Below are 144,179 nucleotides of genomic sequence, written 5' to 3'. Positions count from 1 at the left end.
CCTCTTTTTTTATGTTACTTATGATTATTGCAATGTATGTACTATTATAGTACGTGTTCTTGTCACACCTTCAGTAACGTTTCGTTGACTTCATCCCATGCTCCTTGTTCTTAATGTTCTCCCCTGTTCTTGTCACTTATGATCATTGCATTGTACGAACGATTACAGTATGTGTTTTGTTTTTCTTTGGTCACACCTTAAGTAACGCATCGGTTGATTTTCATCCTTTGCTCATTGTTCTTAAATGTTCTCCTTTACATTTTGCTTTTATAACTGATTTTTTGACAACATTAACTACATCACACTTGATGTTTATGTCTACTTATTGTCACCTTATGGTGTCCCTTCCCACCACCCCCTCTTCCTAGGGCTTGTTGTAAGTGTTGTATTTAGGATGGTTTGGGTTCACCTGCCCCTACTACTTAATGTGTCTAATTGTATCGCCTTCCAGCTACATGATTTTTTGGTATTGTGTGTTAATACTTTGCCATTGTACATTTTGTAGCCCTGAAGAAGTCTTGGGTTAATCACCCTGACGAAACACGTGTTAGCTGGGCATTTGGTGACCGAATAAACCTACCAAAGAAGAAAATACTCGTCAACATATCAATGTTCATTGACTTTGTGTTCAATTAATTTTTTGTTCATTCAATTACAGTAATCAATACTGCTAACACTGTACACGTGTGCACAGGTTTTCTGGTTTACTTCCAATACATATTTCTTTCAGTACACACACATTTCTAGACGGGCCTGCTCTCTCCTTCAGCACAGGTAAGTAAAACACAATATACAGCATAATGCCAATATTTGTAAGCAAGAAAGAGGGACGTTTAAAAATCAGAGGAATTTATTTGGCTTGCATTGATTTGGAGGCAATTTTAGGGAGGAGACTGCAAAAATAAAGCTCTATGTGGTTTAAAAAACGTGAGTCATCCTCCTGAGACAGGTATTTTGGCAAGTATGACATGGGGAGAAATGGAAGTGCATGCAAATATTCTTCAAGCGCAGAAACACTTTGGCAATGGGGACTACATGCATTGGGGTGCTATCTAGCACTGTTAGTGGGATAAAAACGTTTGAGAGGGTACTCTAAAAAAGGCATGGGCAAAGAAGTGTAACTAGGAATATTTTTTTTTTTTAAAGCCGCCGCGTTAGTAATGTGAAACACCCTGCGAAAATGATTATAATACCTGTTGGACTTGGCCCTTTTTGCAGGGTCATCCCTGAACTTTTTGCCTTCCCCCTATATTTTTTCTGACCTGTTGTTGGCTGTTTTATGACTCTGGGCACTCTACCACTGCTGATCAGTGCTAAAGTGCATATGCTCTCCCTATTGTAAATTGATGGATTAGTGATTCCATGATTGGCTGGTTTGGTTTACCTGTCAGACCCTAGTACAGTGCACCAGGAGTGCCCAGGGGTGGCAATCCAAATGCTGCTGGTGGGCTTGCAGCACTGGTTGTGCCACCCACAGAAGCAGCCTGTTAAAGTGTGTCTAAGGCTTGCCATTGCAGAGCCTGCGTGCAGTCTGGTACTGTCATGCTGACTGGGCAAGTGCACCCACTTGCCAGTCCCTAAACCTTCTTCATAACAGACACCTCTATGGTAGGCCCAAGGGCAGTGTGCATTGTAAGTATAAGGTAGGACATGCCCTGATGTGTGTGGCATGTTCTAATAGTGAATTACAGCCATTTTAGTTTTTCACTATTGCACAATTGTTCTCCATAGGCCAGAATGGGCAGTTTGATTATTACATTTTATAATCCTAACTGACTCAGGGAACATGGTAGAAATTCGAATTTAGTATGCCTGAACTCAGAATGATCAAATACATCATTTAGTGAAGTTGGTTTTAACATTCTGTGTTTGAGAATACCACTTTTAGAAAGTAGGTATTTTCTTGTCTAACCATTCAAACCTGCCTCTGCTAGGCTGTGTATTCCTTGTCTAGAGTTTGAGTGACAGGGCTGGGGATTTCCAGGAGACAGGGTGAGGTAGCCCATTGGTTAATAGGGAGATTTGCATCTAGATGGGAGGGAGGAGTTGCACCTGGGACCTGAATAGGGCTGTGCCTTCCCTCCACAATGCTGGTTCCACCTCCTGTGGTGTGTCTGATGTCTCTGCCCTGCACTCTGAAAGGAAAGAAGGAGTCAGGTAAACAAAGTGCTCCAGGACTGACCAGAACCAGTTTGAACAAGGCGAAGCCCCCTCTGCCCTCAGAGGACAAATGATTTTGGGGTATAAGTATTGGGTCCCTGATCCCAAGAATTTAGATCACTTTGAGAAAACAAGAAGAAACCTCTGCTGAGGAGAGGAACCAAGAAGAAACTGAGGAGAGACTATCCCTGAAACTGGGGGATTGGCCTGCAGGGGTTGCCTACTGCCAAAGAGAGGAGAAAGGAACTCTGTGTGTACTTTTGCTCAACTTGTGAAGGATTTCCAAGGGCTTGGAAAAGAGCTTGCCTCCTGCTGAAGTCTCAGGGACAACAGACTTCACCCGCCAGCTCCCCAGAGTTCTTTGGAAGTGCCTGCTGCTGTTTTGGGCCTTCTGAGGGACTGCGTGTCATCAGGAACTGGAAGCGCGACTCAAGAACGAGAAGCGTGCCACCGTCGAAGCCGTTGTCGCCGCATCGCGTAAAGTGGTGCAGCCGCTGCAGTTGTCGCATCGAGCGGAAGCGTCTCGCCATCGCAGCCATCATAGCTGACACATTGCACCGCATCAAGAGAAGAGTCTCGCATCGAGGAAGAAGCGTATCGCCATCGCAGCCATCGTAGCTGACGCATTGCACCGCATCAAGAAAAGCGCCTCGCATCCACAGAGAAGCGTACCGCCGTCGGAGCTGTTGTCGTCGCATCGCGTAAAGTGGTGTTGCCGCTGAAGCTATCGCATGGAGCGGAAGCGTCTCGCAACGTCGGAGAAGAGTGTCGCAGCCAAAGCCGCTGTCGTCGCATTGCATAGAGTGGCGTCGCCGCTGCAGCTGACGCGTCGAGTCCTCTCGCAACATCGGAGAAGCATGCCGCATCTGGAAGATCTTCACATCTTTATTTCTTTGCACCAAAACTTTCATCGTATCAACGTCGTTGCAACACTTTCATTGCCCTGCGTGTCGCATCTAAAGGTATATTGACTTAAAGTGCCACATTTAAGAACTAAAGAGAACTAAGATAAATTCTACCATCTTAAAGTAACCGTATTGTGGATTTTTGTCGTTCAATGGTCTTGTGGTAAATCTATATAAAGAATACTTATTTTTGGTATAAAACCTGTGTGGTGTCCATCTGTAGTGTTGTCACTTGATTACTGTATGTGCTCACAAATGCTTTACACACTGCCTCTGAGATAAGCCTGTCTGCTTGTGCCAAGCTACCAAGGGGGTGAGCAGGGGTTATTTTAGGAGTGTTCTCCCTTACCCTGACTAGAGGCGAGGGTCCCTATTTGTCACAAGTGCATACCTGTGCCAACTAGAGACCCCCAAGTCTAACAATACCTTCATCAGCTTCATCCCAATTATTTTCAGGGACAAAAATGTAAGTATTCCTGAGGCCAGGCTTACATCCCCCCACCCTAAAAGTGGGGAGCCACAGGCAATGGCCTATGGGTCAAAAAAGTTTGGGAACCACTGTTTTACGTGATCTCTCCTGTGACGACACTCCCAGTTGTGCACGTGAGCCGAAAATAACTGCACTGTCCAATAGCGAGTAAGTCGGCAGTGAGCACCCTCTCTTAACGAATGCAACACATGCAAGATTGTGGGGCATTGACAGCTGGATCTGCATATTCATTTTTGTTTTTCAGAAGAACTCCCAAACCTCAGGTTTGTTACAAAAAAAAGAAAAAGGTATGTTCATGATATGCTGAATGTTTTTTTTTTTTTAACCAGTGAGGGGTATTTTTACCAGAGGCATTTTAAGGCATGGGCAAAGTGGGCTGTGGCCCAGGGCCTCATTCTTTCAGAGGGGCCCCTGATAGAGCCAGTTCTGTTCTGAGTCCCTGATGACCTTGAATAATTCTTAAACATATTGTTTTAAATACCCTTTTTCTTTAATTTATTTTTTAACTTGGGTGATGTGTGAGAGTCTACTACAGACTCTCACACATCACTTTTTACGTTTCTTGCAACATTCATAAAAAAGTTCTATTAGATCAAGAGGGCAGATCTGAGAAATGGGTGGGTGTCACAGAGAGTATTTGCAGTAATATTAATGAGCTCCTGCTGTGTTACAATATTGAAAACAGACGTCACTACCCCTGAAAATTATATGTAAACACATTTAGAATTTGGAGGAGTATGCCTGTGCATTATCAGTGACAAGGCCAAACAGCGCATTAAAGAGCTGAAACTGGATCATACATTTAAAGCTGCTCCGAACAGGGGTCAAATAATCCGTTTGGTCCAGTGCCCCCAAATTCCCTAAGATGTCCCTGATTTTTACATTGTTCAATTGTCCACCAGCATGACTTTCACACCTGACACCATCACCTTCTAAATCACCACCTATGCACGTGTGCAGTAGGCACATGAATGCATGTGCTTTTATGCGCATTGTGCACACAGATGCATTCACTTCCTTCTCACACTAGCAGAGTACACCGACACACGCTGTGCAATTTTCCATTCTCAATTTCAACAGCAGTTAGAAAAAGCTTAATGATTCGGCCTTGCTTCCACATTAAACTACTCAAATCTGTAGCTGGAGTTGCAATAGACATGTAATTATAATACTGCATTTAAAGGAAAACAAAACTCTTTAATTAAAAACAGAAGCGCAGACTGGAAAACTACTGGAATAGGCATTTTAATTCGAAGTCAATCAATTCTTTGCTCTCATCCATCACTGACAGCATCCTGTGGTTCACTCCGACGGTTCATGCTTGGTCTGTTCGTGCTGCTGCTCTTCACTCCTTCACTCAGCATTCGCCCATTGTTGATCTCTCCTACATCTGCTCGTTCTGTTCACGTATCCGAGTCTTATGTGATAAACAAGGCCACGCCTCACTTACTCCACCATCTTTTCTTGGGTCCTGATTGTGAGCAGGTCTATGGTTTACCACCCCTTCTCAAACTGCTGCTTCTGAGAGGAGCAAATTCCAACGTGTGTGGTACAAATGACAGTGGTAATAACCCACTGCGTTTAATACCCCACCCTTCATTACATTGCATCAGGTTAAACCTGTTGGAATTTAAAAGGAAAAAAGTGAAACACAATTACCATAAAATGTAGACTTTCATACACTAATCACCAAAACCCACATGCAAATTCCCTACTCGCAATATGTGGTAATTCTTGCATATGATAAATTCTTCACACCTCACCTTTAGAATTTTATCAGATCTGATTTAAAACTCTCCTAATCAGGCTGAGAATATTATGTCTGGCCCTTGCTCATAATTCTCACGATAAATCTTTTGTCTCTTCTCTTGTTATATATGACCAGATGTATGACTTTCTGGGCAAAAAAAAGAGGTTGCAATTTTACATTTTGCAACCGGAAACCTATTTTTGCGACCAGAAACTTATTTTGCGAACTGACCTATGTATTAATATCTAGGTTCACAAAATAAGGAATTTGACTGGGTCACAATCTGAACTACCTAATTTATAATCATTAAGGGGCCGTTTCCAATAATGGAAAAAGGCCGTACGAATCGTCGTACGGAGCGTTTTCACTGTACGACTCGTACCCGGTAAATTGTCCGTACAACCTAGGAAGTACGATTCGTACCGAAAGCCTATTTCCATACGAATCGTACAAAAGACCGTACAGGTAAAAAAAACCTATGATTCTGATCCGGAAAAGCCTGTACGTGACGTCCGTTTGTATGTAAGCAGCGTTTTATGGCCCAGAAGTACGATTCGTCCCTACATCACTGCGTACGGCTCTTTTTGATGGGAGCCAATAACAGCCGTAAAAGCTGAGTCCCCAGGGGTACGAGTCATACAGGCATACACCCCGTGCATTGTGTATGTACGCACCGTCCCCCCGCGCGTATGTATGCACCGTACCCCCCGCGCGTATGTACGCACCATACCCCCAGCGTGTATGTACGCACCGTACCCCCAGCGCGTATGCGTACGCGCTGGGGGTACGGTGCGTACATACGCGCTGGGGTACGGTGCATACATACGCGCTGGGGGTAAGGTACGTACATACGCACTGGGGGTACGCTCCGCACATACGCGCTGGGGGTACGGTGTGTACATATGCGCTGGGGGTACGGTGCGTACATACGCGCTGGGGGTACGGTGCGTACATACACGCTGGGGGTACGCACCGTACATACGCGCTGGGGGCCTATACGACTCGTACCCCTGTACGACTCGCACCCCAGGAACAACTTTTCCTGGGATGCGAGTCAAAAAAACTTTGCTTCGTAGCGGGTAAAGTCATTCCCCGTGTACGGGACGTTTTCCGTACGAACAGTAATTCGGAAAACCGGTCCGGATCGTACTTGCACGCTCGGACTGTATTTTTACGATTCGTACGGAAAAGTGTCCGGGTACGTCTCGTCCAACTTTTCCCGATACGATTCGTACGGATCGGGCCAATCCGTATGTAGTTTTTCCTGTACGAATAGTACTTCACGGGTCGGACGTGACTTGTACGATTCGTACGGAAAAAAATACGGATACGAGCCGTACGGAAAAAAAAAATACAGGATCGGAATCGGCCCCTAAGTAGGCTCTATAGTGTACATTGATTGGGGACCCCTTTTATTTTGCTAACAATTTGCTATCCTAAATTGGGAGTGGGTAACTTATTATGCAATTGAGAAAGGACTTCTGGTCACAAACCATTGATACATCTAATACCGAACTGCTATTTGAAAGCGATATTCAGATGGATTGTGAACATTGGTAAAATATTTGTGTAATCTTAAATGCCAAATCGAATTATTTGCATCTGCAGGAGGGTTTCATACACCTAGTCCACAGTTCTCAAGGCCTGGTTCATTTTATTGCCACAACCATCTTTAACTTAATTGTCCTGAAAGTTTCACAAAGACATTAGAACTAAGGATTCTAGTTTTCTGTTTAATTACAAATAAATATAGCCATAAAAATGTCTTTTTCTGTCTGTATTTATTGTTATAGGCAGAAAAATACAGAAAATTGTACTTCTTGTAAGTGACCCTCCTTGTTGTCCCTCATTTTATTTGTATTTATTTTTAGAGTTTTATATAGCGCGAACCAGACCCAAAGGAGGGTAACAGAGCGCTTTACATGGTGATCAGGGTATGAGTAACACAATTAGTACAAACATAGCATAAAAAAATAAAACCAACAAATACAAAGTGACAACATAGTATAACAGAGATCGGAGGGTAAAGCAAGGTATAGAGCTGTTTTGAGCAGAGAAAGTCAGTTCGAGATTGGCTTCGAAATATCAGCGTACGGAAATTATAGTCAAGTTAGAGGTTATAAGCTGGCGTGGTGTTGTACAGACTTTAGGGGAGGAGTTTGTTCATCAAGAATGATTTTGCTTCCTTTTTGAAGAGGGGTGTCGAGGTGATTTTTCTGATGGATGGCGGAAGTGAGTTCCAAATTCTTGGCGCTGCTCCAGAAAAAGCTCTGTTGGAGGTTTTAGTCTTATTGAAACGTGAGTGTTTCAGGAGTAGATTATCTGCGCTCCTAGAGTGTCTGTTTCCTCCAGATAGTGTACGTTTTTGGGCTAGGTATTGGGTGGTGTTGTGGTGTAACGCCTTGTAAGTGATGCAAGCCATCTTTAGTTGAATACGAGCTTCATAGGGTAGCCAGTTGAGTGCCTTTAGGTGTGGCGGTATGTGGTCAAATTACCTAGATCCAGTTATGAGTCTAGCTGCGGCGTTAAAACAGGCTTTTAGCAGGGCAGTAGAGATTTTGGGAAGCCCTGAGAGGGTGGAGCACCCGTATTCCAGCCTTTGATATAACTAAGGATTGAACTGCCGTTTTGAGGTCTGGATTCTCGATGAATGGCTTCATTTTTCTGAGGTAGCTGAGGTGAAAGCGGGCATTTTTAGCCATCAAGTTGATGTGAGCTTGCATGTTAAGGTTCTTATCCAGTGTGATTCCAAGTGATATTGTGGAGTCCACCACCGTTGGTGTGCAGTTCAGAGCAGTGATCATTTTGGTCCACTCCTTTATTTTCTGGGAGTTATTGGGGGGAGAGATTAAGAGAAATTCAGTTTTTTGTGAGTTTAGCTTGAGGAAGTTGGTTGTTAACCATTGGACGTTTTTTTCGAGAGCTAGATTCATTGTCATTATCTCTTCCATGGAGGTGATCTTAATGTAAAGTTGTGTGTCGTCCGCGTACATATGGTGGGAGATGTTCGCCTGCTGAAGTAGGTCGGTAAGTGGTTCGACATATAGGTTGAATAGTGTGGGGGATATGGTAGAGCCTTGTGGTACTCCCAGTAGGTTAGGTGAGGAGAGAGAAAGAATCATGTTGGTCATGAACGATTGTGTTCTGTTTTCCAAAAAGGATTTGAACCAATGAAGGACTGTGCCAGATAGAATGAATTCATGAATTCCAGACCAACTGTTAAATAGATAGACATAGATAGGGTCCCACTTCGTCTATGGGGGCATTTGGACTATTGGAGCTGCTGCCCGACTTGGAGGTGCTGAGTCTGAGGGGAGCGAATTGGTGTTGCTGCTGTGTGGGGAAAGGCCGGTGCATGGGACTCCAGAGCCCAGGAGTCCGTGCGTGGCATCAGCTGCGCTGCGGCCCGCCCACCCGCCCACTACCTCGTTGAAAGTGCTTGCGGAACCCGCTGGCGCGGGTCCCGCTTCGTCTACGGGGGCATTTGGACTATCGGAGCTGCTGCCCGACTTGGAGGTGCTGAGTCTGAGGGGAGCAAATTGGTGTTGCTGCTGTGTGGGGAAAGGCCGGTGCACGGGACTCCAGAGCCCAGGAGTCCATGCGTGGCATCAGCTGCGCTGCGGCCCGCCCACCCGCCTATTGGTTCATGCCCCCATATTACCCCTTGTCTGCTGCTGCGCGGGACGCGAGCGGAACGCACCGGACAAAGCCCGGACAAAGGGCGGACAGTCTGTGACAGCCCGGGACAGAAGGGGGCGGAAGGGGGCCTAAGACTATATATGTTGCTGCATGACGTCTGTCTAGTAGGTTGTAATGTTAGGCATCATCTTCACCTGGTCTGTTAACTGTGTTGGGATCAACGCTTTACCTAGAGGAAAGCCTACAACAGTAGAGGGAAGTGGGTTGGCGCGGTACACCAAGGGGGGTTCCCCTGCTATCACTGTGTTATTGAATCAGACAATAGGTCTAGGCTCAGTCCATAATGCCCAAAGCTAAAACTGCCTTAGTGACTGCTACTATGGATAATTATTTGGTCAAGATGGTAGACAAAATCAATCAAGATCGAAGAAAGTCCTTGGGGCGGCCGGGGTCACAACAACTGACCCCCCACTCACCTAATCGATCTATTCCCTTGTCCATCTCCCATCAGGACGTTGGCACCCATTCTAACTATACGGATAGCCCTACCTTGGTCCTTCCTATAGATCAAGTGAGCCCGATTAGTATAACCTCTTGGGTCTCTAATGACTTGGAACCTAGTCAGACTGTCTCTTTAGATCCATCGATCCCAAGCATGACGGCTCCGAGGTCACAGAGATTATTACGTTCATGCAGGAACAACAGTAAGAATGTCCAGTCAAAGCGGGGGTGGAGCCGACCTACTAAGAGAGTTGATCCTTTATTGATCAGTGCTGCTCGTGATCCAAAAACAGCTCTGGAAGGTACCACGTTCACTTTAGATAGTGAGCAATTTGACTTCCTGATCAGTACCATAGATGCTAAGTTTGACCTACTTGTTAAACCTTTACTGACCAAAATTGATACTATTGCAGATGAAGTAGTCAGATTAGGAGGTTTATTGGAATTACATATTAACGCCAGCACAAGACCCCAAACTAAGGACAAGGACAAGGATGTTGTTAAGGGCCCCCTTAAAATTCCTAGTAAGGCTATACCAACGTCCATGACTAATACATCTAACCCTTCCTTCGGGGGTGCTTGTGAGGAGGTAATTGTTGCACCTAACCCCCCGCAGATATTGGGTCGGAATAAATCTTTTTCCAATCCAGCTCCAGGGATTCAGGCAGGACACAGTGCCAAAAGTTTTAGTAGCCCACAGTTTGATTTACCACCAGCCTGTGCTCCTTTTGTGGCAGTCCTAACCAACGTCCCCCCGGTTAGAGAGACTGGATGCAACAATAGTTATAGAGAATCCCATGCCTCATTGAAGAACAAGACTGTGGATTGGCTCCATCGAGAGTGTGGTTTTCCTGTAGCTTTAGCCGATGATATCTTAAGCACTAGAAGAACCAATTGGATAGGCAGCTCACGTAAGAATTGTGGTGGAGATTGTATAGTTGTCAATTTTCGAAATCCACAACTCACCTCCACTGTTTTGCATAAAGCTGCATCATTCCCCCCTGAGATCAAGGGATTTCTCTTCGTCCCCTAGCTTACTTTTATAGGCACCTTTTTAATCAGCCTAATGCTGAACCTAGTAGGGTGGGGGACAGAGAAACGAATTTGTGCGCTGGCTTTAATGTTGCCACGTTTAATAGATTCCAGTCACTGAGTGGACTTGATTCCAATGACTGACTGGAATCTGTTTTGGTTATAACAGGGGCTGCCGCTGTCACCCTAGGAGGAGGGGGGAGCAATGCAATTCCCGGGGTACCAGATACTGTGGGTTCCTGTGGTAACCGCAGTTCCATGGTTAATTTTAATAATGACCCCGGATGCTGCGAAGCCGGGATATTGGTCTATGATGGCCGGGGAAGGGACCTTTCTAATAAGACCACATTTGCTGCCCATAGTGGACTTACATCCTTGACCAATACTTCCAACAATGATTTATGTTCGATTGCTTGTTGGAACGTCGCAGGACTTTTATCAAAGGACGCCTGTTTGGGTTGGTTCGAGTTTATTAACACTTTTAACATAATTTGTTTTCAGGAAACCTGGTGTCTGGACCCAATTAATTACAATGGTTTTGTCTCGTACCAATTACAGGCTGTGGCCTCCCCTTCGGGCAGAGCAAAGGGTGGGCTCCTGGTTTTGATCTCAGTGGAAGTACCTATCATTGTAAAAAAACATGTATTGGTTGGGGTCCATTCCCAGATCTTATGGCTTTATCAGGAGCAAGGCAGAAACATTCTTTTAATTAATTTTTATATTAATATATTTGATAGTTCTAGGCATCAGGTAGTGTTTGCTTTGGAGTCTGCTTTGGCTGATATTACAATGAAGAAAGATATTGATTTTGATTTCATTTGGCATGGGGATTTTAACATTTTTGCGTGTTCCCTTTCTGCCCAAAGGGTCTGTGGTTTTACAGATTGCTTTGGGGATGGTGCTCCTCACTTTCCGCATAACTCCTATGGGAATTCACTGAATAAAATCCTGACAACTTACGATATGGAAATGTTGGTAAATTCGAAAAATGCCTCTGGAGAAATTATTCCCACATTCACGGGAAGGAACGCAAATACTGTGATCGATTTTATTCGCATGTCCTCTAGCCTTAGTCCATGTTGTATGGCCCCTGTGGTTGTGGATAATTTGCTTGGTGATCATAATTGTATTACTATTGAGGCTATACTTTGGAAGGTGAAGCAGGACCCTAAAATATGTACAATTGCTAACATTGAACCGTACCGTCTGAATGGAATCAGAATCAGATGGAAAGGGGATAAAGCGGATATTTTGTCAAACTCCATCGTTAAAAATTGTTTAACTGAAATTATCACTATTTTACAGTGCGAGAAAATAACAGATGAAATCTTGCATAAGTTTATTAACATCAACCTTATAATCGACAAAAAATTTACGAAATTCATTAAGGGCAAGACATGTCAACAAAGGGGGTGGTTTGACCATGCTAGCACTATCGCGCTCAAGGGGCTTAAAGCGGCATTGGCAGCCAAGCAAAGAGATAAAATTGTGGTTAGGCAGCTTAGAGCTACCTATCAGGCTGCAGTTAAACGTAGGAAGATCGAATTAAGGCAAGAGGCCTGGGATAAACTAGATCAGGCAGCCGAAACTTCGGATTCCTCTTTATTTTGGGCTACAGTTAATTGTCCGTTTTTAAAGGACCACAAGACGCCTGAATTGACGGTTAACGTTAGTGTAGAAAACTGGGTTTCCCACTTCTCTACGATTTTTGATTCGGACAAACTAAAGGGTGTATGCGGGGATGGTTGGCCTGTCGTTCCCCTGGATATTTCCATTGCCGAAGTGCTGGGAAGTATTACTGCCAGTAGGGGTGGGAAGGCCCAGGGGCCCGACGGGGTGCCCATTGATGTGTATAAAAAAGAACCAGAATTGTGGGGCCCGTTGCTGAATAACGTGTTTAATGCTGCTGTTTGTAATGGTGTTCCATCTACCTGGGAGGAATCCATCATTATTCCTATTTATAAGAAAAGAGACAGGGGGGATGTAAAGAACTACCGTCCGATCTCCCTCCTCGATTCCTCATTGAAAATCATGAGTAGGGTGCTTTTGGTTAGGCTGGAAGAATGGGCCGAATCTAATAACATATTGGCAAATTGTCAATTTGGTTTTAGGAAGGGACGTGGGACCATTGAACAATGTCTTAACCTCGAATTATTAATTGGGAAGTATACGAAGGCTAAGAAAGGTTCCCTTTTTCTTTGAGCAGTGCCTTCGATATGGTGGACCATAATATCTTATGGGCTAAATTGCTTGAAATGGGGGCACCCAAGGGCATTGTTTATTTTTTGGCCCGATTATATGCCAATTTAAGTTCTAGTGTTCGTTATGGTCCGGGTGGGGAGCGCACCCCAAAGTTTAATATTAGGCGTGGAATAAGACAAGGGTGTGTGCTCGCCCCCTTACTTTTTACCCTCTTTATTAACGTTGTAGATTCCGTTTTAAAGACTGTTGCGGCTGATGCACCTAAAATTAATGATTTTAACGTCCCTGTATTACTTTACGCGGACGACGCTGTAATTTTGTCCAGGACCCCTATCGGCCTACAACGCCTGATGGATAGGTTTTCACTGTTCATCAAGGATAGAAAGCTGTTGATCAATAAATCAAAAACTTACGTTATGGAATGTGGTTTGGGACGTAAAAAACCCCACTCCTATTTTATTGATGGGCATAAGGTGCAAACGGTGGATTCCTTCAACTACCTTGGCATTACTTTTTCTAAAACAGGTAGTTGGTCTAGTGAGATTACCCATGTTCGGGCAAAGATGGCGAAAAGTGCCCACGGGCTGTTCAAGTTTGCTACCAAAATAGGGGATAAACGGATTAAAGACATGTTAAAAATCTACCAAATGAGATGTCTTTCAACTACCCTTTATGGTGCTGGGGTGTGGGGACACGCTATGGTAGGGAGCCTACAAGTGGAGGAAAATCTCTTTCTCAAGAGAGTCCTGTGTTTGCCTACATCGGCTTCCAACGACCTAGTGCACAGAGAGTTTGGAATTCAACATCTTTCAGACCTGATTGCTCTAAGACCATTAATGTTGTGGCGTGCAATCTGGACCAAGGAACAGACCTCCCTAAATAGAGCCATCATTAGAGATTGTTTTTCTATTGATGACCATCTAAAGATTCCCTGGATTAAATTCGTAACCTGTTGTTTTTTAGAGTTTTATGGCTTCAATTTAAGAGAGGATTGTTACATTGCCTCTAGCTTGTCTAAAGCTGAGATGAAGACAGTCTTTATGAGCCATAAGTCAGAGAGGCGGGGGAGGGTCAGTGGTAATTTAACTACTTGTTTGCTCTATGGAAGTTTTTGTGAGACTGTAGGTTATCAACCGTATTTGAGCTTTGTTACCAGAGCATCCCATCAGTTTGTTCTAACGAGATTAATGTTTGGGATCGTGCACCATCTGGTGGCCTTTCCTTGCATTAAAAAACACATGATTGGTCCATGTCCATGTGACAATATCTCTGCACAAAGCACCATGCACTTTCTACTGTTGTGTAAACTATATGGTAATCTCCGCACAGCTTTTTTAAAACCTATTTTTAGGAAGTATGGAGTTAGAAATGTACATGACTCTATGAAGCTGTTTTTTAATCCCCCCTCGGATGTATGTTTCTTTACCGCCACCTTTCTTCTTCAAGCTATCAAAGCTAGGCCTAGTATGCTTTTTTAATTGTCTTTTAAACTTTGCAATTTGAACTGTATTTTTTTTTTTATGACTGTTGTCTTTGTAGTGTAAAGGTATATGCCCCTATGGACCGTTACCTTTCCTTTTCAAGCTATTAATGAAAGGTCTAGTAGCTATTCTATTGCTTTTTAGACTTTGTAATTTGTATTGTATTTTATGATTGTTGTATTTGTAGTGAAAATGTATGTGCTTTTATGGACTTTGTGCTTAAACTCCGAATAAAGCCTTATGAAATGAAATGATAGACATCAAGGGGATTAAAAACTGAATCAGATTCTCTGAAATACAGGCATATGTCAACATATATTTGTATATAATGTAAAAATGTACCTGTGGGTGTAGTGTTTCGTTATGCTTGGCTGCTTAAGTTAAAAAACGCAACAGGCATCAAAGTATTAGTGCATACTTATAAGTTAAATACATTTGGAAATGTACCATTTTACAGCTCCATTTATTCTCAAAACATAAATATGGATAAATAACAATAAAATAGCCCAAAATAAATATGCATAAATGCAGACCGAAATGTTAAAAAAATGCCATAAAACTGGGAGCTCTAATTATAATCATTGTAGCAAATCTGCATTTTCAACATGGTAACCCCCAGATTTTTCACTTTTTTCTGAATGTAATGTATGCTTGATTTAGGAATCTGCACACTTTACCATTACTAAAAAGTAGTAAAGTGTGTGTGTTTTCTATCTCAACCTTTTGCTATACACTGGATTATCTATTTGGCCTATTTACATTCCCAATACATTCATTGTAAATGATATGGTGTCTTAAGTGCACCGTTGGCATGGTAGGTTACATGTTATATGTGGGTTGCCACCCACAATAGGGCAAACATACGTCTTCCAGGAGCACCACCGTGCTCTGGCTGGACTGCAGTTTACATTTACAGGTGACAGGTAAAAAATGTGTTTGATTAATGTGTTTTTCATATGTTCATAAGTCACCCCTAGAGGGCAGGGTGTTAATAAATAAAAAGAGGACACACCACTAATTGGATTAGTATCCTCTCACAGTGATAGAAAAGACACAATCTGTTTCTCTGTGCAGGCCTGCAAACATGTCTCTAAATATGTTTAGATGGGAGTATGATCTCAATTCCATATCTTTGAGTCAGAAAGGGCTGCACAAACCTTCAGACATGCATGTAGGTGTTGTGCATACAAATTAGTAAAGCAACAATTGTGGTGGAACGAACAAATAACTTAAAGTCAACACTAAAGATGAAGCTCATCCTTTAGACTATTATAATGAAAATAGGAAAATTGGTTTTCTGAGATTCAGCCCTAGATAGAGGAATGCCAGTATCTGTGAACTTAACACAAAAGTCTTCCGCCTACTATGTTGAACAGAGGGTGTACCACGCCAAAAGGTCCTATTGGGAATCGTATTCTATTGTATTCACAGAGATCAGTAGTGCTGGGCAAAGTCATTACTTTGGGTGTTGCATGTTCCCTGGAAGAGGCGAATTCATTGAAAATTGGAAGTACAGGTTAGCACTCCAGAGGAGCACCCACAGATGTGAGACAATTGTGGTTGCTGATTGCTTTAGGGCTGTTGCCAATGGCATAATTTCTTGAAAAGAGCTGGTGTTGTTGTGATCAGTACTGTTAATCAGTGGACAAAAGTTCTCATGAGTCAAGTTCATTCCAGTGAGCAGCTCTCGATGAAATAATCCCTTTTGGAATGAACTGAGGACACTAGTTTTCCTAGTTCTGTTGAAGAGTACCTGTTCCAATAAACTTAAGGCATCTATCTTAATCTTGTTTAGGCGTTACATTTTCACTTTGCTTGTGGTTGCCTGCTGTGCCATGTTTTCAACAGGTATCTGAAAGTTAATATGGCATTGTATTGACTTCGATTTGTTTAATTTTTTATACATCCAACATTTTCTTTTTGCTGAATCCCTTTGTGTTTATTGATGCTTGCATTTGGAAATGGGAGGTGTGTTATGTCCTGCTCTGGATACCTTACCGCTGATGTAGACCGAGGTGAGAAGATTCCAAGCTCAGAGGATAGAGTCGGTTGGAGTTTTCTGTTTATTATCAGTAGTCCAATTTTACATCTACATTATTAAACATTTTCTCTCACCAGACTAGACTGCCTTTTGTGTACTATGTCGCTAAGGACTCAAGAAAAAAACACACAAGACATTCCTCACAAAAAAACGGTGTGCCTGATTCACAAAAACAATTGTGAACGAAAGTGCTGAGATTTCCATCTCGGTTGAAACGTGCTTATACCCTTTCTTGCAATTTACAAGCATTCCAGTGGTACACCAGTAAAGCTGCGCCAGTGGCAGGCTTCTAGGTTTTCTAATAGAGATGTTATGTGACATCGTCTCTAGAGCCCCATTTCTACTGTACAAATGCAATTGCTTGTGCAAATACACACATTGGGACAGATTTATGTTCCCTGGTGCATCCCTGCAAATCAGCAGGGATGCGCCAGGGAAGATGCATCACGCAAGTTTGCCCTTGAGCCACCGCAGATGCGCCGCATTTACAATGCGGTGCATCGTGGCGCAAGGACAATCAGATGCGTGACGCATCTGCCAGCGTAAGGTTGGCGCAGTGCTGAAGTTGTGTTGCAAGCGCGACGCAACTCCAGCACTGTTGCAACCTACCCTATGCCTAACATGGTGCGTCAAGCCTTACGCCTGCTTGAAGCAGGCGTAAGGATTTGACGCACCAGTGTCGGGAAAGTGACTGGGTGAAATCTTGTAGATTTCACTGTGTCACTTTTCCGAGGCTTTTTCTGACGTAACACCCACCCTGCATACATTAAACCTGGTGCAGGTTTAATGTGGCACAGGGCTTTACAACGTGACGCATCTCACTAGATGCATCACGTTGTAAATCTGGCGCAGCATGGCACTTGCTTTGCGCCGCCGCTGCATCACAAAAGTGACGCAACGGCGGCGCAAACGTGGCGCGCGGGGCTTGTAAATCTGCCCCTTTATCTTTTCTTTTTTTTATCAATAGGGAAAACATGTTTTAGCACAGGGAAACAGCTTGCCTTTATACCCTCGGCAAGGGTGTGATGTGTTCCTCCCCCCACCATGGAAGAGGATTTACTGCAGTCATTTGGCGAACAGCTTACTTTTTCCAGGATGGAAAAATGGTATGATCAGAGTTTATGAATGTCTGCAAAATTACACATTTGTGATTCTTCCCGCGTCAACGAGACATTCATGCCTAACGTTTACTACTCTGTTATCCTCTCTGTATATGGCAGAGAAATAGACAGTAGGTCTGCCAGGAATCAATATGTGAATTCATGACATGTAAAGCAAGGCATTTGAGGTATAACTCAAGAAGTAAACAACCTGACACAGGCTACACCCGCTTTAAAAATGGCAGACACTACAGAGGTTGTGAGAAATCATTGTCACCCATTTATCAACCGCACACCAGTTATTCATTTATCAAAATATCAAAAATGGTTAAAAGTTCACTTTTCAGCCAGCAAGGCAGCCCAGTGGGCTAAATAGTCTCTGTTCCCTCTTCACTGAGATGTAGGCCATGAGCTTGTATCATGGAAAGGGAGGGAAAACCTGCCATCCTTCCTTTTATTACATTTGGTAACAACAACAACTGTTATGTATGTTGCTTTGAAACCACAGTGCGGCATGAATCACTATATAACTCACTAAGGGCCACATGTACAAAAGGTTTTTGCAGTGGCAAACAGAGAGTCAGGCCGTCAGTGACCGCTATGTAGCCTTGTGGCATGTACTATTCTATTACCGACTCGCCTAATAGGGTTTGCAAGTCGATATTAGGAAAGAGTGTGTCAAGGGTGTCCCTTCATAATAGCGAGTCGCAGAGAATGTATGAATGTTTTGCGACTGGAATGCGGTTAAAAAACATTTGCAGTTTACTGCCTACATCAAGTAAGTGATAAGCCAGTCAGTCAGTCAGAAAAGTCTTTATTCGAATATTTCATCATAAAAGACATTAAAACCATCAATACAATTTGGAATAAATAAAGTTAATTTTTTTTTTACATAATAGACATGTTAGACCAATAAATACACATTAAGAATAGAATAAAAAGGTATTAAACAGTATAATTCAATAAAGACTTAGTCTTATATAAAAAAAAAAGCATACACCACATGGGAGTAATGAAACTTGGCTTCAATATACAAGGACAGAAATTAATAGCTCTTACGCCGGTTGCGTAAAATCCATGCCCAGCTAATAAATTTAGCCACACCAATAACCACAAGTGTCGAGGTGTCAGACTTTAGTATTCTGCTAGCGGCCTGTGCAGTTTTAACACCCAATGCACGGCAAACAGGTCGCAACCATAGCCTTCTAGGATGGTGGTACTCCGGACATACAAATAAAAAGTGATCAACTGACTCAGTCTGATCCACACATATGGGACATTTGTCGTTGCCAGATATGTTCCAATTTTTAGTAAAACAATGTAATGGGAGGGTGCTAATTCTAAATTGGTGGTATAATTTCCGATCCTGCTGTTTTGTTATAACACCCCAATATGCCTCAAGCGAAGATTCATCCTTGACAGCCAAATAAGATGCAGTCAAAGGGCTACCAGTCAAGGAGGCGTGACGCTTACCTGAAGCCCATAGCCAATAAGCATCACGAAAGATTTTTTTTGGGGGAAAAACAGCCGACATTGGATTGGACCAAAGATCACCCATGCCCATATCCGACAGGATAGATTTGATTTCAGACAGCCAGCCAATTCTAAGGGAGCCCCTAAGAGCTTTTACCTCTAACAATGCCTTTGCATATAGGGACAGCTCCGGGGTAGTCCACAGGCGTCGCCAAAACGCCAGCGGTCTATACCGAATCATGTCCTCAACGGGCTGACAGCCTAGCTCATATAAAAGAGGGATACGCGGTGAGGATTGGGGTAACGCAACTGCTGTCCTTAAAAATTAATTTTGTGCCACCCTTAAGGAATCCAAATGACTAAACCCCCACAATTCGGCACCATACATCACTGCTGGAAGAATTTTTGACCCGTAAATTTTAATCAGGGGAGCCATAGGTTTAGTAAGGGATTGCCTATGTTCTTTAAGTAAGGTTCCACCTAGTTGTGAGTGCTTTAGGCTGAAAAGATCAATCTGCGGCTTCCACCTTAGATTATCACTAAATAAGACCCCCAAATAAGTGAAGGTGGAGGTCTGCTCCAAGGTTACTCCGCCCATTTCCACCCTAGCTTTTCCTGGACGGGTATCACGAAAGACCATAAACTTGGACTTCCCAACATTAACCTCCAACTCATGATCACGGCAGAACAACTCAAACCTAGACAGTGCTAGCTGGAACCCCTGTCTTGTTTTCGAAATTAAAAGTGTGTCGTCCGCGAACATGAGTAGGGGAACTTTCATACCAGCAATGGAGGGTGCGTCTGTCGGGAAGTTAAGGAAGTATTTGATTACTCCATTAATAAACAGCGAGAACAGGGTGGGGGCCACTACACACCCCTGTCTCACCCCTTTGGACACCTCAAATCTAGCAGTCACCTCCCCTGGTTTACCCCATCGAACCTGTGCAAATGTGTGTTCATGCAACTTGACCAGCAGTTGCAATAGTTCAGCCGTTATGGCCATCTCCTGTAAAACTGCCCACAACTTGGACCTTGGCACCGTATCAAATGCAGACCGTAGATCCACAAAGGCTGCAAAAAGCATACCACCCCCGAGATAGACCTCTTTCCAATATAACAGCATGAACCCAAACGCTTGATCAATGGTTCCAACATGTGACCGGAACCCAGCCTGTAGAGGTGTTAATATATCTTTTTCAGAGATCCAACTCGTAATGCGACCCAATAACAGACGAGCTGTAATTTTTTGAGCCGCATCTATGAGGCTAATCGGCCGGTAGTTGGCCGGGGCAGAGCGATCGCCTTTCTTGCAGATTGGCAATATCTCTGCCCCGAACCAAGAATCCGGAACCAAAGCTCCTCTAGCCAACGCATTAGCTAGTGTAGTCAAATAAGGGACCCATATGTCCTGCTCCTGTTTAAATAAGTCTGCAGGGATGCAGTCAGGACCCGGTGCTTTGCCACTCGGAAGAGATTTCAAAATTACCTCAACCTCACTGGGGGCAAACACTAAAACCTCAGCATCAATATAAAGGCGTGGGCCACCTTCTGTCGCATCCCTGGACTTAAACTGATTTTCAAAATATCTGACCCACTGATCAGGTTCAACATGATTAGCCGGGGTCATGTCCTGCAGGTTCCTACCCCATTTGAGCAAGTGCCAAAAATGGCACATATTCCTACCATCACAAGCCTCATATAAGTCTCTCCAATGTAGTTCATCCCAGTTTGACTTTGCTAGTCTTTGAGCAGTTTTGTACGCGGCTCTACAAGACTTAATGAGTACCCGTTGCCTAGATTTGATTGTTGCTATTAGGGCAATACGGGACTCTTTGCAGGCCACGTCAAACCATGAATTATCCTTCTGACATTTGGGCTTATCAACAACAGGGAGACTTTTAATAAAAAAGATGTTCAACCCCTTAAAAAGTTCTTTGTGGATGCCCGAGATGATGGACAGGAGCCCATCCTCAGACTCACAGCTGGTCAATTTACACATAGCTATATTTACCAAGTTCCTAATAGCTTCCCTAACGGATGCATTAGAGGCAATGTTTGGCCAGCGTACCCTTCTCAGCTCATTAGACAGGATTACTTGAGCATGCACAGAGACATCAATATCAGTACTGGGGCCAGTAAAACTACTATCCAATATGGACAGTGTCAGGGGGTTGTGGTCACTTTCTGGCCTATCAATCACTGCCATATCTACGATGGCCGGCCACAGCTCACAATTGACCAAGATGTAGTCAATTCTACTTCCACTTCTACCATTATTAAAAGTTAACTTCCCAGACCTGTCCGATATCGTTCTGCCATTAGTGGCCCTCATCCCTGTTTCAAGACACAGGCCCTTCACATATAGGGCTGCCTGAGTCCATTTCCCAATAGGAGCCAATTCCAGCTGGGGAATACCCCATACAGAGTCCTCAGCCTCAGACAGTTTACCATCATCCACCCCCAGGGGTTCAAACCAGGTATTAAAATCACCAGCCACAACCCTGTGACCCCCACTTTGTAAGGTGTGGAGTAGTTGGTCTAATAGATAAAGTGACGGAGAGCATTTGCCCCCTGGGAGACCCCTCGCATAGATATTAAATATGAGCAAGTTAAGGCCCCTAGTCGAAGTGACCCTAATAGCCAAAATGTCAGGGTTGTCGATCGGGAATTCCACGACTGTAATACCCTCACATTGGCGTACCCAGATAGAAAAACCACCCACCGGCCTGCCTCTAGTTCCCTTAGAAGCAGGTTTAGAGTAATTCACATATCCTAATCGAAATACGGGATCGACCGCCCAGGTCTCCTGAAAACACCAAATATCTGTTTGATCAACAAAGTCCACCCAATCTGGAACAGCCTGTTTAGATAGCAAGCCGGCAATGTTCCAAGAAGAGATTGTTAAGTTGTGACAAGGGGAGAAAAATTTTTCCACCACCTGGGCGGACACAATAGATTGGGTGACAGGAGAAACACTAGGAGAGTTTACGGGTACAGATTGTAGAATTGGGAGATTTTCCTCAGCCTGAACCAGCTGGTTTGTTTGATCAGGCATCACCCGACAAGAGGCCAGTAAACTCCCACTTTCCCTAGACCAGGAGAGGTCATAACCATCCCTCAGTCAGTCATTTTCCTCTAGAGTGGATAGGGCGGAAAAGCGGTTTTCTTGCGCAAAGGGCTGAAAGCCCAGCACTGGAGCACCAGACAAAACACATTGCTGCATTGGGGGCAAGACCCTTCCAGGCCTATAGAAGTAGCCAAGGGGTAAAATCATAATCCCATCTTGAAATGGGGCCTGGTGGGAGGCCATTTCCAATAAATGTTCTACCAATCTAGGGGACCTGAAACTCAACACCACACAGTCCCCTACCAAGGTCTTCTGGGAGTGGCCAACCCAGGATACCCGCCTAACCATTTTGAATTCTTCAAAAAGAGATTTACGATCCCCAAATTTGTTTCCAAGAAAGTACAGAGCTTTATTTTTAAGGTTAGACCAATGCTCTCTGGGCCTATCTGGTATAGGAGGAACTCTAGCTAGAATAACAGTATACGGTGTTGCTTCTGGGGGGAGATGCAGACTTATGGGCGCATCAGAATCCTCTGAGTTTGGAGCAACCGGTCTTGACATATTCCCCGTGATCTGTTGATTAGGTAACGATCTTCTAGCAATATTAGGTGGGGACAATGGCCGGATAATATGAGCACTGGGCATTAGGGGGACCTGTGGATGACAAACCCCCTCCTTATTGTGCGACACAGGTAATGGAGCAGCCGCCAACTGTGCACTTCCCAAAGAGGCTTCAATACGATTGAGCCTTTCTACCACCGAGTCTAGTTTGTTTAAAACTGGTTGAATGAGAGACACTAGTTGATCCCTAAATAGAGAACACAGGGGCTCAAAACTCAGCTGGGCCACAGGTTGCGGAGGATTAGAACTTTCGGGGGCAACAGGTTGCACGTGAGTTTGGGGCACCACAGTTCCAGGGGCAACCCTCGGGGCACTTGACTTATTAGGACCCCGTCCTTTTCTTTTCTTGCAAGGAGGTTCACTAACTTTAGTCCCCGCTGCCCGTTGATTAGCCCGAGTGGTTACCATAACAGGGCTGGGAGGGGAGCTTACAATTAAAGAGGGAACAAAGAGCCTGGACCGGGGTGACTCACTTACTAAACCCGGCGGCGAACAATTACCTGATCGACTAGTTGAAGGGTTATCATTTAATACTGGGGGGACGACACAGGGCAATACTGAAACAGGATCCAAGATAGCCTTCGTTCCACAGCTAAAATGTTATCATTAATAACAGATTCGGCCCTTGTTAAATAATCGTCCAGGGTCCCTGCCAACCTGCCCTCAGCCTTTCTCTTCCTCATAATGCTAGATAAGAATACACCACACAACCCAAGGGTAAAGCAATATACGCACAAACAAAATGTATTCCCCTAGTAATGCAAGATGAAACAATAAAAACCTGAAAGAGCTGTGTCATAGGGCAAAGTCAGTGGGCAAAAGAGAATGGGCCCAGCCCAGCCTCAACCGGCCACAGACGGGCAAGGATGGGCCCGTCCTTGGCCCGGGCTTCGCCCGGGCGCCGCCCGTGCGCATCCCGCGCTGCGGTGGATTGGCGTGCCTTTTATGGTCCCACGGGCGCCGCCTGATGACCACTAAGGCAGGCGCCCAGAGGGGCCACTAGAATGCTGGGAGGTTGAGTCCTCTTCGGCCGTTCCCCTCACGGCGGTCATGCGATCACGGCCAGAGTCCCAGGTTCACCCCCTGCGGCCGTTCCCCTCACGGCGGATAGCTGGGTCAGTAGTGCGATTCTGAAGAATTACAAAAGCACGTCCCGCGCTGCGGTGGATTGGCGTGTCTTTTATGGCCCCACGGGCGCCGCCTGATGACCACTAAGGCAAGTGCCCAGAGGGGCCACTAGAATGCTGGGAGGTTGAGTCCTCTTCGGCCGTTCCCCTCACGGCGGTCAAGCGATCACGGCCAGAGTCCCAGGTTCACCCCCTGCGGCCGTTCCCCTCACGGCGGATAGCTGGGTAAGTAGTGCGATTCTGAAGAATTACAAAAGCCAGTCGCAAATGGGAAGGGGTCCTCAGGTCCAGGGGACCCTTCCCCTTTCTTAATGATTGCTAAAATTCTTTTTCAGAGCTCTTAAGAAATGAAACTGAAACTTTCTTTTTGAAACACATACTATTTTCCTCTGAGGTAAATGGCCTGCATTTTAAAAAGTTGCTTTATTTAAAAGCAAACACAGATATGGTTGAATGGTGTCCCCAGTAAGCCACCTTCCCTGTGTTTTTAGCGATAACCTATTGGTTTGCAAATTGCGTCTGATCTCATGATGTTAGATGAGGTAGGTCAATTAAGACCCCCATTGGAAATCATTAAGTGTGTCTGAGACACATTAGTACATCACATTTTGTGATTTCCTAATTGTGAGTGGCAAAAAGTCACAATTAGAAACTTCCAATTTAATCAGTCGCACACGTGGCCCTAAATTCACTACTCTGAATACATATATTATGATTTTATGGCCATGGCTCTTTCTCCTCCTCCACCCTGGTGCATTTTGGATACAGGGACACTGAGCCAAATTTTATCAGGGCAAAAAACACTAAGGGGCACATCTACGAGGAAATGCCGCATCATGGCACCGCAAGCCCTTTGGCTGCGCCACGCTGTGGCACTTCCGAAGCACAGGGATGCAACATATTTTCAAGAATATGTTGCATCCCTGTCCTTCCCCCTGCACTGGCGCACAAACTGTGGCCATGCGCTGGCGCAGGCACCCTTGCACCATGGTGCAAGGAGGCCTGCATCATGGGGAGATTGTTTTTGTGCAGGAAGGGGCACCTTCCTGCACAAAAACAATAACTACAGGCATTTTCCTCTTTCAATGCGTGCTGTAGAATACAACACGCATTGAAAGAGGAAAAAACAAGGAGAAATGAAAACATTTCTCCTCGTTGTGCCTCGCTACGCCACCTCTAGGGTGGCGTAACATTAAGACACATCTCCAGAGACCTGGAGATGTGTCTTGTTCCATGGGTGTTGCGTGGGAACACCCACAGCAACACCCATGGAACGCCTCTTCACGCAGGGTGGTTTTTCCTCTCCTTGTAAATATGGAGGAGCCCCATGCGCCACCAGTACGTCACGAAAAGGGACGTACTGTTGGAGCAGGGGGCTGGTAAATCAACCCCTTAGGGCCTAATTATGAATTTGGCAGTACAAGGACTGCCAGACTCACAGGGGCGTGGCAGTGGTGGTGCAGCCTCCACCACACTGGCGGTCTGATTGCCCAATTGCAACTTTGGTGGTCGGACCACCATTACACAGCCGCTACCACCAGGAAACCTCTGTTCCCTAGCAGTGGCAAGGAGGTCATGGGCTCAACAATATGCTGGTGCTGCCGCTGTGGCACCGCCATGTATATATTATGAATTTCAGGACCGCCAGCCGTGTCATGGAGTCTTAACTCAATGAAAAGGCTGGCAGTCCTGAAACAAAGGGGGCCCCACTGGGCCCCCTGTTGCCCAAGTGGATAGGGATGCATGCAGGGGAGCACAACATGATGTCCCCAGCGTGCATGCACCCCAGTTCCTGCACAGAATGGACTTTGCAGTCCATGCAGTACAGGAACTGTTTTCGTAATTTCCATCGCAATGCTCAATTTAGGTTGCGCCACCATGGTACCACCAAAAAAGCCTGTCATTCATGAGTAAAACTCATAATCTGGCAGCCAGTGCAAACACAAGTTTGGTGAAGCAGGAGCAGGCCACCTGCATGGCGGTCCACTCTTCACCGCTAAACTCACAATCAGGACCCCACTCATAAAATAAAGTGTGGATCTGGGCCGTTCTGGGTTATAAACATACCCTAATCTCACCACAAACTCCTCATAGTTTAGGGAGCATAGAACACCTTTACCAGGCTGATGCCAACTGCTTTAGCCCCAGATGCCATCTCTGGCCCCTCGCCCAACACTTGGGCCCATAACAATATAGTCTGCTGCCATTTACCATCAGCTCAAAGCAGATGACAAATGGGAGAGCAAAATTAATATTTATGCAGCGCAGAATAAATGGGGGAATGAAGAAGCCATTTAAAAGGCGCACAATTCTCTAACAGACGTCCCAGTGCCAGAATGGAATTCAGCACAGTTGTTCGAATCAGGTAAAACATAGTCTTCATGTTAGTCCTGATTTCAGGTGGAAAACCTTGTTATTGCATGGTGCAGGGTGAAATTACTATATGGAATAACTAATTCAGACCTTGGTATTTCAAGAAACCTGCAGTGGGTATCTCACAATCAGTATTTATCATGTGAGGAGGCACTATTTATAGGGTTTAATTTTGCCCTATGATGCTAGATTCATCAGAGGAAAACCAGGAGACAATGGACGGAGTGCTGAAACTTTTCAGACACAGATCTGGGTCGAATCCATCATCATTCTTTAGCTCACCTCCCCACACCAGTTCAAACCCAGCCATATGCAAATCACTCTTGACCCTGTTCCTCATGGGAACAGTCAAGCCAGGTATTCCCTGGCATCCTGGGATTTATCAAGACAAATGCTCCTGATATTTATGCACGGGCCATATTTATCAAACTTTCATGTATTGCAACGTAGGAATACACCATGCTGTGCTGTGTGAACGAGGGAGGGCAGGAATGCACTGTATCTATCAGGATATTGAGCATGGTAGCATTTTGACTCATTCCCAGGTTCACCACTACCGGTAAGTATGGGAATGCACCAAAATCGATAGTTGGAGCATGGGAACACCCATGCTCCACCGACTGAATACCTCCCTGGGGCAGAGTAATGCAAGGCAGTGATTTGCGTTGCTTTATGTTACTTCAGATTTATCAACCCTTGCAAGGCAGCAAAAGTCGGCCTTGAATGACTTGATAAATCTTACTTTGGTTTTGCATCGTCCTTGCGACTACTTACGTGGTGCAAGGGTGATGCAAAACCTTAATACATCTTTTCCTTGGTATGAAAGTTTGCTACCTGAGAAATAGTACCAATTGCAACAGAAGGTAAAGATCCAAGCCATGAACAGCAGTCCCTGTACGGTAATTTTCTACTGGTGCTACTTTAATACTTCACCAAATAATGAAGTACTTCAATAGATAGGGAAATGGCAGCAAGAGTAGCACACCGTTCATTTTATGGACTGGTGTCTTTGAAGGGTTGATTGTAAGCTAGATGTAACTTTGACCTGCCATGAAAACATTTATAAAAATGAAGTTTATTTTAGGTTTTACAACCAATACAACCATAAATCACACAGATTAGCCATCCTTTCAAAGTTTTAATAAAACTATTAATCACACAGACCACCCATCTTTCATATGACAGTAAAAAACAAATGAGTGCTTTACATATCTTGTTATTTATTGCTTCCATTATTCTATAAACAAAAAACAAAAAAACTTCTCCCTCAGTAATGAGTGTACTTTTACTCACAAACAGTCAATTCCTTAGATGGTTTTGCACTATTTTCTGTCATTTTCAAAATCGCGGACTATGTGCACTCAGCTGCATCAACACACAAAAAGTGAGTTTTCCCGGGAGGTCTACCCTGACCACATCCTCTCTGTCTTTTTGATTGTTTCTCAGTGCTCTTAATACATGAATGCTAAGTTATGGACTGTTGGTATAGCACACATTCACCATTGGATTTATATATATATACCCTTATCAATTGTATACTTTACACAGAATAGGATGCAATAAAAGTCGACAATTATATTTTTATAACCCAGAGGTCTAAACCGCTGGTATAATATATTGCCAATTGATTTGTATTTGGTTTTATCCTGTTGCCATTGTATTTGTATATTTATATATTCATTTATTTATTTATTGATATATGCATTTACATCTGTTCCCAATGTTGGCTAGACATACATTTCTACAAACCGATTGCACTTTTCAAATCAAACAGAATGAACTAAAGACTGAAAGATGTTTTCTATTTCTATGACTGTCGTAAGCTACATGCTATGCACTTATCATGCACTGTCACTTTAAAAAGCAAAGAAACTTTTGCAGCGTTGTCATGTAATCAAGACTCCGTGTGAGTTGAAACGCGTAATGGTGACTGCTGAATGAAACATCTCAGCGAAACTTGAGGTCCGTGTCCGTGTTTTTCTAGCCAGGAGTGAAATGCGACGGCGATTGCAATATATGATCCACGAGGTTTCTGCCCAGATCTACACGGACCCCCGTTCGACAAGGAGCCGACGCCAAAACACAAAAACCAACGTTCACCAGCTCCGGCTGGGAACATTTCCTTTGGAATCCGGGAGGATTATGTGTGTTGGCCCCCCTGTGGCACCAATAACTGCCGTAAAGCCTCAACCTTAGCCAGCGACGCCGAATCGGAGGATCCGGAAGACACCGGCCACAGTTCAGGTAGGCAACAACTGGTAGCATTGTGGGGTGTACGGTATTTCGCTTAAGGATTGGTGTTTCCTACCTCGTAAAACAAACACACGAGGAGTAATCATCGCCAGCCTAATTTCACAATTACAGCATGTCGCACAACACGATGCGCGACCACGAAGCAGCGGCGTGTGAACTATTTAGCGACTCACCGATAGTCCATTTGACTGCAGAGAAGGCATCAAGCAGCCAAACCAACAACACCAATAATATTAAAGACAAATTTAAACAGCTAGAGAAATGTATGCACCAAGAACAAAGTAAGTGGTGGGAATCAAAATCACTAGAAGGTTACGTTGATGTAGGGCATGTACCGAGAGGATTGAGAATATTTATTGCACCGAGTTATGACAATCCAAACCTCTCATGATGCAAGATTGGGCCAACTGCAATTTAGAGTCATCAAGAAAACTTATACTGATATTAATCAAATATGCTGATATTGATAGAACTGCTCTGCTTGAACAGATTGATAATCTAAATGAAGAAATACAAAAACTTGGCTTGAGTGATGAAAGTGCAAAGTTGTGAAAAGAAATGCTTGTTCGTTTAAAGAAGGAAGAGGACAAAATTAAAGAGTGCAAAGCGTATAAATTTCAACGCAATAAAACAGATTATGAACTCGGACAGATATTTACATTCTCTAAAAGATATGATGCTATCCGAAACATGAAGGATTACAACAAAAAAGTGATAAACTAATGCCAAGTACGTCCAGAACAGATGAACAGTCTTTGCAAACTTCCAACTCTCATTTAAGTTCCGCTCCGGAGAGTGGGTCTGACTCTACATTAAGGGATCCCAATCCAACCAAGCAACAATACAAAAAAACACCTGGTGAGAAACTTCATTTTTTAGTAATGGACCGAAGGGCAACTTTACGTCCACGAAATCCACAAACACAAGCATCAGGAACAGAACCCACAAACGCAGGCAGAGGAGGAAGGCGAGGGGTCAATACATCAAGACCCAAAAGACGGGCCATGGGGCGTTGGAACCAAAGTTAAATAATCATCAGTCTGACACTGAGAGCAAAACTGTTATTAACTTGGCCAAAATCAATGTTACACTTGCAGAAGAAAAAATTCTCAAATTGGGCCTATCACATTGCCCTGAAAGCAATTTCAACTACGTGAAAACTAGAATGGATGTCTATCGATGCATCAGAAAGTTGAAACTTAAGAAGTATTTCATGATGAACAACAACAATGATAGTACCAATAAAACCTTACAAGATTCAAGACAGCCACAACAAACAGTAACTGATGCTCCTGCTACTGACAGATATCTACTATCAGACCTTGAAGATCTATGGGAAGAGGGCAATACTAATGATATACAGACTACGACAACCCAAGCTAATATCAGCATACATACTGAGCCCCCCCAACCAACTCCCTTTCGGGGCAAATCAACCTTTAATCCCATTATGGGCAGAGATACTATAGACATCTTCAATGAACAAACTGTAACACAATTAAAAAAAACTACATCATAAGGTCGAAAACTCCAAGAAAAAATTCAATAAACGTATCATGAACTACCATAAACTAGTGACCCGATTAGAAAGTGACAATTCTAATGTAATCTGAAGTGCGGATAACGACGGCAACATAGTAATTTGGGATAAAAAAGAGTACACCAAGGAAGCATTGTCACAATTATCAGACCGTACTTGTTACTCCAAAAGCATTGGAGCTGAATTAAAACAAACATACAAAAACTACAACATCCAACTAAATGCATGGAAGACCAACAATCTGAAAACCATTGACGAATACAACTTCCTAAAAAATAAACATTCAGTGACACCTATAATTTATTTATCCCTAAAATACACAAAAATGTAGAACATCTGCCAGGAAGACCTATTATTTCAGCACGCAATGGCATCTCAGAACATACGTCTCAGTATGTAGACTATTTTTTGCAAGGATTCGTCCAGACATTACCATCGTATGTGCGGGACACTAATGACTTTTTAACCAAACTAAACAAGTGCAACTGGCAGGAAAATTACCTGTTGATAACTCTTGATGTGACATCTCTTTACACAAGTATACAACACAGTGATGGACTCAATGCCCTCTGATACTACTTGTCTAAAAGATCAGATTCTCTGACATTACACAGTAAAATGCTTATAGATATGGTAACCTTTTGCTTAGATAACAACATTTTTATGTTTAATAACATTTTTTAAACAAACCAGAGGTGTAGCCATGGGTGCCAGCTTCTCCCCCAGCTACGTATGTCTTCACATGGGCAGGTGGGAGGAGCTGGTAGTCAACACTAATTTTAAGGTTGAATGCCAAAACAATATGATTGTTTGCTTACGTTATATTGATGACCTTTATGTAATATGGTCAGGATCAGAACAGTCTGCACTTTATTTTATTAATGCTCTCAATGATAACTCTTTGAATATACAACTAACAGCAACAATCAGTGCTGAGATGGTCAACCTTTTGGATATGCAAGTTTATATTAAGAACAACAGAATAGAAACAAAACTATATCGAAAAGAAACGGCAGGCAATGCCACCTTGCATGCCAGTAGTGCACACCCTCGTCACTTTATCAATAGCATCCCCTATGGGGAAATGCTCAGACGAGTCAATAGTGACCCTATGTCTCTCAAACAAGCTCAAACAGAAAGTAAGGCCAGATTTTTAGCAAGAGGGTACACTACTAAAACTATTGACAGCGCTATCGGTAAATCTATGACAGTAGAAAGACTAGATCTGCTATGTGGCAAACAAGCAGCGAATGCCAGAGAAACTCAACAGTTATCTACTCTAAATCCAAAACAAATTGATTTTAGAGTAATACTGGAATTTAATAGTCAACACAGAGAGATTCGTAACATCCTCCATCAAAACTGGCCACTAGTTTTAGATGATCCAATCATAGGAGCTTTTACCTTTAAATACATGATGAATCCAAATCTTTTTTTAAATTTTAAGACATGGGTTCCTATATTTCATTATTTGTATAATAGCATGTTTACATTACTTTTTATGTATTTATTTATACATATGATGGTCGTATTCCTTGTTTTTGAATTGATCTATTGCATAGTACAGTACAATGGATATGTTGATTAATCCCTTAGGGGCACAATGACCTACATCCAAGACTTAACTTATTTTGGTCTACCACCACAACAAGCAAGAGAATTAACCCATTGTAACCATCTCGGATGTAAAGCTTTTGCATTTGGAATGCTAGCCTTTGTAACTGCCTCTAGGGCTGGTACAGGAGTCACAACCATAATGCGTTTCCCCTGTGCTAGGGCTCTTTCTTTTGCTATAGAGGTTTGAACTGCTGTCAGAATTTTTTCTGTACAAGTGAATTTTATTCACTCTCTTGATTTTTTAAAGTTAAATTTGTAACCCTCTGAGGCAAAGCCCAATATTATGGTGCTCACCCTGTTCAAGGGCCTATCCAGGTCATCGTCTGTCAGATATATATCATCGACATATGACAACGCCTCGTCATCATAAGTTTGTAGTAACTCTGTTACCCTTGCTGAGAATAACCCCGGGCCGTTTTTTAATCCCTGGGGCAGTCGACAAAATTGACCCTGTGGCCCCATTATTGAGAAAGCTGTCAAATATCTGCTTTCTGGTGCAATATTTTGACAAAAGAAACCATTTGAAATGTCTAATGTGGTGTTATATTTTTTACGCACAATGTTATTCATTAATGCTGTACTGTGTGCATTTTGCACTGCAAATGTTTTGCAACAAGAATTTAAGTGTCTGTAATCCAAAACTAGACATTATGTATTGTCTGGTTTGGAGACAGGAAACAAAGGATTGTTTATTGATTAGGTGCATGTTTCAATCACCCCCTGATATTCAAGTTGATCTAAAATCTCCCTGACCTGTTTTTCAGCTTCTTGCTTCACTGGGTACTGCTTTTGTGCAGTTGATTGTTTAACTGGATTTTATGGTGAGGTGAGTCTTCATCCCATCCTACATGATTTCTGTACAGTGCTGGGGCTTGGGTTACTGACCATTTCCTGGCTAATGTATATTTTAAATTAACTGGAACATGGTTGGAGAAGGCAGGCATAATGATGGCCTCGCTAACAAATTCTGGTGGCCAGTCCTGTTCTGCTAGAAGTATATCAAAACCCTTTGAAAGATGCTCCCAAAAGAGTGCTTTCATTTTTCTTGGTATGTCTCCCTCCATTCTGAGTGTTATTTCATATAACCTATGTGGAGAACTAACCCTGGTGTCTACAGTCTCAACTTGTATGTCTTCATTTAAGTCCACTGTCTCCAGAAGTCCCTTCTGGTTCTGGCAAGCTATTGGAACTTCTGCTGCACTGCCCAGCATGGCCTGGGCCCATTCTCCGTTCCTGAGTTGGGTTCTCAGTATTTTCGGCATGTCTGATCTTCAGACTTGCTAATTTTTCTTGGTGAATTGAGGTTTTGTTTTATTTTTCTGAACGTGTTGATCGTCTTTGGACTTCACGCGTTCCTCCTTGTTTTCTAACCGTCCTCTTCTTTCGGATGTCTGTGACGATATCTGAAAGGTACGAGAGGAACGTGTATCATTATCTTGATATCTGTCAGGTTTTCTCAAATTATCCCTATTCCTGAGGTTGTACCTCCTTTCAGAGGGCTCCTTCTGTGTAGGAGACCTGCCTCGGGAATGAGAACGTTTCTCTTCGTAATTCTGTTTACTATTTTCCCACTTCTTTTTAGAAGAGGTAGGAATGTTTTTAGGAAAGACCTTATCAGGACTATCAGACAGTTGTGGTTTTACTGGTTTCCCTCCCAGACTATCTCTGCCTAATTCCTCATAGGATTTTTCCATTATTCTGGCAAGTTCTTGAGGTTGTTCTGTTACATCAAATTCCCTTAGTTTCTGGCGGATCGCCACTGATGCTGCTTCTTCTTTAATATTAGATAATATTATTGCTGACACCTGGTTGAAATCTTTAAGTAACTTCATACCTAAGTTCAGAGCAGGCTCTGCCCCGTATTCGTTTTGAATCTGTTTCAGGACATCAGGTATTACCGCCATTGACGGAACACCATGTGTTTTTGTGTAGATAGCATCAAAGCATGTGCCTCAAGAGGTGTAGTCTTCCAGATGCGGTGTGATCCCCATTGGTAAACAAATTGTTAAAATTCTGTGTTTCTCAAAAGGGGTAGTATTAGGAAATACTGCTTTGATTTGAGTAATTTTTGTAGCTAACCTGAGTGGAATTTGTTCGCGTTTTGCGGGTAATTTACCCATGACTGAGTGTAAAGTTTGTGGAGTAATTTTTAACGTATTCACCTGATGAGGTGCTGGATTTTGAATTGTTAATGGTTGTTGGACTGTGAAAGTCCGCATTGGCATATTGAACCAATTGTCTATATATCTTGATTAACTCCTTGAGCTGAGTATTAAATCTACGTCTGACATAGTTTCAATGTCAGGATGAGGTGTATAGCCGGCCATGTTGCTCCTGGTCTACCTAGTGGACCGAGCCTGGTAATGTGATTGTAATGTTTTAGGGCGCCTTTAAACCAGAGCTCATGCTCCTGGTATGTGAGTGGAATTTCAATATCCTCGAAAGGAATATATTCCTCAGATGGTTCATCTTCTTTGTAGAAGTGAAACATATGTGTTACTGGATTCTATTCTGGGAATACTATCCATGAATAGAATACCTCTGTCTGGTGAGATTCATGTGCCTCTATCACAAAAACTGCTCTACCACCTCTTGTTGTCAGACCATGTTTTATAAGTTTTATAGTGATGGCTCTCCTTAAATTTGGTGGGATGCGTATAACACCCACCTCGCCTTCATTAAGACCTGTAAGGTCAGCCGCAGCTGTACCATTGTCGACGACAACATCTCCGGTGTTGGACATTGTTTAACCCGTTCCGTGCTCATGACGGAACAACTCCGTCATGAGCCACGGGCGCCGTGTGCTCATGACGGAGTGGTTCCGTCATGCTGCAGCCGTTGGCGGCCGCTCCGCCCACGCGGCACTAATTCCCCGCCTGTGCGGGCGATTAGCGCAGTGGGCGGAGTCGTGACGGAACCACTCCGTCATGAGCACAGCTCGCCCGTGACTCATGACGGAGTGGTTCCGTCACGAGCACAGCGGCACCGCAACTACCCCCAAACCCCCCCAGCGCCGCGGCGGAATTCCTGCCGCGGCGAAGGGGTTAATGAAAATTTGCAGAGCAAGTTCAAGGAAACAAAGATAAGGTGCACAATATTTTGGAATACTATATCCTTCAACATTGAGCAAAATCAAACAGCTAATACATAGGACTTTCGTCCTACTCAGCTATGGCAGATATTATCCCTATCTCCTCCAGACGTCTTATGGAGTTTTATGGGTAGAGGGTCTCTGAGACAAGCACGACTGAGTTACTTTAGTATCTAGCGTTAAATTAGTGCCTTACCAAACCGTTGGGCGCCATGTAGTGTAGTTCCTATATCCCTGATAGGCTCTGCACATTGGAATAACATACACTATAGATTTGACATAGGACTAAGGTCAGTATGTGTCTATCGAGTATATTAAACTTAATTACTTGTGTGTGCCAGCTAACTCAGAGGTCACTAGAAACTTCTCGAATATACAAGAAGGGATTAGTCTTTGACAATTGCATAAACATGACAACTTTGTTTCCTTTTAGAATCAGAACAGTCTCAGAATCGTGGAAACAATAGATAACAGTTTCACTCGTGCATGCTTCGTTTCTACAGAGTTGCACAGAAATAGAGAGACAGGTGTTTCAATAAAAGGGTTTATTGAACAGTCTTATTTCTCATGCAAGAGATATGAATTGCTATAATCGTAAGACAGACTGCAAAGTACAATATGTACGAGGTTAGCAGTAAGATAAAATAATACTGCAATAGCATGGTTTGTAGCTATGACATATATTAATCAAAATACATATATAAATAACATAAGCTAAAATGTGATACTCATCTGATGCTTCTAAATTGTTCTATCCCAGTGTACCAAACCTAAGTGCAGTACGAGGTTTGAAGTAGGTGCCATTTCTAAAGTATAGCTAGCTATAATTTAGGTTAGCCAAGAGTTGCCAAAACTTTCTCTAAGTTCTAGTCAGCTCTATACCTCAGAATGAGAGAGGTTGGAATCTCTTTTCTGGACTCGATAGTCTAACCCCCCGCAAGGGAAGTCAGAGAGCACTGGGGCTGGATTCTCTGCAAAGAGGATGGCAGCGTCAGGTCAGTGCATCAGGCTGGAACTCGATCTCCTTCCGAACTTGCTGTGGCGAACCGCAAGTCTGGGTTGGATCAAATCCTCCGGGAACCGCAATTTGCCAGGGCAAGTGCTGGTATATTTATACCTTGAAGGTGTCTAGGAATGCCAGTATTGACGTAAAAGTCGGGCAGAGGAACGTCATGAATGAACCCCTAAGAAATAGATGTTCATGTATACTTAATGAGTTCTTGGAGAAATCAATATTCAAGCTGAGGGAAATTCCTAAAGGCTTAAGGGTCTGGTTTTCCAAGAATTTGTTTTGACGTGGATGGATGGATGTAGGTGGCCATGCCTGTATTTGTTTGTACGGACAATGTCTAAATAACGGCCGGATTTCTATGTCCAAATAAGGGCAAGGTAAATTGTACCTATATAAGGTCATAAATCGGGAAACCTATATACGGAATCTAAATCTGCACACAACAGTATCACCCACAAAAGATGATTTGTCCTGTCGTATTTGGTGGGCAAGCTGTCCATATATAATGTTGTTCAAAGAATTCCAAATAGATATTCTGAAACGAGGCTGAAAATGTTGACCCCATTTCTACTCCACACACCTGTCTAAACCATGTGCCATTATGTACAAAATAGTTGTTATCTAAAGTAAGACTTGTGAGGTCCAAGATCATCTGGGTATGTTCATATAAGGTGGCATCCATTTTAGATAAAAAATAAGTCAGAGCCTCCATACCCCTATCCCGAGGGATACTGGTATATAAGAAATTAACATCTAGAGTCACAAGAGTGAATTCATCCGACCATTCCAGGTCATCCAACTTGTTTAATAAATCCTTTGTATCTCTGATAAATGCTGGTAGAATTTGCACTATAGGCTGTAAAAAGATATCAATATATTCAGAGATATGTTCCGTAGGGGATCCAATCCCTGAACTGATGGGTCTGCCTGGCGGAAAATTACAGTTCTTATGTATCTTGGCTAGAGTATAGATACATGGGGATCATTGTGTTGGATTAAACATATATTTATATTCCACATCTTTCAAAAGGCAGGAATCCCCCCAGCGACTGAGTCTTTGGGGCTGATTACGATGGCGGGCGGATCACCACCGATGGTCCGGCAGTGGTGATCTGCCCGCCATCGTAACCCGACGTACCCACCACCAGATTACAATGGGGGTGGGTAACGCGGCAGACGGAAAATCCGCCCGCTGCTTTTCCTGCAGTCAGCAATTGTTATGATTGCTGGCCAGGCAGAGCTGGGGCATATATATGGTGGTGGTGCCTAGCAGGCACCGCCATCCGTATTATGATGCTGGCATTTAAAGGCCTTTCCATGGCTTTGGGGACCTGTTCCGGGCCCTCGGGAGGTTGGGGGCTGCACTTGGTGGGTACCTATGGTACCCCCTACATTGTCATGCACAAGGTGGCAGGCACTGTGCGGTGCCATCCACGTTGTGCATGGCATGCACAACATGGCATTTTACCATTGCGGCGGGTGTTGCAGCCAGCAGCAGCACCCGCAATGTTAAAATGCCTGATGTGACCGCTGCGGTTGCGGTCGCATCATAATTGGGGTTGCGGGACCGCCGCATGGCAGGTGGCCAGTCAGTTACCGCTAGGGTGTCCGCCCGCTGTCCTAATTACCCCCTTAGTTTGGTAAGTAATCCCACCTCCTTTAAAGGACTATGTTGTACTCTTATGTATGCATTAGTTTCTGATAGTTGATTGTCAATCTCCTTGCACTATAATTGTTGATATTTCTCACTGGTAACTTGACCTTGGTTACAAATATTGTTACGAGGTGCAGTAGTCGCCACATCCCAGGCCACTACCACCTCAATTTCCTGCACTTTAATAATAACACAACCCATTACTACAGGCCCCATTTATCCCAAGTCTAATACATATAAGTAAGATATAGGGGACGCAAGGGGCCCTCATATTCTGCAGTGGGGGCATTATTTTGCATTATGCCACTGGGCAAACATGTACTAGTTTCACAATGCTGAGTAAAACGGTGCCCCTTTGCATTCACATGCAGTGGTAACATGTGTGTGCATAACATTGGCATGTCATGCAGTTCCATCAAGGATAACACAAAATAGTATTTCAGGATAGTATGAGTGGATGAGCTATCTTCCACATTTCTTCATTTACTGAACACGATCCATTTGCTGTAGTATTACAACCAAACCTATGTATCATGTGAAGAGTGCAGTAATCATACAGATCTTGACATATGGCATCTGTCCCATCCTAGGGTACAGAACTGGGCAACAGTGCTGAGAAAAGGTTCTTGTGTATGCCCTATTGTAAAGCAAATCTGTGCAACAAAAAACAGTGAAGAGTGAACTTGCACACTGCTTCAAAGGAGTACTGTAGCATCCCACCAGTATAATCTAGACATCTCTACCACAACTTGAAGATGGCAAATGTGCCCTCCGTGATGATGCCTTGTGGGTGCTCAGTTATATCACTTTTGAAGTACTGTGGTTAGATGTCTAAAGAGAGTGAGAAGTTGTGGAGAGATGGCATATGCTGAACCATTCACTTGTGAAGAATAAATTAGAATGGATGAGTGAGTATCTCTTTTCCTAATAATGTAATTGTCACTCATGAATACATTTCAACCTGTATCAGGGGCTATATTGAGAAATATGTTGTAACGTGTGCCTGCGAATGGGATTGCATGCTCAAAGTGAACTTGAGTGTCTCGTGTCTGTGGGTTCTCCTGACCAAGCACACACATCTCTGTAACCACTTCTTTTAATTGATGTGTAATTGTCTATTGAAACGAATAATAGAAGAAGCTCTTATTTACTGCTGCATGCAAACTAACGGCCTCATGTCAAGAGGCCTATTCCATCAATGACATCTTGTATCAGGCCATGAGCAGTAAGTAATGGGGTAGTTACTGCCAGATTTTGAGGTTTTGGGCTTTTAGATAATTATGATAAAGTTTTGCAAAATGTGGGCTATTTTTACAAACCATGTTTATCTTTTTGATAAAGCCCTTAAGCCATACACTTTTGTAAGCTGATTTGCTCAACATAGGTTTCCTATGAAATAGTTTGCTGTGTTATAAGTAGCAGTTGTTGCTTGGATGGATGCAGAACCCTTCTTGCATTAGGATTTAATCAACAGCAGGACTGACACTTTATTTGTAAGACCCTGCACTTGAGCAAGTTAGTATAGTGGAGGTCTTGGCTGATGCATGTTGTCCTGTGGTCTGATTTAGTAGCGGGTAGCAAGTACAGAGTTTGCCTTACTGCTCAGAGGTTGTATGTCACAATTTTAACAGCACCAATATTGTGGTGCAAAAATCCTGTTGATGAAATATAAACAACACTTTATATTCATACTAGGTACAATAATATCAACGTCAACAATACTGTGGTCCTAAATATTAATATATATATTTTTTTAAATATAGTTGAATTTATTATTTATATAACAATAGAAATAACATATATTAATTTATTTTTAAAACATACTAAAAATGGTAGTTCTTGAACATACATATAACCCTAAATCATAGTTCGTTTTTATACAAATACAAATATTTGTTAAATGAAAAGTGAATTATTATTCATGTATGAAAGAATTATGGATCTAAAGATAAATAATTTTATTAATTAAAAAAAACGTTTTAAAGACATTTTTAATTCATATTTTTTTCAAACTATGTAAAATAATACAGTCTTAAAATGGTAAAAACACAATAAAATAAAATACAATTTAAAAAAACGAAAGACATTGGCAAAAAATTCAAATAAAACAAAAGAATAGATATCCATATGTGTATCTTTTGAGTGAAGTTACATTCACAAATCTAACTCCAGACCAACATCCATAAAATATACAAAGTATAAATAATTCAAATCACTACACAAACTCTAACCCTAAAAAAACACTGGGGAAACCACATACTTTGGACGGCTCACATTTATTATTCTAAGATCAGTCTAATAAACATTGGAGAAATGGCTTACACTGGAGGTCAAATTAACCACTGCAGAAAGAGCATGCTTTGAGAGACTCGGATTTACTATTCTATCTCCAATCAAAAAAACATTGGAGAAAGTGCATACACAGGTGTTGGGGAGCACATTTAGTATTGTAACACCTGTCCAACAAACATTGGGATACGTTCATTTATTGGTGGGTGTGGCAGTCTTTACTTTTCAAGCTCCATCCCAACAAATAGTGGTGCAAGTACATACATTGGGGGATATAGGGTTTGTATTTAGTATTTTAACCACAGTGTAACAATTGGTGCAAAGAACGCATACATTTGAGGGTTAAAATTCAACATTCTAAACATATTCATAAATGAAATATATTTGTTAATGAAATGAAACCTATGTAAATGTTTTGTTAATAAGCTAAATTGGCATTGTTTTTAAAAATGCATTTAACACATACGTGTAAATGGACATTTTAAAATGTAATTAGTGATTAGCTTATTATGTAATTTGGTTTTAATTATTAAAAATAACAATACACATATATATTTTAACTACTTATTGATACATATTTTAACAATTTAAATAGGAAAAGTAAAAATCTATATTACAATTTAACGAATTGCAATTTTAATAAATCATTGAAATAAATTGTGTAATATTTACACACATATAAAGCACTTTTCAAATAATATTTTCAAATTTAAAAACAAATCCTAATGAAAACCTACACCTCCAGCCCTACAAAATGTAATATACCTAAAGGAAAACTAAAAAGGAAGTTACAATAAAAAAATACACACCAAACAATACTTTCAAAATTGTATATTTTTGAAATTACTTATCAATATACGTTTAGGTGTAAAGACTACACACCCAACACCCCAGTAAACTCCCCCCCCCCTCAAAAATAGTGATAGTTAAATTATGAATTGTTAAAAGATGAATAATGAAATCGATTAAAAAATAACAATATTCCTTTGACAATAATGATATATGAACTAAAGAGACACCAAATCACCAATACCCACGAGAATCTAAAAATACCATTATTATTCTTTTTGAAATGAAATGGTATCATTTGAAATGAGATGCATACAGAAAAATTCATATTCAATTTACAAAAAATATCATTACTGTATTAATCAAATATTATCAATTATTTAATTTAACCCACTGCTCAACCACTCCCCCAATAAGCCCCACAATCTTATAATAAATATGAGATGTGCATTAAAAGATTTTAGCATATCAACAAATACAATTACAAAGTTATATAATTATCATGTACATCAATTAACATTAATTATTTTGCACTTCACAATTTCACAATAACTCAAACTAAAGGTATACAAAACATTTAACGCAATATAATAAAACAATATAATAACAATCTATGGTAAAGCCAATACGTCTGGCTTTAATGTGCCAACGCAAGTAAACACAAGCATTCACACATACTGTTTCCATGCACCTTTGTACTACTTTGGACCAACCACTACTGCGTCTACTTCTCCTTCACCAAACCCACCGTATACCACCATGCTCACAGCTATCCACGCAGATGTTGGAACAAGGCCAACAAAAACAAGCTCACCACCTCCGTCAGCAAAACCCCCACCACCGACATACACGGACGCCACGGCATGCAACTTCCACCTTTGGATCTCAAACTAGGTCAACACTCTAGCTCCCCTCAAGAAACCCTCAGGGAAGCAGCCCTCCGAGAAAACCAGCTGGTTCTCTCCTACCCTCCAAGAGTCTAGGTGTAAGTGAAGATGACTCAAGAAAAAGTGGAGGAGCAGCAAGATCTTGACAGACCAATCAGCCTTCAAAACCACACCACCACCTCATGAGAACAACAAAGCAAACAGTCATACAGGAACACATCAATGCCAATGCACACAACAGCAACAAACACTTCACTGTAGTCAAAGAACTAGTTAAACATAGCATGGAGACATCAGACATATCCCCCTCTCATGACCTCTGCAAACACCTCGCCACCTTCTTACACCGCAAGTTTAAAGATATCTACGACAGCTTCACAACCCAAGACCCAGTCCCCCCACCTGCAACCACCATACCCAAAGGCTGCAGATCCCAGCAGATCCAGCCCAACTGGACCACCCTCTCCCCTGACAACATGCTCAGGATCATGAAGAGCATCCCTTGGATCCCTGCGCTCAACAGATATTTAACAGCGCTGGCACCTCCAACGCCCCTGAACTCCGCAACATCGAGTCTGACACCTTCCCTGTGGATTGGAAACACGTAGAAATGAACTTCCTGCTGAAGAAACCCTCTGCTGACCCTACTGACCTCAAGAACTACATACCCATCTCTCCGCTCCACTCCAATTCCCAGCCAAAGTAATCAAGGAGGCCATCAACGCCCAACTCTCTGAGTTCATCGCAATGAACCACATCCTGGACCTCTCCCAATCAGGCTTCTGAAGAAACCACAGCACCGACACTGCTCTCCTCGCTGCTACAGACGACATCCCCAACCTCCTCGACCAAGGGGAAACTGCAGCCCTCATCCTCCTGGACCTCTTGCCCGCTCTCGACACTGCCTCCCACCACACTCTCTGCGTAAGACACTACGACGATGCCTGCATCCATGACAGAGCAATAGAATAGATCCGCTCTGCTCAGATTTCAACTGTTCCACTCAGAAGCACTGGAGATCAGCTACAGAGTACTCAGGGATATTCCCTGAGCCCCACCCTCTTCAACATTTACACGGCCTCACTGACAGCCATCATCAGAAGTCACAGACTCAATATTGTTTCCTAAGGCTAATGACACCCAGCTGATTCTGTCGCTACGGACAACCCAGCAGCTGCCAAGAAATTCCACAACGGAATGAAAGTAGTTGCCATCTGGATCAAGGAAATCTGCCTCAAGCTCAAGTCAGACAAGAACAATGTCCTCATCCTGGACTCCACCACCTCTGCCTGGGAAGGCTCCTGGTGGTCCACAGCGCTCAGGCCCCCCCCAAACCCATGAACAATGCACAAAGCCTCAGCATCATCCTGGACTCCTTTCTCTCAATGAAACACCAAATCAAATTGTCTCATCCTCCTGCTTCCTCACACTCTGCCTGCTTCAGAAGTGTATCCCTACCTAGTCCTGGAAAATGGTCACCCATGTGCTCGTCAGCAGCAGGCTCATCTTCGACAATCCACTTTAAACCTCCTTGAGAACCTGCAGAACATCTAGAACGCCACCACCAGACTCATCCTGAACATTCCCCACTGCAGCCACACCACCTGTCACCTGAGAGACCTCCACGCATGCCTAAAAAGCCCTCCACAATCCTGGACCTAGATTCCTCAACCACATCCTCTCCTTCTACACACCCACCAGACATCTCCGCTCCACCCAACTTGCCTTGGCCACCATCCCACAAGTTTAAATGCTGCAGCATCAGGTTACACAGGTAGCCCTGAAATCATATTTTGTTAGTCAGTCTATTAGATAATAATTCATGTGTTGCAATCCACAGGTGACCTTTAACATTTCTTTGCCATTGATGTATTTTCCTGAACCGTATACTATGGCATTACTGTAATGTTAAATATGCCATCTGGGGATTAGCCAATTGCAGAGTTTGAGTGAAAACATACACTGGAACCTAATCAGCTGTACACCGGTCGCTAGAGTTAAAACATCAGAGATACCAGTCAGAAAAACATGGGGATGATCACACAAAAAGAGGGATTTTCACACACAATGCCCCTCCTCAGATAAAAGGCAACAACCTCCTTAGCCATGTAGAGTAAACATCTGCATTTGTGTGGTCAATTCCAGACTCTCATCCTACTTTCAAATAAGCCCCCTGTATGAAGAGGGGTCACCACAGTAGAGTTAGACCTTCCCCTGTTGACTATCTTTGACGTTCATTCCATCAAGATTAATTCCAATCTTTAACCTTACCCGTGGGGAAAACATCTTGTGCTGTAGACCCCACCTAGCCGAACCAAAGATGCATCTCAGCAGGTGAACAGTACCACCGTGGCCAACAAGGTGATGTGCCCCATCATGCACCTTATGTTAGACTTCTGAACAAAATGAAGAGCCAGCTCTTCGTAAAAAGGCAAGCTAACAAGAGGCCACTGTCAGCTATTTATATTAAGAACCAGGCCACTGGTAATCCATCAACCCGGGATGCTTCAGCCCAGTGCCTTGGGTAGACCCACTACTAGCCGGTGGGCTGGCAAAGAGTTACCCACTTGCTCCTGAGGTACCCCAGGCCTTCTATCGTTCGCTTACTAGGGTGGGCATACCTTCAGGCTGCAGACACCCTTCTTCCACTCTCACTTCTTTTAACTTAGGGCTGACACCCTCAGGCTATACACTTACCTGGCTGCTGGCACAAGTATTCCTAAAAAGCAGTGATGTGGACCCCATTCACTATGACCCTCTGGAAATGATTCCTTCTGTCCTAATGGACCACCAGCCCCTGTTCTGGGTCTACAATACAACAAAGGCTACAAGGATACAATCTATGCCCTCAGTAGGTAATCATGTTTCCTCAATGCTAAATTGGCTACCCTTGCAAAGTGCCCACCTGCGAGCACCTTCTACAAGGGGGATAAAAAAGAATTGCCCTCTCATGCCCTGACTCTACACAGGCATAACACCTGTCCCATATCCTTATCAAAGGGACTCTTCCCCTTGGATCGCAGCCTTTCTTCTTCTTATGGGAAGTAGTTTGGGAGTTCCCTTTTTGAGCCTACTTGCTTATCTCCTTTTCTGCTGCAGACTTGCCCTTCTAAGATTCCTGGGGTCAGTCACCTTCAATGTTTATTAAATACTGGTGTAACTCGACCCCACAACAATGCCCCTAAGTGCTATGTGTCAATTCAGTGCATTCTCAATGCCCTCTCAGAAGAAGCAAACCTTGTCAATGCCATCCTCAATCACAAAGCTAGGCACAGCATATTTTTGCAATCAATGGAGTGTAGACCTCACCCTTGATGCCACCATCTCCTTTGGAATTTGCTACCAGCCTGACCTTCTTCTCTTCCAAGGGCAAGTTCTTCTACTCAAGTGCAATTGTCTTCTCTTCCAAGCCAAAGACAGCAATCTTGGCCGTATAGGATCTAACTTTTCGTTACTGTACTCCACCTGGTAGACTACCAGCTCTGAGGGGCTAAAACCTAAAATTACGCTTACCACCCTTTACAACTACTCACCCCTTATCTCTAAAACTACTCTTACCCCCCTAAACCACTACCCACCAATAGAATCAAACATTACCCTCACCACCCTTTACCACTATCCACCCCAACAACGTTATATTACCCTTACTGCCCTATTTCACTACCCTTGCCTAGGCCCTAAAATTACCCTTACCACCTTTTATCACTACTCACCCAAAACCCTAAAAGTACCCTTATCAGCCAATACCACTGCCCAGCCTTAAACCCTAAATGTAGCCATCCAATTTTTTTTATATATACACTTACTATGTGTGGAAAAGGCACCTACATGGTAAGAGAATATGTGGAAAGGCTGTGTGGTTAAGGCTGCATGGTAAAGGCTGTTTCCATTAAGCTTTCTACCCTCGAAGTTAGTCTCTTTTTTGAAGCTCAAACACTACCTGTGGGCTGCAAGGCTTTGCTAAGGGTTTATGTTTTTGGCGATTTTTATAGCGCACAAATACCCGGAGGTGTCTCGGCGCTCTGTAAACGGAACAATAGCAATGACAAATTTTAAAGTGGGAAAAGCCAGGTTTTCAACTTTTTCCTGAAGCTAATAAGCGTTGGGGCAGTTTTAATGGAGAGGGGGAGAGTGTTCCAAAGTTTGGCTGTGGAAATCACGAAGCATCTGTCTCCCCAATTGACCTTTTTTGTTCGTTGGACTCTAAGCAAATGAGCTGTGGAGGAACGAAGGGTTCTTGGATTTTCTAGTGGACAGAGGGCATTTTTGAGAAATTGTGGGCCTAGGTTATTCATGGCTTTATAGGCAATACACAGTGCCTTAAATTTTGTCCGGTTCCTCACGGGAAGCCAATGAAGCTGTTGAATATATGGGGCACTGGAGGTGAACTTAGGTATGCCCAGTAGAATTCTGGCTGAGGCATTCTGTACTAACTGAAGCCTGTTAAGAACTTTTTCCTGGGCATTAAGAAGGAGGGCATTGCAATAGTCTGTTTTGGAGAAAACCAAAGTGCTTATTAGAGTTTTACCAACTGAAATGGGAAGGTAAGGAAGAAGTTTTTTGATTTTTTTCAGAGTGAAAAAGGAAGCGGAAACAACAGAGTTGACATGATGGTGAAAAGTCAGTTTGTTATCAAAAATAACACCTAGGTTACGAACCTTGGTGACAGGTTTAGGTGGAGGACCCATTTCAGTAGGCCACCATCGAGGGGACCAGGTAGGTTCCATTTTCCCGAATGTCATCACCTCGGTCTTATCGGAGTTTAATTTGAGACAGTTTGATGTCATCCAGGAACTAATTGCAAGCATTCCTTTCTGAAAGTTTGCAGCAACTGTCAATCCGTCATCGTGTACGGATAGGACCAATTGGGTATCGTCGGCATAGGTCGTGAGGGCAATGCCGTAGGACTTGATCACCCTCGCCAAGTCCGAAACATATATATTAAATAGGGTCGGACTTAGCGAGGAGCCCTGTGGCACTCCACAAGGAAGGGTGAAGGTATGGGAAGTAAAAGGGCCCATTTTTACTGCCTGTGAGCGGTTGGCCAAAAAGGAGGCGAGGAGTTCTTTGGCCTTGTTCTGAATGCCAATTGCTGAGACACGGTCGATCAGGGTGGCATGATCGACCGTGTCGAAGGCAGCAGAAAGATCTAGCAGTATTAATACTGCCGCTCTTCCTTTGTCCAGTGTAAATCTTATTTCATCTGCTGCTTTTAATAAAGCGGTTTCAGTGCCATGTCCCTGCCTAAACCCAAATTGGGATTCATCCAGTAAGTTGTTATCGTCTATGAATTTAGAAAGTTGAATATTCATAGCTTTTTCAAATATTTTTGCTGGGAAGGGGAGACATGCAATAGGTCTGTAACTGGATGGAAGAAAAGGGTCAAGGGTAGGTTTTTTTAGAAGAGGCTTGATGATAGCCTCTTTCCACACTGAGGGATATGAGCCAGTAGTGAACATAGCATTGCAAATATTAGTTAAAGCAGGGGCAATGACTTCTGGAATAAGATTGAGAATAGCCGGAGGGCAAGGATCTGAGGGGGATCCAGATTTAGTGCTGGAGATTAAACGGAAAATTTGTTCCTTAGTGACTGCTTTAAAATCAGAGAAAGAAGGAGCATTAGCAGGTGATGGTTGATTCGCTGTAGTAATGTAGGAAGATTTATGGGTGAAAGCTGGAAAGATTAAGGTGACTTTGTCTTTAAAGAAATTAGCAAGGGAGTTGCAGAGGGATTGAGATAGATCAGGGCGAGGGGCAGGGGGGTTTGAGAGTTGATTAACTACTTGAAACAGTTTTTTTGCAGAATTTTTAGCCTGATTAATTTGGGAGGTGTAATATATGTTTTTTTCGGAAATAATGAGGTCTTTATATTTGGAAAGGGCGCTTTTGTATGAAATTTTGTCTATGGGATTGTAATAGCGGTGCCAATGTCTTTCCAGATTTCTGCAATGTTGTCTCTGAAGACGTAAGGTTTCCGAAAACCAAGGGGCAGAAGGAGACTTTCTATTACGTTGGGAAGTTTTTAAAGGTGCTAATTGAGAACAAGCTGTATGTAAGCTATTGAGATAGTAACTGGAGGCTAGTGACGGATTAGGTTCAGTGGAGATAATGTTATCAGTCAGTATAGAGGCAAGAAGGGAGGTATTAATGTTTTTCCAATCTCTAAAGGAGGTAGGAGGAGATAATCCCGATGTAAGTAGAGAAGATTTGATTTTGAAGGAGAAGCAGACTGCTGAATGGTCCGACCAGATAAGAGAAATCACATCTAAAATCAGAATGTGAGGGTTGTTAGTGAATATCCCATCTAGGGTATGGCCTGCCTCGTGTGTAGGTTGATGAACAATTTGCTGAAGTCCGGCTGCTGATAAATCATTGATTAAGGCGATGGTGTCAGTATCGCATGGGGATTGAAGGTGGAAATTGAAGTCTACTAGTATGGTGTAATGTGGAACTCCAGCTGTAACCTCAATTGAGTTGTTTAGGGTGACTTTTTTGTTAGTTAAAAGTAGGCCTATTCCTCTCAAAAAGGATATTGCCTTTAGGTTTAAAAGCTGCATCAGTCAGGCTACACTGCTAGGCATAAGGCCATATTTTCTTTATCAGCCTGTGGATAGAACAACAAGTGCTGTGGCTCACAGGTGACATTTAACTTTCTATGCCATTGGTGTATTTTCTGGTATCCAATACTATGGCCTTAAAGGACATTTAAATATACCAATAAGGAATTAGCCAAAATTACCATGTTTTAGGGGTCAGAGCAAAAACGCTGGATCCTAGACAGCAGTGAACTAGAGTGCATAGTTCAAAAACAAGCCATGTATGTTGGGAACAAATTGTTGTAATCATTGAAAAAGAGGGGTTCTCTCACAGTGCGGATTCTTTCAGCTGGAATCAAACCAATTAAAGTGGCATACAAGCTTTCCTTGAACCCAATATACAGGAGCAACATTTTCTCTCATATTTGGCCATGGTTTTCTTGAAAGAGAATATGACTTGAATGTCACTGGCATAAAACATCAACAAGAAGGAACATATTGAAGCAGTTAAAGGGATGATGTGTTGGGAATAAAGACTGTTAGCAACGGAGACAACTTGTAAATAATTATTTGAGACCTATTCCACAAAAAAAGATAGGGTAAACATGAGCAGAGCTTGAATCTCTAGTTGCTCTAGATATTTGGTGAGCACTGAGCTGGAAACCATAAAATCAAGTGAAATCAGAGAGAATCATCCTCATAGATAAAGAATTATTAACTTGAGATCATCAGCAACACCGGGGAAATTAGAGAAACTTCTCTAACTGGAAGGAGTCCGAAGCACGATTTAGGGGACAGTTGCTTACAATAAAATAACATTTTCGCTTGCAAAGACTGACAGGCAAAATATATATCATGCTCACTCACAACATGCATGTTTAAAAAGTAATTGATTAAAGGACTCATTTAGACCTTATCAGATGGTCTGTTAGTCCTTTCTAAGGGTATATGTATGTATATGGCATTTCTATAGCACAAACTTAGCCAAAAGACAGAGAAATGCTATACATGTTTGATAACAAGTGTAAAGCCAATGAGTAATAATCAATCATGGATTTATAAAGCACTGCAAATCACCTGTGAGGGTCTAAAGGCACTAGAGATTCTAGTTGATTCATGGTGATCTGTTCATTTGAACAGTCAGGTTTTGAGTCCTTTCCTAAGTTGCCAGAGTGATAAGGCAGTCCTGAAGTGCATGGGGAGGTCATTACAGGCTTTGGCTATCAGGTGTGAGAAGGTGAGATCTCTGCTGTTTCTTTGGCACATCCGGGGGTGTCTGCAATGAAGAGGATGGTGGAACATAGGTGAATGTTCGGTTGGTGGAAGGTCATGCCCTTGTTGATGTATGCCGGTCCATTGTTGTGCAGGGCTTTGTATGCTTTGGTCAATATCTTGAACTGGCATCCCTTCTTGATCAAGAGACAGTGTAGTTTATTGAGGTGGGGTGTGAAGTGGGGCCATCTGGGGAGGTTGAGGAAGAGTCTTGGTGCTGAGTTTTGTTTTGTCTGTAGTCTCTCTAGGAGGCGGGCTGTAATCCCTATGTGGATTGTGTTCCCCTAGTACAGGCTTCTGGTAATGAGGGCCTGCATGTCTGTCCTTCTGGTGTTTATTGGGAGCCACCTGAAGAGCTTGCAGAGTATGTGTAGGGTGTGGAAGTAGGCAGAGGAGATTGCCTTTACCTGTTTCTTCATGAATCATTTGCTGTCCAAGATGATTTTTATTTTTATTTCATTTCTTTATAAAGTTTTATACAACGCAGACTAGACGAGGGTATCAGAGTGCTTTAAAAATGTTACATCAAAAGAAAAGTTGAGTGCTAGTCACATATAAATGAGTATCTAAGATGAGATCGTAAATGTTGTAAGTTCTCGTAGAATGTCAGGATTGTGTTAATCCTTCTCGTTTAGAGATAATCACGCATCCTGGTAGATGAGCAGCTTCTGGTTGGTTTCAAGTTGCATCAGGGCTGGGATCAGGAGAGAGTTTTATTCATTAGAAGTAGTTTGACTTTTTTATGAAGGAGGTAGTGGAGGGGTTCGTTCTGATTGCTTGGGGCAGGGCATTCCATGATGCTGAGGTTGTGGGCGTGGTCTGTCAGGGCGTGGGATGGGCAGAGTTTGGCAGCCCAAACATGCATCATTTCATGACAAGGTGTTGTTCCCAAAGATGAGGACTTCTATTTTGTCCATGCTGAGCTTGAGACAGTTGCCCTTCATCCAGCTGGCAACATTTGTCATACTTCTGTGGAAATTGTCTCTGGTGTGAAGGGGTCTTCTGGCAGCAAGAGGATGAGCTGGGTGCCATCCACGTAGGAGATGATGTTGAGTCCATATGATCTAAAGGTGTTGAGAGCAGGTCTATATTGGGCGTTTCCTCGGATTCTTATGGGGTGGAGTCTGTTCATCAAGATGTGATGGGAGACAGTGTTGAACGTGGCTGACAGGTGCAGGAGGATGAGGGCTGCCATTTCACTGCAGTCCAGGAGGGCCCCGATGTCATCAGTGGCTGTAGTTATGGCTGTCTTGTGCTGTGGTTGTCTGGGAATCAGGAATGAGAGGGGTACAGCAGGTTTTTGAGATCCAGGTGTTTGATGAGTTGCTGGTTGATTGCCTTCTCAAGATCCTTCACTGGAAAGGTGATCAGGGAAATGGGCTGGCAGTGCTTCGGCTAGTGGGTCAGTGAATGGTTTCTTCAGGAGGGGCATAACTTCCACGTGTTTCCAGTTCTCAGTGAAGGAGGCTGGTGTGACGGAGGTGTTCAGGACCTTCTTAAGCTCATCAGCTCATCAGCGAATATCTTGCTCCCGAGTCTAAAGACGTGGTGGGGACAAGGGTCCTTGGGTGCCCCAGAGCACGTGGAGTTCATGATGGAGATTGTGGCTTGAGTGTCAAAGGGTCCCAATGGGTTTGTATTTGTCGGTGTGAGCAGGCTAATGCTGTTGGTGGTGTAGGGTTTGAGTTGGAAGTTTTTGTAGATGACTGAGCTTTTGTTGTGGAAGAAGTCCTCCAGGGTGTCACGCAGTTCTTGGCAGGGGGTGGTATTGTTCTCGGCAGCTGCAGTTTTGGAGAACACTCTCATGATCCCAAAGAGCTCCTTGCTGCGGCTTGTGCAGGCTTCTATGCGGGCTGCTAGGGTGTTCTTCTTTGTTTCTTTCAGCAGACGGTGGTACCGGTTGAGCACTTTCTTGAAGGTGGTATGGTTCCTGTGTCTTTGCTGGTGCAAAACTTCCTTCATAGTTGTCAGCAGCTGTATTTGGTTGATTTCAGCTCTGCGGTGAACCAGCTGGCCCTTCTGGCAGGTCTTTTTAATTCGCTGGCTTGGTGGGGGAAATCATTTCGGCGCATTCTGTGATACACTGGGAGAGGTTCTTCAAAGCCTGTTCTGGGTTGGATGTTGAGTTTGGGAGGTGGGATTTGAGGGCGTTGTTCCACTGGTTTTCTACATTTTGTTTTCAGTTTCTCCCCATGGAGCTGGGGGCCATGGGGTTGGTGGGACCTGAGATGGTGAAGTGGATGCTATAGTGGTTGGTCCAGGTAAATTGTGAGACGTAGTTGTACTTGACTCTGTCTCTACACATAAAAATGGGGTTGAGCATATCTCTTGTGATGTGGGTGGGTAGTTGAAAAGTTGCTTGAGGTGAATGTTGCTCATGCTTTCCAGGAGGTCAGTTGTGATGGTGTCACTGGGGTTGTCAAGGTGGAAGTTAAGATCTCCAAGGAAGATGTAGTGCTCAAAGTCGATGGCAATTTTGGCAATGATGTCAGGGATAGTGTTGCAGAAACAGGCGCCAGGTCCTGGCAGTCTGTATGTGAGGGTGCCTGTTTGAAACGGGGTCTTTAGTTGTCAGGGGTATGCACCCTAGTCCAAGTAGGGACCACTGGTTCCAGCAAGGTAGGTCCAAAATCACCCTAGACCACCCTCTGGTAGCTTGGCGCTGAGCGGGAAGGCCTAACTCATGAGGCAATGTGTAAAGTATTTGTGTGCTGTCATCCAAATTCGAGGACGAGCATGTTTTGAACAACAGTTCTTGGACAGAACATCTACTATTGTATCTCAGATACATTGATGATATTTTGGTTTTATGGCGGGGTACCAAAGAAGCTTTGGAGAATGCAATCTCAAGCTTGAACGACTGTCATCCTCACATCAAATTCACACATTCCATCAATGACACCACCATCAACTATTTGGATATTCAGATTGAAAAACGCAATTCTACATTAACAACCAGGATCTTCAAGAAACCAACCGATAGGAATAACGCATTACATTTTCGGAGTTTTCACTCACAATCCCTGAAAAACCATTTACCTTTATCTCAGTTTATTCGGGTGCGCAGAATCAGTTCTGATGATGACCAAGGGAAAATTGACACCGATATTATGTATCAACAATACTTAGACAGAGGTTATCCAGCACCCGTTCTGGACTCGGCGAAGCTTAAGGCGTACAGTATGGACAGAATGCAATTATTGAAAAAAACTGAAAAACCTGAGTCTAAACGTGAAGTTTGTGTTCTAAAATTTTCCACATCAGCTATGGCGATTAAACGGAGTATCCTCAGGAGATGGAAGATTATAGAGCAAGAAAATGATTTCACGAATGTCTTTCATGCCAAACCCATTTTCGCCTTCTCTAGATCTCAGAACATCAGAGAGATTTTGGCCAAAAGAACTCCCAATTTACACATGCTCAAACACTCAGGGATGCGTAAATGTTACAATTGCGGTCACTGTGGGAATGTCATGGTGGGTGACACCTTTACACATCCACACACGGGCAAATCGATTAAGCTAAAACATTCTTCAGACTGCAACACAGCTATGGTAGTATATGCTATCAAATGTCCCTGTGGCCAAGTTTATGTGGGGAGAACAACCCGAAAAGTAAAAATACGGGTAACTGAACACAAAAGTGCTATTCGCACTTTTAATCAGAAATCTTGTTTAGCATTACATTGGAACATACACAAGCATACCATACCCCAACTTCGTTTCACTGTTCTTGAGCAGATATCCGATCTCTCACATGCTGACCCCAATAGGCACTTGGCTCAAAGAGAAACATTCTGGATACGTTTTTTACAGACTATGAGCCCTGGGGGTTTGAATGACAAAATAGAACTGATACATTTTCTGTGATTAAGTATGGTTGCATGATAACAACATTTCACAGCTGTTTCACTGTTAAATATTGAAGATTGCATTTTTTTCATATTTGTTTAACATTTGTTTCATGCTTGTTAATGTGATTTCACCTATGCATTTGGTGTGCTCATTTCAGCAAACTTTTCTTACATGGCATTCTTGCCATCTACTTTTTAGATACCTTTGAAACGGTTTTTTCTTTCATGTCTCTTTTTCTTTCATGTTCTCTTTACCCTTTATTGTCTACTTTTATCTTTTACTGGGACCGTGTTTATGATCAGGCACCCGTTCCGACATGGCGCCCGAAATAGTCCTCTTTCGATGTTCACAAGTTTCCTTTTGGTCACATGATCTTTACGGTTTTTAAATATGCACCCGCACGCTTCTAGCCACATCGGATCTTTGCCATTCGAAGATAGGACCCTTTCTAGATCGCACAGCACGTTGTACTAAAAGGTATGTGTAGTGGTGACAACTTACGGGTCTTCCATAGTTAACCTTAATCGCTTTGAATCTTGGTCGTGGTACGCATTTAGCTAACGGCACCATTTTTGCACTATTTTTCAATCCTAGACGTTTTTGGACAAGGTTCATCACTACGTTTAAGTCTTGTGAAGTTGGATGCATACGCATTATGGATGAGGCGAAGTAAGCTGCACTTTAAGTTGGGCACACTGCTCCCCTTTCGTTGAATTTATGAGTTTATTTTTTGGTAACACTAGAACGCCCTTTTCTATTTCTGCAACACAGGTCGTGTGAGTGACGATCTGGACCCTTTCTCGTGTGTCGTTTTTCACTTGAACGCTGGGAGGTGAGTCCTCCGCAGGCTATTATGGTTTGGTCACGGTGGTTCCTTCGGTTCACTTGAGCACCTAATGCACCAGAATCCACTTTTCACTTTGACGGGCACTTTTTGAGATAGTTAGCTGTTTCATGATAGGCATCACGATTCAACACCCACTGGTGTCATTCTGGTATTCCTCAGCTTTACTTTTTTGGTTGTCAATCTTCAATAAACTTTATTTAAAAATCTTCTTTTCTTTTTTTTTTTACTTTTTTCACTCTATACATCCCTTTCTCGCTTCTTTTTAAAAAACGAGTTTCACGGCAGTTGCATGCTGAACAATGGCTGGTTAGCACTGGATACCAAGGGTTATAAAATGCCAATTAATGTTACAGTCGGACAGACATATAAGTTGGTTTTGATACTAGTATTGTTTTCATTTCGAATTGACTTATATACTTATATGTATATATTGTTACAGTATTCCCCTGAAGAAGGTGTGTGTCACACCGAAATGCATTGGGACACCTGACGTTCTTTTTGAACACGTTAAGAAAATAAAGAAGAATCTCAGAAATTCATGAAGATTCACAAACTACTGTTTTGTCTCTAAGTTATCACTATTACTGTCTCTTTTTCAATTGCAATTGTCAAATTTGTTTCACAACATACCTATGGTTCAGCTCACTTTATTTTTCACTTAAGATGCTGTTTACAACTTGAATTAAAATAGGCACCATAGGTGCTTTTCGTTTTACCTTTGTTTAGTAGAGTGATGTACTAAATACACTTGTTTACTTTTATAGATCTACCAGTTGCACCTTATAGGGCAGGTGGATAGTGCGCCTTTTTTCAAACTTTTGTTTGAACATCTTTTGTCATTCTAAAGTATTTGTGTAACACACACCCACAATAACACAGTGAAACCCACAACTTGACCCCACACAGGTTATTTAGAAAAATATAAATATCTTTATCTAGGTTTTAGGTAAGACCAAATCAACAGGAATTTCACATACACCATGAGCTTCTTCCTTGCAATATTTTCTAAGTGTCTTTTGAAAAAGGAAATAAACTTGCAGGTTCTGTAAGTCGTTTAGGCCAACTTTTATGGAATTACCAGTTCAGTCTCAGGACTATATTTTATACCAATATATTTTTTATATACAAGATGTAAGCCCAAACATAACCTCTTGTGCGTCAAGGGACTAATCAAGGTGAGAGAGTTGTGTACCTATTATATGCTCCAAAAATGTAAATACTCATACATAAGATTTATACATCAATAAGATTCGAAATACAACAAAACATTTGTACAAACCAACCAATTTCAAGATTACACCCTTGTGCAAGTGAGTCTGCACAGAACCAAGGAAATAACCAATGTGCATTATATATTAATAAACCACAAGTGCATTACATGCTCAACTGCGACACAAATGCATTCCAGAATAAAATGGATGTTGCCTTATATGGTATTCCAAAATCGTCTCTACAAGAATTGAATTGACATGAAAAACCTAGATTAGCTTTAACTGCAAACGGCATGAGGCATCGGTCAATCAATTGCATCATATTAAACCCACTAGGTAACGCTTACCTGTCTAAATTATCATGATTCTCCGTAAAGGTAATCTTTATTAAATGACATGCAGTCTTCAATAAATTATTGGTACAGAAACCCAAACTCGACCCTGTAAGGGAACGCAAAGTATTCTTGAGGCCTATTACATGCAATCCTTCAAAGCAAAATACTCACCAATAGGTGTATTTTCAATAACTATAAATGCAAAACATAATGCTTACCCGAACGGTACCATGGAGTATCCCAAAATTAAGCCATAAATATTCGCTATCTCCGGATTCTGTTGCAAAACATCAAAGAACTTATACTAAACAGGGAAGCACTATGCTCGACCCACAATGCTCAACCCACACTGCCACTTGTTGCATTGCCTGGGCGGGTTGGGGGGTAAGCTGGACTGCTGGTCGTGAGGCTGGGGGGGCCGGATCCGATAAAGGCATAGTGCTTCCGACTTCTAATAAAGAGGTCAGTACTGCGACTAGCTGCACAAGGGTTTAACCCGGAGCTGAGGGTCCCTTGGTCTTTAACACGCATCTGTTGCTGCGGTCCGCTCTGGGCGATCCTCCGTCCGGAGCCTCTCTACCCTCTTGTTGGCACCTCCCGGGGGAAACGGAGCAGCTTTCCGGAATCTGGGCGTGGCTTCCCTTGCTGACTGGGAGCCAACGTCCTGATGGGCAGTTCCTTCTCCGACAGCCGCACGTCCCGGGGTTATCCTGGTTGCAGGGCAACGCGTTGCAGCCAGGAAGTTTAGTGTAGCTTCCTTCTCTGGGTGATCTCGTTGGCAACTCGGGCAAGCGGCTGTGACGACCTTGCAGTCAATCATGGTGCTCCTCCACACATGGTCACATGCACACCTCAGCGTAGAGGTGCTTTGGAAAGCAAAACACGCCCTGCACTCAAGGAGCAGGATCTTGACAGACAACTCGGGCCAGCGGTGGTGAAATTGGCTCCCAGCACTTTCAGGGTTACGGACCTGCAGGCACACAGCGCGGTCAGGCTCCTGGGCCGGCCGCCGCAAAATTTGTCTCACAACGCTTTTCTCCTCAGCGCTTTCAGATTCCCGCAGTGGGGACAGCCCTGGGAATTTGTATTGTCCTTGTGTTCCCCCAGTAACTAGGGGGCCAGCCAGAAACCAATGGAGACACTCTGGTTCCCCTCAGGCAGGGTAAGATCAGCAGGAAGTTTGGCAGCTCCGCAAGTTGGGGCAGCAGTTCCTGGGAGCAGTCAGCCTCAGCAAAAGTGGCAATCCTCCTGGCCCAGTAGTCTTTACACCAGCAGAGTTTCTTCTTGATCCAGTGTTGTAACCAGCATGTGTGGCCAGGACCCTCCCTTTTATACCCAGGTACCTAGCAACTAGAAGGGGGCAGAAGCTTCTGGAAGGGTCTAGGGGGTTCTGGGGTGTTCCCTGCTTTCCCTGACCTGGCTCCTGGCTGTCTACAGTGACAAAGGCAGGGTCGTTAAGTCTATTGTGGGGCAGCCGGGCCCAGCCTATTCAGGTGGAAAGGTGTGAATCACCACTCCCTCCTCACAAACCAGGGAGGCGATCAGCATACAGATGCGAGGGAGGAGTCTGTAGTGCACAGACTAAATGCAGGGCAGGAAAATGTCCACTTTCTAAAAGTGGGATTTCTAAGACAGTGGTGCCCAAACCCAATATCCCACTAGAGAGAGTTCCCCGCTACCATTCTAACCATATCAAACACGATATACTTATTATGTCCCAGTTAGCAGTTATCCACTAAGGGGGTTCCCAATGTTAGCCTATGGAGGGGCAGGCCTCACTGCGGTAGCAGGGGCCTGTGGCAGGTATGTCAATGTCACCATGTTTTTATGGAAGAGCGCCTGTACCTTTGCACTGTTTAGCAGTGGTACGGTGCCCAGAGTCCTAAGTACAACAAAAATGTACAGTCAAGTGGGAGGCAAAAAGGGCAAAAATGTAGGGGGAGACCGCCCTAAGGCTGACAGGTCCAACAATGTCCCTGAGTGTGTTTTTTCCATCTGTGTGAATTTAGAAGTTGAGATGCTCCGTTATTGGGGGTCTAATCGTCTGATGAGATCATGCAGCGGATGGTATCCTTGTAGATTATGGCGATTCTGCTACAGTATTTGTTTGTTTGGAACTAGTGTGTTATCTTTTAGCCTTTGGGGTTGCTAAGGCAATGTGTGGAGTGGTGTTGGAAATGTCTGGCATAAAGTCAGGGTTCAGCCAGGTCTCTGTGAGGAAGATGATGTCGGGGGGTGGGGTGAGATCATGTCCCAGATCTCTGTGGCATGCTTGCTGAGCTATCATGCTTTGAGAAGAATGCACTGGAGTTGTGACGTGGCAGCCTCGGTCAATGAGCTGGGCATGGAAATGTTTGTGGGCTTTCTGGATTTTTTGGATGCTTTGATGTCGCAGGTGAAGTGGCAGTGCTGACAGGAGATAAGTCCTCTGGTTGTGCCTGGATGTGGCAGCAGTTGTTGTTGTTGAGGTGTCTGGGGTCAAGAGCTTGGAGGTTGATGGCAATGTAAATGTGCAGGGTGGAAGAAGCAGGGTTACTGGTGCTTCAGCTTCCATAAGTAGTCCTGGGAGGTAGGAGCAGATATTGGGAGGCAGGAGGTCACGGTGTGAGAAGAATGGCAGGAGTGGTGAAAAACAAAACAACAGTAGATACAACAGTAAAAAATAAGGAAGCACAGAAAGAAAACACAGGAAAGGGATAACAAGCCATTAGGGACTATGGCAATGCCAGATACCAAGAAGTGCACACTGACCAGAGGTTGAAGGGGCTCCTTACAAGAGCCAATCTGTTGCCTCCTTATGTAATCCTGGGAGGCAAAAGGGCACGGAGTGGGAAGAAAATGGCAGGAGCGAGCAGCGAAAGCCAAAAACAAAAGTAGATACAATGGTAAAAAATACAGGAGCACAGAAAGCAAATACAGGAAATTCTTAACAAGCCTTTGGGGACTATACAAAAAAGTATGATCAGCGGCACCGAGGAGCGGAATGCTGACCACAGGTCGGAGGGGCGGTAATATGACAGGAAGCCGAGGTGGAGATTGTGATGTAGTGTTCTGTAAACTACTCTTTTTTTTTTTTTATTCATCACAAGGAGTAAATAAACTACTCTTTCATAATTTTGGAACACTGTTGGGTACGTAGATATTGGGGGTGAAAGTCCTGATATCAACCACCTAGGTGGATAACTGTCTGTAAGTTCCAAATATCCCTTCCTCCATTGAAGGGACCTCCGAGCTGTAAAGGGAGATCTTGCCAAAGCCGCTCCCTCTTATAGCCCCAAACATTTTCAGAGACGACGGCAAATTTTAGGGATCAGGTCAACAACCCTTTTTTGTGCAAAGAAAACACTCTTTGAAAGTGATGTTTTTTCTTTTCGGAACAAAAAATAAATAGATCGGATTCACAGGTATTTTTCTCCCTGCACACCGAGTGCATTTTGCATTTTCTTTGCCTGCGTTCGCCATGATTGAATATAGCCTTATAGCCCGTCGTAGCAGCCTATACCTGCCATTAAACTGCATTAACGGCTGGAGCTGAAGGAGCAGCCCTTTAACAATCCAGCTGGACTTTAAAGCGCTATAGCCCAGCTACAGAGGGCTATTAGAACATTCCGCCACTAGAGGGCAGAATGTTCTGGCAAATAAAACAAGGGTCTCACAGAGCCCGATGGGGTTCCATGAGGATTTTGTCCACAGCAACAGCTGTGAAGGACAACGTTGGAATGTTGGAGCTCCAGGCTCTCTATCAGCCAATAGAAGCCCGGAGCACGCCATTGTCTCCCATGAAGCTCCCAATATTCCAGTGTCCTAATAAGCTAATAATAGTCCCGCCCTCAATAGGGTGGAGGGAGCATCACTGTGACCTAGTGTCCAATGGTCGACTAGCCTCCAGGCCTAAGCTGTACACTAGCAGAGCCAGCAGAGGCTGCAAGGGTTTAAACCTTGTGCTGGCCCTGACTCTAACCAGAGCAGAGGAACCACAGGTTTGACAGGAAGGGAGATAGCTGATTGACTGAGGTGCTCCCTATCTGCCAAACTCCACCAAACCCTTGTTTACTGTGTACTTGCCTTACTGTGTGCTCCTTTACTGTAGTTCGGGGCGATTTTATTTGCTAAAGGGTATTTAAGGTAAAAAAGGAAAATGAATACTATGCTGCAGTGAAGCCTTTTATTTTAAATCATACACAGGATTCTTGTCAATAATTCTAATATCGCTGAAGGGTTTTGTATTTTTCAGTGAAAGGAGTGATAGCGCATTATAAAGATGTATCATTAATGCTGAAACTAAAGTTCAAGCAAACAGCTTGAAGCATGTTTTTAATGTACTGCTGCTCTTTCAAAAGCAGAACAACTTTTTATCAAAAGTTTTGTTTGAAACGCATTATTACTCTGAATATTTGCATGCCATGATTAAATTAGAAGGAATTTTAATGGACAAATTATAAAAGCCCTTACAATGGATTTATTATTCAGTGTTTATTACTCCTACCACTGGAAGCTCCGCTCTCCCCGTGTGTGACAGAAGTAATGCGTCTGCCAGACACTTTCTGGTCCTTCCAGGAGGAAAATGAATTCTTGCTATCTGCACTTTTCATAGGTTCCAATTTGTGACTCGAAATGAAGGACTGAAAAAATAAGAGAAAGTGGAAGTCTATAAAAGGTTTTTTGATATTATAGAAAAAAACGAACATTCAGAATTTTTGTAGATCTTTTTTAGGAGTTTTCACAGAATGCATGCCATGAGCAGAGGACTAAAATGGAAACCAGGCGCTGAAACCAACAGACATGCACAAGTGGGAACCTCTGCTGTCATAAGAAACGCAGACATGCATGTGTCCAGGCTGTTTCATGTATGAGTATGTGGATGCATCGACAGAGTGACACATGGCTGGGTAGATCTTTGCTTGCATGGATGGACTGATGAATGGATGGATGCCTTGTTTGGTTCTGAACATTGAAAATATTTATGTAATACCTTCATGGTGAGGGTGATGGCGGAACCGAGGAATACTTGATTGGGGAATATTTGGATGGTAGTGTATCGTTGAATGTGTGTGTAAGTATGAGTGTGGTTGAATGAATAGATAAATGCATGGGTCCTAAAAGATGAGGCAGCGTGTATTCATGGTCGTCAGTTCACCAAAATGTCTGGGGTTGAGGAAGCAACATCACACACCATTTGACCTTTACTGTCCCTTAGACGCTTACACACACACAAACATTCGCACATTCACACTGTCTCCCACAAATATACTCTCACCCGGAAGCATGCAACAACATACATTTAAAAGCATTTTTTACTTATCACAGCTGCCAGGAAGGATAATATTCAATTTTTTATGTCAACAATAGGGAATATAACATTTTGTTCACTATTAGTGTAATAAACAATGATAGAAAATAAGGAAAGTGGAGCCCCAAGCAACGCCCATAAGGACGAGTGACCTTGTATTCCTGGCACTGATGTGGCCAACTTTGAGGCGGAGAGGTTGCAAAGGAAGTGCCAGTAGTCAAAAGAAGCAAGTCAGGGGTCACGACCCCTGTTGACTCCTAAATGACGTCCATGGTTGTATTGATTGTTGAATGTATGATGACTACGTGTAAATGGGGGTAGTTGGCGTGTTTGTATGCTCCTCTGTGGCAGCATGGGGTAAAGGGATAAAACTGTGGCTGGAATAGGGAATTAAGACTAAGCCAATATGAGTTAAATGGTGTATGGATGATGGAATGAGTGAGCAGGTGTGAGTGAGTTAGTGTACAGGAATAAATGAGCATGCATTTTTGGGTAGTGACAGAGGAACCACCAAGAAGAAGATCTATGTGGGTGCCTATAATAAAGATTAAGGGCCCAATTATGAGTTCTACTGCGAACCCATTGCGGCAGTCCCTGGACCGCCAGACTAGCAGTCCACCTGCCGTATTAAAACTACGGCGGTGGGACCACAACAGGACTGCTGCAACCGCTGGGGATCCCTGATCCTGCAGTAATGACAAAGCAGTGTGAGGCTGCAATATGCTGGCGGTGCTGCAGCAGCACCGCCAAGAATATTACGAGTTTACTCACTCTGACTCTTTTCATAGTGGTGAGCCTGCAATCAAAAGGGTGGCTGTGAGGAAATTAAAAGGGCCCTGCAAGGCCCTCTGTTGCCTCTGTGCACAGGGATGCATGTAAGTGCTCACATGATATGCCCCACTGTATTTTTGCAACCCCTGATCCTGCACAGACAGAAATGCACACCATTTTGCATTTTGGTAGGCTATGTGGAGAGCAAGTGTGTGTTTTTGGCATTACAGAAGAATGTGTGATTTGCTTTAAAGACGGATTAACGAATGTGCTTTGTGTTGGTGGGTGGTGGAAGGGTTGAGTAAGATACAATAAAACATTATAACACATTCTTAACTAATACATATTTCTTATATATTTACCATTACAAAATATGATGCTAAATAATTAGTTCTAATACAAAACATTACTTTAATTATACATTGCAATTCCTGTTATTATTAAATATGTATACCAACATTTTTTATTAAATTATTATAACTAATATATTAAATTACAAAATACATATCATAAAATACAAAGCAATATTATTTAATGATACTTTTATTTTAATACATTTCATGTGCGTGTTCTACATAAACATATATTCATATGTAAATCATATTTATGAATACATTATAATATAACATGTAGTTATTAAATGATTAATTATTACATAGTTTACACACACATTATTTTAAAACATTGGTTTTTGAAGCACAGCAAAAAATATAAATATTGTAATTCATTTTAAATACATTAAAATATAACTTAGAAATGTAAAATTTAGAATAAATCAATATGTAGAAATTATAATCATGTTTTATGGTAAACAAAAACAAATCAAATTTACAAAGTATAATTTTCCATTTTCATACAGCTATACGTCTTCAAAATGTATCAAATTACATGCACACAAATGTTCATGCTTCAAATAAATATTAGATAAACTTAACATAAATTTTGGGATGTTATCCTACTTTTCAAAATTTGAATTAGAAAATAATTAAACACATTTTTAATTATTCATTTGAGCAATTTAATTGGAAAATTAACATATTTTATTAAGATTAAAATACAAGCAAATATTATTCACGACTTTTACAATTCTCTTCACCCTTTTCCCTACACACCCAACAACCTGCTCCTATAACATTGCATATACATTAATTATTAATTATAAACTTTAATACAATTTATAATAAAATAATTTTGTGAAGTTCTACAAATAGGTAAAACATCATAAAACTTACTAACACAAAAACGTACTTGTAAATCAAATAGAACACATTACAAAAACATAAAAATAAATTAACCCATTAAAACAATTATTTTACACAACATTTTCACAAACAATATTTTTTACAATATTAAAAATTACAGTTAAAATTATATTTTTACCTTTGATATTCCTGGTGATGATATATTTGTCATCCCAATATTCTCAACACAATTGTTATGTCTTACAACAGTTTTATTAATGTTACTGTGCTGCAATATTTCCTTTTAAAACTGCCCGAAAGGAAACATTGGTTGAACAATGGATAGATGCATCAGTGGATGGATGGATAACTGATGGATGTGCCAATGAATGTTTGTGGCTGACTAGATGAATGAAAAGAGGGATCAAATTTATTGATGCATTAATAGATGGGAGAAGATGGCTGGCTGGATCAACACATGGTTGTAGGGGGAAAATGCATGTGCATGTGATGATGCATAAATGCATGGATGTTGGTGGATGTTTGGAACTATCCGTTGATAAATTATTAGCTGTAGGATGAAAGATGAATATGAATGAGTGTGGAGAATTGTATGGATGCTTGTGGATTCATTACCTCTGTTGTTATCTCCATATCTCTCTTTTATTTCCTTGCACTCACACTCAAACTTTCCCCTCACCTCACATTTGACTGAAGACAGACCAGCCTAGGTTTAATATGCTAGTGGGTCATGATTGTGTCTACAAAACCAGTGCAGTTGAGAAAGCAATGTTTACTAAGTAGAACGAAATACAATTTGCATTGATTTTGACACATACTGTGCACACTGCTGCCTGAAATCAGTTGTTAGTATCTGCAAGGTGAGCATCTCAGGGCAGAACGATTGTAAAACCCATTCATAAACCAAGCAAGATGGTATTGTATTTTTTAGCAGTCACACAATTTCAATTTATAATAAGAAAGAATTAAAGCAATGTCAGAGTGGGAGCAAAATGAGGGTTATCCCCACCAGCACTATAACAAGGAGCAAATTACAATTGAGATAATCATCCTGAGAAATAGTCAGTGTCTGCATCAACTTGATTGGAAAAGACATCAAAGAAAGCAGAGCATTTTCTGGCAGACATTCACGCTACCTGGATAGAGAGATGAGGACATTATATAAAGTTTAAGAGACAGCATAAAGGCATAATACAGCACTTGTTGAACAAAATAGAAACAGTATTGCCCCACTCCTGCACCGCCAAACCAGTGTTTGAACCACCTGCCAGATTCTGAGTTTCCTCCTGTGAAATAGGCATTGCAATGGGAACGTCAAAATCAGTACCTTAACAGGAATGGACTGCTGCAGTACATACCGTGCAGGTACTGGGGGGCATGCACAGTGGGGGGGCACAATATGTACCTCCCCCTGCATGCATCTAATAGCCCTGGGGCAACAGGGGGTCCTGCAGGCCCTCCCTTTGTTTCCAATCCCGCCACAGTTTTCATGGCTGGCTCACTTCCATAAAAACTGTGGAAAAGAGTGATCTTGTAATATGTTGCACCGGCAGGGATTTCTGATCCCTGGCAGTTGGAATGGTCGCAGGGCGGCCCGACCATCCTGGTCGTAATAGGGCAGTTGGAAGTCTGTTGCGCACCCACGAGTCTGACGGTCCGTGGACCGCCAGACTCGTAATGAGGCTCTTAAATATCTAGAAAGTGTGCATGATTCACACATCTCCAGACACTCCACCATAAACCAACGCTTACAGAGTGGTCTTTATCGAGGTGGCCTAATACTTGGCGAGGCATATTTTCTTCTTATATTCTCGCACACAAGATATACCTATGTTATCTGACACAAAAGTATATAAATATTTATTGAGTAATATGCCTTGTTTCTAAAATTACAATAAAAATGTTTTAATGATTTCTGTGAATGAGTAATCTCAAATACAAGTAAAAATACTTGCTAAATTATTTCAGTTAAAAAAAAATCAGATAAAACTATTTATAATCATGTCTCAGTAAAATGTTTTTGAAAATGAATGTGTTTTATTTTCATATTTCAAAAATGTCCTAATTTAAAAAAAAACATATTTTAAATATAATAGTAATAATATTAGTGTGAATTTTTTTTTCGGACATGACATCCTTTGAGTGGTATTTGCCAAAACATTTTTCCTACACTCTTCCAGTTTTCGCTCTGGAACTGACCATGCCACTACTGATTTTGCTTTACAGGTTCTTCTGCCTTAGGGATGACAACTCCCATGAGGGTGACCAGTTCTCCCTGCTTTCAGCTAGGGGGCACACATGTTAGGTCTGCCATCTTTGTTAGGGTATTCTCCTATAACTTTTGCTTTCACTCCTTCTATTTTGCTGAATTCATTTTTGTTGGCTTTGGAACTCTGCACACTTTACCACTGCTAAACAGTGCTAAAGTGCTTGTGCTCTCTCCTATAAACATGACAAAATTGGCTTAAACCTGATTTATTAATTACATTTACTTGTTAGTCCCTAGTACATGGCACTACATGTACCCAGGGCCTGCAGCACCTTTTTGTGCCGCCCACTGAAGTATCCTTTTAAAACATGTCTCAGGCCTGCCACTGCAGCCCGTAGTACAATTTCGAAGTGCCAGTTCAAAATGGCAAAATAAACATTTTGCCAGGCCTAAACTTTCCTTCTTAATACTTGTCAGTCACCCCTGAGGTAGGCCCTGAAGGCTCACATGGCAGGGTGCAATGTATATAAAATGTAGGGCATGTGTACTTATATTTTACATGTCCTGGTAGTGAAAAACTCCTAAAGTCATTTTTTACAACAGTAAGGCCTATCTCCCCCATTGACTAACAAGTGGCTACCTTATGACATTTATTAAATGATGACATTTGAGTGAGAGCAAGTAGAGATATGCTGTTTATATTCAAATTAATTGTAAATTAAAATTGTCCTTAATGATTAATTCACAACACTGAGGGCATGTATGTCTGCCACATGGCACTGTTTTTCGACGATCTCCAGGCCGCCACTGCTGAGCTGGTCTTGAGTGCGCAGCACTCTCTTCTGGCAGGAGACTTTAACGTCCATATGGATGTTGCCGGTGATTCGGATGCCAATAAACTGCAGGATATCCCGGCTTCTCTGGGCCTTGCCCCTTTTCTCACAGGTCCTACTCATGATAAAGGACACACCTTGGACCAGGTCTTCTCTTCAATCCCTCTCTTTGATATCGAGCTCCTTCCGGTGCTTTGGACTGACCATAGGCTGGCCAGATTCTCGATATTAGCCAGCAAGAAACCCCCTTGTGGTGGGCCGAGACAGCATGGCACGGCGCGGAGGGCTCTGCATAGAGTTACACCTGAGATGTTAAGTCAGGCGGCCGAGGGCCATCCGTGCCTTTTATCAGGCAACTTGGAGCAGGACGTTGAGTCCCTACAGGGGTGGTTGACGGAGAGGTTGGATGATCTTGCCCCAGTTATGGCCCCGAGAAATATGATCAAGAGGGTCTCGGCCCTCTGGTTCACTGAGGCACTGCTGGCCACTTGTCGCCAATGCAAGGTGGCAGAAAGGGCGTGGTGCCTCCATTATGACCTGGAGGCCAGAGCGGCCTATAGGTCAAGGGTTAAAGCCTACCACTGTGATATTCTCCGTGAAAAAAAGGTTTTCATGGCCAGGAGGATTGAGGACGCCTCAAACTCATGCAAGGAGATCTTTGCGGTAGTTAGGGAGTTTATGGCCCCCAGATCCAACCTGCCCCAAGTGGTTCCATCTGAGTTGTGGGTCTGTAACCTGGCCAGATTTTTCACGGATAAGATTAAGTCCATTCAGGACTCTTTCGCAGTGGGCTCAGCCGTGGTGCATGCGAGCGTGGTGGTGGGACCGGTGTGGCGGCCTTCACAGGCTGCGGTCCTCGCAGAGTTTCCACCTATTTCCACCGATGCTTCCTTGGCGCTTCTGGCCAATCTTAAGTCGGGTTCGCCATTAGATCCTTGCCCGGCCAAATTTTTGGCTAAGATGGCGACTGTGGTCAACCCTGTGGTCAACCCACTTGTGAATTTGTCTCTGAGGGAGGGGCAGGTTCCATCGCCCTGATAAAGGGCGATGGTTATCCCCCTCCTCAAGAAGCCTGGGCTGGACTCGGAGGTATTGGCCAATTACAGGCCGATCTCCCTCCTTCCGGCGCTGGCCAAGATCACGGAGAAGCATGTGCACGGCGTTCTTTCCAGCTTTCTTGAGTCCAGTGATCTGCTACACCCTTCACAGTCCGGTTTCCGTTCTAATTTAAGTATGGAGACGGCACTGTTGGAGGTGTCTGAGATCATTAGGGAGACGCTGGACTCTGGAGGTCGCGCTATGCTTGTCATGCTCGATCTCTCGGCGGCCTTTGACACCGTCCCCCACGAGATGCTTCTCGCCAGACTTTATGACATCGGTCTGAGGGGGACGGTGTTGGATTGTTTTTCATCTTTCCTGGAGGGCCGCCGACAAACGGTCTGGGCCTCTCCGAGCTCCGCCGAGATGCCGCCAGTGGGAGTCGGTGTTCCGCAGGGATCTGTGTTGAGCCCGACTCTCTTTAACATCTTTATGACACCTCTGGCGGCACTGGTGGAGTCTTCTGGGGCCCAGATCGTTTCCTACACCGATGACACGCAGCTGCTTTTCGCGTGTGGGAAGGATCAGGCTTTTGATGGGGAGAACATCCGGGGCTGCTTGGAGTCGGTCTTTAGCTGGTTCCAGTCGAATGGCCTTAAGGCCAATTCAGATAAATCGGAGGTGTTGTTTTTTAGCTGCTCCCTCGACCCTGATTGGCGGGCCTGGTGGCCGTCGGATATGTGTCCCCCTGCCCTGGCTTCGCTGGTGGCAAAGAATTTGGGTGTAAAGATGGATAATAGCCTGACACTGGTGCCACATGTTCATGGTCTAACGGGCACTTGCTTCGGGCTACTCAAGGTGCTCCGGAGGTTTTTGCCTCTGCTCTTGGAAGAGCACAGAAAGATCACTGTACAGGCCTTGAGTGGCTCCAGATTGGACTATGCTAATGTCCTGTACAGTGGTCTCCCGGACTATCTTGTTCAGCGGCTGCAGGCTGTGCAGAACGCTGCAGCTCGAGCTATTTTTGGCCTCCATAGGCGAGTTGGAGCCTCCGGTTTGTTGCAGTCGCTTCATTGGCTGCCCATCCGGAAGCGGATCATGTTTAAAGTTCTGACGCTGGTGCATAAAGCGCTTTTTGGCGTGGGCGCGAAATACCTCCAACGCAGGCTCGCCTTCTACCGCCCCTGCCAGATCCTTGCGATCCGAATCTCTGTTCTTGGCTGTGGTTCCTCGAATTAGGAAGGCACGCTCTGGAGGGCGCTCCTTTAGTCTGAGGGCCCCTCAGTTGTGGAACACCCTCCCTTTGGCCCTACGGTCCTCTATTAATCTGCTTCACTTTAGGAAGAGCCTGAAGACCTGGCTTTTTAACCTTTAGTATTTCTGCTGTTCTTTTTTTTCAGTTGTTCGCTGTATGGTGTTATGTTTTTTATTCTGAGCTGCCTCGATAAAGCGCCGGGACACTCCTTTGGAGTAGCCGTGCGCTATAATGTATAACATAACATAACATAACTGTTAGTCCAGCAAAATAATGCTTTTTGCAATGAATTCGGTATTTAGCATATATTTGGTGCTAAATACCGAATTATTTTCCCTACACATCACTCATTTGAGTGTCACCTACATCTCATTTCAGGATTCGGTATTTACCGATTCGGTAAAATTACCGATTCGGTAATTTTACCGATTCGGTAAATTACCGAATCCTGAAATGTTCCCCCTACATAGCAAAAGCCCAAATACCGGTCGGTAACGGGATATTTACCGAAAATCGGCCGTTACCGACCGGTATTAGGCTACCTACATATGGCCCTAAGACCTTAAATATTTAGAAGCAGATTTACAATTCTTTCACACAGCACAATTTAACACAATGCAACGCAATGCAATGCAATGTAGTTTTTAAAAACTTTTTATATATGTTTTTTAAATTATACATGGAAATTCCAAAAAAATAGATTTAATGCTGATTTCTTAAGTAAGAAAATCGGAAAGAAAGATTCAGTGTATTTTTAAAAAGGAAAGTTCATTTTCATTTTTCCATTTAGTATTGCAAAGGGGAGCTTAGGTCGCTGCCAGGAAATGATGTAACAAACTAGTGAAATATTAGAAGGGGCGGCGCCAAGCAAACAGTTGATTGTGTGCAAGGTATCTGGGGGCAGATTTATGTTTCCTGGCGCATGCCTGCAAATCAGCAGGGATGCGCCAGGAAAGATGCGTCACGAAAGTTTACCTTTGCGCCACGATAGATGCGCCGCATTTACAATGCAGCGCATCGTTGCGCAAGGATAAACAGATGCGTGACGTATCTGATGGCGGAAGGTTGGCGCATTGCTGGAGTTGCGTCGCAAGCGCGATGCAGCTCCAGCAAGGCTCGGGGTTGCCCTATCGTTACAATGCTGCGTCAATCCTTACGCCTGCTTCAAGCAGGTGCAGGGCTTTGACGCAGCATGGCCGGAAAAGTGACTGAGTGAAACCTTGTAGATTTCACTCAGCCACTTTTCGGAGGCGTTCCTGCGCCAGAGCGCCCCCCCCTGTGCAGGGACGCCCACATGTGGCGCAAGCTTTACAACGTGACGCATCTCCCTAGATGCGTCACGTTGTAAATGGGGCGCAACATGGCGCAGGGGTTACGCCGCCTCTGCGTCACAAAAGTGACGCAACGGCGGCATAAAAGTGGCGCAAGTCCGATATAAATCTGCCCCCAAGTATACTGACACGCGTAGATCTGTTCATGCTTGTATCCCGTGTTTATTATGTGTAATAATTCTGGGGGAAAAAATTTATACAGGCATTGGACAAAATGAAACTAAACAGTGCCTTGGATCAAAGGGTGAAGATAAACTTTGAGTTGGGACCAAGTCTATTTACAAGTTGGATTATATAGAAAAAATATACATGAAACCTTTTTCCATCAGATTATGTCCAAAAGTATTGGTCAAAAAGCCCTAAAAGACAGTCAAATGTTCAAAAGAAGTGATGAGTGCATATGGTCACTACTGCTTCTATTTACAATTTTTTTTTTTTTACAGATAATGCATCTATAAATAAGAGAAAGACTGACATTGTGGAAATATTGATTACCCTTTGCCACATGTTGGAGGATGGGTTGTTGTTAGGGGTATGTATCCACGTACCACTAGCAGTAAGCCCACCCATGCAATATAAGGTCTAGACTAGGTCTCAATACATTAGCCCCTGGTTCAACCCTTGGTAGCTGGCTGCAAGTAGTGAGGGTTAACTCAGGAGACAGGGATGCAAAGAATTAAATACACCAATACATTAAATAAGTAAGACACAACATACAATACAAAACCCACACCAAAGTCGGCAGCGCCAAACAACAATTATGCCACTAACCTTTGAAGTCTTCCAGCAGGGACGAGGGATCGCAGAAAAAAAAGCCTACTCCCCTGAGCGCAAACTCCCACAGAGTGGTAAACACTGCTCTGCTCTGAGAGGGAACACCCCGGGGAAAAGGTAAGTGGATAAAACAATAAACTACGCTGCTCAGGTAGGTGTCTTCTTATACCTAGGTCTGGTCAGGAATTGCGGTATGTCTTCAGAAGCCACCCGACCGGTAAGAGCTGTGTGTAAATGAAAGAAGGAATATGTTAGCAGCAGCACGAGGGATAAACATACATACAAATTACTATTTGAGACTAGACTTCTACACATACTCGCAAACATATATGCAGCGTTACACGAACATCCAATCAAGAAATGAAATTCCATTCCAAGAGAGAGAATTCCATCAGGTAGACCCTCAGTTGTGGGTAAAGTCACGAGGTGAAAACGAGAAAAACAAGCCACAGCAGGGCTCCCTCTCAGCTATAGGCTACAATCCATAATGAAATTAAAGACTCACACTATTAAGAGCACAGCGACCATCCGTACCCAGCAGTTGTTTATGGTCACAAGTGTAGCCAAAACCGCCCCCACACTCCCGCTCACTACCAACGGAGTGGGGCGAAAGGCAAGTACTGTACTGTACAAAGGAGCGCTGCTGTAATATAAAACAGAGTTTCGCACACTCTGATGAGTTCACAGCGCAGTGAGCAGTGCAAACCACCCACGCTCACCCATTGTATGGACAACAGAGTGGGGCAGACATAGGTCAATTTTGCGAGAGGAGCGCTCCTGCGCTTCTCTCTCGGCATGACAATACCTTACAGCTTCTCTGCAGCCGTGGAGATGAACCAGGAACTCTGAAAAATGCCAAACCCTGCGTCGCTCTCCCTGGGACCCAGTCCCGCGATGTAGATGCCTTTGTAGCGGCAGGGGATGAAACAGTACACAAAGAGGAACATCCAGCCAGGAAATGCGTGATTGTCAAGCCCAGACCCCAGGAAGCGGAGGGACTTTATAGTTTACCACCAAACTGTGGCGGTGCCTGTTCTTCCTTCTTACCTAGCATCCCAGGGAATTCTGGGATCTGTAGTTCCCTGATGGACACCAGGGATCAAACGGAGAGGGAACCTTTCGCTCTCCAGACACTCCATCATACACACAGGGGATAAAAGCCCGATGTGTTGTGGTAGCTAACTCCTTTATCCCCTGCCTCTGTTGGACACAACCAATTGATAAAATTAGGCAATATGGTTATCTTTAAAATGACAACAATACAACAAAAATCTCATATAGGGAACAGGAGAATTGAATTATTAAATATTAGCCACTTATTAGTACCTAGCAGCATATAACTTCAACCTAGGACATCCAGTCGTGTTTGACCAGGACAAAGTCAAAGTTTGAGGCCAACTGCGATGGAGCCTTGGTCAGTTACACTTAGCAGGAGACTTCGGTCTGAATGTTACTTTCAGACTTAGAATCTTTTTTGGAGGATTTTCTCTCCTTGCTATGCGGTTCCCTCCAGCAGGCTGATTTTGATACAACATCATTGGATTGCTTTTCCAAGAGGCCCCGTTCAAATCCTGGAAGTCTCCAGCTCCACAGCTTTCAGAAGGACGAACCTGAAATCCAAGCTGAGTGGCAGTTGAAGGTAGTCAACTTGACTCTCGATGTCGGGTCGGTCCACTTATGGAGCTTTTTCAAAAAGTTCCTCCACACCTCTGGAACTTCTTCCTAAAGTTTCTCTTGAGGGTTCACTTGAGAGTTCAAAGTGTCAGAAACACAAATCCAATGGTCTAGAAACTCTGAGATGTCCTTTGGAAGCATGAACTTCAGTTCCCAAAATGCACATGGCCAAATCCTTAAAAGTCCATTGGACGCAAGCCAGGCTGGGGACTCCTTGAGGGAGATGGTGTAAGGAAGCTAAGTTAACCTGTCACTTTCAGGGATTCCTCTCCTTAATCCTTTTTGAAGTGAGGCAAAGCTCTAGGGTCTGCGGTTCTAAGCGTACAACAGGAGCAGTTCTTCTGGGAGCAATACTGTGTGGTGTAGAAGGCTTCCAGCAGGGCAATCCTTCTTCTTGTAGTTTCAGACAGAACATTTGAGGTGCTATGCAGCTCTCAAATATTTATTCAATGACCTAGAGTGGCAAGTAGGGGGGCACACCTGTCCAATGAGGTGCTTGATGCCGCCCAAAAGCATGACAGCTTCCTCCAAAGGGTCGCATAATCTTGTCTCACAAAGCGCTGCACTTTAAAATACAAGATGGCGATTTCTCTCCTATGGAGTAAGAGCTGGCTAAACCATCCTACCAGTGTGGCTCATTTCCACTAACAATCCCCCTTCACCTCCTGCAAATCCCATTCCTCGGCCAGCCATCTGGCTTGGGTTACAGGGTAGGCTTGTCTGGAATTTCTTACTGTCCTGTCTTCTTTCAGGCCCAGTTTGATTTGCTCAACCCCCGAACTGAGCTCTCTGCAGCAGATAAGCTATGCTAAATGCAGCCACTTATCACCTCATTAATGAAGCCTGGCTAAGCCTGGTATGGAAAGGCTGCTTGAAAGCTGGATTTCAGCTCCCAGAAAAGGAAAGTTCTATAACTTCTTTTTGCACAAGTTAAATTCAACAGTGTCAAGTTGTTGGATTTATCATTGCCCATCTTTCAAGGCTTTGAATGACATTTGTAACCCCTTCCTAACAATAGTTATTCTTAAATACCATATTCCAATGCTAGCCCATGGAGCTAATAATCTATAAATAGGGGGAAATTAAATTGGCAGTTTTTCCCTCATCAGAATTTGTAAAACATCTTGCTCCTGCTTATAGTTGCATGGCATTACAGACCTTAGGAGTGACCTATATGCACAAATAAGGTATATTACCAATAGGTAGTACCTTTACCACTAATGTTGAATTTGCATGTAATTTGCATGAAATTTACTTTTAAAGGCAGGCAGCCTTTAAAAATGAAAGTAGGCACAAACCAATGCACAGTCCAGTGCAGGTAATCTACTGGGCCTCTAAACCCATCTGCCCTATAATTATATGAGGGAATTATAAGTAGTTTTAAATCCTATCTGCCCTATTATATAATAGGGACTTACAGGGTCTGTCATTGCCAATTGTAGTTATACCTTATTACCAGCTACCTTTTCCCCCAGAGCATTGACCCTGGACCTGGTTAGCAGAGCCCAGGGCACATACGAGTCAGTTAACACCCAGTATTAGTCAAAAAATGCGGGTGAACTTGCCAAAAGGATGACTTTCTCACACCATTCCATAGTAATATGCAAAGTAATATATACATGTGTCGGATTAGTAAAATTAATGTGAACAATTTTTAAGTAGTCCACCTTGAATCATAGCATTTAGAAGCAGCCTGTCAGTGCATGGTATCTATTTAGCAATAGAGATACATATGTAGTATTGAGTGATAACAAACATTCCTACTTAGCCACCAAACTAAGATTGTTGTGGTAAAATTGCCTGCTTTGATTTCTTTCAAAGATTTAAAGAATCTAAATATAAAAAATAAATAAAATAGATCCACATGCAATTTTGTTGGTAAAATTAAAAATGCAACTTAAGGTAAATGATGGTATATGGATCTCAAATTTGAAGGTCTCGGTAATTTTCTAATGATATGATTTTGGTTTTACAAAAAGGAATGAATTTTTGTCCAACTATGCATTGTGATGTAAGTGATATAAAAATTGATGTCTATACATTGTGAGACAGCTAAAACGTAAACAATTATTTACAACTAATTGTGTTACCAATAAAGCTCTTGATTACAGCAACACTTTGGGTGATTTGTCTATCCAGGACATAAATGACACAACAATGTTACTTTCAATATTGAAAATGAGAATGATCCGATAACGATTCACCAGGTATTACAGGACTTAGAATGCTGCAGGAATCTCAATGTTGACATTGGTTTAAAAGCAAAGTTCAAATGGACCCGCAACTGTCCAGTGGGAATAACATTGATGCCTTCCATAAGATCATCATTGGAGAATCGGACAAATGTGACAAGAGCATGAGGCACACAATTCTTCCACATTACATGAACAATCTGCCATTCAGGGAACAGGCTGCCTTGAAAAATCTAAGTAATGACAATACCATAATCATTAGGGAAGCCGATAAAGGTGGGAATATCTATGTTATGGATAAGATCAAGTATGATGCAGAGATCTTGGGGCAACTGGGCTACACCAGCTGGTACAAAGAATTGATACATAATCATATCTTAGATGTATTTACTATCATCAACAGAAATCTTAAAGATTGGCACAACCATGGCATTCTCAACGATGATGAATATAGATACATGTAGATTGACTGGCCAACGTTATCCTGCCTTTATGCTCAACCTAAGATCCATAGGATTATGACTTCACCCCCTGGTCTATTGTTTCGGGGATTGGGGGCCAACCGAAAGAATTTCAGAATTTGTTTATGTTTTCTTACAGCCATATGTTATCAACCTGCCATATAACAATAAAGACACTAAGCATATTCTTAACATCCTTAATGGCTACACCTGGGAGGGAAACATGCTGTTTGTCACCATGATGTAGTGTCATTGTACACTAACATTAGTCACCAACATGGACTGACTGCGCTATGACACTTTCTTTTTAAAGACCCATAGAATGGTTGGAACAATCAAAGATGCTTATCTCCATGGTGAAACTCATTCTTTAACACAATGTTTTCTTGTTTGATGGTCCGTGGTATAGACAAATCTGTGGCACTGCTATGGGTTCCAGATTTGCGCCATCGTTTGCATGCCTCTTCATGGGGTGGTTCGAGGCAGCGCACGTCTGGGGCCCAGACGGAGCCCAATGGCATGACTACATATGCTATTATGGCAGATATATAGACGACTGTTTTCTTATATGGACAGGAGGTGAGGAAGAATTACAGAAATTCTTTGCGCACATGAATAACAACATCTACAATATGGCATTCACTATGGCATACAGTAATGATAATATTGTCTTTCTGGATGTAGAACTGTATCTAAATCAGGGTAAGGTTTGTAGTAAGATGTTCAGAAAGACAACATCTTGCAATACTGTATTACATGCTCATAGCCCTCACCCAAGATCCCAAGTTAACTCAATCGCATATGAAGAACTCTTCAGGACTCGCCACAACTGTAGTGAAGATAGTGAATTCTTTCAATGTGCAGCAAACATAGAACAAAGGTTTCATACAAGGGGCTATGACAAAGACATCATACAGAAAGCTAAAAAGGGATCAGTTAATTTGTCTAAGAATGAAACACTGATTACTAATTCCAAACCTGGTGAGAGTGTTTCAGCCCCCGTGAGATCAGTGACAGGTTATCACTCATGGTTTTCTAAGATCTATGGAATTTTGAAAATATACTGGTATCTTCTCACCTCTGATACAACCCTTAAACCTTATGTAATGAACTATACTGGTATCACCTACCGTAGAGGTAAATCAATACGAAATATCCTTAGCCCTAGTTATCCTAGGACTCAAGACCAGGGACAAACTTGGCTACACAAGTGGAGTACAGGGTCATTTAGATGTGGTAACTGCAGCATGTGCAGACTAGCTATACATGATATATATGAATTTGAATACAATAGATCTAAGACTTATCACATAACCACACACATAGACTGTACCACCAGGTTTGTGGTTTATGCCATTATCTGCAAGTGTGATAAGGTTTACATTGGCAGCAGCATCAGAAACCTCAAAGATCGCATCGCTGAATACTACAGGGCCTTAAAGAATAGTGATATTAGGTACACTATTGCTGTTCATGCGAAGAACAAAGCACTCACATGACCTTTACATTTCATGGTGCAGAAAATGTTAAATCAGATGTAAGAGGAGAAAACCGCAAGCTGAGACTCAGACAAAGAGAAGTTCGCTGGATCATGCAATTGTGAGCCATTGAAAAAGGCCTCAATATTGACAATGAGCTACAGTATTTTCTAGGTGTATGATGTCACTATTTTATCTAGATTATTGAGATGCTATATATCTCTGACTTCTTTGGGTATGTGTTGCAACCTACATGCCATGTTTAATATGATAATGTCCTTGATGTACCGTAGAAAAATTCTTCCCTTATGTCACATTTACAAATGCTCATGAGTTAACTACATATGAGATGGAATTGCTTGCTTTTACTGTACTTTCTGTGTATACATGTTCCTGATACAAACGTATATGATTAAGGTTATTCTAACTATGTCCCCTACATCTATTGTATGCATTAGTATGGGATTTGTAATCGAATACTTGTGTCACTTCAAAACAGATCATTTGGTGTCAATTGCTTCTGATCTCTCTATATGTGAACGTTCCTCTTATTTCTACTTATGTTACCCTTTGAATTACCTTTTCAATAACACAGCGGTTTTTCCTCAGTCCTAAGGATTTTCTATCGGATTCTAATAATTATCACATAGCTTCCTTTACATGCTGTTAGAAACGGGGATTCCCGGTATGCTAGGGCATGCGCGAAAGCCAGGCAGAAACCCCCATTTCTAGTCAGGGCGAGGGAGTTACACACAGAATATAACCCCTGCTCACCCCCTTGGTAGCTTGGCACGGGCAGTCAGGCTTATCCCAGAGGCAATGAGTAAAGCGTTTGTGCAACACACACACAGTGGCGACACACTAGGCACACTACATAAGAGACTCCACACTAGGTTATATAACCTTTGTATTATGTAAAACACATCATTAGAATCACCATCACAGATATATACACTATGTCAACTGGCACCAGGTCATAATTTACAGGGGATTATGTACAGGACAGCGCCAATCAGGCCACTGTAAGAACCATCACAAAACACAATTAGCAAAACAATCAGTAATAAATGTAAAACAGCCAGTAGCTACTGGCATAATAATGACCTCAGCATTATCTTAGGCCTAAAACATAATACACATAACATTTGTGTTAGGCCTCACATTAGCATAAAGCACCTTATGCAAAAAAAAAGAAGCATAAACACATAATGCATACTTATTAGGCATAAACATTAGCAAAACAGGGCATCATCTCCATAATAAATCACCCCCTGTGCAGGTATGAACATAAGTGCACATTATACCAAACCCGGTCCTTTGTGCACCTTAGTACACACTTAGCAGCATCATGTGCCCCTTCTGACATGACCAGCTGCCATTAACTGGTCGCACCCCATACTGGCACCATGCTGGGCATCAACACCCCTTCAGGGGGACACAGCGCTTCTGCCACCCCTTGTGGAGGTTCCTCCCTCCGTGTAGCCTCAGGGGCCTCCGTCGAGGTCTGGCCTGGTTCAGGGACACTATGTCATGCACAAAGGGGCGGGTGTGCCACTTTCCCGACCTCTGCAAAAGAAAGCCCCTGATGTGCCTCTTGCAAGTGCAGCTGCCCACTATTACTCGGGGCTGCTGTTCTATTTAGCCTGGTAGTGCCCCTGAAAGGTCCCCACTTGGACTGTAGTCTGCTGAAGTGTGCTCCGCTATTGGCAGTGCCCCGCCCGCCTCCTTAGACCCAAACTCACCGGGGGCCTCCCTTCCAGCCAACTCACCATGGGACTGCTTTCAACGGACGGTGCAGCTCTGCTCACCCGGTGCTCGTCGGTTTCCCACTCCTGTGGAGAGTGGGTTGGAAAGCCTCCTTTGTCCTCCAGCAGTACGCGGGGCTCTCCTTGGCCACATGGGAGCCCCACCTTCCAACAAGCTGACTATGCCTGACTTTCTCTCCTGCGGCCTCTCTTTCTCGACTGTGAGAGGCTCCTCTGTGTCCTGCCTCCAACCAGGCAAGTAGCCTGACTTTTGGTGTTCCTTGGTGTGACGGCAATGCGGGTTGGGCACCTGCAGACAAACAACACATGCGGGGTGGGCACCCGCTTCTTAAATAGACGGCAATGCGGGGTAGGCTCCTGCTAAACCAGCATCCATGCAGGGGAAGCACCCGCTGTAAAAGAGGCAAAAAGGCGGAGTGGGCTTCCGCCGTGAGCACATGAACAGCAGGGTGAGCACCTGCTCAAAGCAGCATTCACGCGGGGTGGGCACCCGCTCCTTTCGGCAACACGCGGGGTGGGCTCCCGTTTCTCAGGAGACCATTTGCGGGGTGGGCTTCCGCTTCAATAAGGAGTGCAGGGGGGAATCCCACATGCCAGGATTCCCTCACAACACATTGGCAGCACAGTACTGCACAGGGCTGCAGGGGACAGACACTACTCTCCTCCTTGGAGCGCAGGCCATCAGCTAAGAAGCGCTCACGAGGCGCTGGAAAGCAGGCATGGTTGGGCAAAGGTCAGCAGACCACAGGGCAGCTCTTCCACAGCAGAGTAGCAATCCCTTGGGACAGTCAAAAACGGTGAGGATGGCGATCCTGAAGTGCAGCAGCCCTAGCTCCAGCGTAGCTTCTTCCCAGTCCAGTAGTGTCCCCAGAGGTGTAGAGGGGCAGAGCTGGGCACAGGCAGGCCAGCACGTAGGGACCCCCAGAAGCCAGCAGCTGGGCACCATGGCAGCTCCTCCTGGCAGACTGTCCCCCCCAGTCCAAGTAAGCACAAGCAAAACCACAACATGGGGTCACAGCCCCTCTATTTATATTACATTTCTTCTTAGTCTGCCCTCTTCTAGAAGCCTCTTTAAGGGCCTTGGAGGTTCCAGTCCCAACTGGCTCAGAGAGGGGTGTCAGTCACTCTGTTTACCAGGCTTCCCTCCTCCTTTGAGAGCTGGGGTTGGGTCATCAGACACACCACAGGGGGGTGGAGCCAGCATTATACAGGGCAGGCACAGATCTATTCAGGGACAGGGGACTACTCCCACTACTCCAATTCCAGATCTTCTATTCAGCCTAGTGCTGACTCACCCTGCCCTCCCTGGAGCCACCCACACCTCACCAGGCCAGGTCAATTCTAGAACCAGACATGCAATACACATCAGGCAAGCAGGCACATAGCACACAGAAATGCCCACTTCGAAAAGTGTCATTCCTAAAATAGTGAAAATAAATCTGCACACACCATTGTGCAGAATTTAACATTTCCATTCCAAACATACCAAATATGACATACTTATTTTGTTCCATTTAGGAGTTATGCCATAAGGGGGTGCCCAATGTTAGCCTATGGAGGGCAGAAAGCACATGCACTTTGCACTGCTAGACAGTGCTAAAGTGCCCAGAGTCCCAAAACCACCAGCAACATGTCCGGAAAAAGGCTAGGAGGAAAGCAAAAAATTCAGGGATGACCCTACAAAAAGGGCCAAGTCCAACACAAGCATTTCCATTATTATCAACGCTGTATCACTAAGCTATTTTCTTTATCTTTACAGTAGACAATGAGCATGCCATATGATCCATGTTTCTTACTTTTGTAACTTAATGTGTCGGGCTTTACTGTAGCATCTATTTCTGTGGTGGTCATTGTATCAGTTTCTCCACCTTGTTTGGAACTCAGAGCGGATATGCCATTACTTCTCTTGTACTGCATTACAGTTACATTTTCACCAGATAGTGAATTTTCTTTAGAAGCGCTTATGTTTATTATGAGGGACTAAGCGTTCTGTCCACTCACACATGGTGCTTTCATTATTACTGCGACTGGGTCATTAGAAATGTTGGGCTATGCTGGCATTTGATAACTACCATATTGGTATGTTAGACAGTTTTTCGACTTGTCTCGCACCGTGAAACAAAGGTTTAGAATTTACTTTGCATTGGGGTTGGTTCTTGTTTGCACGATCCTTATTGTTAATATTTGTATAGGTTTTCACATCTACACACTTCAGTTACTTTGGGCTGCCATTTCCGAATATTGCGTAACTTTATTTACATTGTTTTCCGAATTTCCAATTGCTTGGCAATTAGGTTTTGTTTGAGTGACTCATACTGACTGTTGTACACAGTAATTGCCACCCACATATTTTCATTCACAGTGGGCCCTGCTTTTGTGCCAATATAGTCCTTATGGCCACGTACCTTGGGTTAACTTACATCATACTTCTCCAACATGGCAGCCATATTCGTTTGCTGTTTTGCCGGTGGTCGCATTGTCTTTTTTCCGTTTTTACCATTTTATTCTATAATTGGACAGTCCAAGATGGCGCCGCTGCTAGACACCGTACTTCCCGGGGAGCACTCTCCACATGGACTGTTTTTCTCCTCAGGTAACTTGACTATGTTAAGCTTTGGTTTTTTACTTTACTGTATGACTTGAGAGGCTTTATTCAGTACGAGCAGACTGCTCCAATAGTATGTACTGGCTCGGTCATGTACCCCGATGATTTTCGCTGTACAGACCATTATTTCCATTGTAGTCTCCTCATACTTTAATGTTTGCCCTTACGGCTTAATGCACACCTATCATGCTAATATATTTCCATACTACTATTGAGGTCCTGCGAAGTCAGTAGTGGCTGATACTTACTGGGCTGTGTAAATTAATTAATAATTATTTATAAAATTTTAACTCTTGTGTCGTCCGTTATTTAATAGGTGTTTTCGAATATATACGCATTAGGAGTATACCATTTGGACTAATCTCGTTTTGTATTGTTGTATCATAATTGATCTTGCCATTTGGTTTGACTACCTCACTTACAAGGTTTTGTTGATTACTACACTGTCACCTGTAATTGCAGTGTGACCATGCACGTGTGCCTTCTGTTTTACAGTCCTGCCGCACTTCAATAATCTTGGGGTTATACAGTTTGTTTTGCTACAATTAGTATATGCTAACTTACGTCATGTTGGGAGGAATATGGTGGATACAGACTCACCTTTTCATTTAGATATAAGGCCTGTCTTTTGGACTCTTACTATTACCGGTATTTGATGTAGGGCGATGGTTTTTAGACGTCAATGTCCAATTCTTGTTATTACCATTAGGAGACTCATGGATTTCGTTCATTGACCTATGATTGAAACTTTTAGAACTTAACGCCTTGCTAGTGGAGCTCTTTTACTTTCTTGATGTGAGTATGATTTGTAAGTTTTAGCACATTACTACAAACTACTACTTTGAAGATAGTAAGTGCTTTGGTAAACTACTCTGATTAGTCTTTTACTACGATCAATTTTCCATCTTATCCTTCAAATATAGATGTCTGAATTAACGCGTTTGCCGACGTCTCAGGAGCAACCTACGTGGATCTTGTACCTTCGTGTTCTATACTACTACTCTGACCTAGCTTGATTGCAGTTTGGTGTGTGGCTTAAAACCATTTCCGCACTATTAGGGGTACACATGGTTTGTGTTTTCACACTCCAGTTTTTCTTGCTCCATTTTCTCACCTTGCATCTTTATTTAAACACCACTAGTCATTTACTCTTGAATACTTCCTGAGTCTTTTTTCAATCTCTGAACAATAAGGTGGCGGTTGTATAGCATTCACATCATTTCTTTGGGTCGAGCATAAAGATTGGTTGGCTATAATATCAGGTGACCTTGTTTTGACATCTTATTCTTTTTCTCAACTATCGGAGGGTGTTCCTTATTATGGGTTTCTGCTCACTGACCCTTGCACTAAATAAACTTTAACTGTCCTTTTTTGATTTTTGATTATGACTTCTTTAATTAGCAAATCTTGACTTGTAACTTGGGCTTTCTTTCTATATTTAAAAAGTTTCTAGCCCTGAACAAGTCTATGGTTTAATCCATATAGATGAAACACATGTTGGTTAGAATTTACATCTATGCTGAACTGTGTCAAATGAAAATAAAGAACAGAAGAAGAATTCTGTGGCAACTATCATTGTGGACTGTTCTAATTAATTTGGACATTTATTGCTCAGGATATTAACCCCTTTTCTATGTTACAGACAACATTTACATAATAAGAAAATATTAGGCTGGATGCATGCCTGGGCTATACTTTCACACAAACGTACTTATTTTATTGTATGCATATTACACTTATTGCCTCTTTTGCTTAAACATTTTTAGCTGAGGGGGGTATTTGCCAGGCTAGCCTCAAGACCATAAATGATTCACAATTCATCATCTCTACAGCCTGGGGTCCTTTCTTCCTGTCCATCAGAAATGATGGATATTTTGATAATCTAGGATGTTCCAGGATGGAAGAGAATGGTTTAATAGCTGACCTCCTGTTCCTGTATGTAATATCCACTTTGTTGCAGTCTCAGCTCTGTAAGCGAGAACTAAAATAATTCTAGAGGAGAAGGCTCATTGTTACAGGGATTTGGTAGTGCCATCATCTATAGTCAATTAAATGTGTAAACTAGAACTCATATATACATGTGATTATTATGTGAATTATTTTATTTCTGTGTACAAATGTAAAAGTGATAGCATGAATGTAAATGGCATGTAAAAGTGTAGTAATAGAGCGTAGCATGCATCAGTGTGAACTGTGAAATATTCCACCATTCTTCTTTCCTAAGACACTGTCCAACCACATAAATGCAGCAATCAATCCAGTGTTGTTTGTAAACTAGCCAATCCCTGACCGCCTTAGCCTGAACTCTGTTCTGTACTTGACCCTGAGAACATGGATGAGTCCACAGCACAGGGGTTACGTCTATGGGGTAAGTCCTATTGCATGGGCATGATGCACAACTTGCAACAGACTGCTGTTGTCTTGTAAATAACTACTGAGAAGTGCAGCAGCAACCTCCCAACTGAGGTAAAATTCTGAAGTATGATATAAGGGCATGAAAAGTGTGTTCAATGATGTATTGTGTACAGCTGTGTGACTTATTGTAACTCTGTTGAGGTAAAGTGGTTAGAATTCAGAAGGTTGTGAGAACATGAGAGAGTGCATAGTTGTCCTCATCTGCAGCAAAGATATGTTATATTTCTTTAAATGAGGCTCTGTGCTAAATGTAGTACATCATATACATACATGCAGTAACTGTTAAAGTAATTCCATTGAGCAAGTGTGTTTGAAATGCTTCCCTTAGATGCACAGGCATACCAAATGAGAGATGTTATAATGATATGGCTGACATGCGTTTTTAGTTAGGTTGGAATGAATGAATTTATTTATAAAGCGCTACATCCACTCCAAGGAGCATCTTGGCGCTATCAGACCATAAGCAAAAGATAAAGCAATAACGATTATCCTGATAGTAGGGAGAACATGGTACTATCATTGATGGAAAAAATCCACGTTTTTAAAAGCTTTCTGAAAAGGCATTCTGATTGAGCTAGTCTCAACTGAGCCGGCAAACTGTTCCAGGCTTTAGTACCCAGAACCGCAAAGGGTTTTCCACCTTTTGTTTTTAGTCGATAACGAGGAACTATCAGATAATGTCCAGATGATGAACGAAGAGAACGCTGTGTGATATAAGGCCGAATTTGAGTCCTAAGATAAACTGGCCCTAATGCTTTAGTGGTTTTATAGATGATAGTTAGGATTTTAAACAGAATTCTTTTATGTATGGGGAGCCAGTGTAGACGTTGAAGTCCTGTAGAAGAAGAAGCTCCCCTAGGAAGCCTGTGCACCAACCTGGCTGCCGTGTTCTGGACCACTTGTAACTTTTTTATAATGGATTTATTTGCCCCCGCATACAGGCTGTTACAGTAGTCCTGCCGTGAAAGTACTAGCGGTACCGCAACCAATTTCCTAGCATGAAGAGGCCGTAGGTCCAAGAACTTTCTCAAAGTTTTTATAGAATAAAAACACATACCTGCCACTACCAATGCTTGACTGTGAAATGATAGGGAATGATCGAATAAAATTCCTAAATTCCGAGCTGTGTCTGCAGTGTTCGGTGGAGGGACCATATTTTCAGGCCACCACTGACTGGGCGAAAAAAGATTAGTTTTTCCAAACAACATAATCTCGGTTTTTTGGCTATTACATTTTAGATGATTCACCTTCATCCAGTTCATGACTGCCGTAAGGCAGTGATAGAATTTTTCCTCGGATCTGGTGGAATTTTTATCTAAAGTGAGGATGATCTGTGTATCATCTGCATACGTAATAGCCTCAACCTCAAAGGAGTCGATCAGAGTGAGTAATGGGGTCATATATAGATTAAAAAGTGTAGGGCTCAAAGAGGAACCCTGAGGGACCCCTGACAGGCTCAGTTTTTCTGCCGATTTGTAATGGCCAAGGGTGATAATGCTACGTCTATTTCTTAAGAATGCACATCAGTGAAGTCTCCTCTTGTATAGTAGATAGCGTGCACATTGATGGAGTGCTAGCAGTGTCTGTTGTAGAAAATCTGTTCCCTAAGGTGAGGTGGCTGAAGGGATATCAATGGCATCTAGTAAATAAGAAAAGTGGGGAATGGGATAGAATCCTCTTGCCATCTTTTGCCTATCACCATGCCACCTGTGACCTTGGCATTGTGATAAACAGGTGCACTGTCCTGGTCATCTATCTCAGTACCTCATGCAAGCATCAAGATTGACTTACTTGTGAGGTGGCTATGTTTTCTGAACTGACCCTCTGGAAAGACCCAGTGACCATGAAATGAAGAGCAGCCAGTATTGTAAAATTGACAGGGATAGTCTGCAAATCTGTCAAGGATGACTTCAGGTGACAGATGATATAAGGAAGTGTTGCCACGGACATTTTAATGATGACCCTTTGCTTGTAAACCCTCTCTCTTCTCCTTAATAAGTGTTCCTGAAAATGATGGGACATCCAACTGTAACAAAGTGGAATGTTAATTGGGGTAGATGGCATTACACCCCAAGGAGTAAGGCCATAAACATGTTTAGATTAAACACAGTTTCAATAATGTAAACCTAGGCTAAATCTCCTATTAGCTATGGCACAGAGCAGACAGGTTTAACCTAGAGAAATATAGAAAGCATTTAGCAAAACAGTTAAAAAGTCAAAATACTACACAATGAAAAAATCCTACAACCAATTAAAAAAAAGAAATGACAACAAAACTATAAGAAGGGGAATATGATTTTTCATGTTGCAAGCCCAATTAAAGCTGGATAGATGCTGGACTATATCCAACTGAAGTCAGGAAAATCTCCATTGGTAGAAATTCAAATCTCATGGCCATCAAAGTCCTGGCATTTGGTTGAAAAGTGTTGCAACTTTGCGCGGTTAAGCTTTCTACTCTATGACTTAGTCTATTTTCTATGGATCTCAAAATCCTACAGCAGGGCAGGCCTAGAACTATTTCCAATGAATTGGTTGCTATTGCTGTAAGGTCCTGCTGAAACTCTGGATGTCTTGAAACTGCAACAAGTGTATAAGTCCCTACTTTTGACAGTTTCTAGAGCAGATCCTCTTCGTCACTTTTGAGGCTCCAAGGACCACAGAGACAGCACTTAAGGGCCGGGACTGACTTCAAGCAGAGGCCATCAATGGGGTCCAGTTGGGCACGTCAGGGAAAAGGCCTCTTACAGTTTCCGGTGTCCCTGTAGCCACACAGGAAGTCAGCCAACTGACCCATGGAGTCATTAGTCCAGCTATTAACAGCTCCACACATCTCAAACAGCAGTTTCAATCTCTTTTGTTCTTCTGCAGGTCCAGAAACTGTTCTGATGAGCTGTGGGTGAAGTGCTACTTTTGTATGATTCACTAGCCAGTGAGTGGGGGGTGACTCCTACACAGTCTAACCAGTGAGAAAAAAGTTCCCACTTACACTTTTGCAGCACATCCATTATTGCAAACTATCCCACAGTGCACTATTTTAAGTAAATTCAAAATGCTTTGGGGGATTTGTTGGTGCCACCCAGAGGTGTGTTACGGGCAATGAGCAGGTCCCACTCTCTGCTGCATGAAACTTGTTTTGGACTAAGCCACCTATCCCAATGGGCTGTAGCAAAGCTTGCTAAAGAGAGCCCAAAAGACAATAGGCTTCTCTTTCCCAAGTCTCTCTTTACACTTAACTATGAATGGGCCGGCCTCATCATGGACCCTCTCAAGTCAGTGAAGGTCTGGAATCCTCTTCAGTTTCCCTACCTGAGCTGATTTGTATCACATACATCACACCCAGATCTTCTTGCCAAAGAGTCTAAGCCATTGTTTCTGCTCAGGTAACAGTTTTCACAACTCAATAATGGGAAGTACTAGCAGGTCAATTGCTGAAATGTTTCCAAAATATTTATGAAAATCAGACTTAAATCTCTGAACCGGTGTTGTAATAAATATCACAAACAAAACTTCAATTATTATTCCAGAGCTTGCCTGTAACCAAAGTTAGCAGAGTTATGATTTTATTCTGAACTTTAGTTTTTCCCGTAGGTCAGCTACAGCCTTTTACAGTGGAAATAGTTTTGGGGGGGTTGATCACTGCATCACATTCGAACAAATTTCTTGCAAGTACCACTTCAAAATACTTGCACCCTACATTGGGAGCTAAAAGGCCTACTTACGGGTGACTTATTTAAAAGTAAGGTTATTTCCTGTCAACATTTTTTTTGGGCAGGTTTGTTTGCATGTTTAAAACCTGTTGTAATCAGACTATGCAGGCAGGCCTGAAGCCATGTGTTATCTGTAAGACTAGTGAATGATACAACATGTGTTGCAGTCGACTAGTGATATCAACATTTCTATACGATTGGTGTGTTTTTCTACACCATATCTTATGCCTTAACTGGAAAGTTAAATATGTCAGCTAGGGCTTATCCACTTTTTGCATATTTTTTTGTCAGAGCACATCTACTGGTACCTGGACAGTAAAGCCCCCAGTGCGCAGAGTCCAGAAACCAGCAATATAAGCCAACACATATGGGGTGACCATGTACAAAGAAGTAATGACTCACACCTACTGAAGCATTCACCGACATGGTGGACTAAAAAAGTTGTTTGGTGCGTGAGCTCATTCCTTATGTGGTCAGTGGCATGTGACTGATTTGTATTGAATGTGTTTTAGCTGTAGATGGGTGGTGAAACCCAGAATCAATACTTTCTCATACCTTGTAATTGTATTCCATGTTTTAAGGTGTGTTGTAATTGGGGCTGGGTGATATTTAAATGACACTTTCACAATTTGCTTAATTTCAGGAATCTTGCTTTAATAGAATAAAAGCTTTGTGCAGGTAAGGCCTGCTCTAGTATATTTAGAGATGTTGAATAATGTATGGGAAACTTTTAATATTGCTAGTGTTTTAGTTGCAGTGGTTAGAGAAAGGAACAAACGGGACCTCAATATCTGTAATACTTTGACTCTAACAATTACAAGAAGAAGAATGCTTAAGTGGATGCTCTTCGTGTATAACATTAACTTGGAAAGGAATTGGAGCAAGATGTTATCTGCATATCACAAAGACGGGGGTGTTTTTATTCTTATATTTTATGTTGCATAACAACATTTGCAAAAAAATGTTTTTCTGTTGTTGTATTTAAATGATTTTTGTAGTGTCATTTTATGGTTTTCATTAACTGAATAAAGGGTTTATGAAGATGATGAATCTTGCTTTTTGATTTTTATACAAAATTCTGCAATAATGCCATTTACACTACTTTGGGCAATTAAGAGCCATTCATTGTTCAAAAATACAGTGAAATGTGCATTCTAGGTAACAATTTATTGTAAACTCTCAGGAAAAAAAGAACATGAGTGGCTGTTGTTCATCATGCTCTTATTTTGTTCCACCTTCTATCAAAAAGTGACACAAGGGTGCATTTTGCCATAATATAAAGTGCAATATGATGGATTTTTATATATTGTAATTTTGACAAAATTTCACGTAATTATGTGAAAGCAAAATACATGGATTTCGCACACTATAGATGTAATTGGTCTAATATAACAATTATGAGTTAAAAATAAAACATTGATAAAGTCATAAAAATATGCCTATTAAATTATTTTCTGCATAGCTATGATAAACTTAACAGTGGCAAGTTGTTAGATTTATCATTGCCCATGTTCAACCCCTTCCTAGTAATAGTTATTCTTAAATACCATATTCCAATGTTAGCCTATGGAGCTTCTAATCTACAAATAGGGGAAAATGAATTTGGCAGTTTTTCCCTCGCCAGAGCTTGTAAATCATATTTTATAATGTCCCTACTTATAGCTACATGGCACTCCAGCCCTGGAGCACCTAGGGGAGACCTGCGGACTGACCTATAAACAGAAATAAGGTAGATTACCAATAGGTAGTACCTTTACCATCAAAGTCGAATTATGCTTGTAATTTATTTTTAAAGGCAGGCTGCCTTTAAAAATGACAGTGTGCACAACACAGTGCACAATCTAGTGCAGGAAATCAACTGGGACTCTAAACCCACCTGCCTTATACTAATACTAGGGACTTATAGGTAGTTTCAATCCCCTCTGCCCAATTATACACTAGGGACTTACAGAGTCTCTCATTGCCAATTGTAGTTATACCTAATTACCATATACCATTTGCACCATTGCATTGACCCTGGGCCTAGTTAGCAGAGCCCATGGCACAGTCATAGTCAGTTAACACCCAGTAATATGCAAAGTAAAATATACATTTGCCAGATTAGTAAAATTAATGTGACCAATTTGTGAGTAGTCCGCCTTGAATCATAGCATTTAGAAGCAGCCTGTCGATGCATGATATCTATTTAGCAATAGAGCCACATGTGTAGTATTGAGTAATAACAAACATTCCTAATTAGTCAAGACTGCCCCCTAGCATGTTGCTTACCAAACTAATATTGCTGTGGTACAATTGCCTGCTTTGATTTCTTTCAAAGTATTTTGATCATCTAAAGATAAAAATTAAAAAAAATTAGATTGTGTTGTTCTCTATTGTTATTTGCTGCCTACACTGAATTCTAATGGAGTATATTGCAGTACAAGTGACTGACTGGCCATGTGTGGTGCTTGACTTACTCCGCTGCTTGGCTGGAGTATATTTGAGCCTGTTTTTACCTTAGTAGATTACATTTAAAAGTGTATTTAGTGAGTAGCAATTGCTTTTGCCATGGATGGATCTATATAGCATTTGCATGTGTCTCCTAAAACACCACTAACCCCTAAACACCTAATAAACACTAAACCTCTCCCACTTAGTAGTAATTATTCCCCCAACACTCCCACTTATCCCTCCAATATTTACTACTAAAACATACATCTATGTGTACGTAGATCTCCTCTACCATGGCGAAAATGTTCATACAGGAATCAGCAAGGTAAATGGACTGGACACCAAAGAGCCGCACACAATCACTAGAATCTGCATTCTTCCCTTTCACTGAACCTCTTTATGCCCGCATCGCTCCGCCTCCACCACAGGACAGAACGAAGGTGGAGCACTCCTGACAACCTCAGTGGAAAAAGGTAGTTTTAGCACATCCGTGCACTATGTGCCAGGCTGAGGTTCTGTAGCGATCCGAGCCTGTGTATTCGGTATCGCAGTACTGACACGATTTTGGTACCAATGAACCGTAAATGATCCATTATATGCATGACAGTGTTTTCGCTGCGCTCGAGCATCAATTCACTGAGAAACAGGGCATTCTGTTGTAAAATCATGGCATCCATTTTAGATACGGCACCCATTTTATTTCTTGCCCTCACATAGTCAATGGACGAGCGATGACCCCGGCAGAATCACCTTGTTAAGGACACGTAAGCTCAAGCCCGCGGAAGATGACGCTGCGTGACTAGGCAGAATCAAGCTGCCTCCCCTGCCTGAGGCCAATCCTGCTATACTAGTTCTCGTGTCCATTGTCCTGATTGAGAGGCCGAATGCGTTAGCCATGCCCGTTTACGATCCATAAACATCTCTTATCCTGCTTTTCTATCCCTTGCACCTGGCTCTGCTCCTCTCCTTCTGGGCTTTTACAATGGGGAGGATACGATTTTTATGATGGGGAGGATTGGTCAAAGAATGGAAAACTGACAAGGAGACGTGATCGAATACCGAAAACCTACAACTAATTATTGTTTGATGTCTAATTATTGTCTGTTTGGGATATCGGATTGGGCATGAAAAATATTCGTGTAATGTTGCCTAAAGACATATTTCGTGTATTTAAGGAGCAACCCACTTCTTGCAATTTGAACAGTCTCGTAGATTCTGCCTTTGTGTGGTTCCTATGACTTCTGTGTCCCTGCAGTAAATAAATCTTGGTCTCTGACGCCACCATCGAGAAGCCCGCGTCTCTGTTTATTTGTGCACCGAGACAGGAAGGAACTCAGGGGTCTTTGGGTGTTGTTTCCCTGACACCTCTGGACTCTTAAAGGTCCGGAACCTCAAGGCACTATGTGTTGCCTGGCACATGGGGTATATGGATGTTTGGAGGGGCACCACAAGTGCCTCCGTAGCCACTTAGCAGTGGCCCATGGGGGACTGGAGCCCTGCTTGGGGGCCCTGAATTCCCTTACTGACAGCCTTGTCATGGCTGAATGAATGTGCGAGAAGTTTGAACTGGCAGCACTTCTGGATGGGGAGCCAGTGGAGCTACAAAAGAACAACATTTAAAAGTCAGCTGTATTATTTGAATATTGTGCCGGGACATAACAATATACATCATTAGAAAAATTCACATTAGGTAATTGTATAAAACTCTCTTTACTATGTTACTTTGAGCATAAAATACTGGACCAACATATTAGCTCGGGAAAATACATGTGAGACTCAGTGGCAGCTCCTTCGCTAATGTGGAGGAGCATTGCCCCACTTCTTCGCAGCAGTAAAGTAAAGGAAACATCAAATGATAATACCTCGAGTTATTATCATTTTATGTCTCCTTCTGCTGCAGCTTTGCGTTTGGGGCGGTGGCTGCTCCGATGACAGAGGAGCAGGGGAGGAGTGGTTTACCAACTACCAAATGCACCTGACTGTTTGGCCGGCCCTCCTGGGCAGCAAGACATTCATGCGCACTTTGCATCTTCTCCATGCAGGCTGCATTACAGCCAGGTGCTTCTTGCTGCTTTCTGCATCCTGCATCCTGCTGTGGGAGAGGAGTCAGGAACAAGAGGACAGAGGAGAGGAGGAGGCTGTCCATCCATCACAGGTAAGTGTCCCTGCCCCCGCCCCACAATCCGAAACCGGTAGCAGTTGCTACTGGTGAGGCTATGAGTATATTGAAAGGCTACTGACATATCCATGGCTTTGGACTTTGTTAAACTTCAATTATGTATCCTTACATGGCTAACAGTATGCCATTATGTCTTTGTCTTGAATTCAAAAATATGCAAACATTAGTACCTGGCCGCAGGCAGATAATAAATTGAATTCGAGAAAAGATTAAGAGAAGTATTTCTTTATAAAACTTTTCTCATCAGCATACTTTAAAAACATAATTATGGTTAACTTTATTTTATTACTAGCGAAATATATTAAAATTGTAGATCTTGCATAATTCTTTCAATTAACAGTAGACACTTCTTGATTACTCTATAATTAAATCATTTCGCTCAAAGACTTGGTAATTACAAGAAGTTTTAAAATGAGAAAATATTTGCTAATTCCCGTCCTTCTAATTATTATGTTTTGCCACTTAATATCAACAAACATTCTGTAAAGGTATAGGAGTGTTGATTTAATTGCGCCGTTTTACAGTAATTAACAACAGGTGTCCAACTTAAAGCAATATTTTCTACTGTCATTTAGTTTTCGGTTAATTCTATCTTTTCTATATTCATCAGCATCGTCTAATTAGGAATATTGTCTCTTGATTTTTACTAAAGTAATTACTCTTTTTTCTGGAAAAGCAGAACAGAATATATACAACTATGAAATCCTAGCGGGAATTAGAAAAATGACTGTATTCATCATCAAACGATAAAGTATCACGTTCAAATATATTGACGGTGCATAGAAGTTAAAATATAAATTGTAACATGATACTTCAAGCCTGCCGAGTTATATATTTGCTGTTATTTAATTTTAATGCATGCTTCCAATTGTATTTAATCAAATGGTTTTATACAGTGTTTAGTACTGAACTTGTAAAGATTAGAAATGTGTGCATTCGTTTCTTTGACAGTTTTCTGTAGTGCTACCGAGTCAAGCGGCACTGGTGCACTTTAAAAACAGAACAAGAAACACTGAAAGAATTACGTAGCAAGTAGGCTTGGGCTAAAATTCCGTTCCGCTTGCGGAAATTGCGATAATTTTACATTTTCGCGTTCCGCGGAGAGCGCGAAAATGTCAAAATTTCCGCAATCCGCATTTTACCGGAAATGTTTTGCTTGCTCGCGCTGTAAAATAATACATTCTCGCGTGCGTGCGATCGCCTTACCTGAATCCCTGTGTTCGCCGACAAGTTTTCCCGATCCAGTCGCGTTCTCCACGAGATGTTGGATTGTTGGTAGCCATTTGCGCTGTCTCGTGACAGTTCGCGCCTGCAGTAACGTCATTCGTCACGCGATCACGTCTTTCTTCTAGAAATCATGCACCGCGAGACAAGTGAAAACAAGATGGCCGCGCCCGCGAGCAACCGCATGGGTAAGTTGGCGAGCCGCGACCACGCAGAAAATACCGCCAATAGGCGGGAAAAAAACTTCTGCATCTTCGCGATATTTCCGCCTGTTTGCAGAGATTTTTAACATTTTCGCTATAATTTGCAAACGTGATTTTTGCAAATTCCGCCCACCCCTAGTAGCAAGCTGCGGCGAAGTGTGTGAAGGCAAAACAGGTAGAGAAGAGACATGCACTTTCTGTGAGTTCCCCTTACCCAATGCAAGAAACATATGGGCTGCTTTATCCAGGCTTTGCACCAGTACAGTGACCCCAAGGGACACAAACGGCAGACAGCCTTGATTAAATATGCACTTTCCAGCCCAATGTTTTTGTGTTGGAAAGTTGCCCTAAGAAAGTGCTCGGCATTGCTTTGCGTTGCTTTGCATCAAGGGGGCTTCCTGTGGGTTGCACATGGGAGTTCCCACTCTACCACCCATGCTTATTGGCACAAAGCCCTGTCTATAATAATTGATTGACAGTGCGTTGGGCCAAATAAATAACACCACCTGGAGGCAGACATTAACAAGGAGGAGTGTCATTTCTTCAAACTTTTCACAGATGTGAAAGTTAGTCTAGGCACAGGATTGTGTGTGGAAAAGGTTCCCTTCCAGCACAAAACAGACGCTTCACATTTCCTTTGATTCTTTTGTACTATTGTGAAAAGATGTGACCTGTTTCTGTGCCAGAACTGAAGACAGTAGAAGAGCCATATCTCAGCAACCATGGCTCTGCCGTGCTCTCTCTCTAGCACAATACAGCTAGCACCGTGGGTTTCTGTGCCGCATTGCAATGCATTTGAGCAAATCTGCCCTTCATTCTCTGAACATCTGTAGGATGAAAGCAATGTGTGGGGAACACGCAAACACAACATCTTGCAACAATAGAAATGACACATTGATACAAACCGGAGCTTTCGGTGGCTGTCATTCCATCTTTGTTGAGAGAAGTCACATGCGCCTGGATACTAAAAGCAATTCTGGCTGAAAATGTTTGCACTGTCTTAAGAGGAAACAGTAAACTAAGAGACAGCCATCAGCAGTCCATTCCCCAACTAAAGTAGAAGCAAGACAACCGATTCTACTTGTGTGTGAACAATGTTAGGAGTCCATTGCTGGAAACATTTTCTAGGTAGAAGTGGCCTTGAGCTCTGCATTTTTTACTCAACAATACGAAAGGGAATGTTGAACTCAGCACAGAGGAAAGTGACGAATGGGAGCCTTTTTGAAGTGGGTATCAGCCTAACATTGGATGAGTTCAGCCTGGTATATTTGTGAAATTGTGCATACAGAGTTTGCATGTTAGGAAACAACCTTTGCTGTGGCTTAGCTGTTTGGTCAGCAGTGACCGTTCTGCAGCACTCTCAATGGAAGAAGGTGGTGCAGCTAGTGCAGATGTTTGCTGTGAAGCACATCAAGCATGCAGGAGCTTGCAATATCCTATACTGTTAGCACTCAATTAAGTTCTTTTTGGTTTTATTTAGATGTTGTCCTATGTGTCTGACCTTCTATTTCAATGATCATTACAGGTTCACCATTCACGTGAAAGCATGATCTCTGATCATCAGCAAGTATTTTTATGTTGTGACTGCATGATGTGTCCATGGGCCTGATTATGAGTGGGTCTAGCAAGAATGTGCTATTTATCGCACCTCATAAATAATGATACCCCATGTTTTATTGGGCGCAATAAATTGCACCTATTATGTGTATTGTGGGGATAAAATGCAGATTTTGGGGCTTAACACAACGAAGACTACATGATATGGTAAATACCATATTCTTTCCCCCCCTGCTAAATGATGGCAGGTTTAACCAGCTGAAATGTAATGAAGACTGGGGTATTTAACACATCCAATAATTATCAGAAGTGTTAAATAAAATCAAACTTATAACGCTCCCCTCGTAATCAGGCCCCATATAGAGAGGAGATCCAGGATCTGATGAAAGCCATGGATCCTATTTGTGGGCCCCTTGCCCAAAATACTCTTGCACTGTGGTGCAAAAGTATTAGTTCTCCCTTAGCACCATTCATTTTCTTATCATTACTCCCTGACTCTAAAGGAATAATTTAGTTTCGGAGATTAACAGAAGATTTGTAATCTCACTCTCTGGGATTATTGTTTTGTTTCCTACTCAGGCTTCCCTAACAATTTATAACATATTCACTATGAACTAGCACATAGGAAACACGCGTACTGCTCCCAACCCATGGTGGAATTGTCCAACTTTGGGCACAATGTTGAAAGGTCGGGTTTCACTTTTTCTATTTCGGATGATGTGTAGGACACAAACCCTGATGCACTGTTCACTCTAGTTACTAAATTCTTATTACTGAGTGTTAGACCTGGCATCTTTGGCGTGGTTACCCCTGACTTTTTGCCTCTACCTCCTGTATTTTTGATGCTATGCTGGATTTCGATTTTGCTGGTTTAGATGCTTTGGGCACTTTGCCACTGCTGATCAGTGTCAAAGTGCAAGTGCTCCCTTGGTAAATTGTTGTATTGATTGGTTATCCATGATTGGGATATTTGTTTCACCTGTTAGCCCCTAGTAAAGTGCACTGCGTGTGCCAGGGCTGGTGATTCAAATGCTACTAGTGGGCTGCAGCACTGATTGTGCCACCCACAGGAGTAGCGCTAAAATGATGTCTTAGGCCTGCTTGCAGTGCCTATGTGCAGTCCAGGACTGCCATGTCGACCTGGTCAGTGCACCCACTGACCAGGCCTTATCCTTCCCTTTCTGTACATGTCAGGCATCCCTATGGTGGCCCTAGGTACCCCCCTGGGCTGGGTGCAGTGTATCTGAAAGGTAGGGCATGTACTGAGGTGTGTAACATGCCCTGGTAGTGAATTACAGCCATTTTCGTTTTTCACTGCTGAGAGGCTATCTTGCCCATAGGATAGAATGGGGAAGGCTGTTTACATGCCTATCTTCCCATAGGGGCAAGATAGAAAATCCAAGTTTGGTATCTCTGTGTTCAGAATTTAATTATACATCTTTTTAGCAAGATGGTTTTTAAATTCACTGTGTGGGAATAGCACTTTTTAGAAAGTAGCTATTCTCCTGTTTAACCTTCCTGTGTGCCTGTGTGCTGGTTGGCTGACTGGTGTCAGGTGATGTGCTAGGTGGCTCCAGGAGCCTGGATGAGTCAGCAGCAGGGTGAATAGGGAGATCTGCTTTAGATGGGTGGGAGGAGTAGTCCCTGGGTCTGAATAGGGCTGCCCCTGACAAACGCAAAGCTGGCTCCACCCCCTGCTGGCCAGGCTGAGGACTCTGCCTCTGCTGGCACAAAGAAGGCTCCACCTCCTGCTGAGCGTAAACGACCCTGCCCCTCACTCTGAAAGGAACCAGGTGCTCCAGAGCAGAGCACACCCAGGAACCGGTTTGAGCAGGGGAATCCCCCCACTGGAACAAAGAGAGACAAAGACTTGGAGGGGTATAAGAAGAGGACCCCAGACACCTAAAACTTTAGATCACTTTGGAACTAAGAAGAAACCTCTGCCAAGGAGAAAGCTGAAAAGAACTGAAGAGGAGAAGACTGCCTGCTTGCTGTTTTGCTTTGCTGCCAAGGAGAGGGGAAGGACTTTGCTGTGTCCCCTTCTTTTGATTCTGATCTCCAAGGGCCTGAGAAGAGCTGGCTCCCTGTTAAGAAGTCCCAGGAACAAAAGGACTTCACCACCAGCTCCCCTGGAACTCTGCTGAAGGAGTTCTGACCTGCCTTGGAGTGCTTGCCCAGTCTTGAGGCTTCAGGAGGTCGTTTTGCTGTGTTTGGGAGCTGGGAAGCAGAAGCGTGAACAAGAGTGACTGGTACCCAACGCATCATCCGATTGCGTGTCGCAAGACGAGAGTGCGTGGAAAATTTCATCGCGGCACCATCGCAACACGCAGGGTCTCCGCATCGCCGAGTGCGTCGAGCATCGTCCCGAAGCGTGAAGCTTCCTGCCATTGCGAGGGTTGTCGCAGAACCAGTTTGCGGGCCGCACCACTGCCGGTGCGTGAAAAGTCTCCAATCGCTGCGTGCGTCGACGCAGAGTCCCGTTCCGTGGCGCATCGAGAGTTGCGGCGCCGGAAGTCAACGCTGCGCCACGCATCGCACCACATCGAAGAGTGTCGCATCGAACCTGTGCGTGAAGCTTCCCCCTAAGAAACCTACGCAACGAAAGCCAAAGGTATCGCATCCTCCCCCTACAGATCGGAGCCGGCGCATCCACCTCTGCTGCGTGAAGCAGGGCTGCTGCAAAGCCTCCCCAGGATCTCAGGAGCATCGCATCGCCTTTGCCATCTTCCTTGTAATAGCTTTTGGGAACCTTATCGCAACTACAGGTACTGTTGGGCACGAGAGTGTCGCATTTTGTGCATTGAGAGTTGCACTGTGCAGGACACTGATTTTGACATCCTGGAGTACTTTCTGCAAACTCTTGAACTATCTTTAAAGTAACCTTTTGAATTATATGTTGGTTTGTCTGTAATATTTGGTCTTGTGAAGTTTTTAGTAAAGATACATTATTTTTCTAAAACTGGTGTGGAGTAAATCTGTGGTGTTTTCACTGTGTTACTGTGAGTGTTGGTACAAATACTTTACACATTGCCTTTGATAGCCTAGACTGCTCAGGCCAAGCTACCTAGAGGGTGAGCAGGGGTTATCTTAACAGTGTATCCCCCTTTCCCTGACTAGAGGCAAGGGTCCCTACTTGGACAGAGGTACCTACCCTGCCAACTAGAGACCCCCAGATCTAACACTGAGGATTTTAGTTTTCGGGTTACAAATATTTGCAACTGGAAAGCCAGGAGCAAAGGTAAAGAGCTGAGCCCAAGCAGAGGAACACAGGTAAACAACAAAGCCCAAGTAGATGCTTCTTCACATCCACAGGGAGGAACACCAAGCACCTGCTCATTCTCTGCATGTGGATTATATGGACTACAGGATCCTAGAATCCTGTGGCTGATCCTCAAGTCCCAGGATCCTTGAATCCTGTGGTATATCCTCAAAGTGCATGGCATGAGTTTATTGTTCGTGTCATCTGTTGAATAATGGCCCGTCTGTCCTCAACTTCTGAAAAGCCCTGGACACTAGTAGCCTCACAATCGTATGTAGATACTTGTGGTCTTTGTCAGCTGCATCAGAGTATAGGGTTCAAATGGGTGATTTGTGTCGGCACATGTGGTGTCTCACAGCCATGGGAGATCTTCCCACAGTAAAGCAAGTGAAAGAGGTTTGAGGGTTGTTTGCAAATAAACATATAGGTGCAGGCTATGATAGGTAGCATACCAATTTTACCATTCATAATACATATTAACTTTAAAGAAGTGGTACAAAAGGGGGTGGTGATGGACGGAGCATCAGAACCAATCAAACACTCACACCCAGTCAACAGATCTGGGTTTGATCCATAACCGTTCTTTAGCCCACTCTGCCACCCCAGTTCAGACATGGCCATATGCAAATCAGTCTGACCCTGTACCTCATGGGAACAGTCCAGCCCAAACTGCCAAGCCATGCCTTCTCTGGACCGGAAACAAGCTTCCTAGGACCGGTTTCTGGCATTTCAGCCATCTTCAGCCAGGCTTGCTTGAATCCAGTGGCAAAGTGAGCAAGGGACTCACGTCTGAGCATACCCTGCCAACTTTTGGCGAACAAAGCGGTACAAAAGGGGGTGGTGATGGACGGAGCATCAGAACCAATCAAACACTCACACCCAGTCAACAGATCTGGGTTTGATCCATCACCGTTCTTTAGCCCACTCTGCCACCCCAGTTCAGACATGGGTATACTCAGACGTGAGTCCCGTGATCTCCATGGCACTGGAATCAAGCTATCCTGGCTGAAGAGGGGTGAAACCCCGAAACCGGTCCTAGGATGCTTGTTTCCAGTCCAGTGAGGACCTGGCTTGGCAGTTCGGGCTGGACTGTTCCCATGAGGCACAGGGTCAAGATTGATTTGCATATGGCTGTGAAGTACTGGGTTTTTAAAACCCAGAGGTGCAGGGGAACACACCCTAAGACTTCGAGTTCTTCCTGTTTCAGACCCACAGAAACACAGAGTCTTCTAGGTGAAGTCAAAGATCGTATTTATTGGCTGCAGACCAATTACAGGTATCCGAGAATTACAACACAATGTATGTTCTCAGGAGACTGCTCAAACTTACAGAAACGGCCTTCTCCTTATATACAAAATATCATGCTTCAGGCACACATTCCTCGTTTTACGATATGGTCATTCATATGTATTCATTACAAAGGAAAAGGCAGAGTCATGATGACCATCCCACATTCCAGTTAAGCCAGCCCACAATTATTTACCCAGCGAGGCTCAGATCCCACATCAGATATCAGCAGACCCCAATAAACACGGGCACCTCCTGTTTGTAAAACAAGCCATAAAGCAGGAAGAGTCAGGTGTGAAAGAGATTAGCCGGAGGCTTGTGTGGGATGAAAAGGCTTTATGGTGTGTCAAACCCTGATGCTAATCACAGGTGGCCGTAGGACGGGGAGCTCGTGGGACCGGACTGACCTGGGGCGGTGGAGCCAAATCGCATAGGTCACAGAGAAGTCAATGGAAGACACATGTATTCTGAAGGCCTGTGTTTGTCCTTGATGTGTAGCCTATGTGAGGGCAACCATAAGATGGCCACTGCTCCAAAATGGAACCCACGAAGTCAATGTGTAATATCGTATACACAGTGCATTTATCGATGAAACATTATGCAAAGCACTTGTACATACTGCATTGGCCATTCGCGTTTCGCCAATACCGGAATAGGCAGGGTAGGGCCCTACCTCCTACGCGGTCCCAAATTTTAAAGTACCACAGACCCTCCTTTTGCCCTTACATAGGCAATAACTATACTCATTTTAGTCCGAGTCCAGGTCTATATTCATGAAGTCATGGAGATGTTGCTGTAGCATCATCCTATTACTTAGCTCGTCCCTCGATACAGGTTTCCTTACACATAATGTAGCACAGAGGCCACATATCGCGGGAGCACACTGTACGCACAGACAGAACAGGAAAAGAATGGCTAAGATCATTCCAATGACCATCAGAATCTTCCAACCCCAGGCAGATATCAGTTCCCAGAACCACCCCATCAGTGACCAATCTCCTTTATCCACGTGAATAGATTCAGATATTTTATGCAGTTTGGAGATGGCTTGATAAACTGTTGGAGCGTTATCTGGTATGAAAATGCAACAGCTAGATTGGATGACCTTACATACCCCACCACGGTCTGCAAGTATGACGTCTAGAACCATGCGGTTCTGCAAAGTCATGAGGCGATCCGCTTGGAGCTCAGCTGTCAAATTACCAAGGGCACCAGCCGTTACATTAACAGTAGATTCAACCACACGAGTCAGTTGTCTCAGGTTCCTACTGTTGACCATCGGTCCCCAAAATGGCAGGAAACCCAAAAAGAAGTCTCCCGCTTCCTGACCGGCAGTATCCTCCTGACTAAAAACGCCTCTCACAACTCTGGTCTTGTGATAATCAGAGGCAGCAGTAAATGTTGGCGGCAGCAAGTTTGCAATATAACATGTGCCCGAGAAATCAGGGGGCAACCATGTATATGCTCGGTCATTGCAGACAAAATATGTACCCTTGGCAGCCAAAAACGCAGGGGAAAACTGTGATGGAAAAGTGTACGTTTCAGTACAGTCACTTTTCCCCAGTTGAGCTCTTGGATTCTGACCATTACCTTGTAGACAGAACCGACCTATGTGGGGTACGACCCAAATTGGGGATGAGATTTTTCGCTGCCTTTCACCCAGACTAATGCTATACCCCGTCGCGTTCCAACCTACATAAGCTCGCAATTCATCTTTGGGAATAGATGAGTATGCGTCGATATCTCTGCTCATATCAGCAACTCCTTTCATTAAGGCTTTATTATTTGTGCTAGGTCTGATGGAACGCGGTTGTCGCGGGGAGTAGGCATCTAATGCAAAAAGAAACATGGTCTGTAATGCCCATGATGATCCATTATAGCTAAACGGCAGCACTAGATATGGGATACCCTTATTAATGGTATGTGGCATTAAACCACACACCCAGCAATTGGTTGTATTCATAACTAGCTGGTGCTGGTGCAGGAGTTGAATAAACGAGTTGTTTACGAACTCGGACCGTCTAGCTTGTTCGTTTTCAGGCAGAGGGTGGAAAGAGTGTACGGAGACAGTAGGCTGTTCAGTGGGTGCAAATGGCACTTGAGAGGAGAAGAATACATAACCTATAGTAAACACCATCATACTAAATAATGCAAACAGACATAATAATACAAAACGTTTGCTCTTCATTATTCTACATATTTTCGTTTTAAAGTTCATTTCCTCAGCGGGTCTCTCCATCTTGAAAAACTCCATCCTCTAATCGTGCCGCTCGCGGCGGGTGAGTATCTTCTGCTAAGGAGTACGCCTGTCAGTCCAGGGAACACCCCAGACCAACCAGAACCGTTGACCTAACGTCTTCGGCCTGTACCCCGAAGTCTTGGCACCGCGACCCTGCGGCTGAACCCGGATGGTGGTTCGAAAAATCAAAATCAAAAAGTCCTTCAGATGGGAGAGCTATAATATCAAAAAATAGTAAGGGAAGGGAATTTTTATTTGTCCATAGGCCTTGGCCTCAAATTATAGCGGTGTCTGCCAGGTACTGTCTTGTCTTGAAACAAGAGTTCAGGCTCTGTGGTGTCTATTCGAGTTGACGGCGGCACAGCTTCCTGCAAAATATCGTCACTTTCTCGTTCTGAAGTCGTTCCCTTTATACGTGCATCACTAAATGGCACAAAACGGGGGACAGTGTCAATTTCAGAATCAGCGATACCCTCCTGGACCCACCGGTCATATGGTAGAGGCAAAGGGATCCGTTTGCTGTGGGCGCCGTGTATCCAATTCTTTTTCCCTTTCACTCGAACCGCTGATCTTGTCGATAGAAGTACGAGGTGAGGGCCGATCCAACGGGGCTCATCGTTGTTCTTTCACTGAAAGTTTTTCACAAGCACCCACGAGCCAGGGTCGATAGGGTGTCCTGGAGCTTCAGAGGCCTGGGGCAGAGTATCGTGCACCTGTTGGTGTAAAACACGCAATTTAGCCGTCAATTCATACAGATAGTCAAGCAGTACTGGATGTTCGATTTCGCAGAATTTTGTCGGTCTTGGCACACCCCATACATTGGCCGGGCGGCCAAATATGATCTCATATGGGCTAAGTCCCACTCGTGAATGCACAGTCATTCTTGTTGATAGGAGTGCTAAAGGCAGAGCGTCAGGCCATTTAAGACCGGTGCTCGCCTGGATTTTGGCCAGTTTGAGTTTCAGAGTGCCATTGTAGCACTCTACTAATCCAGCTGATTGGGGGTGGTTTGCAGCGTGGAACTTCTGCCTAATGCCTAATCCCTCACACACATTCTTCATCACTCGACCCACAAATTCACTCCCATTATCACTCCACACCATTCTTGGCATTCCAAACCTAGGGAAAAATTCTTTCACAAGGGCTTTGGCTGTGGATAAAGCAGTGTTGTCTTTTAGGGGATATGCTTCTATCCATTTTGAAAAAGCGCAAACAACAACCAGTACATATTTCAAGTTGTTGCACCTTTCCATGTGGATAAAATCTAGCTGCAAAACCTCAAATGGATATGATGGAGGCGCAAAATGACCAGCTGGAGTTGGGGTTCCCCTACCAGGGTTGTATTTCAAACATACCATACAATTCTTGACCACATTCTCTGCACACTTGGGAATTCCAGCGTTCTGCCATACTGGGGCCAACAACTTACAGATTCCTTTCATACTGATATGTGCCATTCCATGTGCCATAGTAACCACTGGAAGCACATATGCATCAGGTAGCAACCATCGCCGATGTTCTGACAGATCAACCCAACAACCATTCTCATCCAATTTACCCTTACTTTCTCTCCACTTGCTCAACTCTTTCTCTGTGGCTTCAGCTTGAAGGGACTTCACACTCTCTATCGTGTCTTCACACATTCCAACATCACCAACCCATCTTGCAGGGCCTGCAACATACATTCGAGTCTTCACATCTTTTGCTGTTTCTTTCGCGATTTCATCAGCAAATGCATTACCACGCCCAACATCATCGGTAACCTTCTTGTGTGCACTGCATTTCACAATCGCAACTTGTAATGGCAAGGTCAGCGACTCAAGGAGATCATTCACCAACTTGCCATTCTGAATTTTAGCTCCATACGAAGTCAGGAACCCACGTTCTTTCCATAGTCGCCCAAAACTATGGGCCACGCCAAAGGCGTACTGACTGTCAGTATATATGTTCACTTTCATTCCTTCAGACAACACGCATGCCCTTGTAAGGGCAATTAATTCTGCTGCTTGAGCCGAATTATGTGGCACACGTGCAGTCTCAACAATCGTGTGCAAAGTCGTCATAGCATATGCAGCAGTCGTATCACCATTCGGAAGCTTGAAGCACGAACCATCCACCCATAAGTTACCATCACACTCAGTCAGGGGAGTATCTTTAAGATCCACTCTCCCTTTTGTCTCTTCTTCTGAACAGACAATCATGCTGCTCAATCTCATCTATGTCTGCTGGAATCGGCAATAATGTAGCTGGGTTCAACGTGTTGCATCTCTTTATGTGCACATGGTTACTGGGGCGCCAGAAAAACCTACTGAAATATTCATTTCGCCAGACAAAGGCGCGCCAGGGAGTTTTGAATGCATAATTGAACTCTTTGCAGCACCAGTGTCCAGCGGAAAGGGCTCTGTTACACCTGCTGTAGTCACCTTAACATACGGTCCACTCTGATCCACTGGCACTGAAACAACTCCCTCTCTCTGTCTATGGCTGTCCTAGTAATCATTACCTTCTACATTGTCGTCTTCTGCATAATAGTCATTATTATAGTACTGAGCTGTATTACCAGTTGGATTGGCTTGCTGATCAAAGCTATTTATCGTATTTTGAGGCGGAAGAGGACGCGCGTTCTGGGGAACATTTCCACGCCCTCTACCTCTAGGAGCTTGTGGACCACCTCTACCTCTTGCGCCATACGCATTATTAGTACGCTGCAACAATTTAGGACAACTATACTTAAAATGACCTTCCTCTTTGCAATATGAACATTGATTGGGACCTATAGGGATACGTGGTTGATAATACCCATTCATTTGCTGGTTATTCTGAAACTGTTGGGGTTGCTGATAGATACCTTGGGTTTGCCTATAATTATTCTGACCTCCATGTGGCGGATAAGCCTGCTGTAAAAGGACCTTCGTTTTCAATTCTTTCGTTTTCTTGTCTGTTCTATCCTTCTCGTCTTTATCCCTATTTTCGTAATACTGTGCAGTAGCCAGTATTTGCGCTGAAGAGGAAACAGCCCAAGAACTCTCTGAATCTTTTAATTTCTTACACAACTCGGGAAGTAGATTCTGCACAAATTTATCAACAAATAACCATTGGCCACCTTCAGTACTCATGTCTTGACCACTGTGGTCGATAAACGTTTCTTCAAACCTAGTGAAGAAATCGGACACTGTTTCATCTTTCTTCTGCTTGCATGCGGATAGTTTATCCCAATTCACGCGCATCGCGGGCATTAAAGTTTTCATGTATGTAATAATTCTACCAGGGAGTTCTGCTACGAGGGGCTCAGGTTTTGCACCACCAACTTGTCTAGTGTCTGCGGCAACGATATTAGCCCATGTGTTACCCAATTCTGCAGCGTGATCTACATTACGAATTGATCCCCATAAAGGCTGTGGAACAACATTCCCAAACAACATATCTATATCAGCTAGATTCATGACACACGATTCTGCAGTTTGTGATAACTCCTTATAATATCCTGCAGGATTTTTACGGCGGTCAGGCAATGTCTGTTTAAGCGCTAACACTTCATATCGTTTCCAAGGGACATGCACCCAAACACGCTGGAAATGGCGCTAAAACAGGTGGAACACCATTAGCATCACCAGGCCTCCAAACTGTAGGAACCTCACGCATCGGATATTGGCGCGCTTTTACCTTTTTCCCCACAGGGAATTCCTGTTCGAACAACGATTGTTGACAATCATCATTCCTAAAGGACAGTAAAATCGCAACTGCTTTATCTACATCGGGACCCACAATTGTACCTGTTCCAAAATCAAATCGCACTCGACACAACTCCTGCGGGTTTGAGTTTGAACCATGATCTTCCAATTCCTCACAGAGGAATTCACACACTTTTTCAAACACATACCTCTGTTTTGGGGCGTCCCATTGGTGAAAAACATTAACAACTGACTCCACACCATAGAGTGAAGAAAAAACAATCCACCTACGTGCCATATGGTCTAATACCTCTTTCTCTTCAGGATTAGGCAGCTGACTACGCAACTGCTTACGTTGTAAACTAGGGGTCATACTAGATGACCCAAAGAGAGGCGACATTAAACTAGTAACTACATTAGCTATTCGTTGTCGTGCTGAAGGAGAAGTTGAGGCGAAAACGGGGGGAAAGAAAGAGGGAAGAAAAACGGGTGCAGATGCAGATACAGGGGCAGTGTTAGGAAGAGCGCCAAGGGAGGCAGCTGATGTACTAGGCAAAGTCGCAGGAAGCGCAGGGGAGACAGGTAACGAAATTGGCGGCCCTTGAGAGGGCTGCGCTGTAGGGATAGGAGCCAGCTGAGGAGGAGCTGGCGGCTGTGGGAAGGCTTGCGGCACATTAACTGGAGGCTGCACATTTACGAGCTGGGGAGGCGCTGTGGCATTTTGCGCATACGGGGGTGGCGAACTTAGCAAATGGGACATTAGGGAATCTTTCTCTTTCTCTTTTGTCTCATCTTGTGGGTGGGGTGACAAAACTGGGTAACATTTATTGATCCCTAGTTTGCGCTGTCTATGTAACTGCTCATTCATTTGTTCCTCCTCATTATCTTTAAATTGCACAGCTGCTTGCATCATTGACATACCTTTTTCTCTCTTATTCCTTTGTGCTAGTTTAATTTCCTTCTGTTTGGCTTCCTTTCGCCATAGGCGGAAAGAATCAAACATCGCCGGCCGGGCTTTCTTTTTAAATAATTTAACTTCCAAATTATCTAAGATATCTGTATCGAAACTACCATTTTGGGGCCATTTTAAAACACCGTCCTTTCTGGTGTATCGGATCCATACTTCATTATATGCAATGGGGCCCACGCCATGTTTTACATAAAGCTCATAAGTTGGAGTTCCAATTGGAGGAACCGGACACGAATCCTCTAATTGGGAATCCCTTTTACAACCCACGCAAAACAAACTTCCAAATACACTAGGGCCAGGCATCTTTGCTCACTAGTCTAGTTTCAAACTTCAAAGGAGTATCGAATACGATAATCTCGTGAATAAACGAGTCCTCTGGTTTTGGCACTTGCAAGTTCCAAATCAGAGCGATCCCGAAGGATACCAAATTCCCGAAGGATACCAAACAAACTGGGAGACGCTCCACTTATACTTAACTGAGGTATCGATGATCGATGGCGTCACCAGAAGACTCTCTCAATTGTTTCGCTCTACCAAATTGTCAAGGGTCCAAAACAGGGCGATTAATCAGGGCAGCAGTCCTTCGTAGCCGTCGGGACGCGGAGAACCTCGCAGAAAAGACTTTCGGACCACGTCGACATGCAAGGGTCGATGAAGTGGCGGCCTTCCTCCGGAATTTCCACACGAAGCCCCTCACGAACCTCTTGCTTGGACCAGTACCGCTGAAATCGCCCCACATTGGGCGCCAACTGAAGTACTGGGTTTTTTAAACCCAGTGGTGCAGGGGAACACACCCTAAGACTTCGAGTTCTTCCTGTTTCAGACCCACAGAAACACAGAGTCTTCTAGGTGAAGTCAAAGATCGTATTTATTGGCTGCAGACCAATTACAGGTATCCGAGAAGTACAACACAATGTATGTTCTCAGGAGACTGCTCAAACTTACAGAAACGGCCTTCTCCTTATAAACAAAATAGTATGCTTCAGGCACACATTCCTCGTTTTACGATATGGTCATTCATATGTATTCATTACAAACGAAAAGGCAGAGTCATGATGACCATCCCACATTCCAGTTAAGCCAGCCCACAATTATTTACCCAGTGAGGCTCAGATCCCACATCAGATATCAGCAGACCCCAATAAACACGGGCACCTCCTGTTTGTAAAACAAGCCATAAAGCAGGAAGAGTCAGGTGTGAAAGAGATTAGCCGGAGGCTTGTGTGGGATGAAAAGGCTTTATGGTGTGTCAAACCCTGATGCTAATCACAGGTGGCCGTAGGACGGGGAGCTCGTGGGACCGGACTGACCTGGGGCGGTGGAGCCAAATCGCATAGGTCACAGAGAAGTCAATGGAAGGCACATATATTCTGAAGGCCTGTGTTTGTCCTTGATGTGTAGCCTATGTGAGGGCAACCATAAGATGGCCACTGCTCCAAAATGGAACCCACGAAGGCAATGTGTAATATCGTATACACAGTGCATTTATTGATGAAACATTATGCAAAGCACTTGTACATACTGCATTGGCCATTCGCGGTTCGCCAATACCGGAATAGGCAGGGTAGGGCCCTACCTCCTACGCGGTCCCAAATTTTAAAGTACCACACTGGGTTCAAACTGGAATAGCATGGTGAGCAAACAAACGATGGATTTAGGCCCAGATCTCTGTACTGGGGTGAATGTATGACATTGTTCTGCATTCTGTCCATCAATTGTTGTTTTTGCATTTGTCACCCCGAATGGGACGGGTATACTCAGACGTGAGTATTGTGCTCTCCATGCCACTGGAAACAAGCTATCCTGGCTGAAGAGGGGTGAAACCCCGAAACCGATCCTAGGATGCTTGTTTCCAGTCCAGGGAGGACCTGGCTTGGCAGTTCGGGCTGAACTGTTCCCATGAGGCACAGGGTCAAGACTGATTTGCATATGGCTGGGTTCAAACTGGATTGGCATGGTGAGCTAAAAAACAATGGATTTAGGCCCAGATCTCTGTACTGGGGTGAATGTATGACATTGTTCTGCATTCTGTCCATCAATTGTTGTTTTTGCATATGTCACCCCCCGAGTGGGACGGGTATACTCAGACGTGAGTCCCGTGCTCTCCATGCCACTGGAATCAAGCTATCCTGGCTGAAGAGGGGTGAAACCCCGAAACCGGTCCTAGGATGCTTGTTTCCAGTCCAGGGAGGACCTGGCTTGGCAGTTCAGGCTGGACTGTTCACATGAGGCACAGGGTCAAGACTGATTTGCATATGGCTGGGTTCAAACTAGAAAGGCATGGTGAGCAAAAAACGATGGATTTAGGCCCAGATCTCTGTACTGGAGAGAATGTATGACATTGTTCTTCATTCTGTCCATCAATTGTTGTTTTTGCAACTTTAAAGAAGTGCCTGCAGCTCTGAGGCCGAGTCAAGATATATGAATGGACTGAGATGTTATAGAACGGTCTGTTTAGTGTTATTGTAGGTACACGCTTCTAAATATGACCTGTTTCTCTTACAAGAAACCTAATTGAGACAATAACAGCTGAAAACTACTGTTACCTAATCATTATATATACATTTTGCAACCCTTCAGACAAAAAGAGTTGCTGTACTGTTTGCTGTACTGGATGTGATAATTAGACGGGTGGTAGCTTTTCTAGCTAGATTCATACAGACTTGCACTGGTGAGCATTTAAGGCCTTTGTTGTGAAAACGAGACTTCGATGTATATTCTGTTACATTTTGTGGCAGCTAAAGGTAACCTTTTTGTAGTGGCAATCGTGTCTTAAATAATGATTTACAAAGCTATGCAATGCACCCCTAAACTTATGAAAGCTAATATCATCTCTTTGTCATGTATTGATGCCAGCTGTTGTATCGCAGGATTTACATGAAGAGTTTGTGATTTTACCTACTATCAAGATAACTACAAGCCCTGGCAAGACACAATCTAGTTCTAAGAACATAAAACTTATAATCTCTTCGATCAGTTTGTGATTTCAGTGTATGGCTACCTCTGCTGCTGTACTTATACCAGCTCTAAGCTGGGGTACAGTACTACTATTGTGGCTGTAGTAACTTCAAAAGCGACGGCTATGAATACTAATGGGCCTTTTCGTTTGTGGGTAGGTGCACCTACCTCCATAAAGCCTTCCTAAACCCCCTCCTCACTCCTCCCTAAATCTCTCCCATATAATAGCAAGTACACCCTTTTTTCAGGCACTGTACCAGTCTCGCCCACCTTTACTAATAAGTAGTACATTTACATATGTGAAAATCTTCCTATAGAAAAGATACAAGAGGTGGAGATGTACACTCATAGGTTTGTAGTAAGTTAGTAATACTGTAGTAGTAGGTAAGTATATCACTGTAATAATATGTTATGTTCTACTAAGTGCAGTTTGTGCATCAGGCCCAATGCCTCTCGCACTGATCCAGAAAGTACGTTTCAATATTACTTATTTTTTATTTCTAATTTTGCGATTTCTAAGTGCAGGATCAGGAAGGATCACAATGAATTATGGCAGACTTTATCTATAAAGACAATGGCTTTGGACAAGGTAATTGCAAACACAGATCAATTTTCTAAATACGAGGTGGAATTTTATATGCCATTTACTAATTGTCTGCTAAATCCTGACTCCCCAGTCTGAATCTGAAAACAATCATATATTATCCTCTTTTTGATGCCAGCTGACTTATTAAATAATGCGTAGGTCACTTTACTTTCATTGGCACTATGGTGACTTGAGTATGCTTCTGCTATGCGGAATTTAGTGGGTCATTTTGCTACCTTTGATTAGTCATGTCAAATGCATTACTGAATATGAGGGCATAGAACAAAATAAGGCTTGTCTTGATACTAAATCGTAAAAAAAATAAGCCCAACATTCTTTATGGCATAAACCATATATGCTGAGCAAGACTATAATATGTGTCTTAGTATTATTTTTGAGGGAGGGGCATGATGGCCCACTTGGGGCTTTGCTGTGCAATATATTCCGGTCCAATATTGCAATCAAAGGGATCTGGTGTAATTGTGACCCCAAGAAGGCAATACACATTTGTCCTTGTTACCAGTTATACATTTCTGTATACTAGCTCTACTGGAAGAAAAGATTATTGTCATTGTGCAGTGTTCCCTAAAATGTGAGTGAACGTCCAAGCAATAAATAAAGATGCCTTTAAATTCTGTATTTATTTTGTCTCATTTGCTGCACTTCAAAGACAGATGTCAAATGTCAGGCTATATTTTCTGACAAATTACTGCTAATGCTTTAAACATCGGAATTGGGGTCATATGTACGAGCCCCTATCACCACCACAACGTCACCTATATTGACGTTGTGGTGGCGATAGGGGTTGCGCCTTACGTACAAGGCAGTGTTAAGCCACTTAACGTGGCTTAACGTTGCCTTGTATAAAAGGCTCCCTTTCATGCTATGGTTAGCGTGAAAGGGGTGGGAAGCGGGTGTTGCAGTGGGTGCTCCACCGCAACACCCATTAATTTTCATGCTGCCCCTATGTACAAGGGTGGCGTACATAGGAGGCAGCGCCAAAATTAAGACCAGGTAAAAACTGGGCTTAAGTTGGCGAAACGAGGAGAAATGCATTATTTCTCCTCGTTTTTGCTTTTACCATGTGTTCTGCCTTGTGCCGCAACACATGGAAAAAGCAAAATACCATTGTTTGTTTATGTACAGGAAAGTCTCCCTTGCTGTACATAAACAAACTTTAAAAAAAATGCCATTTTGTCACTTTCATGTGTGCTGCATGAAGCAGCACGCATGAAAGTGATAGGATGGCATTTCTAGGATTGTTTATGTGCAGGAAGGGACACCTTCCTACACATAAACAATCCTCCCCTGCACGCAGACACCCTTGCACTCTGGTGCAAGGGTGCCTGCGTTGGCGCTAAGTTTCTAAACCTAGCACCATTGCAGGAGGAAATGCAAGGCTGCACCACATTCTTGTAAATATAGTGCAGCCTTGCATTTCAGAAATGGAGGAGAGAGGCGTTAAGCCAGGAAGGCTGACGCATCTCTCCTCCACTATCCCCCTTGGTGTTTAAGAATTTCTCTTACTTTGTAGTCAGAGAAAGTAAAATAAAGCAAATTATTTAACTATTGTTCTGTGGTACAGAGACTGTGAAAAGAAAGATTGTGGAGTGTCATTTTTGTAACCCCCAATAAACTGTAAATACCTGTAAATTGACTCTAGAAATTCAGCAGTCCGGAAAGCAGAAATGAAGCAAAAATTAAGTGTGATGTAAACAAAGATTTAATAGGATGAAAACAAATCAAGACACTTTTACTTGGTAAAGCACAAACGAAAAATATTCACTTAAACCCGTTTCCCACACATTAATGTGTGTGCAATATAGTTTTATCAGTAAAACTGTAGGTCTGTGCAAATTTAGTAGCCATTTCATTTACAAATATACGGTCTGTAAATGACGGTGCGCTTCCATGAGATGCTTTAGCTACCTTAAAACATAGCCCGCCTCATGTCCATTAAAGCTAGTTCTAACAACTTTGGGAAACACTGCCATAGAGAATACAGCATAATTTAAATATTTTGTAGGGGTGAGTGAAATTTGCATAATTTGCTTTTGCATAATTTCAGCAAAATTCTGCAAAATTATGACACATGGAAATCAGTCATTTCATGCTATATTTAAGAGTGAAATGCATCTTTGTATCAATTTTGGTGCAAGGGTACATCTAAACAAGCTCTGTAAACAACAGCCACTCACGTTTCCATGCGTTCACTGTAAAATGTATCACAAGTGGCACATTTCGCGAATTTACACGAGCTATACCTTCATAACTAAAATTTCAATTTCGCCAAAAGCTAATTTTTTGCTGCATAAATAAGGAAACATTGTGGTAAAATGTGCTTCTCCATCCCGCATAATCCCACTAGCCCAGAACCCAAAACTATTTTAAAGATCTGCAGAGTGGTTATGGGGCTGTCATTATCAAGATGAAATCTTTTTTTTTTACACGAGAACATGAAATATGTCCCAAATGTCACTGTTCTCTGTGAAATATTGCTCATGTGAGATATATATATATATTGCATGGAACACCAGCTACCAATACCAACATATGACCCAAGCTTGAAGAGGAAGCATATGGAAGAGACACAATCACCACGATTTACAGATTACATTACGTGATATTCAATTCCAGTATCGTATATAATCCAACTCTTAGCAAAAGGGACATGAATCAACCCTTTTACTGCCATGGATACAGGATACCGTACATTCCTAAATCAAGAATCTTAGGGCCCGACTGAAACATCCACCATGGACTGATCTGTTTGAGTATTGGGCCTTGTGGGTAAGGTGCTGATGGAAATAACCATCCTTTGTGTAGTGCCACCCCATATTTATACTTTGACTTTTTTGCTGGCTTTGGCCCAGCTCACCAGTGGTAAAATGACTGTTATCCCTGTTTCACCATTATGAAATTGGCCTTCCCATGATTGGCAATTTAACTTACCTATATGTCCCACATATGGTACAAAAGGGCACCGTTGACCTGCTAGTTAAATGTCATAGGTTGACGATAGTACCTTTTTGTGAAACACACTACAGTGACACTGTAAATATGACTGAAGACCTCCCACCCAGTAGCGGTCCGTGGAGGGAGTGACGGTGGGACAGTGAGGCGGGGCAGGGGAGGGGCAGGGTGGGGAAATGTAAACATCGGAATATGGATGAACGGAGGTAAGTACACATTTAAATACGTAAAACGAATTTCGTTGCGGGCGCTGCATCGCATTTTGCGATGCAGCGTGCGCAAAGGAATTTGTTTTATTTATTTAAATTTGTACTTACCTCCGTTCATCCATATTCCGGTGTTTACATTTCCCCACTCTGCCCCTCCCCCGCCCCGCCTCACTGCCCACCGTCACTCCCTCCACGGACCGCTACTGCTCCCACCTGTAGCTGAGCTGTGCAGGTTTAAACTGCAAATTTGACTTGTCATAATAATCCCTTTTAACATGCCTAAATCGTCCTTTTAGATAATAGTAATTCGCCCATAAGTAGGCCTTACTGCCCATTGTATTTAAAAGTAGCATATGTAAATGTTTAGTATTAAACACGCCCTTACAGCAAAAATGCCCTAAATGCTATTTTTACTGTAGTAGGTTTGGCTATTCCATTGCAAAGCACTGGTATAAAGTATAGAATTTAATATTGCTATCTCTGGGAATCAATTCCAAAGTTTATTTTTTAAAATGTTTTATTACACCCCCAATTCACTGGTGAAGTCAGATTTGTAATACATATTTAATAATTTAGAAGCCCATTTCCTAAAACTGCCACGCAGGAGCGAAATAGCTCGTTTAATGAGGTATGAACTTGCTATGACAGCTGGGGCCAAGGCCTTGAGTGTGGGGAAGTGTTCTGTTCCACTTGCAGGAAGAGCATGTGGGCTGTGCATAAGAATATAATTAACCACAGAGGCATACCCTTTCACAGTCAAACTTAGCTAACCCTGCCCCTCCTTCATCCATTTAGTCAGCCTGGAACCAGTCCCAGTGGGAGAGGAGCTTTCCCCGAAACGGTTTTCAGCAACCACAGAGAATGAGTTTCTCATACCTCTAGGTTGGACACATGAGCCTTAAACAGGGGGGCAACGTTTCTGTCTTCATGGTTTAGGTAGAGAGGGGAACTGTTGAATTGTTTACAGTATTGCACACACGAAAGTCTACACAAATGAGTAGGGTCACCACTTGGAAGTTTTAACCCAATTGGTTCAGGGAGGGGCCAGAGGTTTCCCCCACCCACATACAACCACAGTACCCTCCCCAGAACACTTTCTGCTCCTGTCGAAGAACAAAAGTGGACTGGACCTGCTTTCTGTGACCTGAGAAGACTCCACCTACCTCCCTCTTGTACCCAAGACAAAGGCATGGACTCCAAGGGTCATAAAGCTGACCTCTTTTTGCGAGCTACAGGGTCATGACAAGCTACTAACAGCCTTTCCTGCAACTGCCCAGCTGATCAGTTCCAACTGGAAATGGAACCTGCTGTTGGCCTCTGCTGTTGGCCTCTGCTAGAGTGAGTCTTGACCCCTATGTGCTGCCCCAAGACCCTGGACACTTGGCTGGTGCCATAGTGTACTCATCCTAATTGTTTCTGATTCCTGGGACTTAGAAACATTATGGCATCAAAGACCTCTAGAGGACCAGGCCCACCCTGCTAAGCTGAGCTAAGCTATTCGTCGAAGGTACATTGCCACTGGGCCAAAGATTCAGGTTGCTCCCACTCTGAGCTTTCCACAACAATAAATCCGATTCAGCTGCACCTTGTAGAGAAGGTATCTGGGTTCATGAAGCCCTCTTCTGCTACAGACTGTTTGCTGCCGTGCCCTTTTGGAAGAATCTGAGCTCTAAAAAGTAACTAAGTCCAAAGCTTGAAATGTTCACCAGTCGAAGGCGTGAAAAGTATCCGGCTGGCGAGGAAAGTTTTCTCGGCCGGAAGAACACTGAAACCCCATCCAGTAAATATCCAACAACATGGAGCTTTCTTCAGCCACAACCTGCTTCCTAGCACCATTGAGGATTTCTGACTTCCATTTCAGAAAATAAGTTTGAAGGTAAAACATCCGATCGTATCGAACCTAGTTTCTGTATCCGACCCGCACTCCATCACGGTTGGCTTTAACTTGCACCTACCTACCAGTCAAGTTCAATCAAATGAGCGTGGTTGCCACTTAATACTTTTTGGTGCTGTTTTCTCATTTAAACTATAAAAATTCATAACTCTGATTTTCCTTATTAAATTTTTGTCATTTTGGTGTCATTTTATATATTAAAGAATATTCTATCGTTCTGTTGTATTAAATAGGTTAAGAATTGTTCTTGTTTGTGGTTTCACTTGATTACTGTTTAAGTACTGCATAAATACTTTACACATTGTGTTCTGTGCCATAGCTAATAGGGGCTTGACCTTAGGTTAATTTAGTAACTATAAGGTCCTGATTCTGATGCGGTTAGGAAGGCTTCCTAACAGCATTTGCTCCATCCAAATTGGATCGGGAATGTGTCCAACTGACTTGGAATGGTTTCCAACCGACTGAGTATGATACGAATTAGGTGTTAAGAATATTCCAATCCAAACCCAATGGCATTTGGAATGACCAAGCTGTACGGAGCAGAATTGTACGTCTCTACAGGCCGTGTTTCCAAACGACCGAGTATGATGCTGGATTTGGACAGCCGTTCCAAATTGTGCCACCCGACTCGAATCAGCAGTCGTAATCAGACTCTGGGGGCCTGTAGTGGGCCCCCCCGCACCTGGAGTATTCCCATTCGGGCCCGTGGGGGTACCCTTGGGTCTTCCCTTACCAGCCATGCACAGTGTGGCAAGCACCAGAGGTTGCTCGCCACAGGGTGCCCGATTTTCCCCAGTCACCACTTTCTTCAATAGGAGCCTATGCATTCGGTCGGAACAACGGTACCCATCGAAGTCAATAGGAATCCAACCAAATCGTATCTGGAAGCATCCGGATGCATCGTACTTGGTCGGTTGGACTCTCCAGATCTGATTTGGTTGGAAACCATTCCCAAACCCATTTGGTTGGGAAGCTTTCCAAACCGCATCAGAATCGGGCCCTAAGTGTTCACCCTGGCAATGATTGTGGTTAATATTTGAGGTGGGTACTTACACTCCTCAACTAATACTCCCAATTTCTTACAAGTGCACATAGGGTGTGCCAGAGCAGTACAAACATCAGGACACAGAGATTTTAGATCAGCAGATATATGAAAGAACAACAGTGAGGAGGCTGCCTGGAGGTTCAATCTAACATCACAAAGAGAGGGGGCAGTGCACTATTTCATGCTTACAATATGCTCTTCATAATGTACATGAGTCGGTGAGAAACTGAACGCAGCAGAAGTGGATAGCATTGGGTTCCTCTCAGTATACCATAAAGAAAACATGCAAGGTGATGCACACAAATTCTAGCTGTGTTGTCCGACATTTGGATGCTATGAATACCCCAATCTTGTGTTTTATTAAAATGTAATTATAAAGTTCAATCAAAATATTCTGTTGTACTGCACACATAATATTTCCAAGTCAATCTTTCATTTTAACAAGAAGGTTTAAGATGAAAAATAGGATTTGGAGTAAAGTCTGATTAGCTTCTCTTCATAAGAATGTTGAAGACTCTAAGAGTAAGGCATTAGTAATGCATCCTACATCAATGAATGTATCTTTGGTTTTGTTGGTGAACAAAATTTGCTTGCCACCATGACCTTCAAAGCAAGTGGTCTCTTAATTCTGATGAGACCGGGAGCATCGATTTTCTGCCCTGTTGGAATAAAGAGACCTGTGGAAACACTGCAGCTCTCTGAACTTTCACAGGAACATTTTTCATCTGAAGTCTCTGCAGGCAAATACAAGAATATTGAAGACAGAAATATTGTCTGACATAAATATAGAGGAGCTTATTTATAAGCCCTTGCAACACTTTTACACCACTTATTGTGACGCACCGGCAGCGTATAAAATGCGACCTGTTGCACCCTATTTACAGTGGTGCATCTAGACAGTTGCATCACTTTATAAACGCCTGCGCAACATTATACCTGTGCCCAGAATAAGGTATGAAGGGTGGGCTTTCACCCCACATAAAAGCTATTGTAGAAGTACTGCATTGAAAACTATAATATTGCAGGCGTAAGGGTGATGCAGTGCATTAAGGATAAGCCTCCCCATGCATTGCTGGAGTTGTGTCATACTTGCGATACAGCTCCAGCAATGAGTGACTTTTGCGCCGACAGATATTTCAGGATTCCTGACGTATCTGTCTTTCCTTGTGACACTGAGCGCCGTACATTAAACACGGTGCATCCATCATTTCACAAGGAGGGTCCAGCGAAAAGTGTTGCATGGCTGAATTGTCCCAGCGATGCAACAGTTTTCATAAAGGCAGCCCTCTGTTGTTAATATTGTTTACAAAAAACATATTTTATTATATCCAATGGGCCGATATGTTATTTAGGACCCACTAATTTTTCAAACAATTTCTTGACCAGAATGTTCTGGTCCTGAGCAAACATGGGTAGCTTAAAGAGTTTCTAAACTTTAGTTAAAGTTTTCTTACACACCAGGCCGTGTGTTAAAGCTTAGGAAAGTCTAATCAAAACTCTGTTTTATGTCCACAGACAACCATGCTTGAAACTAGTTTACTTGTGTTCCTAATGTGCTATTACATGTTTCTCCAGATGAAATTAGGGAAATGATCTTCTTCAGGCTTTCCTCTTATCAATCAATCAATCAGGGGTTTATAAAGTGCACTACTCACTTGGAAAGGTCTCAAGGCGCTATGGGGGTGGGGGGACAGCTCCTGATCAGTCGAAGAGCCAGGTCTTGAGGTCCTTCCTGAACGTTTGCTGGGTTAGGGAGCGTCTGATGTTCACGGGGAGCTCGTCCCAGGTCTTGGCTGTGATGTGGGAGAAGGCTCTCCTGCCTGTTCTGTTTCTGCGGATGTGGGGGACCTCTGCCAGGACGAGGTCGGCGAAGCGGAGGTTCCTCTTGGATACATGGAAGGATACTCTCTCGTTGAGGTATTTGGGTCCGATGTTGTTGAGGGACTTGTATGCATGGGTGAGGAGTTTGAAGGTGACCCTCTTCTCGACGGGGAGCCAATGGAGGTCTCGTAAGTGTTGGGTCATGTGTTCGTGATGAGGCGTTCCTAGGGCGAGTCTGGCAGCTGCGTTCTGGATGGTCTGGAGTTTGTGTAGTAGGGCTCTGTTGATTGCGGCACATAGGGCTTGCCGTAGTCCAGTCTGCAGGTTACGAGCGGGTGGGTGACGGTCTTTCTGCAGTTAGGGGAGATCCATTTGAAGGTCTTGCAGAGGATGCACATGCAGTTGAAGCTGGTGGAAGTGACGGCATTGATCTGGCGGTTCATGAAGACGGAGGAGTCGAGGATGATGCAGAGGTTTCGTGCGTGGTCTGTAGGAGTGGGTGGATTCCCGAGGGCAGAGGGCCACCAGGTGTTGTCCCAGGCAAAGGTGCAGGGTCCGAGGCTGAGGACCTCGGTCTTCTCTCAGTTGAGTCTTAGGACTGCCCAGTACCATGTGTGTGAAAGAATCAAATACCAATGCAATACTAAAACCATTTTTCATTTTTAGGTAAACGGATAGGTTGTTGTGAACATTTTAACAAGTTTCTGTAAAACAAACGAATAAAATAGCAGGTATAAAGAGTGCATTTGCACACATTTATTCATTATTTCTATTGTTCAGTTCAGTTACTAACAATCAGCATCCTTCCTTTTCCAGGTATATCCATGTTCAGCATTTCCTTGTTCCATACCATGATTTATTTACACTGGGTAAATTCCCTTTTTTTAGGTCTGCCATTAGCCAAGGCCTTTTGGTTAAAATAAAAATAAAAATACTTACACACACACACACACACACACACACTTACATACGCGGGATTTCAGTAAGCCCGCTTCAACTTTGGGTCTGTTACTGTGTCATTCAGGGTTTTCTTCCACCACAATATGCAAAAAGTGGCTATTGCTCAGCCCACTTTTGCTAGTGGTTCTCATCTGTGCGAGTGACACAATTCTGTCCTAGCATAAAGTCACCCATACAGAAATAGTCCCTTTCAGTGTCTGAGAATGGTGGGGAAATGCGTCCTTTGAAAATACACATTTTTTGCCTTTTTATTTAAGATTGGCAGGTCTTGGTACCTCCCTGCTTCTTATAGCGCACTATATACTGAGTGTGCATTGCAAAGGTTGTACCTGTTTGAATATCTTTTAAACCACTGACAGATGGCCTTCTACACTTGCTATCTTTGAATGTTGTTAAAAAATGCAAAATATTCAAAGCTGGCCACCCATGAATACACATGACTAAAACCACCTTCCAGCTGCCTCACATTATCCTTCACCCTTCCACTCCTTGACAAACAACATGATCCTTCTAATTAGGACTCCAAATTGAAAAAAAAAGGTTGAGCTCCTTGTCCAACACCAATAAATAATGCCCACTGTTCCTATAAGATCCTGTACACCAAAAACATACTCAGAAATACATCAACAACTGAATTCCAAAAGCCAAGCTAATGACACCTGCTTTATTGTAGTGACATTTGCATTGCAATTAGTTTATTCAATGATGTGCACATCAGCATTAGCTGTATATTTGTGGCCAAAGGTACAAAATACCATTCTGCAAGCAACTTCTGCAAGCAACTGCAGGCAAAAGATCCTTAGCTGTTGAAGCTTTTACCTACACAGTGCTGAGCCTTTTCCGAAACTTAGTGTGATGATGTGCTCCTTGTGAAAGCAGCATATTTTGGTCCCCCACTGCACCTGCAGCATAATTCCAGTGGCCCTGTACATATAAACTATGATGAATCACAATAAAGTTAGCCAATGACTGAGTGGGATGACCTGCTGCTCCATTCTACATGTTTTGGTTGCCCCAAAAAAGATATCAATGGCATATCATGACCAATTGAAGAAGAGGGCTGGCTAAAAGCAGATCCTGCAGATGGGCCTAATTCACCCTCCATTTATTGAAAAATGTTCGAAATATTTTTACTTCCTTAAGGAGATTCCCTCAATGCAGCTGGGCAAAATGCCTCCAAAGAAATCCCTGTTGATGTAATGAATTTATTTAACAACTCTACTTGGAAAACTGCTGGAAAAATAATTAAAAGTTATTTCCCACTTAGTTTTCTATCTCTGATGTAACAGTGAAATCATTCACTGGAAAAATAACTTTGTAAAAATTCACTTTGGGATTCCTGGGACAGAACTGCCTTAAAACAGTTCTGTCACTCATCAGCTACAATTGGTCGCACAGCAAGGATTAGCTATCTGGGAAGGGGTGAGACTGGTTGGCAAAACAAATGACCGTGTCATTTCTTATGACTGCTTGATCTCAAAGGAGGCTGTCTGGAACTACTCCCATTATTTTCCAGACCCTTTATCTCAACCTCCAGAAGGTGGGTAAACAGTCCTTAAACTAACAAAGTAGAGGAGAGTTCACATGTATATAGGGCTGTGGCTAGAGGACTGTCTGAACTCTTCCAGCATTGCAAAGAGACTTTTCTGCCTAAGGAGGTGGGCATTGGGTGTGAAAGTACTCAGCAGATGAGCACAAAAATCAGGTTAGTTCCACTCAAATCTTTTTGCTGTATTGAAGACAGATACAGCAGGACTTTGTGATAAATATATGTGGAACCCTTCCTGGCTACAGATTCTAACCTTGCCATTTTGGACAGTTTTATGAAGGAAAAAAAGTGACAATGGCCAAAAGTAAAACCTTTGCCTGTGACGAGCTGGTAAATTGATCCCAAGTCCAAATCAATTAATCCAAATCCAGAACGACATACATCTCATCCTCTCCCTCTCCATTGACACCACCAACACCAAGACCAACTTCCAAAACTGCTTGACAGATGTCGGCAACTGGATGATGGACAACTGCCTGAAGCTCAACTTGGGCAAGACAGTGGATTTGATTTTCGGAAATAAAAGCTCCCCTTGGGATGCATGCTGGTGGCCCTCAGAACTCGGACCTACTCCTACCCCCGCTGACCACTCTAGGAACCTAGGTACTATTCCGGACAACAAGCTAACCATGATGACTCAGGTTAACTTCAGCACCTCCTCCTGCTTCTTCTACCTCTGCATGCTTCATAAGATATTCAAATGGCTACCTCAAAGCTCAAGACGAACCATCACCCAGGCCCTCATCTCCAGCCGACTGGACTATGCAGGGATCCTCCGACTATAGACCATTCAGAATGCCACAGCCAGACTTGTCCTGAATCTCTCTAGACAAACCCACATAAACCCCTACATCAGGGAACTCTACTCGCTCCCTGTACAAAAAAGATGCCAGTTCAAGCTCCTGGCCCATGCATACAAGGCCCTACACAACTGCGGCCCGCCTACTTGAACCACCACCCTAACTTCCATCAGCCCACTAGACACCTCTGCTCCACGTCCTTTTCTCTAACCCTTACCCCCCGATCCAACTTAGCAGATGAGGAGGTCGCTCCTTTTCCTACATAGCAGCAAACACATAGAACAAGCAACCCTTGCGTCAACTGACCTCCCTATCTATTTCAGAGTTCTGAAAGTCCCTGAAGGCCTGGCTATTTGACTAATCAATTAGACCATGCAGGTCATGGTTAACCATTAACTGTTGCTTTTTAATGGCATTTTACTTTATCTACATGCTTTTGACCTTAAAAACTCAATAAAAACATATCACTGTTCTCATCAATTTGTTTTTCTGTTTTTTAAATTGGTTTAGAAATATTGTTTTGTGTTAAAATTGTTGATACTGGTTGAACCTAACATGCACTTTTCTGTGAATTGCCTGCTGCTTGTACCATAGGTACTAGGTTTGAGCAGCAACTCTCTGACAACTAGTTTGTTTTGGTCTAAACCAGATTGTGTTCATTAAGTTGTTAGCAGTCACCCCTTCCCAAATTAATTGTCCAGTTTCTGACATCTAGATTTCAACTTATGTTTCCAGCCACTATAATGACGCAATGCCATGCATAGGCACTTTTGAGAAAATCGTGCTGCCACATGCATATTTGTCTTCTAAAAGTTGATAGCTTAGTGAGATCACAGATAGAAAGATGCACATTAACCTAGGCCAATCACAGGATCAAACTTAATAAACCGGCTGCCAATGCAGTAACCAAGATTGCAGCACTGCATTACATGACAGAGAGAGCTGGACAGCACATATCTACAAAAGTATGGTACTAACCTGCTCTCTCACCAACGCTGGCACACAATCAGGCTGCCAGTGCCACATACACACCTTTGCAGCATAAAAGCAAGGGTGTGTGTGTGTGTGTGATGTCTAGCATAGGTTTTGTACTGGAAGCATCCCCTTCCACTACAAAATACTATGCTTAGGATACCTTTTAAACTTTTCCTATTTTTTATGTGTGTTGTATGTGCAGCACACATGCAAAGCTGGAAAGGATTGGAGAAATAAAAGCATTTCTCCTCGATAATGTAATTTTAAAACGCTGTCCTTTTTAATGCAAAACCACCATATACCACCAACTAAACACTGTATTGATCCTCAGTAATGCAAGTTTTGTGCTGAAAATTAAATTTCAAGTAAATTTCATTCCCCGGTTTTCATCACGTTTGTGATGCAAACAATAAAAAATTGGTTGTTGGTTGACTGGGGTGTGAGACTTGGTCAAGCAGCAGCCACAATCCCTCGCAGGGTGAACCACAAAATGTCACCAAATTAACTTCAATCAATCAATCAGGAGTTTGTTAAGCGCGACTACTCACCCGTAAGTGTCTCAAGGTGCTGGGGGGGTGGGGGGGGTAGCAGGCTCCAGTCCATCAAGGGGGGAGTGTGTCTAAGAGCCAGGTTTTGAGGTTTCTTGCGAAGATGGGGAGCGATGTTGTCTGTCTGAGGTGGAGCAGCAGGGCGTTCCAGGCTCGGCCAGCGAGGAAGGAGAAGGAGCGGGCTCCCGATCTGGTCTTTCTGGTGCGGGGGACCACAGCGTAGGAGAGCTGGGCATATCGTAGCGTCCTCTGGGGTGCGTGGAATTTGAGTCGGCTGTTCAGGTATGCTGGTCTGGTATCGTGGAGGGCCTTGTGGGCGTGGGTGAGCATCTTGAAGGTGACTCTAACTTTGATGGGGAGCCAGTGGAGTGTGCGCAAGTGCTGGAGATGTGGCAGTTTCTTGGCAGGTCGAGGACCAGTCTTGCGGCAGCGTTCTCGATGTTCTCTAGCTTGCCGGTGGGGTTTTTGTTAGAGTGCATTGCCGTAGTCGAGTCTGCTGGTGACCAGGTGGTGAGTGACAGTCTTTTAGTGTTCGAGGGGGATCCATATGAAGGTCTTACGTAAGAGGCGGAGGGTGTGGAAGCAGGAGGACGAGACGGAGTTGATCTGGTGGTCCATTTTGAGCTCGGAGTCCAGAATGATTCTCAGGTTGCTCGCATGGTCCGTGGGGGTGGGCGGGCTTCCGAGGGTGGGGGTCACCAGGTGTCGTTCCATGCGTCGTGTTTTGGGCCCATGATGAGTACTTCTGTTTTGTTAGTATTTAGTTGTAGGCAGCTGTATTTCATCCATTTGGCAATGGCTTCCATGCCTTCTCGAAAATTGGGTCTGGCAGTATTGGGTTCGTTTGATAGGGAGAGGAGGAGTTGGGTATCGTCTGCGTATGACACAATGTTGAGTCCGTAGGTTAGGACGATGGGGGCGAGTGGAGCCATGTAGACATTGGAGAGTGTAGGGCTGAGGGAGGACCCCTGGGGGACTCCACAGGTGGTAGGTGTAGAGTCGGAGAGGAAAGGGGGGAGTCTGACCCGCTGCGTTCTGCCGGAGAGGAAGGAGCAGATCCAGTTGAGGGCCTTTTCTTGAATCTCTGTGTCGTGGAGTCTGCATAGTTGGGTGCGGTGAGAGACTGTGCAGAACACTGCTGAGAGGTCGAGGAGGATGAGGGCTACTATTTCTCCTTTGTCCAGTAGGGTGCGTATATAGTCTGTTGCAGCGAGGAGGGCAGTTTCCATAATGTGGTTTTTTCTGAAGCCGGATTGGGAGGAGTTGAGGATGTTGTGGTCTGAATGTGGCGATTTGGCTGTTTATGGCTTTCTCGATGACTCGCTGGGAACGGGAGCAGGTAGATGGGTCTGTAGTTTCTGAAGTCAGTGGGGTCCGCCGAGGGTTTCTTCAGGAGGGGGTTGACCTAGGCGTGTTTCCAGTCGTCGGGGAACGTGGCGGTTGCCAGGGAGCGGTTGATAGTGTGGCAGAGCATGGATGCAATGGTGTCGGCAGCTCTGTTGAAAATGTGGTGTGGCAGGGGTTCGTGGGGGCCCCGGAGTTGATTGACTTCATCGTCTTCAGTGTGTCTTCGGTGGTGAGGGCTGTCCAGTTGTCAATCACTGGTTTAAGGGTTTCGGGGTGGTTGGTGAGGGTTCAGTGTGTTAGTTGTCTTCGTTGAAGTTGTCGTAGATGCTCTTGATTTTGTGGTGGAAAAAGGTGCTGAGTTTGTCGCAGAGGTCTTTTGAGGGAGTGATGTCGGTGGACTCGCTGGTGGGTTGGGCGAACTCCTTGATGATGTTGAAGAGTTCTTTGCTGTTGTGTGCGTTAGTGGAGATTCTGTCTTCAAACGCATTTTTCCTCGTTTTTCTGATGAGTTGGTGGTGGGCGTGGGTGGCGGCTCTGAAGTTGTTGTAGGTTTCTGTGGATTTGGCCTCCAGGCCTTTTCGAGGCAGCGGCAAGTGCGTCTGGACTCTCGAAGTTCGGTGGTAAACCATCTGGCTTTCTTGGTGTGGGTGTTGTTGTTTTTCTTGAGGGGGGCAATGGTGTTGGAGCTGTCGGAGATCCATCTGTGCAGGGTTCAGGCTGCGATGTTGGGGTCGTCATTTTACGCGATGGTTGGGGTGGAGTTGCTGAGTGATGAGGTTAGCTGGTCAGCAGTGATTCTGGTCCAGTTTCTTCGTGGGAGCAGGTGCAGATGTCTATGGATGGTGGGTGTTCTGAGGGTGAAGTGGACGCATTGATGGTCAGTCCATGGGAGTTCGGTGTTTTGGCTGAAGGTGATGGAGTTACCTGTTGTGAAGAGGGGGTCGAGGGCGTGTCATGCTGAGTGGCTATGTTCGGTCACGATCTGGCGGAGTCCAATGTTGTGGAGGTTGTCCAGGAGGGATGTGGTGCTGGGGTCCAGTTGAATGTCGAGGTGGAAGTTGAGGTCTCACAGTAGGGTGTAGTTGGTGGACGCGATGGCATGCGGGGAGATGATGTCCATGATGGAGTTGGCAAAAAGTCTGCAGGGTCCAGGGGGTCGGTAGATGGGGGTTCTCGGAAGGTGGTAATAGGGCTGTCCAGTATCTTGAAGTGAAGGTGTTCCATCAGGTCTGTGGGCTCGTCAGGGAGTGTGCTCAGGCGGAGGTTGCATTTGTGGACGATGGCAATTCCTCCTCCCTGGGTAACTTGGCAAAAAAAGAAAACTGTCAAGCTTAACTTAGGGGCAATGTCTAAATTATTTATGCAGGATGGATATATGGTATACCACTCTACAAGGGACTTATAAGTAAATTAAATATACCGATCAGATGTAAGCCAATTATACCATGTTTAGGGAAGTGAGCCCGAGCACTTTAGCACTAGTTGGCAGTGATATGGTGCACAAATTCTAAGGCAAACAAAAACTCATTGAATTTCAGCCCCACAAACGGAGGTAAGTAGGCAAAATCTTTGGGAGCAGACCACCCTAAGGCTGACAGGTCTAACATAAACCTAGAACAAAATGTTATGCTATGTGTATTTGTAAAGTGTGCTATCGCCTGTGAGTGCATCCTGGTTCTGTGAAGGTGTGTCTGTGTGTGTCTAGCCATGACCAGGGCGTCGTTCATTGAAAAGTGAAAAATGTCAGTGAATGTACTCAAAAGGTTCACGTGCACTTTCATGTCTGGGCCCACATTGTGGCAAACTGCTTATATACATTCGTATAAATATTCAATGAGCCCCCTCGTGGATCAACGACAGGTAAACATTCCATGTTAGGCCGCACTGAGCAAGGTGCAACATGTTCTACTAGGAATACAAGTACACAGCTGCTCAGAATCCGAATGTGAATGTAGTCAATGCACAAATAAAACAACTTGTCAAAGAAAAGCTCATTACTTTTCAGAAAGGAAGCTGCACATCAAGAAGCAAAAACTAGGGAAATCAGGTTCAGCCCAATAGACAATACTTCCAAAATGCCACATTGTGTTTGGCCATATCTCTCTTATCTGTTTCTTTTTTAAACTCTTAACTTTTTCGGATAATATCTTAATATTATTCAGTGCTTCAGCCCGCACTTCTTCTGTCTCTCTGCGCTGTACATTGCCTCCTTTAGTTAGCACCATTCAATTTACCGGCCTCCGAAGGAGGGGAGGCTATGTTGTCTTGTCAGGATTAAGAGAGACTGTCTGAAAAGAGGAACAAAAGAATTAAAATGTCTCTATCTGGTAAAGAAAAAGAGACGCAAGTCGTAATACTAAAAAGTAAGGTGGAGAAAGATCAGACAGAAAAATAATTTACCGTACCGTAATTCTGAGTGGGTGCACTCAGCGTTATTTATACAGAGGAAAACCCAACATTTGTATTAAATAAAGTTACATTTTACTGGCGTAATGACAGGCTCACTAAAAGCCCAGGATAAATCAACATTTTTGATAGGATGTCCTTCATCAGCATCCACAACCTTGAATTCATTTTTTCTGATCATTCTTAAATGTTATTACTTCTATTTTTGCACCACGCGTCTACTGTCCCACTGGTGTATTGTACATTTTTTGGCTTCCATTCTTTGTTGGCTACCACTTTTATATACCCTAACCTTTATTTCCTTATTTCGGAAAATGTTTTAATTTTTTTAGGAGCCATTTCGTGATTGCTGCCAAGCAAACACATACCTCACACCACAGAAAGGTGACATTCAGGACAGACCAAAAATATTTGTGTTAATTTAAAAAATAAAAAATAAAACATTCTAGAACATCACTTCAAGTGAAAGTTGTGATAATAGCTCTACATGCTTTTGACAAATAAATCTTTAATGAAATCCTCTACATTCATTGTATTAAATTACAGAATAAAATATTGGGCCTCATTTATGAGGATTTGACATCGGGCAGCGTCGTAGGCCTCCCTACTGCGCTGCCCGGCGGTAGAAGAGGAGGGCAGGAATGCCATGGTGCAAGGGTGCCTGCGTTGAGAGGATGATTGTTTTTGCCAGAAAGGGAAATCTTCCTGCACAAAAACAATCACAAGAGGCTTTTTCCTTTTTCGATGTGTGCTGCAGCACACATAGAAAAGGAAAAACGAGGAGAATTAGAGATATTTCTCCTCGATGTGCCTCACTTATGCCTGCCGTGGGGAGGTGTAGGTTTTTGGCGCTGCCTCTGATTTACGATTTCTCTGCGGCAGTGTCAAAATGCCATGGATGTTGCTGGGTACGCCCCCAGCAACATCCATTGCATCCCCTTTAACACAGAAAGCAGCGTTAAAGGGGACAATATTTACGAGGCAGCATTACGCCAAAAAAAGTGGCTTAGCTCTGCCTCGTAAAAATGAAGCAGGCTCCTGCGCCACCGAGCGTCACAAAAAGTGATGTTCTGATGGCGCAAGGGGCCTCATAAATGAGACCCAGTGTGACATAGGGCACAACACATTGGATGGATCAACTAAATATTTTTGTAGGCAGTATTTGAATGTGTTGGCGATATATTGTGATGTGATTCATGCTATGACCAAATTTGATTATTCGTGCAATCTGTAGGCATTTCTTGAAAATAAAGTTTTTGACATTTAAAACCTGTAAAGGGCGACTTAGTGAAACATGTAGTCGCAGTCAATAAACAGCACCCTATCAAAGGGAAAAGAAGTGAACATCGAAAATCAATAAGCTTAATATGAAGTTTGAAATTTACAAGAGGCGCAAAGAACACTTTATTCACTTAAAGAACATCTCACACTTCTCAAAACTAATACCGATGATAAAAAACAGGTGCACCTGAAAGAATATCAAGGACCACCAAAGAGTCAAAAATTAGCCCTAAGATAAGAGGTCGTACCATTTACCATAAACAAAACAATGTATTTAGAAAACATACAGCGGGGGCTTACCAGAAACACAGAGGGGCTCATTTATGAGCCCCTGATGAGCCCCTGCGTCACTTTTGCGCCACCGGTGCGTCACTTTTTGTGACGCACCAGTGGCGTAAAACATGCGTCATGATGCGCCATATTTACAAAGTGACGCATCTACCTAGATGCGTCACTTTGTAAACCCCTGCGCTACATTATACCTGTGTCAGGTATAATGTATGCAGGGTGGGCGTTCCCACGTAAGTATGCATCGTAGAAGTGACGCAGTGAAATCTACGAGATTTCACTGCGCCACTTCTAAGGTGCAAATGCGTCAATCTCTTGCGCCTGCCTCACAGCAGGCGTAAGACTGATGCAGGCCCTTTCACATGGGGCTTGCCCCATGTGAAAGGACACATTGCTGGAGTTGCGTCACTTTTGTGACACACTCCAGCAATGCGTCACTTTTGCGCCTACAGATACGTCAGAAATACTGACGTATCTGTGACTCCTTGCGACATGATGCGTCATACTGTAAATATGACGCATCATTGGAGTTGCAGGGAGGGCGCAGTGAAAAGTGACGCATCACTGTTTTCACGCAGTGATGCGTCACTTTTCATAAATGAGGCCCAGAGGGTGTACACTTTGGAAAACAACTTCTTACAAGTCAAGAGCTAAATTCCATCCCCCCTGTGCAAATTCGACTTTGCACAGGGATTAGAGTATCCAGTTGTGTGCTAATTATCGGTAAATTCCACGGAGTTACATACAAACTCTACAAGATTCTGGTCCGCTAATAGGCAGACATATGCATGTTGCGCTGCGATTTAGCATCGGTAGCGTGCTCCACGCTGAAAATTCAATGTGAACGGCACCAGGCAGTGCACAAAAGTGCATAGCCATTCGAGTTGATTTTGCTGCCACTCAAGTAGAACTTCTCAGGAGGGGTGAAGTCTGGCCTCAATAAATATTGCTGCACTTTAGGGGACAGTCCCCCAATCCATCTTTTAGAGGCATATTGAACATAGTTCAACTGTCTTTTCACTGTTCCATGGGGCACACAACAAAACCAGAGACACTGCTGAACAGAACAGTATCTTAACGCCTTGCTTACTAACCTATGAGCTTGCTGCAGCACTTTCAAACAGATGGCTGAGCTAGCCCCTTCAGTCGGACAGGATCCATAGATGCTCTGAGGAAATGTGGGGTGGGTCTAAAATGGAGCTTGAAGATTTACTGGAAATGCCGCCTGGCCGTATAATAGTGCGACAACGGTTTTGGTGCTACCACCAGGCTCTCGGTACACAGTAAAACTTCCTCTGTACTCATTGCCTGAACTCCCTCAGCCCAAACAACTGAACTGCATATCATGCCAGACCCTGCCGCTGCACCTCATGCAATAACAAAGCACCCCTCCTCCGCCTTCCCAACTTACTCAGATGATCAAGTGAATGCAATCTGGTGTAAGGAATGGCGCCGCCATCTTTCAATGGGCTGCCCCAGCAGGAACTGCAGCCACCATCTTTTGTTTTACTATACAAACGAGATCTGTCTCATGTGACGCTTGAAAACCCAGTGGTCCTCTGTTACTTCCGGGTGGTGATAGCAGCAGTTACACCCTTGGAATAAAAACTGCTGACTACGGAGCCTTATAAATGAAGACAACAATACAAGCAAAAAACACCCACAGCAGCAATGAAGCTTGTTCAATGCCTTGCTCTATCCCTACAACAATACATTTCCAAACCCAAGGTCTCCAGGCAGCTCATGTTTTTTGAAGCAGACAGATATCAAAAAGAATGATCCACAGCCCAATTCAGAACTCAGTATGGCACCAGCATTGTTTGAGTCCCTAATGAAGGAAATAACAGAAGTTAAAACTTCTACGAGTCTTGTGAAAAAATTGTCAATGGAAACATTTATAGAATAAATGTCCTCATCTACAAAGGGTTTTTGCATTTGCAAACCCTCTAATTCGGTAAAACCCTTTTTGAAATGTACTTAGCCTATTTAACAACTCTTAAAATTCTTTTCAAATCATTAAATGGGTTTAGGAGACAATAAGGAATCGGTATTTGGAAGGGGTGTGAAATACTGTTTCCTTATGATGCATGTTTGGTGACCGAAATCCAGTCACAAAACATTAATATTTTAACACAACTCAAAGGAGGTGCCAAACGATTTGGAGGTGGGGAGAGGGGGTGGAAAGCCTCCCCCTTTGGGACTGTGAACGAAACATTTACTAAACACTATTGGTGAAAGTTTTTATTTTCTGTTTTAAACACATCTATCTTTCCTTTCTGGAATCCAGGGCTGCATTAAAAAAAAATATTGACTTATTTATAAAGAAACACGGACACAAAAATCGTGGTCTGCTGATCCAAGCAGGACATCCTGCCTGTAATTGTAGCCAATCCTAGTCGGACACAATTTGCGACTTACCTCATCAATATTATTGAGGTAGGTCGAATTGAGATTCATTACAATTTGGTATTCTGTGACTTGACCTATAAATAAATAGGTCAGTTTGCAAAATACAGATGTATCTGGTAAGTTTGTGCACAATTGTGGCCACTTTTACTTAATCTATTTGCAGTACATGAGGCCCTAAAATCCAAATGCTCAGAAGTGTCCACATTTTACATGTAACTAGAACATTCCCAAAAAAGGATTACAACTTTAGAGTACAATTTATTGACAAACTTGACTGTTGTACAAAAATCTGGAGACTACAAAAGATGTTATTGATCTGGAGGACTGTAACATACACCACCCATGTTACGTCCCCTTGGCACTAAGTAATACAAAAGTAGTGCGTTGCACTACTTTGCATCACTTACAGGGTACTTTCCAGTGCAACACACGTTTTGCACTGTAAACTAAATTAGAAACAAATCTTTTCTGCTGGTTAGTGTCACTTCTGTGATGCTAACCCAGCACAAAATGTTAGTAAATCTACCTCTGTGGTCAGAGTTCCACGACCCTTCGTTTCCACTCAGGTGGGGTTGTAGTCTGCCATATTCATGAGTGTTTTGAACCACTGCCATTTTTCAAGGGGCAAACAAATAGTGCAAATATCCCTTATAAGCCGGACTCTGAACAAAGTAATACATAGTGAGTTCTCTAGATGAAAAGATTATAACAATGTTAATTGTTCTACAGTAATGGAAAACGTATTATTAAAAATGCATACTCAATTTCTACACAATACTCAACTACTTTCATTTATAAAACACTGTTCTAAGTGTTACAGTAAAAGTATGGCATTACACATCTTGATATTTGTTGCTAAGAATGTCGAGTTCACCAAACCTACCAACAATCATTTCTAGGCACAGGTTACAGTCTCCTTCAAGGACAATGCATATCCTACCAAATTCAATAATCTTTGACTGCTGGCCTATGCCCATATGTTTATGCACTTAGGATAGCAATGTCTCATTCATATAAGTATTGGAAAATTCTGGACAGCCTATGAAATCCCTGTCATCAGTGTATTTTGACGTTTGCCGAACAATTTTACTGCTCATTGAACTGACTTCTCTTCAGATAGGCTTCCTGCAAAAAGATAACTGATGTAATGTAATGTAATGTGTAATGCATTTCTAAAGTGTGACTGTTACTCTTAAAAGTGTCTGCACTGTCAGTGGAGAAACATAGAGAACAGGGAGAACCAAATCAGTTATTCAAGAAAAGCCAGGTTTTCAGCTTCTTCCGGAAGTGGGTTGTGCTGCCTCTGTGTTAAAATGATCAGTGCAGTTTTGCGGTGAGAGAACCATGCCTTTCAAATATTGAATATTGTTCGCAAATTGAGTTGTATTCCCAACAATTTGTCCTTTCTTTCAATGGGGAGCTGGGAAAAAAACCACTACCAGCTTTAACAAAATAGAATTTTGGCCCCAAAAGCTACCTAGTAAAAAGAGGCATTCGCAGGCATGAGGTAGCAGGACTCTAGAAACAAACAAGTAACCCATTTTTCAGGATATCCCATGCATGCAGCAGATACATTTGCATTCCTTACTCTAAGGGTGTGCCACCTACCATAGAGGACTGCACTTATTAGGACTGCACCTGCTGCACACTGTGCGACTCGGCATCAGAAGGACTTTGCCTGACTCTGAAAGTCTAATAAGTGGACTCCCTACAAGCTACAGGTTAACAGAGCCCACCCACATTACCTCCACCAAGAGTCCCGATCCTGGAGTGCGCCCAGTGGACTTTTAAGGATTTGGCTAGGTGAACTGTGGGAATTGTAGTCCAAGCATCCCAAGGCTCATCCAGGAGATTCCCGACCCTTGGATATGTATTTTGGACTCCTTGAACCCTAAACGTGTTCGTAAACGCTTCTTATCATGGCTCCATGGTAACATTTATTTATTTATTTTATTTATTTTATGTAGTTTGTAGAGCGCACAGCTACCCCCGAAGGGGTGTCCCGGCGCTAGAACCTGAACCTCCAAAGGAGAGGAGAGGAGCAAGAAGGGAAAGTAGCGTAGTAAATCAGAGTCCAGAGAAGAGCCAAGTTTTAAGTCTGGCCCGGAAGATGGATACGGAGGGACAGAATCTAAGATCGACTGGCAGTGAGTTCCATAGTTTTGCCGCAATTACACTGAACCCTCTGCCACCCATTCTGGATAGTCTGAAACGGGGAGAAATCAGAAGGCGTAGGTCATTGGATCTCAAAGATCTGATGGAACGGGATATTGAGACACGTTTTTTCAAGTAGTTTGGTCCGCGATCATTGATGGCTCGGTGAGTGAGAGTGAGGACCTTGAACTGGATACGGCTGGCCACAGGTAGCCAGTGCAGTTCCTTACGATATGCGGTTACTGATTGACGGTAGGGAATATTGCCAATCAGTCTGGCCGCCGCATTCTGAATAATCTGCAACCGGTCAATCAGGTATTGGGGAGCACCAGCATAGAGGCTATTAGCATAGTCCAGGTGGGACGTGATGAGGGCATGGGTAACTGTACGGCGGGAGTCCAGAGGGAGATAGGGAAGTATTTTTCTAATCATGCGCAACTTCAGGAAGCAGGCAGAGGTCACTTTATTAATCTGAGTCTTGCATGAGAGGGAGTCGTCAAACTGGAAACCCAGGTTACGGGCCGAGTGGGCGGGAGAGGGAGCGGGATCAAGTGCCGCGGGCCACCACCAGGAGGATGGGATGGAGTTTTTCTGGTTAAAAAACAGCACCTCTGTCTTGTCTGCATTGAGTCTTAGATGGTTTTCAGACATCCAACCACTGATGTTGTTGAGGCACAGGCGGAAGTTGGAGAACGCGGAGTCAGAGTGGTCTCTAAAGGAAAACACTAGCTGGGTATCATCAGCATAGGAGACCACCCTGACTCCGTAGGACTCTACCAGGTCGGCCAGTGGGGCAAGATAGATGTTAAAAAACAGAGGGCTGAGGGCAGAGCCCTGTGGCACACCGCAAGACAGGGGTTTTTCCTCCGATTTAAAAGGCCGCAACAATACCCTCTGACTTCTTCCTGAGAGGAAGGACTCGATCCAGCTAAAGGCAGTGCCGCCAATGCCAATCTGTTTTAGTCGGTCAAGGAGGATGGGGTGGGATACCGTATCGAATGCAGCGGACAGGTCGAGGAGGACTAGCATGGCCTCCTCGCCCCTGTCTACGCACTCCCGGATTGTCTCCGATACTTCCAGCAGAGCCGTCTCTGTGCTGTATCCCGCCCGAAATCCAGATTGTGAGTCGTGCAGTAGTGAGTTGCTTTCCAAGTACTCCGTGAGTTGCAACTGCACGGCTTTTTCCAAGACCTTTGCGGGTTTGGGGAGAAGGGAAATGGGGCGGTAGTTGGAGAAGACAGTGGGATCAGCATCTGCCTTTTTTAGAATGGGGATCACCAAGGCTTCCTTCCAGGTGGTAGGGAAAAGGCCATGGTGCAGGGAGGCGTTCCAGATGGTGAGGAAAGAGTCGGCTAACGAGGGGGCCAGCTCACCCATGAGTTTGGCAGGGACAGGGTCAGAGGGTGCACCAGACTTGCAATGAATGAGTAGTCTGATGGCATCCTCCTGGGTGAGTTTATTAAAAGCGAGAAAGGACGGTAAAACAGGGGGACTTGTGGACGGAGGTCGGGATATTGGCCCTTTAGGGAAGGAGATGCATAGCTTGTTGATTTTTTCAAGGAAGAAGTCCGACAGTCCTTCGCACAGGGTCTGACTAGCTGAGTTCTGAGTGGCCCTGGCCGGAGGATTGATGAAATCTTTAACGATGGTGAAGAGGGTTTTTGAAGAGTTTTTGGCCTTGGCAATTTGAAGCGAGAAATAATCTTTCATGGTGATTTTTTTATGTTTGAGAAATTTTTTCAGGGCAGCTTTGTAGGCAAGCTTAGCTTCAGGATCGTAATTTAGTCTCCACTTCCGTTCGAGTGCTTTGCATCTGCTTTTTTCCTCACGGAGAGAGGTGGAGAACCAAGGAGCAGAGGGGCGAGATCTAGTAGAGGCAAAGATTTTCTGGGGAGCAATGTGGTCGATGGCGTTGATGAGGGCGGTATTAAGCCTGGCGATATTTCCGTCGATATCAGAGGATAGATAATCCATCTGGAAGTGGAATACCGGGTCCAGGGTGGCACATGTTACTTTGTGCCACTTCCTTCCCAGCTCCTTCCTGGGTGCAGGAGGAACAGATTTCCGGTCTAAGGCCAAAGAAAAGGGGATGAGGTAGTGGTCGGACCACGTAAGGGGGAGGGGAGGAAAGACAGTGATAGTGGAGAAATTGGCGAAAATAAGATCTAAGGTGTGACCAGCCACATGAGTAGGACCGGTGACTAGTTGAGTGAAGTTAAGACTACCCATGATTTCCAGCAGATTATTCGCTTTCGCGCAGAGAGGGTTGTCAACGTGGAGGTTAAAATCACCTAAAACTAGAAAGCATTGATGTTTAAGAGATAGGTCGGCCAGCTGGTGGGTGAGAGCGGTAAGAGAAAGGGAAGCAGCAGTGGGGGGGTTATAGATTAGTGAACCAGCCAGTATAACTGCTGCAGAATCTGATACAGAGAAGTATAAGGCTTCAATTGTACCAATGTTGGTAAGTTTGGTGGTGGTCAGCTGAAGACGGGATTTGAAAATTACTGCTAGTCCGCCTCCCGATTTACCCCCAGCCCGGTTAATACATTTTATGTCATAGCCTGGAGGAATGGCCAGATAAATGTCCGGAGAGGAGGAATCAGTTATCCAGGACTCAGTGAGAAATAAAATATCCCACTCGTCGGAGGAAATCGACAGCCAGATGTCGTTTGCATGGCGGGGGAGAGACCGGCAGTTGACCAAGCCTGCTTTCAGCATCCGGTGGTTAGGTACGGGGAGCTGCGGCGTGGGATGAGAAGGAAAATGAAAAGGATAGGGCGGAAGAGTGAAGTTGCATTGAGGGCAATGAAAAGGAGCGGATTCTAAGTGGTTAGGGTTGCAGGGGGTTGTGGCCGCGCAGTGGGAGGGATTAAGTAAATGAAGTTGGGAATTGGTCCAGGACGTGCGAGCGGAAACAGCGGAACAGACAGGGGGACTGGCCCTGGGCCCGGTCCAGGCCCGGACGGGCCCAGACGGGCTTGCCTTTGGCGCGCCTTCGGCGCGCTGACGGCGCGCCCGCTGCAACATTGCCATTCCCCAAAATGCTCGCCAGTGATGTTTACTGTAAACAATTTTCTCTAGTACTCATCGGTAACTTTAAGAACACTGTCACACTAAACAGAGAAATAGGACTACACCCCCTGAAGTCAACTCAAAGGAAAGTGAAAGAGGACCTCATAACAGAGCGGCCATCTTGAACTGATGCTTGTGATGTGTACTCTAAACAATATTCTCGAGTACTCATCGGTAACTTTAACCACACTGCTGCACTAAACAGAGAAATAGGACTACACCCCCTGAAGTCCACTCAAAGGAAAGTGAAAGAAGACTTCATAGCAGAGCAGCCATCTTGAACTGATGCTTTCTAAGTGGATTGGCTCCAATAAACTCTGACAACCCCCGATTTTCCTCACTCAATAAACATAAGGGTATCTACAAACAAGAGGGGTTATCAAAGAAACTATCTGTGCAAATGCTACACTTACCAAAATCTAATGAATCCTATCAGCTAACAAACAAGATGCTGTTCCACCCCGACAAATGAGGAGATGTAATCCTGAGAGATCCCCTGGTGCATTGCCGCGCTGCCCTGAGAGGGACCTCGGCACTCCTTTGGGGTCCGGTGCGCGCCATATCCTATCTGGGTCTCGGCCTGTCCTGGCGTTACCCTTGGCCTGAAGCGCTGAGACTGGCCCAGCCTTTCAGACTCCGCTGCAATACTTATATTCAATCTCGCTCCGGGTGGTGGAGACTCACCTTTTCGGCTTTAGTTGACCAACTCCAATTCTCGATCCTATACTGCCCTACCCTAGCCAACATGGCAGGACCTGGCCTGACCGCTACTGGGGAAAACTATTATACTCTTGTGTATCCTCCCAACCTCTCTAAAACCGCCGCAAAATCTTTCAAGCACTCCACCCTGAAAACCCACCCTGAGTCCCTGATCTCTGATTTATGGCACAGCGCTGACAAGGGCACAGTCATTAACAACCTTATCTTCTACTCCAGAAGAACATCCACATGGCGTAAAACCATCGCACATCTCCTCAATGTACACGGAACTAGGAACACACCGTATGGGACCAAGCTCACGATAGTGCCCTCCGCAATCTTGCGAGCGGATCTCACTATCACCCTCTACAAAAACGGCATAGTCTTGATACAAGCTACAACCAAAAAACAACATAATTTCGCAGACCTCTTTACCCGCCTCAAAACTCATGTGTATGACACCTGCAGTGTATCAAACACTTGCCTTGACAACCCCCCAACTAGCATGCCCAGGCACCCTCATACCACCCCCTAAGCGCTCACAACTCAGTTCAACCTTACCCCTCTATCACGCCACCTACGCCTACCAACAGAACCGCTTCCAGACCTTTGTTCTCCTCCCCGCCAGCTCCTCCCCCTGACATTGAGACTGAAACTCTTCCTTTGGCCTACAACACAAGTCGTCCCTGCCTCTCTACCCCACCCCCACCGAATGCCAATAGAACTACTACCAAACCACTGTCTCCCTGCCCTCAAGTGCCTCCCCCCTATATTGATATTGAATCTCTGCTCCTTACAGCAGCCAAATTAACGCAGAGTATCCATAATTCCATTCTGTATCTAAAGAACATCCTTCACCTCACTGAACTTTCCTTCCCCAAGTTCAAGCCACCGTGGAACACCTCCCCCTCCCTATCACAGAGCCCCCCATTCACCCATTACCGTTATCCTTGAGACACCCTCGCCCTCGCAAGCAACCATGCTACCTTTCGGAGGAGGAAATCCTAACTCTCCTCCTCTCCTACAACTCTATTCTTGTCACCCCTAATCTGCTAGACCTTACTGAAGAGGAAATTCTAGCCATGCTCCCTTCCTACAACTCCACCCCAGTAACCCCTAATCCACTAGACGTGAATGTCGAACAACAGCAACCTAGTGTCAGTACCCCTGTCCGCCCCGTCACACAACACCCTCTCCAACCACCCTCTATCTGGCCTCCTAATCAACTGCCACTCAGCAATAAAGCACGCCGCCGATATCTCAGATCTCATACTGAGCCATAACTTTGACTTAGCAATCCTGACCAAATCGTGGCTAAACGAATCTTCATCTCCATGCCTGGACCTTCTAGTCCCTCCCAACTACAACATTGCAAGGCTCGACAGACAATCTAGCAAAAAAGGGGAAGGCATTGCTCTAACCTCCTTGTCACGGAACTCCTGGCAGACACCACAGATTCCTGTGAATACCTCCCAATTTCCATATGCCGCAACACCACCCAACGTGCAATGTGCTCATCTTTTACCACCCCCCAGGCACGAATGACACCTTCACCGACCACCTCATGGAAATCATCACAGCCAAGGTTTCCTCCAACTCTAAAGACATTTTCTTTGGTGACTTTAACCTGTATTGGAATGACCCCAAAGATCCTCATGTCAACGCCATCAAAGACTTCCTTGCCGACCAAGCCCTAACCCAAGCCTGCTCACTCCCTACACACTCGAAAGGCGCCACTCTTGACTGGATCATTGCTAAAGAATCAACAGTCAAGCTTATCACTACAGACCCTTGTGACTAGTCGGGCCACCACGCAATCACTTTCTTATTACCTGGCACCCACAAGACTAGTGTACCGCAACAGGCCATTCCTAAACGCTGGGTTAGAGACACTAAGAGATCCCAGGGAACTGGCAGCCCGTTGCAAATCTGCACTCCCCCCTATATCACAACAGTCAGTGACCTCAATGATCATTACTCTGCAACTATAACATTCTTGATGACCTTGCCCCGCTAAAACTAAAAAGAACACAAATCAAAGACAGAAACCCCTGGTTCAATGGGTCCCTCAACAGCGAGAGGAAGTCCCTGCGGCAGTCAGAAAGAATCTGGAGACAGCACCCCTCAGCCGTGCATTTAAAACTTCTCCACTAGGCCAGAAATGCCTACAACAGGAACATCCTCAACTCAAAAAAATAATTTTTCAGGTCTGAACTGGGGAACGCCAAGAACAGACCCTGCAAGCTCTTCGAACTGGTCAAACGCCAATCCAACAAACTGGCCAAAACATTGAAAGAAACCCCCAAGTCACTAATATCATCTGAGGAATTCTCCTCCTTTTTCTCTGACAAAATCACAGCCTTGGGCAATGAGCTCAGATCAACCAACTACTCTCAACCCCTTCCACATCTACCTCCTCTCTCCGAGCCGTCTCCTCAGGCCACTCCTAAAAACCAAGCGCACTGGACTGACTTCAAGATCTACGGCGAACATGCCATCACAAAAATCCTATCCACCTTAAACCCAAACAACCACTTTAATGACCCACTCCCCTCCAACTGCCTAGCTGCCACCACCCAATTCATCATCCCTAGCTGGACTGCAATAATTAACTCCTCCCTGCTTCAAGGATCGATATCCGACTTCCTGAATGCCGGCAAAGTTCTACCAATCTTTAAAAAAATGGCGCTTGACCCTGCCTCCCCTGACAATTTTAGACCTATTTCTAATATCTCAACCTACCATACCTCAAACCGCTTGCTGAAGTATTGCAAACTGCAAATGTCTCCTACCATGTGTACGCTGACAACACCCAGATCTACATCAAAATCTCCTCCCTCAAGGAGATTCTTTCCCTGAATGAAGCCTTGAAACTGGCTGTCCATTGGCTCTCCTCCAATCAACTCAAACTGAACGCAAAGAAGACAGAATTTCTTCTAATTTCTCCACCAATTATAAACCCTGAGACTCAGGTTTGGATTAAGGCCATCCCAACCTTAAACTGCCCTCCAACCATCGTGGACTCGGCCAAATCGCTTGGAATAACCCTGGACTGCAACTTGAGCATGCAGGACCACATCAATTCGATGGCAAAATCAGCCAGATTCCACCTGAGCTACCTAAGAAAACTGTAACCTTTCCTTGATACTCCCAACCTAAAAATGGCAGTCCAGTCTCTAGTCATCTCTTGACTTGAATATGGCTGCTCTACCCTCTCGGGTCTACCCAAGATCTCCCTGGCACCCTTAAAAGCCTGCCTCAACGTGGCCGCCAGACTATTAACTGGTTCAAGGAAATTCAACCATATTTCTCCTCACCTGAAAGCTCTGAATTGGCTTCCTCTACAGGCCAGAATCCAACTCAAGTTGGCATGTATCACGCACAAGGCACTATACTCAAACTCCCCTGCATATCTTGCCCAGAAACTAGTGTTATCCGGAGGAACCAGAAACACACGATCCTCCAGAGACCTCTCACTCCAACCTGCACATTTTCGGAAAAAAGAAAACTTACAATCGGGCCTTTTCTGGGGCAGCACCGAGAATATGGAACTCACTCCCGCCCGCCATCAGAAGAACCCCTTCTCTGGCTCACTTCAAAAAGGATGCCAAAACCTTCCTAATTCCTCGCATGATCTTTGTCTCCTACTCACCCAGAGACCTTGCCCTACTTCCGTCTAATGCATCCCCCTGGAGTACCTTGACACTATCCACCCCGAACTTCCGGGCATCCCTCCATGAACTCAAGGGACCTACATTGTCTTATAAAATGCAAATGTAATTTTAATTGTTTGTCCTTTATCCCTTGTGTACCCAGCCCACCCCTCAAGTATGTTGTATATTATTGCTGATTCCTGTAAAGCGCTCTGATACCCTAACGGGTCAAGTTCGCGCTCTCAAAAACTTCAAATAAATAAATTAATAAAGTGGAACTTCAAGAAGAGAGAGTCTAGCCAAATACCTTCAACCGCGACCTGGCCTGGATTTCAGGTTTGTCCCACAGAAAGCTTCAGAGCTTCAGACTTCCAGGATGTGACCAGGGCCTTTCAGAAAGTCAAGCCGGCGACCCACACCGAATTCGGCCTGATGAAGTGCGTTGATCGATGTCGAGTTAAAAAGCTCCAGAAAAACAAATAAGTGTGAAGGTAAAAGTTTTACCAGGGCATCCAACTTGGTGTGTCTGACCATGGCTCCATCGCGTCTGTCTCAAACTTTATCTTAGTTCCGGTCAAGCGCGACTAGGCGCTATATGTTTTTAAGCACTAGAAAGTGTTTATTCTTTAAGAATTCATAATTCTGGCTTTCTAAATGGATTTTTGTCATTTTGCTGTCTATATGTTCCTACAAATATCATCTATTTTTAGAAATTGGAGTTGGATTTTTATTGTGTGTTGTGTCTTACTTATTTAATTTATTGGTGTTTTTAAATGCTTTACACATCCGTCTCCTAAGTTATGTTGCCAAATTTCCGTGGGTTTAGCAAGGGAATAATTTATTGAGACCTTGACTGACCCTTTTATTGTGTTTGTGGCTTTATCACTAGTAGCCAAGTCACTTTCCAACAAGACGCATGCAGTATCATGTCACTTAGGGTTGGGTCTCAGATTTACTTTGATACCTCTCCAGCCTGGAGTTTCTCTTTACGTTTAAGAGGGGAAGAAAATATTTTTTTTCTACCTTTATTGTGAATCACAGTTTGTAATATTGTACTCCACTCACTTGAAGTCTTTCTAAGTGGCTTCCTCTTCATGCATACAGAAGGCCATTTAATTGTTCAATGCTGGTCTTTATCCACCTATTTATGCACTTGGGATTGTAATTTGTAATTCAATGGATAATTCTAGAAAGCCTAACAAATCTCTGCCTTTGGTGCATTCTGATGTTTACCCAACAGTTTCACTGCTTATCGCAGAATGGTCCCTGGTTTCGGGGTATTACCCCTGATTAGCCAGGCTAGCTTGAATCCAGTGGCACAGTGAGCATGGGACCCACATCTAGGCATACACTTCCCACACCTGCTAAACCACCAGATTCAAGCTAGACCAGCTGATGAGGGGTGTTACCCCTAAACCAGTCCCAGGATGCGTGTTTCTAGTCCAGGGAGGACCTGGCCTTGCAGTTCCACCTGCACTGTTCCCATGGGCAACAGGGTCAAGACTGACTTGCATATGGCTGGGTATCAAATGGTATGTTGTGGCATGCATAAAACAATGGATTTAACCCAGATCTGTGACTAAGAGTAATTGTTTGATTAACTCATCATTCTGTCAATCATCTGTTCTTTTTGCACTTGTCGTCCTAAGTGGGAAGGCTATGCTAAGACGTGGGTTCTGTGCTCGCTACGCCACCAGATTCAAGCTAGCCCGGCTGATGAGGGGAGTTCCCCCAAAACTGGCCCTAGGATGTTTGTTTCTGGTCCAGGAAAGATCTGGCTTGGCAGTTCGGGCTGAACTGTTCTCAAGGGTAACAGGGTCAGGATTGATTTGCATATAGCTGGGTCTAAATTGGTATTGCGTGGTGTGCAAAAAAAAAATGATCGATTTAAGACAGATCTGTGACTGGGGTTAAATGTTTGATTAATTCTGCATTCCGTGCATCATCTGTTTTTTTGCATTTGTCGGCCTACGTTGCAAGAGTATGCCCAGATGTGGGTCTCATGCTGTCTACACCACCTGAGGCAAGCTAGCCTGGCTGATGAGTGGTGTTACCCTGAAACTGGTCCCAGGATGATTGTTTCTGGTCCAGGGAGGACCTGGCCTTAGAGTTTGGCCTGGACTTTTCAAATGTGGAAGAGGGTCAAGACTGATTTGCATTCTGGCTTTAAACTGGTATGGACTGGCATGCAAAAAGGATGGATTTAACCCAGATCTGTGACTGGAGGTGAATGTTTGTTTAATGTTGCATTTGATGTAGTTTGTAGGCATGCATTGTTTGCTGTTTGACAATTGTTTTTTAAATATTCAATAATGTTTCATGTTGGAATTCACCTAGTCAACATTCTTTTATAGAGAGAGGGGTAGGTAAAAGTGCATTAAGGCCAGTAATATTGACTGTTAATTTTGATACCATTCAACAAGCTGTATGGAGTATTAGAGCTGCATGTGGATTATGGTTAATGTTAGAGGAATCTTCACTTCCAGAAAAGAGAGAACAGAGAGGTTGGCAGATGAAATCTGTAAACCAATATCCTTTTAGAAGGCCAAAGCAGGTGCATCAAGCTGCCAGCTAAACCTTACAGTGGCGGCTGCTGAAAAAGGAAAGTGGTGGCAGTGCGGGGTCTGCACGGGGGAAAAGTAAGAAAAAAAGAATTACTTACCTGCTAGCTGCCGTCTCAGTGCTCTTTCTTCTACTCTGCTCCTCTGGACTCCTGGCGGTCCATGTACAGCCCACAAGTCTCCCCTGCGCCAATCCAGATGCTGCTCTCATTCTGGTAATACCCAGCATGAGAGAAGCACAGGACTTGGTCTGAGTGGGCTGTTTGGACTCTCTGTCACGAGCCTGTGCCTGTTCTCCACCCCGCTGTGCAGCACAGCGTACTTGGAAAGATCGGAGTGTGCATGTCAGTTTGGCTGAAGACAGACAGCCAAACAACGGGTACACTTGCAGCATTGTCCACCACTCCTCCTCCTTGCCGCAGCTGCTGTCCATCTTGATGGCCCTGCCTATACTCATCTCAGCAAGGACAAATAAAATGGTAATAACCTTTATTATTATCATTTTATTTTTCATATTTTCACTGCTGTGAGAGTAGTGGGGTGACACTCCTTCGCCTTAACAGCCTATTAACCAGTACTGAACTCTGAGGAGAAATGAGGGCACTGAGAGGCATATTTACAAAGCGTGGCGTTAAGCAAACATTGCTAATGCCGTGCTCCGCCATTCTGAAAATGCAGGGATGCGCGGTATTAACAAGAATGCAGCGCACCCCTGAGTTTTCCCTAGTGCTGGTGCTAAGTCTAGCTGGCTAAAACCAACACAGGCTCCTTTGCACCATGGTGCAAGGGTGTCTGTGTTGAGGGGAATTATTGTTTATGTGAAAGAAGATGTTCCTTCTTACACATCAACAATCCAGAACAGCTAATTGTAAGTCCTATGTAAGCTGCATTGTGCGCCACAGAAAAAGTTGCAAATTGTCATTTATTAAATGATTGTTTATGTGCAGGAATGGACACAATGCAGCACATATTGAAGTTAGACCAGTATCACTCATTAGTAGTACACCTCGTATACTACAGTAACCTTTGTAGTCACTTAGCATATGTGTTTAGCAATCATAAACTCTTACGAAATACGTACACTCACTGGATGATGCCATCAGTGATGTCATTTAAAATGTCATCAGTGATGTCACTGACCATGTCATGAGTGATGTAATATGTGAGGTCATAGGCGGTGCATTAAGTTGTAGTTAGCTCAGGTAACTATAACTGCTGAATAACGTTGCTGTAACCTTTGTTTTTGTCTGTGAATTTTTAAGGCTTTTCAAATTCTATTTGTTAAATATAATAATCCAGTAACCTTTATTTTTTTTAGTGTATTTCTAAGGTTTTTAAAAATCTATTTCCTAACTGTAATGTCCTTGTAACATTTGATCTTTTAAGTGAAATTCTATGTTTTTTTAACTAGTAGTCGTGTTAGCAGAGTGGTGGAGAAAGGAGGCGGGCCTCTGACCAGCTCTCAGGAATCCTGATGTTTCAGACTTACAGTAGGTAACTGGAGGGCGTCTGGGCCCCCAAGAACTCTTAGCACCCAAAAGGACTTCATCCCCAAACCAGCAGTTTACCAGGAGGCGGGTTTGCTGAGTGTTGGAGAAAGGGGGTGTGGCCTCTGAAGTTCTCTCAACAAATAGGCCCTGTTGGAATTACTGGAGGTAACAGGAGAGATTGTTGGGAAACAAGGACCCTCAGCATTAATGGAGACTTCATCGCCAATCAACAGTACACAAGGCGACGTGTTTGCAGAGTGGTGGAGAAAGGGTGCCTGGCCTATAACGACCTCTCAGCCATCACACTGTTTGGAACTTACTTGGGGTAAAAGGAGGGCTTGCTGGTCTCCAAGGCCACTCTGGACCCAAGGGGACCACACCCCCAACCAGCAGTTTGCCAGAAGAAGCATTTGCAGAGTGGTAGAGAAAGGGGGCAGGCCCTCAGGCAACTTGTCAGCCAGGATTTTTTTCCCCATTTATTTTGGAAGGAAGGCAAAGTGGGCCCCTCTTCCTTGGGCCAATTTCAGTCCCAGGGATCCCATCTCCTTGGGACAGGTCTTTTTTTTAAAGGGGGAGGGAGGTACTGCGGTCCGCTCCCAGGCCAATTTCAACCCCGGGGCCCAATCTTTGTGGCAAGCCTTTTTTTAAAACATTTTTTTTAAAGTTAAAGGGAGAAGGTCCAAGCAGCCCCACTCCCTGGTCTCTTTTGGCCGGAGGAACTCATGCCCTGGCCTCTTTTAAAAAAAGAAATCTAAGTAAGGGGAGGGGAGCTTCATGTCCCCCCTCCTGGGCCAACTACGGCCCTGGGGATCCCATTCACCGGAGCCCGGGCTCTAGTGCGGGGACCCTGGTTCCACCCAGGGCACCCACTCTCCAAATATTGGGACCCCGGGGGATCCTAAAGGCCCTTGCAGCCCCTGCCAGCTCCTCTCCTCCTGCAGGAGCCAGCATTGCTTTTACACATTGGGATGCTGCTAGCATGCATCTCCCTGTGAGTAAAAGCAATTGTGCACTGCTTTTAGTGGAGCACAGTTTGCTATTGCTTTGCGGGAGCGGTACAGCTCCCGCCAAGCCATAGCAATCAGTGGGTACCCTGGGACATAGAAGGAGCCTGCCCTTGGGTTTTTGGGTCCCAGGGCCAAATATGGCTTCAGGATGTGGGCTGGGTGGCCCCCTTTATTTCCACAATACAGCTGCGGGGAACTGTTGGTCCCTGGGTCTATGAAGGGGCAGTGCGGCCCCCCAACATTAATGTTTTATTTTGGAGGAGGTACGGCCCCTGAGGCTGCGGGAGTTGGCCAGCAGCCAACCCCCATATTCTTTTCAGATCAA

Source organism: Triturus cristatus, chromosome 2_1 (genome assembly GCF_964204655.1).
Source record: "Triturus cristatus chromosome 2_1, aTriCri1.1, whole genome shotgun sequence".
NCBI lineage: Eukaryota > Metazoa > Chordata > Amphibia > Caudata > Salamandridae > Triturus > Triturus cristatus.
This window is presented reverse-complemented; position numbering follows the sequence as displayed.